The sequence below is a fragment of the Salmo salar genome, chromosome ssa11, assembly GCF_905237065.1.
Source record: "Salmo salar chromosome ssa11, Ssal_v3.1, whole genome shotgun sequence".
Classification (NCBI taxonomy): Eukaryota; Metazoa; Chordata; class Actinopteri; order Salmoniformes; family Salmonidae; genus Salmo; species Salmo salar.
This window is the reverse complement of record NC_059452.1, coordinates 87,511,903-87,655,288: the sequence shown is the minus strand read 5'-3', so window position 1 is coordinate 87,655,288 and position 143,386 is coordinate 87,511,903. Positions and strand designations below refer to the sequence as shown.

General features: G+C 43.7%; 7 protein-coding genes across 16 annotated transcripts in view; all 7 read left to right on the top strand.

Moving 5' to 3' along the window:
- Positions 1–968, top strand: part of nfkbil1 (nuclear factor of kappa light polypeptide gene enhancer in B-cells inhibitor-like 1) — a 2,432-nt gene extending 1,464 nt beyond the window's left edge. For both annotated transcript variants that reach the window (XM_014128495.2, XM_014128494.2), the window contains exon 4: positions 1–968. This exon is cut by the window's left edge. In XM_014128495.2, the coding sequence (XP_013983970.2) occupies positions 1–382 (382 nt within the window). In that variant the 3' untranslated portion in view covers positions 383–968.
- Positions 969–2,115: 1,147 nt separating this feature from the next.
- On the top strand, positions 2,116–15,060 carry LOC106563184 (V-type proton ATPase 116 kDa subunit a2). 2 transcript variants are annotated; one of them, XM_014128496.2, is made up of 20 exons: positions 2,116–2,684; positions 3,640–3,718; positions 4,554–4,654; positions 5,122–5,259; positions 5,862–5,956; positions 6,057–6,183; positions 6,292–6,374; positions 6,507–6,600; positions 6,764–6,976; positions 7,337–7,487; positions 7,708–7,847; positions 7,964–8,121; positions 9,028–9,118; positions 12,093–12,211; positions 12,329–12,539; positions 12,680–12,799; positions 12,897–13,016; positions 13,128–13,245; positions 13,374–13,545; positions 13,782–15,060. In XM_014128496.2, exons 1-20 carry the CDS (start codon positions 2,568–2,570, stop codon positions 13,882–13,884), a joined length of 2,550 nt encoding a protein of 849 aa, XP_013983971.1. In that variant the 5' UTR covers positions 2,116–2,567; the 3' UTR covers positions 13,885–15,060. The 2 variants fall into 2 exon arrangements, with proteins under 2 accessions (XP_013983971.1, XP_045545972.1); XM_045690016.1 differs by having other exon boundaries at positions 12,897–13,031.
- Positions 15,061–36,913: 21,853 nt separating this feature from the next.
- Positions 36,914–47,576, top strand: ewsr1a (EWS RNA-binding protein 1a). Of its 2 annotated transcripts, none has more exons than XM_014128504.2 (16): positions 36,914–37,048; positions 37,640–37,676; positions 37,824–37,878; positions 38,095–38,221; positions 38,501–38,702; positions 39,022–39,305; positions 39,422–39,608; positions 42,599–42,636; positions 43,198–43,215; positions 43,307–43,422; positions 43,521–43,650; positions 43,798–43,917; positions 44,833–45,001; positions 45,090–45,184; positions 46,697–46,955; positions 47,206–47,576. In XM_014128504.2, exons 1-16 carry the CDS (start codon positions 37,033–37,035, stop codon positions 47,243–47,245), a joined length of 1,893 nt encoding a protein of 630 aa, XP_013983979.1. In that variant the 5' UTR covers positions 36,914–37,032; the 3' UTR covers positions 47,246–47,576. The 2 variants fall into 2 exon arrangements, with proteins under 2 accessions (XP_013983979.1, XP_013983978.1); XM_014128503.2 differs by having other exon boundaries at positions 36,915–37,048; positions 39,022–39,332.
- A 4,824-nt stretch (positions 47,577–52,400) lies between these two features.
- LOC106563185 (oxysterol-binding protein 2-like) lies at positions 52,401–78,208 on the top strand. Of its 6 annotated transcripts, none has more exons than XR_006757672.1 (15): positions 52,401–53,089; positions 55,033–55,238; positions 61,754–62,004; positions 62,267–62,435; positions 62,732–62,855; positions 63,127–63,196; positions 63,690–63,824; positions 63,925–64,170; positions 64,305–64,425; positions 64,576–64,679; positions 66,601–66,696; positions 66,779–66,963; positions 67,146–67,366; positions 67,516–69,319; positions 77,676–78,208. XR_006757672.1 is itself a non-coding variant. In XM_014128499.2 (15 exons), the coding sequence occupies exons 3-15, from the start codon at positions 55,046–55,048 to the stop codon at positions 67,656–67,658; spliced, it is 2,058 nt and encodes a 685-aa protein (XP_013983974.1). In that variant the 5' UTR covers positions 52,403–53,089; positions 54,056–54,190; positions 54,384–55,045; the 3' UTR covers positions 67,659–69,852. The 6 variants fall into 6 exon arrangements, 5 of the variants coding, with proteins under 5 accessions (XP_013983972.1, XP_013983974.1, XP_013983975.1 ...); XM_014128499.2 differs by lacking the exon at positions 77,676–78,208 and adding an exon at positions 54,056–54,190 and having other exon boundaries at positions 52,403–53,089; positions 54,384–55,238; positions 67,516–69,852; XM_014128497.2 differs by lacking the exon at positions 77,676–78,208 and having other exon boundaries at positions 67,516–69,852.
- Positions 78,209–93,692: 15,484 nt separating this feature from the next.
- On the top strand, positions 93,693–103,591 carry LOC106563187 (solute carrier family 35 member E4-like). 2 transcript variants are annotated; one of them, XM_014128506.2, is made up of 3 exons: positions 93,693–93,835; positions 95,692–96,305; positions 100,637–103,591. In XM_014128506.2, exons 2-3 carry the CDS (start codon positions 95,711–95,713, stop codon positions 101,155–101,157), a joined length of 1,116 nt encoding a protein of 371 aa, XP_013983981.1. In that variant the 5' UTR covers positions 93,693–93,835; positions 95,692–95,710; the 3' UTR covers positions 101,158–103,591. The 2 variants fall into 2 exon arrangements, with proteins under 2 accessions (XP_013983981.1, XP_013983980.1); XM_014128505.2 differs by lacking the exon at positions 93,693–93,835 and adding an exon at positions 93,855–95,169.
- Positions 103,592–106,603: 3,012 nt separating this feature from the next.
- On the top strand, positions 106,604–118,374 carry smtna (smoothelin a). Its single transcript, XM_014128507.2, has 8 exons — positions 106,604–106,911; positions 110,372–110,538; positions 115,744–115,819; positions 115,965–116,090; positions 116,655–116,709; positions 116,824–116,944; positions 117,125–117,276; positions 117,556–118,374. The coding sequence occupies exons 2-8, from the start codon at positions 110,395–110,397 to the stop codon at positions 117,701–117,703; spliced, it is 822 nt and encodes a 273-aa protein (XP_013983982.1). The 5' UTR covers positions 106,604–106,911; positions 110,372–110,394; the 3' UTR covers positions 117,704–118,374.
- Positions 118,375–119,080: 706 nt separating this feature from the next.
- inpp5ja (inositol polyphosphate-5-phosphatase Ja) lies at positions 119,081–129,516 on the top strand. Its single transcript, XM_014128509.2, has 13 exons — positions 119,081–120,047; positions 121,805–122,407; positions 122,901–123,008; positions 123,191–123,299; positions 123,642–123,758; positions 124,294–124,469; positions 124,929–125,040; positions 125,339–125,448; positions 125,568–125,778; positions 125,984–126,121; positions 127,906–127,971; positions 128,113–128,217; positions 128,333–129,516. Exons 2-13 carry the CDS (start codon positions 121,809–121,811, stop codon positions 128,801–128,803), a joined length of 2,322 nt encoding a protein of 773 aa, XP_013983984.2. The 5' UTR covers positions 119,081–120,047; positions 121,805–121,808; the 3' UTR covers positions 128,804–129,516.
- The last annotated feature ends 13,870 nt before the right edge of the window (positions 129,517–143,386 follow it).

Below are 143,386 nucleotides of genomic sequence, written 5' to 3'. Positions count from 1 at the left end.
TGAAGAGTACCTGGCGCGTGCTGCACGAAAAGAGGAGGAGACACGTCAGGGGAAAAAGCAGCGCTATGAAGAGCGATGTGCAGCTACCTTCAGCACTGACAGTGCAGCAGCAGTCACCACAAAGCTGAGTTATGGGGACATACCCTGGCCGGCACCGAAGGGTTCAGTGGAGGAGATGGTGGAGGTGATGTTGCATGGCGCAGACAAGAAAGATGTTGCAGTGTTCCGTAAACTTCTCCGGCGCCAGCAGGCCGTTTGGCACCCAGATAGGTTTGCCCAGCGCTGTGGGGCCCGGCTGGAGGATGGAGACAAGCAGAGGATCCTGGACACTGTCACTGCTCTCTCACAGGAGCTCAATAGACTGGCTCAGAGCCTCAGGTGACAGTTAGACTGGAAAAGGGCTTCTGAGATGTTGAACAGTCTGTCATTTAGCCACGGCTGGTCCTGTGTATGCAGGGCAGTTCTTTCCAGTGGAGGTCAGTTGTTTTGACCTGTCAAAACAAATCTCCACTTGAAGCACCTAATTTATTGGATAAACTTGGCTAAGCTTCTGATATGTTAAGTGAATGACATTTTTCTCTGACTGTGTACTTCTTGGCACTAGTATAGGACTTTGTGTAAGAGATGATATTGCTGGAGAAAATAGATGTTTACAGTGCCTTGTGAAAGTATTCATACCATGAGTTTTAATTTCTCCAATTGATTAAAACAAATAACCTGTGATTTCTTAATTTCTTAACTATTGCTTGAATCAATACTTGGCAGAAGCACATTTGGCAGCAAATCGCCGTTAATCTTTATGCACACCTTTGTGCAACATTTATCCATTCTTGCCAAAAGTGATGCCAAGTTAGGGATCATTGATGGACACTGGACATCAACCTTCATTTTTTTTTTATCACTGATTTACAGTGTCAGAACTGAGAAAATTTGTACCCACAAATAAATGTTGAAACAAGTTGTGTAAAGCCTGTGTGTGCAAAATTATTATTTTTTTAAAGCAAGATGAAACATCCAATACCACTATTTAGTAAGCACTTAGTAAACACTTTTTTTTGTAATTGCTACGAGCATCAATTAAATGATCATGTCATGGTAAACGTGCAGATTATTTTTGTTTAACTCATAAGACACTTGTTACTATGATGTCAGAAATCCTGTCAGCCTCATTCAACATGTTACCCAACTGGATAGATTATGCTATTTGGGTTAAGGATTGGGGTGGTGACGAACTGAACAATTACACTCTACCCTCTAATCTGGTCATGAAGGCAAAGTGCTGATGAGATCAAAGTGGGTTCCGAAAAAAAAAACATCACAGTAAACAGTTTGAAATACACTTGACTTGATTTAAAATTATAAACTAGTGGATAATATTTATGACTCTACCCCCACCTAAAATCATCTACAAACCTACACAGACTAAGAAAGGGCAGATGGTCGGCCCGAATTTGAATGATGGAATTTAATAAATCATAGGATGCCTTGGTTGCCAGAATAGGTCCATATTGTAGCTATGCTGCTTATTAGTCCCGATGTATTAGTTATCCATACAGGCTATCAGAAAAGTGACAATTTCTTGAGAAGTAAATATAGACTAATACACATTAAAATGGGAATTAATCTACAATTCTCCGTGTTTTTGGAAATGTTATAGAAAAATATATTGACTGTACCAGGAGGCCTAATGGATGTGTTTATTTCTCTCTTGCCACAAGGGCTCATAAGCTTTATCGAGAATAACGTGGTATTTGCGTATTAGTAATTTGGCAATCAAAATGTGGTCATATTTGAGTGTATAGACTGTGGGTGTAGTAGTCTATACCCTACCTTTATACACTTGTAAGAATAACTTTTAAAACTAACGTCCTATATAAAATCTAAAGATCAGTGCTGATGAAAAATATCTGGCAACCAGGCGCAATCTGTCGCTATAGGTGGCCGATGTACTGGGATCAAGGCTGTATTTATATTTACCCACAGTTTAACTTGTACTTTTTATTTATATGTATAATTTTGGATATTATCTTAGGGCATGACTGATATATATATATATATATATATATATATATATATATATATATATATTTTTGTTTTGCATAATGAGCAGTCTTGCCCAGCATTGCGACGGGGATAGAGTTGATTCGTTGTGATAGCGACAGCTATTAAAGGTACAGGATGACGCGTAGTATGTGGCTCGCTCGATAAAATAGGTGCAAAGCGATAGAAGGGTTCGGGTGGGTTATAGTGAATTCTTTGTTTTCTCATAATTTAGGCGACCTCAGGATCTAAGCGCTCGAGTGTTATTATCGATGAAATAACTAAGACAGCCATTGTCACCAGGCAGAGTAATTTAGCAAAATTGAGAGAGCTCATACTCGATACGATGTATTAGTTTTCGGAAACGTTATTGCGAAACGTGGCATAGTAGAAACCGACAGAGTTGTGTTTTCGCGTTGTTATGATTTATTGAACGCAAGCAACTAGGCAACTGCTACAGTTCACGTAGTGTAAATTAATAGGCCTAGGCCGGAGATTTCGTCAGCAAGGTGCCGGTGGCAGATAAGATGGGCTCGGTGTTCCGAAGTGAGGAGATGTGTTTGGTGCAGTTGTTTCTGCAGTCCGGTTCTGCATACGATTGCATAAGTGAGCTGGGAGAAATGGGTCTGGTCGAGTTTCGAGATGTAAGTACACCACCTGTCTGTCGAGCCTATGTACAGACTTGCAATGCAATAATACCAGCACAAGTGTATATCAGTTAGGCCTGCTCAGTGCCTGTCCGTTGTCAATTATATCTGGACCAAATATTTTCTTGTTTTCTGTGTGTGTGTGTGTGTGTGTGTGTGTGTGTGTGTGTCTCTGTCTGTCTGCATCTATGTGTGTGTTACAAGACTGCCAGTGCACCCATCATTAATCCTAAATGTGTCTGTCTATCATCATTCATCCTACATGTGTCTGTCTATCATCATTCATCCTACATGTGTCTGTCTATCATCATTCATCCTACATGTGTCTGTCTATCATCATTCATCCTACATGTGTCTGTCTATCATCATTCATCCTACATGTGTCTGTCTATCATCATTCATCCTACATGTGTCTGTCTATCATCATTCATCCTACATGTGTCTGTCTATCATCATTCATCCTACATGTGTCTGTCTATCATCATTCATCCTACATGTGTCTGTCTATCATCATTCATCCTACGTGTGTCTATCAGTCCAGTTAATGTGATACTTATTGACCAATTATTTGTCGAAGAAGTAGCACAAGCTGATTAAGCAAACCATTAAAATCCTAATTGGATGACATATCGTTGTTCCCCATATTCTGTGATTGGCTGGTAGTATTGATGGAGGTCTCAATGCAGCTGTATGGTCTGACTAGATTCAGGGGGCTCCAAAAACATCTTACCCAGGTACCTTGGTTACATGGTTTGTTTAGTCTAATTGAACTGACCTGGCCTAGATTTTAAAAGCAATGGATTTCGATCTTTCAAAATTAAATGTTGATATTTGAGTGATACATTCTGCAGAATAGAAAACAATGGACTGGAAAGGCATCTATTTGATGAATTCCATGGTGTGAGCATTGGTCCACCTGGCACTGTCACCTACTGTGCATCTCTGCTTTCAGCTCAACCCCAGTGTCAACTCGTTCCAGCGCCGTTTCGTCAGCGAAATCAAGAGATGCGAGGAGATGGAGAGAATTCTAGGTGAGGTCACTGAGATGGACACTAAAGCAGGACTACTACCACCATACCATTTAGCCCAAACTACTACCTCTTCCCCTACTGTATTTATTTATTTTATTTATTATTTTGCTCCTTTGCACCATATTATTTATATTTTAACTTTGAACTTTCTTCAAATTATAAATCTACCATTCCAGTGTTTTACTTGCTATACTTTATTTACTTTGCCACCATGGCCTTTTTTGCCTTTACCTCCCTTATCTCACATCATTTTCTCACATTGTATATAGTCTTGTTTTTTGTCTACTGTATCATTGATTGTATGTTGTTTTACTCCATGTGTAACTCTATGTTTTTGTATGTTGTCGAACTGCTTTGCTTTATCTTGGCCAGGTCGCAATTGTAAATGAGAACTTGTTCTCAACTTGCCTACCTGGTTAAATAAAGGTGAAATAAAATAAATAAATAAAATATGTTTGATTTACTGGTGGGGTTTGATCAGGCTCTGGTCTACTCTACAGAATGACAGATTGCTTTTGCTAACAGCCATGCAGTCGGATTGAATTACAAGTCATGCTAAATATAGTGATGACAACAGCAGGATAATGTATTATCAGCTAATGATATATATTTTTTGCTGTGAAAGACTAGCTTTGTGCTAGATATAGATCTCAGTTGTTCCTCCACAAATATTTTTAGCAAGGCCTCTTTATGTTTTGATCAAACATGTCTGGGTTTTCTAATTGTGGATGTTTCAACAGATTCCCATAATGATTGTGTGTTCTTATGTGCTCAGTCAGTGTTTGTTTAACTGATTAAACAATAACTATTTTTCACTTTTTTTTTCTTTGGACAGGGTACCTTTTGAGGGAAATCCGAAAGTCAAATATTGCCGTGCCAGAAGATGACGAAATCTGTCCAGTCGCCCCTCCCCCCAAACATGTCCTTGAGATCATGGTAGGTCTGAGATGCTGTATGTCATGTAAAAACAAGTGAGTGATGTGGTGATGGGCACTGCCATTGAGTGCACTGTGTTTAGGTTGAATCGCTGAGTTGGTAAATGTTTCAAGATAGTATCGAGCAGAGTTTAGGGTATTGATTTTGTGTTAATAATGGTTGAGGGGAAATGATTCCCATATGATTGCTGTGGTCAAGAGGAGTTGACCGTGTGTGGTCTGTCTGCTGTGGTCAAGAGGAGTTGACCGTGTGTGGTCTGTCTGCTGTGGTCAAGGGGAGTTGACCGTGTGTGGTCTGTCTGCTGTGGTCAAGGGGAGTTGACCATGTGTGGTCTGTCTGCTGTGGTCAAGGGGAGTTGACCGTGTGTGGTCTGTCTGCTGTGGTCAAGGGGAGTTGACCGTGTGTGGTCTGTCTGCTGTGGTCAAGGGGAGTTGACCGTGTGTGGTCTGTCTGTTGTGGTCCCCCAGGAGCAGCTCCAGAGGCTGGAGGTGGAGCTTAGTGAGGTGGCCAGGAACAAAGAGAAGCTGCAGCGGAATCTTCTGGAGCTGACTGAGTACACGCACATGCTGAGGATCACGCGCACCTTCGTACACAGCCGCTCCCGGGTTAGTGCCAGGTTATCATGTCTATTTACACCATACACTCTACTATCACATGACCTTGCCTCATAACTACCTCATGCCATTTAAGTAACACATACTCTTATCAGACTCACCCTTTGCTCTATTGCCCTCCCAGACGCATTTGTTTGTTGACAGTGACACCATATTTTGGCTCTTGCTATCCTCTCCATGTGAGTTCCCATAACCTGGAATAAGACAGGGTGAAGCAGAGACCGTGCTGACATGATACGGTCACACCACGCGCATGAATGTCACCTGACTTTGAACAATGAACACTATGTCATTTGGTCATATGATTCCACAGCCTATGATGCATGGTTTTTGGCTTGCAGATTATAGGCTACACTTGAAAATAGGTGTAGCAATGAAGTTCAATCATTATGTAATAACTTTGCTAGTACAGATTTGCTAGTACAGATTTACAAACTATCTATAAACTAGTAAATTAACATTTAAAAAGTACTTAAATACCATTTTATTTAATCATTACCAATTTTTTAAAGAATTATCCATTTTTTAAATTAAATCTAGGCTACTGGTGTTTGTGTGTTGATAATGCTAACCTGGCCTTTCCTTGTATGCAGCATGAGGCCCTTGGCCCCCAGTATGAAGAGTTCCAATCCATTGAGTCAGACTCTGCAGGCTGCACTGGTATGCAGAGACTGGGAGCGAAGCTGGGGTGAGTTTAACAGAGAAATAGACACTCCCATTATGTGTAGCTAATCAGAATTCAGAATCAGCTTGAGTCCTGAATAGTAAAGTATTCTTCTTGGCTGTAGGTTTGTGTCAGGTCTAATCCACCGGGTGAAGGTGGAGGCCTTTGAGCGCATGTTGTGGAGGGTGTGTAAGGGCTACACTATCCTCAGCTATGCAGAGCTGGGCGAGAGCCTCGCTGACCTGGACACGGTGAGTAGAAATAGATAGATTCCTGAAATCCGTATTGCTATGTCCACCATATCAATTAATGTCATAATAAGAGGAATAATATACGTGTTGTTTGTGTGTCCCTTTCAGGGTGAGATCAGCACAAATGTGGTGTTCCTCATCTCATTCTGGGGAGACCAGATTGGACAGAAGGTCCAGAAGATCTGTGATTGGTAAGTATACTTTTGCCATCACAAAACAGACAAAATCATCCATTATCAGCATCAGATCTGCATCATCTGACAAGCCTGTCTGTCATTGATCTGTATCAGGCCACAATTGTATTTTTAATTATTTTCTTCTAGTTACCACTGTCACCTTTACCCCCACCCTGAGAACGACGAGGAGAGGGCAGATGTGATGGACAGCCTAAGGACACGCATCCAGGACTTAAACAATGTATGTATATGTCTCTGTTTTTTTATGTCTATGTCATGTTGAGGCAAAGCCCAAACAATGTATGACAGAGGATGTCTAGATGATTTGCATTAACACTAGTAACAAGACTACATGCAAATGCTTGAACGTGCAACATCTTGTAAATGTCCCCTGGCTTCACCAGGTGCTCCACCGCACTGAGGAGTACCTGAGGCAGGTACTGCAGAAGGCCTCAGAGTCAGCCTTCACCTGGGTAGTGCAGGTGAAGAAGATGAAGGCCATCTACCACATCCTCAACCTGTGTAGCTTTGACGTCACCAACAAGTGTCTCATAGCTGAGGTGTGGTGCCCTGTCAATGACCTGACCAACCTTCGGGGGGCGTTGGAGGAAGGCTCGGTGAGTGAGGCTGTTGAGGATACTGTAGTCCTACAGATACGCATGTCGACGTTTATTGGGATTGAGTCTTGTCCTGATCGATTTCCACACTAGATTGGCCATATTGTAAAAATTAATGAAAACAAAAATGTGCTTTTTGGTCTTAATTTAAAGTTATGGTTAGGCATTAGGGTTCAGTGTGGTTAAGGTTAGGTTTAAAATCAGATTTTATGACTGTGGCTGTGCCAGATTGTCACCACTCTGCAGAGCTGCCTCCAGTACATGAGTCATTCCAATAAATGCTAACCTGCTACAGATAGTTTGTTTAGTCAAATCTGGCAGTAGTGTATACATGTAATACATGGATTTTTCCCTTATCAGAGAAAAGGTGACGCCACTGTACCATCCTTTGTAAATCGAATCCCAAGCAACGACACTCCGCCTACGCTCTTGAGAACAAACAAGTTCACCTCTGGCTTTCAGAGTATCGTAGAGGCTTATGGGGTTGGAGACTACAGGGAGGTTAGTCCAGGTGAGTACAAATACAGTTTACAGACACACCTACAGGTAAGCTAGTTTGGAACACGTCAGACACAATATTTAGGCAAGCTCAGCTGAGCACTTTTATAGCATTAGAAGTACGACTAACCACTTCATGTAATGCAGACTGGTCAGGTTGAGCAAAGTTACATAGGACTGAATGAAGGCCAGCAAAGTTGTCCACACTGATCATGTTTATCTCTGATTGGCAGCCCCCTACACCATCATTACCTTCCCGTTCTTGTTTGCGGTCATGTTTGGGGACCTTGGTCACGGCATGGTCATGGCATGCTTTGCCCTGTGGATGGTGCTGACAGAGAAGAGCCACAAGCGCAAGCGCTCTGATAATGAGGTAAGAATGTTGAAAGGGAAATTTCTATCACATTCAACAGCATTTTTGTGGTCATCTTGATTTTGTTGCGTAAATTGATAGATTTCCATTAATATTGGTTTATGTGTTGTCCTCAGATCTGGACAATGTTCTTCGAGGGACGTTATATCATACTAATGATGGGCCTTTTCTCTGTGTACACGGGGCTGATCTACAATGACTGCTTCTCCAAGTCACTCAACATATTTGGCTCAGGCTGGAGTGTTAGGGCTATGTTCACAGATCAGCAGTGGACGTGAGTCTAAGCTAACACACAAAAACATGCACAGTACACGCATACCTCTTTGTCAGTGTACACTACTGTTCAAAAGTTTGGGGTCACTTAGAAATGTCCTTGTTTTTGAAAGAAAAGCACAAAACTGGCCTTTAGACTAGTTGAGTATCTGGAGCATCAGCATTTGTGGGTTAGATTACAGGCTCAAAATGGCTAGAAACAAAGAACTTTCTTCTGAAACTCAGTCTATTCTTGTTCTGAGAAATTAAGGCTATTCCATGCGAGAAATTGCTAAGAAACTGAAGATCTCGTACAATGCTGTGTACTACTCCCTTCACAGAACAGCGCAAACTGTCTCTAACCAGAATAGAAAGAGGAATGGGAGTCCCCGGTGCACAACTGAGCAAGAGGACAAGTACATTAGTCTAGTTCGAGAAACAGACACCTCACAAGTCCTCAACTGGCAGCTTCATTAAATAGTACCCGCAAAACACCAGTCTCAACGTCAACAGTGAAGAGGCGACTCCGGGATGCTGGCCTTCTAGGCAGAATTGCAAAGTTGCAAAGAAAAAGCCATATCTCAGACTGGCCAATAAAAAGAAAAGATTAAGATGGGCAAAAGAACACCGACACTGGAACACTGCCTAGGAGGCCAGCATCCCGGAGTTGCCTCTTTGTTGTTGACATTGAGGCTGGTAGATATTCCTTAATTAAAAATGTTTTTAAAATTCAGTTGCCAGCTACAATAGTCATTTATAACAAACAATGTCTACCCTGTATTTCTGATGAATTTGATGTTATTTTAATGGACAAAGACATTTCTAAGTGACCGCAAACTTTTGAACGGTAGTGTAGATGTAAATGTGTAGTTTTCATTTAGCAGTAACTGGCTGAGGTTATTGTACTCATCTTCACCTTTTATTCCAGAAATGAAACACTCCAAACAAATACTTTGCTCATCCTTGATCCTAATGTCAGTGGTGTCTTCGTTGGACCATACCCTTTTGGCATTGATCCTGTGAGTATACATACATGCAGACAGACACAAATAAATAGTTTCAGGTGCTACACACAATCATACTGTTTCTTGTGCCTTTCACTGATCCCAAATATCCAGATTGTAACGAAGACGCAGGGAGTCAGGAAGAAGGTGCAGTCAGTGAGTTTAATACGAATTAACATAAAGTGAATACACAAACAAGAGTAGCGTCTGAACATGAACACAGAAACACAGCATCAGCAACCACCGGCCTGAGGAGGGAAAAGTGAAAAGAGGGTGAGAGGTGGGCCACCAGTACTTAGCGGAGATGGATTGAATGGTGTGGGTGATACCTAGGTGTCCAGCGACAAGGGATGTGTGCGCCCAGGTCAACAGGGATCCCTTACCCGCTCCGGAGGGCAGGTAGTAGGTGTGGGTTCCCCCACCAGAGCCTGGCGGATGTCCACATCTTCATCCCAAAGCACAGGGGCAATGATTCAGGAGAGTGGAATGATGGGCGCACTCAGGACAGGAACCTCTCCTGGGCGGCATGACAGAGTGAAGTTGAAGCCAGTGAAGAAAAGGGCCCACCTTACTTGACGCGGGTTCAGCTGCGTCGCTGTCCGTATGTACTCTAGGTTCTGATGGTCGGTGAGGATGAGAAATGGGTCCTTTGCGCCCAGCAGTCAGTGCCTCCACTCCGATAGTGTCAACTTCGCCGCCAGGAGCTCTGGTCACCGACATCATATTTCCTCTCTGCAGGAGATAGTTTTTAGAGTAATATGCACATGGATACAACTTTTGTGGGTTACCTTGATGTTGTGACAGGACAGACCCCACGCCCACCACGAAGGGCAGCGTAGGATCTGGGTGTTTCAGCAACGGGGCGGAGGTGAAACTCCCCTTCAGTAGGCGGAAGGCCTCATCGGCTGCAGGACTCCACAACTTACGGGGACCACCCTTGAGGAGAGAGGTGAGGCGATGGAGCTGAAGTTAATGAAGAGGCGGTAGAAGTTGGTAAACCCCAAAAACTGTTGTAGCCCCTTTATGGTGGTTTGGACTGGCCATGACCCAACCTTTCTTTCCTCCATAACCACTCCCTGCGGGCTGATCCAGTATCCCAGGAAAGAGACAGCGGTCTGATGGAACTGGCACTTCTCCGCTTTGACGTACATGTAGTTCAAGGAGGTGTCCCAGGACTACCCGGACGTGGGCGATGTGATCCTCCAAGGTGGCCGAGTAGATCAGGATGTCGTCGATATACACGACCACCTGATGCCCAAGCATGTCCCTGAACACCTCGTTCACGAATGCCTGGAACACCAACGGAGCATTGGCTAATCCATAAGGCGTCACCAAGTACTCGTAGTGCCAAAACATTGTGCTGAAGGCCGTCTTCCATTCATCCCCCTCCCAGATGCGGATCAAATTGTAGACACTCCAGAGATCCAGTTTTGTAAAAAAAACAGTTATCTCCATCGTCGACCAGGAGATGGTGGGGTCGTGGCATTGGAGCCACGGGAGGCCGAGGATGACTGTGAACAGGTGCCTCGATGAGGAAGGGAAGGCTTTCTTGGTACAGGGGTTCCACGTGATGGTGAGTGGCGTTGTGATGTGTGTGATTGTCCCAGAGCCCAGTGGTTGATTATACAGTGCTTGAACTGGAGAGGAGAGCAGGTATGAGGTTGTTCAGAGAGGAGGCAAAGGCCTGGTCAATGAAATTCCCCGCGGGCACCGGAGTCCACTAGAGGTGTAGAAACAACACACGAGGGACAGCCAGCTAGTGAAATCAATACTAAAAAGGGTTTGGCGGAAAGTGATGACTCACGCCTACCCCAGGAGATGGATGATCACGGGGCCTTCCCTCTGCTTTAGTGGATCCCGGGTTGGGAAGTAGTGGACACCGTTGAAGCTGGTGCCCCTCCTGACCATAATAGGGACAGAGCCACAGCTGTCTCCAACAGTGTTGCTCAGCCGCGGGGAGGCGTGTGGCTCTGAATCAGAATGGTTAACGAAGGAGGGAGAGAGGCGATGGGAAGGTTAAATATCCAGACGGATGGCCATCGTGATGAGTGCGAGAGGGTGTTGTATCGGCATGCTAACTCCGCCTGGACCTCTTCACACAATCCTCTTCTTAATAAGGTGCGGCGCGCTGGCTCATTCCAGCCACTGGATGCTGCCACTGTATGGAAGTTGAGGGTGTACTTTGCAGCAGTCTGGCCATCCTGCAGTAGTTGGAGTAGGCGCTTACCCCCCTCTCTGCCCTCCGGTAACCGTGGCAACATTGGAACTCTCAGTGGTAGGGGCTCCCATCTGATGAGAAAAATAGTGGGAGCACTGGAGGAAGAAGCCACGGCATTTGGATGGAGCGCCGTCATATTTGTCCAGGAGGGACAAACGGATATTGCTGACCTGGCCGGACTGCTGAATGGGCTGAGGTGCTTGCTCGACTCATGGTAGAGGATCCTCCGCTCGTTGGAGGTGACGCCTCGAGGAAGATCTAGACGTTGAGGACCTCATCCATCGCAGTCCCCGGTTGCGCCAGCTGGTTGTGGTATTAGTGAAGTAGGTCTCCCTGTTCGTCGACCATCTTGGAGATGTCTCTGGTTGGCTGCTGCTTCCATTTTAGGAGGCAGTATTCTGTAACGAAGACACAGGGAGTCAGGAAGCAGGTGCAGTCGGTGAGTTTAATATGAATGAACATGAAGTGAATACACGAACAAGCGTAGCGTCTGAACATGAACACAGAAACAATACCGCCTGATGGGTAACAATAACAGAGTGCTAATTAAATGTGGAGAAATTAGGGAAGTGATGAAGTCCAGGTGTGCCTAAAGATGAGGCGCAGGTGTGCGTAATGATGGTTGCCAGGTGATGTAATGATGGGTTGCCAGGACCCGTGGTTAGTAGACCGGTGACGTTGAGTGCCAGAGGGGGGAGCGGGGTAAACATGACACAGGTATTGATATTGTCTGATATTATGTTCATGTCATTCTTTGTATCACACCAACAGATATGGAACATGGCAGTGAATCGTCTGTCTTTCCTGAACTCCTACAAGATGAAGATGTCCGTCATCATAGGGGTCGTGCACATGAGCTTTGGGGTGGTGCTCAGTGTATTCAACCATCTGTGAGTGACCAGTTAGTGGTTCCTAACAGTAGTCACTGCTGTGGAATACAAAACATCAGAAAGAGTTCCTCTACATTTATATAAATTCGCTCTTCCCCTTCTCTTCCATTTATCCAGGCACTTCAAACAGAGGTTCAACATCTCCCTGCTGTTCCTCCCTGAGTTGCTGTTCCTGCTCTGTCTCTTTGGCTACCTGGTCTTCATGATCATCTACAAGTGGCTGGCGTTTGGTGCACGTGACTCCCGCCTGGCCCCCAGCATCCTCATCCACTTCATCAACATGTTCCTAATGCAGGGAGGGGACAACACCCCTCTCTACCCCGGACAGGTGGGTGTTAGTGACGGAGTCATGATTCAGAGTGTCCCCCCTGACTCTGGGTATTTTCAGCATCTCTATCTGAATCTCTGAATGTCTCTTTTGACCATCTCTGTCCATCTGTGTTTGACCCTGTGTATTTTGCTCCACAGACTGGGCTGCAGGTCTTCCTGGTGGTGGTGGCTCTGCTGTCTGTGCCTGTGCTGCTGTTAGGAAAACCTGTCTACCTCTACTGGCTGCACCGTGGAGGGAAGAGCCTGCGATTGCGCAGGGTGAGTATGGTGGAAAGAGTCGTGTCATGAGTTTGTTACCCATGTGTTTTTAGTGAATAATATATGTGCATTTTAATGTCTGTTGTCTGTATTTTAGGGTTATGAGAGAGTTCGTCGTGTGAGTGAGGATGATATGTCCCAAGCACCAGCTTACGCTGATGATGAGGAAGAGGGATTTGATGACCTCATGACCAGCAGGGACACCCAGCCTAAGGAGGTCAAAACCGCAACTGTACATACATCTCATATAAACATTTGAGTAAGAGCAGTTGGATTTCAGTCATCACTGTTGCCTTTCTATCTAGTCAATGTGTTGTACATCTTTCAGTTTGACTTTGGGGATGTGTTCCTGCACCAGGCCATCCACACCATAGAGTATTGCCTGGGCTGCATCTCCAACACGGCGTCTTACCTACGTCTCTGGGCCCTCAGTTTGGCCCATGCTCGTAAGTATCATACTCAGTACACATTTAAAAGGCCACAGGGGGGCAATTACTATCAATTACTGTCTCCATGTTCAGATATTGATTCATAAATCTCCCTCTTACTGTGTGTCCATCTATGTGTTTGTCAGAGCTTTCCGAGGTGCTGTGGGCCATGGTGATGCGTCTGGGCCTGAGGATGACCTCCAGACTGGGGGTGCTGTTTCTGGTACCAGTGTTCAGCCTGTTCGCTGTGCTCACTGTGTCCATCCTGCTGGTCATGGAAGGGCTCTCAGCCTTCCTCCATGCCCTCCGGCTGCACTGGTGAGTCGGTCTTTATACTTAACTAAGTGATGCCTTACTGAATGAGTCATTCAGTCATTCAGCAATCACTCTCTGTTAATCACTCATCCACTCTCACATACTCTCTCATTCCCCAGTGGTCTCCTACTTGGTATACTTTGTTTCATCTTTAACTCTCTTCTAATTATTCACTCAGTCATTTATTCACGCATGCATTCATACTGGTTATTTACATATGTGAATGCTCTCCTTTGTAGGGTGGAGTTCCAGAATAAGTTCTATCATGGGACGGGTATCAAGTTTGCGCCCTTCGACTTCTCTGCCCTGCCCTCAGTCTTTGAGCAGGACGGTTTACTGTGACCAGCGACAACCAGATTCACTGGATTTGAATAGGAAAACATGTACCAGGAAGGATGCTCTGAGTTAGAGCAAGATGGCACACTGATGAAGAGGAGAAACTGCAGAGCAGTGGTGGGATGACTTGTAGCAAAGTCTTTCAGCATATGACTTTTGACACTATTGGCTGCACTGACTTCCTTACATCATCATTGCGTCCATATCCAGCTAACCTCAATTCAGTGTGATTCAAAACTTTTCATCTAGGTCTGTTGATATGTACTTTGTAATATTCTGGAGGAATTGATGCATCTCATGTAGTGGTCACTTTAAGCCAATTTGGTGGCTCTGAGCATTTTATTTGCTTTTTGTAGAAAATTATAGTGTTTTTTTAAAGCTAATTTATTACTTGACTCATATTCATCTGAGGCAACTTTAAAGTACAGAAGAATAAACAAATATAGAGATTCAAAACATAAAGGACTGGAGGTCTTATCAAATATCCTGATTTCTAGTGCCATAACAATTTCTACCCGATAATGACAAATGTGAATACCATGGCTGCTAATTGTGCAGTTTTTCACAGTGCTTATCCACATGAATACAACTCTGAAGAAATAGTATTGTCTAATGAACTGTAAACTTGTAGAACATATGTTCCTCCGGTTTTGCCATTATACACTCCTTGGGGCATTTCGGGGAGGATAAAAGATGACAGCTCAATTATTAATTTTTGCAGAGGACATTGCCACAGAGCACTTTTCAAAGAACAATGCAGAAATGATTGTACAATAAAAGTCAGCATTTTCACTGATAACTATTACTCTGATGATGCCAAATGTTAGGAGATACTTACACCAAGACAAATTGCACAGGCTTGAAATATTTGTTTAAATGTTGGTGGTTAAGGACATCCACTGAAGTTGACTTGAAGCTCAAATTATAATTTTTGTAGACATGAATTGGACTCTGACCATAGACTGTTTGATCCATCTGGATTGTGTCTGTAGTGAAGGGAGGTGCAATTTATTTGCTAGTTGGTAAATGGATTACTGGTATCATCATGATTCATGTCATTTAGCTACATGTATTTATTTATGTCTTTTTAAGAAGTTAGGATCTTAATCCTTTTTAAGACCTAGTTTTTGGATGTGATGCACAAATGCCAGCAAATAAAGAGTTAATGCTCAATACCATGAATACAGACTAACCAATTACATTTTCTAGATCTTGTAAATATATCTAATTTAATATGACATGGATACAATAGCTATTCCAGGTAGCTGACTTACAAGTTCCTGTGTGGATTAAAGTTTTCTTCAGATTGATGCCATGTCCATTCACACTTTTACTGAAGTATGTCAGAGAGGAAGAGGTGAAGCGAGAAGTTTTACTCAGCCCACGAAAATAAGCCTACAAAATTAGGAATTTTTGTATGGCGGTCAATGAGAGTGTCAAATTTGGTCAACCAAAAATGTAATTGCCAATTTGCCATCTGAGGGTTATTTGATTGAATATACGTTTTGTAATGGTTTGGATGTTAGGAATGCACTGATATAAGTGGACGCACGTGGCATTTCTCAACTTTGAAAGGAAAAAAAACGTAATATCAGAGTTGTGCCTGTTGGCATAGAGCTAGATAGAAGATTCATCATGGATATAACCCATTTTAGCAAGAACATTGCCATTGAGGGATTCCGCCATTTTAAAGTAGTCAACTGAGTGAAGATTCCTATGAGTTGGGAGAAATCAGCCAATGAAGAAGATAATGTACTACTTTAAAATAAAGATAGCCTCAATGGTGCTGTCCATGCTGTCACAGACAGCATAATGGCACAGATACAAAGATGAGTCCTCTATCTCTATGGCCTGTTGTTCACATGCGTATCTGCCCTCTCATTGGCTAGAATGGTCCCACCTAATCTTACATCTTTGAGGACATCTATTTCCATTGTTGGAGCAGTCACTTGACTATCTTGTCAATATAATAGACTACCTTTGACTGTCCAGTCCCCAGGGTTTCAACTAGTTACCACAGCCACAAAGTGAAAATTGGCTATATTGTAAAAATTCATGAAAACAGGTTAGGATTGAGGTTAGGTTTAGGTTTAAAATCAGATTTTAAGAAGATGAATGGAATAGTGGTGAGGTTGTAATGGGTGCAGTGTTAGTTGGTAGGGCAAAATATATTCAGTACCAGTCAAAAGTTTGGACACACCTACACATTCCAGGGTTTTTATTTTATTTGACTATTTTCTCCATTGTAGAATAATAGTGAAGACATCAAAACTATGAAATACCACATATATTTTCACAAAGTGTAATGAATTCATACTACAGAATAGTAGGCTGAAACACAACCAGTACAATAGGTGGCGGCATGCACCTATAACATTTGTTTGCGGACCGCCATAATATCAAAGAAGAAGAAGAAGAAACGGTAGAAATGGGAAGGGTTATGACTTTGTGGCTGTGGTAACTAGTGATGACAGGTTAGAGGTTTGATGAGCGCAGCACAGAGTGGGTTCAGGAGAGGGATGTCTGCCATGGATGCCCTGGTGACAGTTAGTACAGAGATAGCCAAGGCCCTGATAATAAAAGAGGTGATGAGTGTTGTGTATTGTGTATTTTGACATTGAGAAAGCTTACGATACGATGTGGAGGGAAGGGTTGTTGATCAAGTTGAGTGCATTGGACATTGAAGGACATCTGTATAACCGGATCACGAACTTCGATCGAGTCATATGGGTGAGGGTGGGGTAAGAATTGTCAATGCGGTTTGAAGTGGACAATGTTACTCCTCAGGGAAGTGTGGTTAGTCCGATGTTGTTCACCCTGATGATAGATGACATGTTTAAAGAGGTGGGACAGGGAGTGTGTGTGGCCTTGTATGCTGATGATGGGGCTGTATGGAAGAGAGGTGGGAATGTGAAATGTGTGATGAGGAAAATGCAAGTTGTGGGAGTTGAGGAAGATTGGTCTCTAACATGGGGGTTTCGGATGTCTGTGGCCAAGTCCTGCTTTATGGTGTTTTCTAGGAGGAAGGTTAAAGATGTTAGACTGCAAATATACGGTCAGGATATAGGCAGGGTGTCTGAGTTTAAGTATTTAGGTATGTGGTTTGATGAGAGGATTACATGGAAGAGACATGTTGAGCATATTGAAATTAAGTGTAGGAAGGTGCTGAACCTCATGAAGGCTGTGGCAGATATGATCGGGGGTCAGATAGACTAACACTGTTGTATATGTACCAGGCATTGATCAGGTCATTTTTGGATTATGGGTGCTTTGTATATGGATCGGCAGCTGAAACGGTACTACAGCGCCTGGATAGGATACAGTCAAGGGCCCTGAGATTGTGTGTGGGTGCCTTCGGGACAATGCCTGTTGAGGCATTGCAGGTGGATAGTGAGGAATTGCCACTGAGGATAAGGCAGGACAAACTTGCATTAGCGTACTGGGCAAGGTTGAAAGGGAGTTCAGAAGGACATCCTGCGGTCACGGCAACTGGGGAATGCTGGGAGCGAGGAGGGGGTAAGCATAGGGCATACAGGTGGACAATCGGGCAGAAGGTGGTAGAATATGGACTTGGGGAGAGAGAGATAGGGCCGGCAATTGCATTGGGGAACATTCCTACATGGCTGTTTCCCGAAACCAAATGTAGATGTGGACATGACTGAGGGCAGGAGAGAATGGGGTGAGGACCTGAGAGGAGAGATATATAGATACTCATTTGTATTAGTTTTTAAGGACAGATGGTTCAAAGGATGCCGTCAGTGGAAAGGTGGGGGCTGGGGTGTATATCCCAGATTTCAATGTCAGAGTATGTAAGCGGTTAACTGATTATGTGTCAGTGTATGTGGCAGAGTTGATGGCCATGGTTATAGGTTTGAAATGGGTGGAGGAGGTGAAACCACTCAGAGTGGTGATCTGCTCTGATTTGGCTGCAGTGTTGAGTAGTGTGAAGACAGGCAGGTCGGGTGGGGGAGACTTGTTTGTGGAGAGGTGTGGAGGGTAATGAGAAAGCCGATGTGGAGGCTAAGAGTGCTGTGAGGAGAGAGGGGTAGATATGCAGGTCCCGCTGGGCCGAAGGGAAGTCAAGTCCTTGATCCGGGCAAAAGGGCTCGATCTTCGGCAAAGGGAGTGGGATGCTAGTAGTTAGGGGAGGCAATTTTATAATGTGGATCGGTCAGTAAAGGAAGAGGTGGGGAGTATGGGATGTAGGACAGAGGAAGTTGTGTGGAGTAGACTACGGTTTGGGCACACAGGTTTGAATACCATGTGGATCATAGGGAGACATGAAACAGGTCTGTGTGATGAGTGTTTAGCGGAGGAAACGGTGGAGCATGTGTTGATATTTTGTGAATTGTATGATGTAGATAGGGAGAGATTATGTGAAAGGGCTAGAGAGGCTGGACGGGATTGTGGTTTGGGTGGTGTAGTGGGGGAGAGGAATTGATGTCTAGGGCTCTAGTTCACTTTCTTAGAGGAACAGGACTAATGAAGAGAATTGAATGTACAATGAACAAAAATATAAACGCAACAGTGTTGGTCCCATGCTTCATGAGCTGAAACAAAAGATCCCAGAAATGTTACATATGCATAAATTGGTTTACATCCCTGTTAGTGAGCATTTCTCCTTTGCCAAGATAATCCATCCACCTGACAAGTGTGGCATATCAAGAAGCTGATTAAACAGCATGATCATTACACGGGTGCACCATGTGCTAGGGACAATAAAAGGCCAGGGAGTGTACAATTTGGCATTCTGACTGAAGGAATGTCCACAAGAGCTGTTGCCAGAGAATTGAATGTTAATTTCTCTACCATAAGCCAACTCCAACATTGTTTTAGAGAATTTGGCAGTACGTCCAACAGCCTCACAACCACAGACCACGTGTATGGCATTGTGTGGGCGAGCAGTTTGCTGATGTCAACATTGTGAACAGAATGCACTATGGTGGAGTTGGAGTTATGGTATGGGCAGGCATAAGCTGCTTCTTCCATGGTCTACATACTCACCAGACATGTTTGGGATGCTCTGGATCGATGTGTATGACAGCGTGTTCCAATTATCATCAATATCCAGCAACTTTGCACAGCCATTGAAGAGGAGTGGGACAACATACCACAGGCCACAATCAACACTCTGAGGAACTCTACGCAAAGGAGACGTGTCGCACTGCATGAAGCAAATGGTGGTCACACATTGGTAGGCAAGGTTGAGAGAAGGGGTGCTAGTGGTAGTGAACTAATATAATCCTTGTCGGATGGGGGGGAATGGATGGATGGAAATGGTGATCTGATAGAAATTAAAGAGCTGGTGTGCCTGAATGATGGCCGAGGGACCAGGGATGATGTAGCCACAAGGAAAGAGTCTGCCTTGGACATCAATCTGTCACGCCCTGATCTGTTTCACTTGTGATTGTCTCCACCCTCTCCAGGTGTCGCTTATTTTCCCCAGTGTATTTATCCCTGTGTTTACTGTCTCTCTGTGCTAGATCGTCTTGTATGTTCAAGTCAACCAGTGTGTTTTTCCCGTGCACCTGCTTTTTCTATTCTCTTTTTGCTAGTCCTCCCGGTTTTGACCCTTGCCTGTTTCTGGACTCTGTACCCGCCTGCCTGACCATTCTGCCTGCCTTGACTTCGAGCCTGCCTGCCACTCTGTACCTCCTGGACTCTGAACTAGTTTTGACCTTTTGCCTGTCCACGACCATTCTGTTGTCTACCCTTTTGGATTATAATAAATATCAAAGACTCAAACCATCTGCCTCCTGTGTCTGAATCTGGGTCTCGCCTTGTGCCCTTATACAATCTGGCATCCAGTACGATGGGAGGAATTGACAGTATTTTTTATTTAATTTTTTATTTCCCCTTTATTTAACCAGGTAAGCTAGTTGAGAACAATTTCTCATTTACAACTGCGACCTGGCCAAGATAAAGCAAAGCAGTCCGACACAAACAACAACACAGAGTTACACATGGAACAAACAAGCGTACAGTCAATAACACAGTCGAAAAAAAAGAAAGTCTATATACAGTGTGTGCAAATGGCGTGAGGAGGTAAGGCAATAAATAGGCCATAGTAGCAAAGTAATTACAATTTAGCAGATTAACACTGGAGTGATAGATGAGCAGATGATGATGTGCAAGTTGTGATACTGGTGTGCAAAAGAGCAGAAAAGTAAATAAAAACAATATGGGGATGAGGTAGGTAAATTGGGTGGGCTATTTACAGATGGACTATGTACAGATGCAGCAATCGGTTAGCTGCTCAGATAGCTGATGTTTAAAGTTAGTGAGGGAAATATAAGTCTCCAGCTTCAGCGATTTTTGCAATTCGTTCCAGTCACTGGCAGCAGAGAACTGGAAGGAAAGGCGGCCAAAGTAGGTGTTGGCTTTGGGGATGACCAGTGAGATATACCTGCTGGAGTGCGTGCTAAGGGTGGGTGTTGTTCTCGTGACCAGTGAGCTGAGATAAGGTGGAGCTTTACCTAGCATAGACTTATAGATGGCCTGGAGCCAGTGGGTCTGGCGGCGAATATGTAGCGAGGGCCAGTCGATAAGAGCATACAGGTCGCAGTGGTGAGTGGTATAAGGGGCTTTGGTAACAAAATGGATGGCACTGTGATAGACTGCATCCAGTTTGCTGAGTAGAGTATTGGAAACTATTTTGTAGATGACATCACCGAAGTCGAGGATAGGTAGGATGGTCAGTTTTACTAGGGTAAGTTTGGCTGCGTGAGTGAAGGAGGCTTTGTTGCGAAATAGAAAGACGATTCTAGATTTGATTTTGGATTGGAGATGTTTAATATGAGTCTGGAAGGAGAGTTTACAGTCTAGCCAGACACCTAGGTATTTGTAGTTGTCCACATATTCTAGGTCAGAACCGTCCAGAGTAGTGATGCTAGTCGGGCGGGCGGGTGCGGGCAGCGAACGGTTGAAAAGCATGCATTTGGTTTTACTAGCGTTTAAGAGCAGTTGGAGGCCACGGAAGGAGTGTTGTATGGCATTGAAGCTCGTTTGGAGGTTAGTTAACACAGTGTCCAATGAAGGGCCAGATGTATACAGAATGGTGTCGTCTGCTTAGAGGTGGATCAGGGAATCACCCGCAGCAAGAGCGACATTGTTGATATATACAGAGAAAAGAGTAGGCCCGAGAATTGAACCCTGTGGTACCCCCATAGAGACTGCCAGAGGTCCGGACAACAGGCCCTCCGATTTAACACACTGAACACTGTCTGCGAAGTAGTTGGTGAACCAGGCGAGGCAGTCATTAGAGAAACCAAGGCTATTGAGTCTGCCATTAAGAATACGGGGATTGACAGAGTCGAAAGCCTTGGCCAGGTCGATGAAGACGGCTGCACAGTACTGTCTTTTATCGATGGCGGTTATGATATCGTTTAGTACCTTGAGGCTGAGGTGCACCCGTGACCAGCTCAGAAACCGGATTGCACAGCGGAGAAGGTACGGTGGGATTCGAAAGGGTCAGTGATCTGTTTGTTAACTTGGCTTTCGAAGACTTTAGAAAGGCAGGGCAGGATGGATACATGTCTATAACAGTTTGGGTCTAGAGTGTCACCCCCTTTGAAGAGGGGGATGACCGCAGCAGCTTTCCAATCTTTAGGGATCTCGGACGATACGAAAGAGAGGTTGAACTGACTGGTAATAAGGGTTGCAACAATGGAGGTGGATATTTTTAGAAAGAGAGGGTCCAGATTGTCTAGCCCGGCTGATTTGTATGGGTCCAGGGTTGCAGCTCTTTCAGAACATCTGCAATCTGGATTTGGGTGAAGGAGAAGCTGGGAGGGCTCGTGCAAGTAGCTGCGGGGGGTGCGGAGCTGTTGGCCGGGGTTGGGGTAGCCAGGAGGAAAGCATGGCCAGCCGTAGAGAAATGCTTATTGAAATTTCCGATTATCATGGATTTATTAGTAGTGACCGTGTTACCTAGCCTCAGTGCAGCGGGCAGCTGAGAGGAGGTGCTCTTGTTCTCAATGGACTTTACAGTAGAGAGTGATCATTACCCCATAGTATACACAGTAGGCCGGAGGGAGGAGCAGGTGTCAGTGGATGGAGTAGGCAGGTGGGCGTTTGGAAGGGCAAAGTGGGATCTGGTGGATATGAGGGGATCTGGATAGTATGAATAACTGGGTGAGAACAGCTTTAGTGGGGCAGCTACTGAGTCTATTGTTGTAACTTTAATGGCTTACAGAGTTAATGTTTACAGTTAATTGAGCTGTATCTAAAGATATTTTCTTTACAGTTATTTACATCAGTAATTGTATTAGAATTAATGTGTTGGAGATTGAGAGAACTACATACATATTTCTGTTGTATTGGTTAGTATTGGATTACGCTATTGACTTCAAGTTCCAGAATGCCTTGCAAAATGAGGTAGAGAGAGAGAGAGAGAGAGAGCGAGAGAACGCACCTGTTATGTACAAGTGACAAGTGATTATCCTGACTTTCGCTAGCAACTTTCTTTTATTGTTTTGTAGAATCTAAAGTTGTTAAATGTAACGTGAACAAGTAGTATTACTAAAAGAAGCTTTCATTTCAAACCCGACTTCCCGAGTCATTACTTTGAAGTTAGTTATTTTATGTTTTGGTGCCGAAACCCGGGACAAGTATGAGCTGCGACGAAAATCATTGGGATGAAGCGGCTGAAATTGCTGAGGAGGAACGTCGGCATGAAGCAAAAAGAATGAGACGAAAGCGGGGTACCATTCGAGGTGCCACAACACGGATTTTGAATGAGATTGACGTAGAAATAACCCAGTCGAATTCGGATACCGATCACTTGAGTACATTGTTGGAATTGCTGTCGGCTAAGGAGGACAGCTTGCTTGAACTTGATCATGGAATTGAACAGTTAACGCCTTTAGACGGATTGGAGGCTGAGATTACATGCACGGAGGATTACAAAAAACGCGTTATCATGCTGAAGGGCCGTGCACAACGAGAGATAAAGAAAAAACAGGACCTCAATCCACTACCAGCACGGGTGAGTGACGCTAACTCAAACTGATCACAGAGACAATCAGTAAGGCTACCAAAGTTGATTATTGAGAAATTCTATGGAGATGTCAGTATGTGGCGGGAATTTTGAGCCAGTATGAGACCGCTATTCACAACAATGATTCACTGTGTAATAAAGAGAAGTTTACCTATCTGAAAACATATCTCACTGGACCAGCTGCAAAGGCAGTAGCAGGACTGATGTTAACAGACAGTAACTATGATGATGCAATCACTCTGCTCAAGAGCAGATTTGGAAGGAAAGATCTTGTGATTAGTGCTCACATGTCAAAGCTGCTGAATCTCACTCCTGTGAAGAAATCCTCTGACCTAAATGCATTGAGGCAGCTATATGATGAATGTGAAATTCATATTAGGAGCTTGGAATCACTGGGTGTAGTGTCAGAAACCTATGGAAGAGTAGATGATGAATGGAAAGTGTCTGAGATTGTTAATTTTCTTACAGAAGGAGGTTCAGAGTAGGGAGAGAGCGCTACAAATGACAAGATCATGCAACCAACACAAAGAGAGCAAACCATGGAACAAGTCATGCTCCTCTAATGAAATGAAAACAAAAAGACCCAACATGCCATCTGCTGCAGCACTGCACACAGCCAGCCAGAAGGAACAAAACTGTCTATTCTGCGACAGTGCAGACCACAAATCAGAAAACTGCCCTGACCACAGTATTGCTACACGCAAAGAGAGACTAAAGAAAATGGGAAGATGCTTTGTATGTTTAGGACAGAAACACTTAGCAAAATTCTGTAAAGTCGAAGATGTGTCATGTGGAACATGTGGAAGCAGACATCACATTGCTGTGTGTACCGGTAAGAGGAGTGAGGTGCAACCCCCTACTGTTATTGCAGATGCTGTTTTTCCTCAGTTATCCCCCATTCAGTGAAGATGAAACCAGATGGACAGAACACTGTGTTGCTACAAACGGCAAAGGCATGGGTAGAAGGCCCATCGGGCAGGAAGATAGCTCGTTGCTTACTAGATGGAGGCAGTCAGAAAAGCTTTGTACATGTGAAGGGCTTGAAGCTACCAGTAATCAGACAAGAGGCACTCACTCTTCACACGTTTGGCTCCTCTGCTCCAGCAACGTCCCAACGCAACACAGTGAAAGTCATCTTGGAGAACGTCTGGGACAAACAGCAGAGAATAGAGATAGAGGCTATTGAAAAAGTGTGTACAGCTGTGATGAAGGTTCCTGGTGAACAGATTCAACATGAGCTCAATAGAAAGGGACTGCAGCTCGCAGACTTTCCAGGAGATGACAATGATCCTGAACTCTCTGTCCTGATAGGAGCAGACTACTACTGGCAGATAGTATCAAGCAGAGTGGAGTGACTGACGGAGACGCTGGTTGCTTTAGAGAACACCTTTGGATGGTTGGTGCAGGGACCAGTGTCCATGTCAAGTGTCGCTGAGGCAACATGCATGTTCATCCCACTTGATGAAGACACACTAATCTCCAAACAATTGCATGCATTCTGGGAGCTTGAGTCTCTGGGTATTATAAGCGAGAAAACACAGAACCCAGAGGAAAATGAGGCTCTACAGAGGTTCGAGAAAACAACCACCTTCAAAGATGGACGATACCATGTGGAGTTGCGATGGAAACGAGAAATGCCAGAACTCCAAGACAACTATAGAATTGCCAAGAAACCGTTTGAAGGTCTGAAGAAGGATGTGACGTTGTACAGCAGATACAGTGAAGTAGTAGAGGACTACTTACAACAGGATATGGCAGAGGACGTGCCCAAAGACAACGTATCAAGCGCAGACAACGTAAAATACTACTTACCTCACCTTTCAGTACTTTGAGAAGATAAAGTGACGACAAAACTGAGAGTGGTCTTTGATGCCTTTGATGGCTGTCCATCCCTCAATGACTGTCTACTCACAGGACCGAACCTGAATCCAGATCTGTTCAGCGTTCTGATAAGGTTCAGGCTACATGAGATCGCATTCATGGCAGACATCAAGAAGGCTTTCCTGCAGATATCCCTAGCAGAGAGAGACAGAGATGCCGTGAGATTCCTATGGCTCACAGGCCCACCAAGGGGAGAAAATGAAGAGGTGCTGCATGTGCTGAGGATGAAGAGTGGTATTTGGAGCTTCCCCAAGTCCATTCTTCCTGCCAGCTACAATCAGGAAGCACCTGAAACAATATGAAACAGAACAACCAGAAGTTGTGGAGATATTGAGAGAGTCACTCTATGTAGATGACTTCATTGCAAGTTCACGCAATGTTGAAGAGGCTCACCTTGTGACAACAACTGCAAAGCGAATGCTGTTGATTACAGGCATGGACCTCTGCAAGTGGATTACCAACTCTCCTGAACTGAAAACAAAATGGGAAGAGAGTATGACAACTGACCACCCGTTGATGCTAGAAACACAAGGAGTAGTGCTGAAGGTTTTAAGTTTAGTATGGAGACCAGGAACAGATTACTTTGTGTTTGACCTCAGGCCGCTACTGAGCATTCTAAAGGAAACACAAAGAGAAGGGTTCTGCAGTCGTCTGCACGTATCTTCGACCTTCTTGGTTTCCTGACCCCCTTCACCATCAGGATCAAGTGCATGTTCCAGGAAATGTGGGAGAGGGGACGAAGAATTACCACCTGATCTGACATGAGAATGGCAACAGTGGTGTTCAAAACTACCCCAGTTACACCAGCTCGCCATACCAAGGTGGTACAGAACAGACATGCGGCCACAGAACAGCCACTCCCTGAAACTACACGTGTTCTGTGATGCAAGTAAAAGGGCTTACAGTGCAGTAGCTTACTTGCAAGGTGAATGACAAGACAGGGAAACAACGACAAGTCTAGTCGCATCCAACTCCAGGGTAGCCCCAATCAAGAAAATGACGCTGCCACGCCTGGAGCTCATGGGAGCTGTGATTGGAGCAAGACTAGCAAACAACCTGATGACCACACTGAAAATGGAAGAAAAACAGATCAGAATGTGGACAGACTCGATGATCGTGCTGCATTGGATTTGCAGCTCAGCTCAGAAATGGGAACAGTTTGTCGCGAACAGAGTGACCGAGATCCAGTCCTTGACAAATCCAGAGTCATGGTCACATATTGAAGGGAAAACTAATCCAGCCGACCTCCCTACAAGAGGACAAACTGTTCGAAACTTGACACAGAGCGAGCTATGGTGGAATGGACCCAGAATTCTGACATCACCCAATCAGTCCGAGGAGACTGATAACAAGGTTCGAGAAGAGGTAAACACAGAACTCAAGTCCAGTCGCCAGGTTACTGTACAACTCGCAGCAAACAGCACAGACAGCACTGAACCTGTGTTGGAGCTTGAAAGGTACAGCAAACTGAAAAGATTTGTCAGAGTCACCGCCTGGATAAAGAGATTCATAGCCAATGCTCGTACAAACATAAAGATGCAAGGTGAACAGACTGCTGAGGAACTGTTCGATGCAGAAAAGTACTGGATCAAGGTAACGCAACAACAGAGTTTCGGACAGGAGATCAAACTACCGAAGGCAGGAAAAGGCCTAAACAATGACTGTAAAATCAGAGAACAGAAACCGTTCTTGGACTAACACAAACTACTCAGTGTTGGAAGAAGACTGCAACAGTCCAACTTCACATTCAGATAGCAGCACCCATGGGTTCTGCCCAACAAGTACAGATACTCAGAAATGCTGATACAGTACCACCATGAGAAGGTGATGCATTTTGGAGCAAGAGACACTCTAGTACAAATCAGAGAGCGATACTGGATCTTGCGTGCTAGGCAGCTAGTCAAGAGCACAGTGACAAGATGTATAGTGTGCAAGAGATTCAAGGCAAAGGCCAGACAGCAGGTCACTGCGCCTTTACCAAAAGACCGAATAACTGAATCCCCACCATTCGAAGTCACAGGTGTGGATTTTGCAGTACCGCTCTACGTGTAAGAAAATGGTTCTGTGAAGAAGTCATACATTGCACTGTTCACTTGTGCTGTAACCAGAGCAGTGCATTTTGAACTGGTCTCAGATCAGTCAACAGAGACATTCCTGTTAGCTCTAAAAAGATTAATCTCAAGGAGAGGATTATGCAAGGTAATCTACTCAGACAATGCTAAAACGTTCAAGAGAGCTGATCAGGACTTGAAAGAGCTGTGGAAGGCAATCGAAGAGCCCCAACTCTTGGCGTTCTTCTCAGAAAGGGGCATCACCTTGAGGTTCATTGCCGAGCGAGCAACCTGGTGGGGTGGATTCTGGGAAAGACTTGTCAGGTCAGTGAAAACATGCCTAAGAAAGGTTCTTGGGAGAGCTTCACTCAACTTTGAAGAGATGTGCACAGTCCTGACAGATGTTGAAGCTATCCTATATTCTAGGCCTCTGACCTTCGTGCACAATGAAGTGGATGAACCACAACCCCTGACCCCAGCACACTTCCTGGTGGGTAAAATACTAACCTCTTTGCCGCCAAAGCCATTTCCGGCTGACACTCAGCACCCAACACTAAACAAGGAGGAAATGAAACGCAGATGGAGGTACAGGCAGAAACTTGTGACCGGCTTCTGGAACAGCTGGCGAAGAGACTACTTGCTGGATCTAAAGTGGGATTATCCAGTACTGACGAGTGGGGAGGATGTGGCAGTAGCAGATGAGAAGGCAGAGATGATGGCAAAAGCGTTTGTTCAAGTGCATAGTTTGCCAAATTTGTCAGAGGAGGGTTAGAGGGGGAGAGAGAGAACAAGAGAAGTGCACCCTGGAGTGCTGGATAGGAGGGAGGAGGTAAATGATGCGTTGAATGCACCATTTACAATGACAGAGATGAAAAGGGCAATAGGTAAGACTGGGTTAACTTCACCTGGGAAAGATGAGGTGTGCTATGTTATGTTGACCCATCTTAGTGTCAGGGGCGGTTCTGGGGGGGGGGCAGTGCCCCTGTGACAACAATTTTGGACCCCCTTGTGGCCCCCCTAAATGTGGAGTATGAAATAATTTTTACATAACTCATTTTTGCTATCGTTCTTTTTTTACATCCGTTATTAGACAGTGGCAACGCGGAACACTAACGATTATGAACATGGTCTTTTGCCTGCTAATGCCTGCAATGCAGTGAAGAAAACGATATGACAACAATAACGTCTAATGTAACTGGCCCCTCTAACAGTACAACTGGCCCCAGCTTGGCCCCCCCCCCAGTTGAAATGGTCTAGAACCGCCACTGCTTAGTGGCACTGGATAAGTTATTGGTGTTGTGGATTCAAGATCCAAGATGGCGTAGCAGTGAGACGTCTTTGTCCTGTCGTGTCCCTTGTATATATCTTTTTACACCTTTTTCTTCGCATATATTTTAAAAATATTTTCCTAAACCTCAACTTCTAAATACTCTCCTGCAACCCGCCTCACCCAATGTGGCGTGGATCAGTTTTTTTTCTAAAGTATTTCTATTTACTTCGGATCTGGAATCCCTCAACTGAAGCTAGCCAGCTAATTACCTACCAGCTATCAGTCAGCAAACCATTTCTAGCGGTCATCAGCTAACCTTTAGCTCGGAAAGCTCTCGCCAGTTTGAACAACGTGACTCAAACCAGAGCATAACGGACCTATTATTATTATTTTTTCCCCCCCCCATATCCCCGGATTCCTACTGCAAACTCTGAAAATTTTCATCTGGATCTTCGCAACTAGCTAACCGCAATCACAGGTGACTACTCCTGGCTAGCGTTTCCATCCCGGAGCAAGCACCAATTAGCCTGAAGCTAGCCCGGCCAGGGCTCCTGCGCTACCACCGAAGCCCACTCCTGGGCTACAATATCCGGACCCCTTCTACTGCTGGTACGGGGCACGGAACCCCGCCAATCCTCTACGACTGGAATACCGACATAATCTGCCCAAGGATTCCAACAGGCCCCTACGGCGCGATGTCCGCTGAAGGCCCATTCTGCTAACTGCGGCCTACTAGCTACCTAGAGCTACTTGGAACCCTACTAATTCCACGACTGGTCTATCGACGTCACCGCACGAAGAGGGAAAATACAGACTTACCTCCATCGCGACGTCCCCAAAGGCTAACTTGCTAGCACCGGTCTGTTAACTACTAGCTTGCTTGGCCCGGTCTGCTAACTGCTAGCTTGTCTGCCCCGGTCTGCTAACTGCTAGCTTGCTAACCCGGTCTGCTAACTGCTAGCTTCCCAGCCCCGGTCTGCCCAAACAATTTGAGCTTCTACTTCTAAAAATGCACCTTTCCAGAAACAAGTCTCTCACTGTTGCTGCTTGCTATAGACCTCCCTCTGCCCCCAGCTGTGCCCTCGATACCATATGTGAATTGATTGCCCCCCATCTATCTTCTGAGCTCGTGCTACTAGGTGACCTAAACTGGGACATGCTTAACACCCCGGCCATCCTACAATCTAAGCTAGATGCCCTCAATCTCACACAAATGATAAATGAACCTACCATGTACAACCCCAAATCTGTAAACACGGGCACCCTCATAGATGTCATCCCAACTAACTCGCCCTCCAAATACACCTCTGCTGTTTTCAATCAAGATCTCAGCGATCACTGCCTCATTGCCTGCATCCGTAATGGGTCTGCAACCAAACGACCATCCCTCATCACTGTCAAACGCTCCCTAAAACACTTCTGCGAGCAGGCCTTTCTAATCGACCTGGCCGGGGTATCCTGGAATGACATTGACCTCATCCCATTTACATTACATTTACATTTAAGTCATTTAGCAGACGCTCTTATCCAGAGCGACTTACAAATTGGTGCATTCACCTTATGATATCCAGTGGAACAACCACTTTACAATAGTGCATCTAAATCTTTTAAGGGGGGGGGTTAGAAGGATTACTTTATCCTATCCTAGGTATTCCTTAAAGAGGTGGGGTTTCAGGTGTCTCCGGAAGGTGGTGATTGACTCCGCTGTCCTGGCGTCGTGAGGGAGCTTGTTCCACCATTGGGGTGCCAGAGCAGAGAACAGTTTTGACTGGGCTGAGCGGGAACTGTGCTTCCTCAGAGGTAGGGGGGCCAGCAGGCCAGAGGTGGATGAACGCAGTGCCCTTGTTTGGGTGTAGGGCCTGATCAGAGCCTGAAGGTATGGAGGTGCCGTTCCCTTCACAGCTCCGTAGGCAATCACCATGGTCTTGTAGCGGATGCGAGCTTCAACTGGAAGCCAGTGGAGAGAGCGGAGGAGCGGGGTGACGTGAGAGAACTTGGGAAGGTTGAACACCAGACGGGCTGCGGCGTTCTGGATGAGTTGTAGGGGTTTAATGGCACAGGCAGGGAGCCCAGCCAACAGCGAGTTGCAGTAATCCAGACGGGAGATGACAAGTGCCTGGATTAGGACCTGCGCCGCTTCCTGTGTGAGGCAGGGTCGTACTCTGCGAATGTTGTAGAGCATGAACCTACAGGATCGGGTCACCGCTTTGATGTTAGTGGAGAACGACAGGGTGTTGTCCAGGATCACGCCAAGGTTCGTAGCACTCTGGGAGGAGGACACAAGGGAGTTGTCAACCGTGATGGCGAGATCATGGAACGGGCAGTCCTTCCCCGGGAGGAAGAGCAGCTCCGTCTTGCCGAGGTTCAGCTTGAGGTGGTGATCCATCATCCACACTGATATGTCTGACAGACATGCAGAGATGCGATTCGCCGCCTGGTTATCAGAAGGGGGAAAGGAGAAGATTAATTGTGTGTCGTCTGCATAGCAATGATAGGAGAGACCATGTGAGGATATGACAGAGCCAAGTGACTTGGTGTATAGCGAGAATAGGAGAGGGCCTAGAACAGAGCCCTGGGGGACACCAGTGGTGAGAGCGCATGGTGCGGAGACAGATTCTCGCCACGCCACCTGGTAGGAGCGACCTGTCAGGTAGGACGCAATCCAAGCGTGGGCCGCGCCGGAGATGCCCAACTCGGAGAGGGTGGAGAGGAGGATCTGATGGTTCACAGTATCAAAGGCAGCAGATAGGTCTAGAAGGATGAGAGCAGAGGAGAGAGAGTTAGCTTTAGTAGTGCGGAGAGCCTCCGTGACACAGAGAAGAGCAGTCTCAGTTGAATGCCCAGTCTTGAAACCTGACTGATTAGGATCAAGAAGGTCATTCTGAGAGAGATAGCAGGAGAGCTGGCCAAGGACGGCACGTTTAAGAGTTTTGGAGAGAAAAGAAAGAAGGGATACTGGTCTGTAGTTGTTGACATCGGAGGGATCGAGTGTAGGTTTTTTCAGAAGGGGTGCAACTCTCGCTCCCGTCAGTAGTTGATGCCTGGCTATTCTTTAAAAGTGCCTTCCTCACCATCTTAAGCATGCCCCACTCAAAAAAATTTGAACTAGGAATAGATATAGTCCTTGGTTCACTCCAGACCTGTCTGCCCTTGACCAGCACAAAAATATCCTGTGGCGTTCTGCATTAGCATCGAATAGCCCCCGTGATATGCAACTTTTCAGGGAAGTTAGGAACAAATATACACAGGCAGTTAGAAAAGCTAAGGCTAGCTTTTTCAAACAGAAATTTGCATCCTGTAGTACTAACTCAAAAAGTTCTGGGACACTGTAAAGTCCATGGAGAATACGAGCACCTCCTCCCAGCTGCCCACTGCTCTGAGGCTAGGAAACACTGTTACCACCGATAAATCCACTATAATTGAGAATTTCAATAAGCATTTCGCTACGGCTGGCCATGCTTTCCACCTGGCTACCCCTACCCCGGTCAACTGCCTGGCACCCTCCACAGCAACCCGCCAATGCCCCCACCATTTCTCCTTCACCCAAATCCAGATAGCTGATGTTCTGAAAGAGCTGCAAAATCTGGACCCATACAAATCAGCCGGGCTAGACAATCTGGACCCTCTCTTTCTAAAATTATCTGCCGAAATTGTTGCAACCCCTATTACTAGCATGTTCAACCTCTCTTTCGTATCGTCTGAGATTTCCAAAGATTGGAAAGCTGCTGCGGTCATCCCCCTCTTCAAAGGGGGTGACACGCTAGACCCAAACTGCTACAGACCTATATCTATCCTACCCTGTCTTTTTAAGGTCTTCGAAAGCCAAGTTAACAAACAGATTACCGACCATTTCGAATCCCACCGTACCTTCTCCGCTATGCAATCTGGTTTCTGAGCTGGTCATGGGTGCACCTCAGCCACGCTCAAGGTCCTAAACGACATCATAACCGCCATCGATAAGAGACATTACTGTGCAGCCGTATTCATCGACCTGGCCAAGGCTTTCGACTCTGTCAATCACCACATTCTTATTGGCAGACTCGACAGCCTTGGTTTCTCAAATGATTGCCCTGCCTGGTTTACCAACTACTTCTCTGATAGAGTTCAGTGTGTCAAATCGGAGGGCCTGTTGTCCGGACCTCTGACAGTCTCTATGGGTGTGCCACAGGGTTCAATTCTCGGGCCGACTCTCTTCTCTGTATACATCAATGATGTTGCTCTTGTTGCTGGTGATTCTCTGATCCACCTCTACGCAGATGACACCATTCTTTATACTTCTGGCCCCTCTTTGGACACTGTGTTAAAACCTCTTAGGGATAGGGGGCAGTATTTTCACGTTCAGATTAAAATCGTGCCTAAATTAAACTGCCTCCTACTCAGACTCAGAAGGTAGGATATGCATATTATTAGTAGACTTGGATAGAAAACACTCTGAAGTTTCTAAAACTGTTTGAATGATGTCTGTGAGTATAACAGAACTCATAAGGCTGTCAAAAACCTGAGAAAAATCCAACCAGGTAGTGGGAAATCTGAGAATTGTAGTTCTTCTTTTGAATCAGCAAAGGTAAGAAAACACTTTTTTAGAGTTTTGTTGATGCTGTGGCTAACTGTATAGCTTGCATTGATGGTTGAGCTATGTACTCAGAATATTGAACAATGTGCTTTCTCCGTAAAGTTATTTTGAAATCTGACACAGCGGTTGCATTAAAAAGTAGTATATCTATAATTCTTTAAATAATTGTTATATAATTTTTCAACGTTTGTGATGAGTATTTCTGTAATATGTGTGCTCATTGTGCTCATTCACCGGCAGTTTTGGAGGCTAAACATTTTCTGAACATTTTCTAAACATCACGCGCCAATGTAAAATGCTGTTTTTTTATATAAATATGAACTTGATCGAACAAAACATACATGTATTGTGAAACATGATGTCCTAAGAGTGTCATCTGATGAAGATCGTCAAAGGCCTCTCCTTGCTAGGAAAATGGCTGTGTGGCTTTTCTTGTTTAGGTGGTGTCCTAACATAATGTAATGTTTTGCTTTCGCTGTAAAGCCTTTTTGAAATCGGACAATGTGGTTGCATTAACGAGAAGTGTATCTTTAAAATGGTGTAAAATAGTCATATGTTTGAGAAATTGAAATTATTAGATTTTTGTTGTTTTGAATTTCGCGCCATGCTATTTTGTCAAATGATCCCGTTAACGGGATCCTATCTCAAAGGGGTCCTCAACAGGTTTTAACTAACCTCCAGACGAGCTTCAATACCATACAACTCTCCTTCCATGGCCTCCAACTGCTCTTAAACGCAAGTAAAACTAAATGCATGCTATTCAATCGATCACTGCCCGCACCTGCTCGCCTGTCCAGCATCACTACTCTGGACGGCTCTGACCTAGAATACGTGGACAACTACAAATACCTGGGTGTCTGGTTAGACTGTAAACTCTCCTTCCAGACTCACATTAAGCATCTCCAATACAAAATTAAATCTAGAATCGGCTTCCTATATCGCAACAAAGCATCCTTCACTCATGCTGCCAAACATACCCTCGTAAAACTGACCATCCTACCGATCCTCGACTTCGGTGATGTCATCTATAAAATAGCCTCCAACACTCTACTCAACAAACTGGATGCAGTCTATCACAGTGCCATCCGTTTTGTCACCAAAGCCCCATACACTACCCACCATTGCGACCTGTACGCTCTCGTTGGTTGGCCCTCGCTTCATAGTCGTCGCCAAACCCACTGGCTACAGGTTATCTACAAGTCTCTGCTAGGTAAAGCCCCGCCTTATCTCAGCTCACTGGTCACCATAGCAGCACCCACTCATAGCACGCGCTCCAGCAGGTATATCTCACTGGTCACCCCCAAAGCCAATTCCTCCTTTGGTCGTCTTTCCTTCCAGTTCTCTGCTGCCAATGACTGGAATGAACTCCAAAAATCTCTGAAGCTGGAGACTCATATCTCCCTCACTAGCTTTAAGCACCAGCTGTCAGATCAGATCACTGCACCTGTACATAGCCCATCTGTAAACAGCCCATCTATTTACCTAACTCATCCCCATACTGTATTTATTTATTTATCTTGCTCCTTTGCACCCCAGTATCTCTACTTGCACATTCATCTACCATTCCAGTGTTTAATTGCTAAATTGTAATTACTTCGCCACCATGGCCTATTTATTGCCTTAACTTACCTAATTTGCTCTCACTGTATATAGACTTTTTGTTTTATTTTGTTCTACTGTATTATTGACTGTGTTTTGTTTATTCCATGTGTAACTCTGTGTTGTTGTATGTGTCGAATTGCTATGCTTTATCTTGGCCAGGTTGCAATTGCAAATGAGAACTTGTTCTCAACTATCCTACCTAGTTAAATAAAGGTGAAATAAAACAAATAAACAACAGAGTGTGGGAGGAGGGGAAACTGCCATGCAGCTGGAAGGAGGCAGTAGTGGTACCAATCCGGAAGCCAGGGAAGGACCCAACGAAGCCAACAAGCTATCAGCCAGTGGTTTTAACATCACATGTATGTAAGATTATGGAATGTAGATTACGGAGAGGCTAACTTACTTCCTGGAGGGGAAGGGGTCTAGTATCGCCACATCAGAGTGGGTTCAGCAAGGGGAAGGGAACTATGGACCCAGTGCTCTGCTTAGAAGCAGAGGTCAGGAAGGCTCAGGTGAACAAGGAGACTGTTGTAGCTGTCTTTTCTGAGGTGGAGAAGGCGTATGATATGATGTGGAAGGAGGGGTTGTTAATCAAGCTTGATATTATGGAGGTATGAGCAGTAGCGGTGCGTAGGTAAAATCACTGGGGAAGCTAGGAAAAAACCCATATTACAACCTATGTGTTGTGATAATTGCGTTGTTTTCTCTATAACTTGTTAGTTCATATGCCTTGCCACTGTGATATATAGGCCTAAAGGCCGAGACAATAAGAAGACACAGTGGCAGAATAAATTCAACCAGTATACTGTCTAACACTTTGTCATACAGTAAACGTTCTATCACTATGTCATGCAGTACACTGTCTATCACTCTGTCATACAGTACACTTTTTTTTTTTTTTTGTCCTAGGCTACCTGGCTAAAATGCTTGCTCGCAAGCCTGACTTCCTTTCATGCGCAACACTAGCTAGTTAATGTTAGCCTACAACATCTAGCTACATATTGAACTTCCATCCTCTCAGGCCAGCAGCACAACAATGTATGAATTAATGGTTGGATCAGAATCACCGTTAGAATCATTGCCAGTATGTAAAATTAAGTAAAATCACAAGTCCATATCCCTATTTTAATTCATGGCTAATTTAGGAAAGGGACAATTTTAACTAGTTAGCTAGCCACCGAGGACAACAACACAACCACAACGAGATGCAACAACTCAAGTTGTTTCTGCCAATGACGTATGCTCTCAATGCGATTTGATAGGAGTGATGCCAAATCCAAACTGGCTACCCGTGATACTTTTTTTTGGTGAGCCAAGACCATTCACAGTTGAGCTCAATTAGTTTAGCTCAACTCTGATTGGCTATTATGTTATACTTTTTTTTATCAAGGGAGGCCAAATTCTCACTGGCTTCCCTTGCATTCAATGCTACGGCGGCAACAATGTCATACTCTTTTGGACCAGACAGCATCAGATAGTTGTTGTCAATCATGATCAGTGATGTTTACTCTCAGATATTGGGCGGTCATTATTTGCAGATGACGGGGCCTTATGGGAGAGGGGAAGAAAACTTCAGTACATAGTCAGGAAGGTACACAAAGTAATTGATGCGGTAGAGCAGTGGGGATTCAGGTTCTCTGTCGAGAAAACTCAGACAGTGTTCTCTACCAGGAGGAGGGTGTGACATGAGGTACGCTTGAGGTTATATGGGAGAAACTTGGAGAGGGTGGGGGCCTTCAGGTTCCTTGGGGTATACTTTAACACTGGACTAACACATTGAGAGAGTGGTGGGAAGTGTATGAAGGTGCTAAATGTGACCGGAAAGGAGTGGGGGGGCTGGGCGGTCCTCATTGAGACCCATGTAAAATGCATTCGGGAAAGTATTCAGACCTCTTTACCTTTTCCACATTTTGTTACGTTACAGTCTTATTCTAAAATTGAATGAATTGTTTTTTTCCCTCACCAATCTACACACAATACACCATAATGACAAAGTATAAACAGGTTTTTAGAAAGGTTTTCTAATTTATCACATTTAAAAAACTGATATCACATTTACAAAAGTATTCAGACCCTTTACTCAGTACTATGTTGAAGCATCTTTGGCAGCGATTAAAGCAGTGAGTCTTCTTGGGTATGACGCTACAAGCTTGGCACACCAGTATTTGGGGAGTTTCTCCCATTCTTCTCTGCAGATCCTCTCAAACTCTGTCAGGTTGTATGGGGAGTGTTGCTGCGCACTTATTTTCAGAGTCCGGGCTTTGGCTTTGCCACTCAAGGATGTTCAGAGACTTGTCCCGAAGCCACACCTGAGACTTTAAATGTGATAGGAAAGCATCCAACAGGAAAGTGTGAATATTTCCAGGAAACAAAGATCGTGGAGCATGTATTGCTACAGTGTGGTCAGTATCAGAGGGAAAGAGAGAGACTGAGATCTAGTATGAAGAAGAACGGGATACAGGAAATTAGTTGAAAGACTATATTGAGTAGAACGTCATTAGATATAGTCTCAAATATTGTATTATCTTTTTTATTAAGAGTAACGGGGCTGGCAGGTAGGATTCATTGTCTCCCAGTCTCTGTTCCACACTCCAGTAAAATAGGTGGCGCTAATGCACCATAACGTTGGATGCCAACCGCCGATAAACACACACACACACACACACACACACACACAAGAAGAAGACCGTCCCTTTCAGTTAGGTCCGCCTTCGTTTAAAATCAGGCCAGCTGCGCGTGCCTGAATAGAGAGGACATTCTGTGAAGACCAGACATCGAAATGGCATCAGCAGCGGGTAAGGATAGCGAAACCGTAGTAATTCGTCTACATTTCAGTTTATCAATTTCAATATTAAGTATTAGACATGTAGGCAGCAGCTAAGTACCTGTTATGTGCAGTGCGAGCCTTTTAGCTATATTACCTTGTATGGGGGAGGGGTTCTATCGCTAGCTTTTAATGCTAGCTAACTAGCAATGACTGCTACTGGATTTTGGAATTAACATTTTTAAAACCACAAGCCTGTAACTGTTTTTGAACAGGTTGGGAGTTATTTTCCTGTGAAACTTACATCTCATTCCTCTAGTTTGCTAGTTCTAACTATCGTATCGTCCGATGGCTCTTACTAGTTAGCTAACTAGCCTTTTCGTTAGCTGAGCGAATGCGCGCCTGTTCTAGCGTTGGTTGGTGTGGACACTGTAAAACAAGCTGATAAAGGCGGCCATTTCTTGAATTGAGCTTTGTTTGTCAACTAATAGCCAGGTTTTGGAGACTGCATTTTCCACAAACCGTTAATAATTTTGACATGGTAAAGAATTAAAGAAGCATGTTCATGATGCCATTTATTATCAAAATAAAACTGTCCTCATGGTTATGTTGTATTTTGCAGACTACAGCTCCTATGGACAGGCGGGAGGCCAACCGGGGTAAGTGTATTCTTGCACTGAAAAACGAATGTATATAATTTAACTGTTTGTCGCGTTGATGGTATCCCCGAACATTAGTCTGACTTGACGAGTCAATGAAGATGGTGGGGGGTGGATTATAGCACTAAGGCTGTTTTATTTTTGTAGGTATGGCTCCTATGTGGCTCCGCCCTCTCAAGCTGGCTATGGACAAAACACACAGGTAGGCTACTTTTGTTCTGACCAAAGCCCCTTTCCATAGCCCCTAGCTTTTTAGTGTTCAATGATCTGAAAGGACTCAATGAATTAACACAATATGAAGCTTCTCTCCTGAGTTTGGGTGGGCAGATTTCAGAAAGAGAAGCAAGTTTATTTCTGAAGAAATAACTGATCTGTAATGGTGTTGGACTTTCGATAGATGACATCTGTTGTTTTTCAGCCGAGTTATGGCCAACCGCAGGGATATGGATCATACAGCCAGCCGACTGAGTCAACCTATCCCCAAGGTGGTAGCACCTCAAGTGGCTACGCTCAACAGGGTTACAGTCAGCAGCCACCCGCTGCAGGTGATAACTTCTATTCCCATAAAAACATGGTCCACTAACTGAAATGCATTGTATTCAAAAGTTAGACAACTTTTTGTGAGCCCAGCGTGCATTGAAATGTACAGTTTTATGCCACTAGCCCAGGGGTGGGCAACTGTGTGTTAGCTAGGGCAAAACTGTGACACCAGTCAGGCCCTCGGACTGGAATTGCCCACCCCCTGCATTAACCCCTAGTTTGTTGTACGGCAGCTGGGGCTTGTGTACACAGTTTAACACTGACCTTTGTTTTTCTCCTCTCAGCTGGTTACGCTGCCACTCCTGCTGCCCCTCAGGGTTACAGCCAGCCAACGCAGGGGTATGGAGCCGGAGGGTATGCTGCAGCCCCCGCTGCTGCCACCACGACCAGCAGCAGCCAGGGCTCTTATGGGGTCCAGGGTGGATATGGAGCCCAGACTGCATACCAGGGATATGGGCAGCAGCCGGCCGCTGGAGCACCACCCAGGTGTGTCTTTGAGCCCTTCAATTTCACACTTAAATATTTTCTTAACTGTCAGCTCAAGCTCTTACCAGAACACTGGTTAATTTGATATTTGGCAGGCACTTTAATCCAAAGCAATTTAGTCATGCATGCACTGGGAATCTAACTTACGATCCTTGGCGGGGGCATTGGTAGTATCCCACCCATCAAATAAAATGTTATTGATCACATACACATTTAGCAGATGTTATTGCGAGTGAAGCCAAATCTGAGAAAGACCAAGCTGCATTATGCCAGCTGGAGATTTGACCCAATTTCTTGTCCTCATCTCCTGTCCCCACAGCTACAGCACCAGCAGCCAGCCACCCACCAGCTATGAGCAGAACCCCTACTCTCAGGCACCCCAGCAGGGCTCATACTCCCAGCCGCCTCAGGGTGGTGGATACCAGAGCCAGCAGAGTGGCTACACCCAACAGGGTGTCGGTTACCAGGCGCCACAGGCCCCTCCACCCCAGCAGCAGGCTCCACCTTCCAGCTATGCTCCCACATCCGGAGGGTCCTACAGTCAGCCACCTGCCAGCCAGTATGGACAACAGGGGGGACCAGGAGGCAGCTATGGTCAGCAGGGTGAATATAGAACACCTAGCCAGTACAGTAAGTCTTATGGCACTGTATGATTTTATACTGGTCTGTCTTCATAGTTCTTAATTGTGGTGGGTCCTAACTGTCTGCTCTCTCCCCAGGCAACTACAGGCAGGATCATTCCAACGGAGGGGGCTACTCGGGGTCAGAGTCGGGTGGATATAGGGGCCGCGGTGAGGGCCGAGGCATGGGTGGGGGGGAGAGCCGGGGCCGCGGCCGTGGGGGGTTTGACCGCGGCGGGATGATGCGTGGTGGCGGCATGCGTGGTGGAATGAGCAGAGGCATGGGGTAAGTGTTCGCCTGTCCTCTCACTTCATCAAACCATTTCTCCTACAGGAGCAGAGTGAGGCCTGCACAGGGCTGAGAGTGGCACATCACCCCTCACTGGATAGGGCAGTTAGCCAAATTAAGCTCTGCAGAAAGACATGTTACACATGATTTCTGCTGTTGGAATTGAGTGGTGAGTTGAGGCATAGGATGTAGGTTACATTTTAAACTACACTGAACAAAAATATAAATACAACATGTAAAGTGTTGGTTTCATGAGCGACTATAAAATATCCCAGAAATGTTCCATATGTACAAAAGGCTTATTTCTTTCAAATGTGCATACATTTGTTAACATCCCTAGTTGGTGAGCATTTCTCCGTTGCCCAGATATGCCACACCTGACAGGTGTGTCATATCAAGAAGCTGATTAAACAGCATGATCATAACACAGGTTTACCATGTGCTAGGGACAATAAAAGGCCAATCTAAAATGTTCTGTTTTGTCACAGAGCACAATGCCACTGATGTTTTGAGTTAGTGTGAGATTGGCATGCTGACTGCAGGAATGTCCACGAGCTGTTGCCAGAGAGTTTAATGTTAGAGAATTTGGCAGTACATCCATCTGGCCTCAGAACCGTAGAGCATGTGTATGGCGTTGTGGGCGAGCGGTTTGCTGATGTCAACGTTGAGTGCCCCATAGTGGGGTTATGGTATGGGCAGGCATAAGCTATGGACAACAAACACAAGTTATCTGAGACCAACAGATGCATATCTGTATTCCCAGTCATGTGAAATCCATAGATTAGGGCTTAACACATTTATTTCAATTGACTGATTTCCTTATGAACTGTAACTCCTTGAAATTGTTGTGTTTAATTTTTATTCAGTATAGCTTGATGACCACATCCTTTAAAATATTATGTGAAATCAGTCATCACCCTAGTTGATGTATGTTGTGCCACTGGTTGCTGCTCTCAGCCCTCCCACTGTATGGCCAAAGGTAAGAAGGTATCCACAAGCTAAAGACCATCAGCAAATATCTCCCCTTTGGCCTCCTAGTCTAGGGGTGTCACTCATTCCACGGAGGGCATAGTATCTGCTGGTATTATTTTTTTCCTTCAATTAAGACTGAGACAACCAGGGTCTGGGGAGTTCCTTACCAATTGGTGACCTTACTTCTTCAATTGAGTTAAAGGGAGGAGTGTAAAGCCGCTGACACGGCCATCCGTGGAATTAGTTTGAGATGTGACGGAGACCCTCCCAACTGAACTTTGTCAAGGAAATGCCAGTTAGCCATCTTCTGGGTAGCCAATGTTGAGAGATTTTCCCGTGGAAATTATTTTCAGTCACAGGAGCACACACGAGCCAAAGTCAGTTGGGATAAGTGACAGGCATTTTTACAGCATGTTTATTCTACAAGGATGCCAGTAGGCCTTTTTGAATGAGGGCACTTCTGGTCACATTCAAATAAATGGTCATGAAGGAGTGCATTTTGGATAGGCTATTCAACCACATGTCATTCTAATGGGACTATGAGTGAAATTAAGTGTTTCTGGTCTTTATTTTGATTCAGGAAATAATTTTCTATAGATTTAGCCATTTCTCATTTTGAAGGTATTTAGTTTCAGTGCAGACTTTGGCACTCCTTTAGGTATACAATGCTACTCTACCTGCATACATAGAGTACAATTATGCATTTAGCCATGTTAGGTTTTGATGTTAATCGTCGAGTCGTCAACATTTTAGTGAAATGGTCTAAAGCATACACCTCTGAATATTTGTTCAGAGTTGGTGTTGGGGGGGTTGTATTTGTTTAAAAAAAAAAAAAAAGGTGAATGCATTGCTTTGTCACTTCAAGGCCATCTATTTATATCACTATCTTCTACCAGTGCTTATTGTGTTGGTCAAATCAAAAGGTTTAAAATCAGAGGCACATTTACCTTAGTTTTCACTGAACATACTTAATGTTTAATTACCCCAATAATCACAAATGCAATTCATTCACCTTTCTTACACACAGGTAAGAAACAAGTGTAAAAATGGTATAACTTCAAATGTATTGCTGAAGTGCACTTTTCTTTAACATGCTTTGTCGCATTTATATGCTACAGGTAACAGTGAGATCCATGTAAACACACCAATACTTTTACAGTACCACAACTCAGTTCTGGGTCTGTGCCGGCAGCCTTTTGAAAAGGGGACAATATCGGTGGTGTCAACAAGAGGTGGCCAAAAATGTCCCCCAAAAAAGTCAGAATGTCATCAGGAAGGAGTAAAAAAAAATACGTTTTTAGAAAGTAGAATGTTATTTAGTGAAAATTATTGGCTGCATTTTTTTGCTTTCTGTAATCTAAAAAATCTTGTGTAAAACAATGTGTTATTGGCTGAAACTTTACTTGAAATGGTTGAATGTACCATACAAGTTATTTGTAACAATTGTCTCAGGTACAGCTCTGAATAGTACAGGCTTCCATGCGTGTCAGCCAAGCATTTCCATGTTACGGCATTTTGTTGGGGGGGAGGGGTGTTAGTTTTTATAATGACCGTATCCTCTAAGCCTGAAGTCTATGAACAAATTATGGTTGTATAGTACTTTTCAAATCCAACTAGATCACTGGTCTATAACTTGAGCTGCATCTGAAACAATTCAAATATATCCTGTTGTGTAAAATACAAGGGTTTTCTACCCCAGAGGTAATAAAGATTAAAGCCACCCCATTATGCCAAACATTGATACTCGTAGAAACTTATGCAGCTTGAGTTCATATACTGTATTCAGCAAGGGAACCCATAGATCACAAACGTTGTATAGACCCCTACCCCTGTTAAGATTCTATAGTTCCTTTAAAGATTCAAAGTGTCTTTTGGGGGGTTAATGGCTAAGTTAGTTTCTTGGGCATTTTATAAATAAGAGATAGTCAGAACTGTGCCAGATCTCCCCCATCCCTATGTGGTACAAAGTGGCTGTTAAAGGGATATCGTCTTCATATCTCCGCTTATTCCCCCAGCATCACTGGAGACAGAGGTGGCTTCAGTAAGCCTGGTGGTAAGTTTAATGACAATTACAAGACGATAATACACTAGACCACCTAACACATTTATACATTTGTATCTACTTGTCGTGTTGTATTTTCTAGCCAAAGGGGAAAACAAAAGAAATGTATTGCTGGTTCATTAGGGTTTTTCTCACACACTGCTTTGAGGGTATTTTCAATATCAAGCGTCCACTTGATTACTATTTTTAAAGTGTTCCCACTGATATTTTTTTATATGATGCCAGAAGCCATTAGGCTTTTCACCACTTTTCTAAATATTTATTTCGTAAATGTGGTCTTTTGATTATTTAACTTTCAAATTAGGTTAATTTTCAGCCTTAGGTGTTTTGGGTGTTCAGTTCATTTGAAAACACTTATGTATTTGCCCAAATTGGGTTTCAAGAATCAAATTTATAAGGTTGCAACACCATGTTTATTTTTATACAAAGGGGAATGCTCAGAGGAGCATGTGTGCCAGGGTAAAGTCAACCTGCAGCATGTGGGGGTAGATCAGGAACATGTGCATACTAACGTTTGGTCTCTTGTCTTCTCTCTTTGTGGATGGGCAACAGGACCAGACTCAGACACAGGTGAGTTCATCACGCCATGTATCAAACCCAGCAACGTTTGTGAGCATCAATTTGTAAATGTTTTTTAAAACAGGCCTTACTCTGTCCACAGGACGCCCAGAGGAGCAGGATGACTCTGAGAACAACACTATTTACATCACTGGCCTAACGGAGAATGCAACGCTGCCCGAAGTCGCTGACTTTTTCAAGCACAGTGGAATAATCAGGGTTGGTACTTGACTATGATGCAGTTTGGAGACCTTTCCTAAATGTTATCACAGGCTTTTGAAAAGTATTGGGTGATTTATCTGTTTTCCGTCTTTCAGATCAACAAGCGCACAGGTCTGCCTGCTATCAACATCTACACCGACAAAGATTCGGGGAAACCAAAGGGTGATTGTACTCTGTCTTATGATGAGCCCCCATGCGCCAAAGCTGCAGTTGAGTGGTTTGATGGTGAGTGTCTTTTTTGGGGGGGATACTAACAGAGGCCCTCTGATTGCCCCTTGATAATAATTATTAGGGCTTCATGCATAACCATAGCAGAGTTCTTTCAGTGAATGTTGGTATTGAATATGCACCTCTCTTCCCCCTTCTGCCTAGGCAAAGACTTTCAGGGAAAGAAGCTAAAGGTGTCGATGGCTCGCCGTAAGCCTATGATGGGGATGATGCGAGGAGGCATGTCCATGAGGGGTGACCGGGGAGGCATGATGAACCGTGGAGGTATATTCCACACATCTGGAATGGACATTTCCAAACTGTTCTGTAACTTTCACTTGTAGCATTTTAGGATATCTTTAGGGATGCAAGCTCATTGCTTTTTGGCAATTGCCGTTATGATCTCAATGGACCATCCATGTGAATCATGCCTCTGGTCTGAGCACAAAGTTAAATGTGGTGAACTTATTACAAAAGTAGTTATTGATTAGTTTCATAATTTATGAAAAGAATACATCATTGATCCATGTTTCCTGCTACTTTCAGAAGTAATACACGTTTCTGTGCGCTGTGTTGTCGCCACTTAGCATACCTAAACAGTCATGTTTAAAGGTTTTCCCAAAAACCTTCCCTATGAAATGTTGACTGTAAAGTAGGCCTACCTGGCAGAATGATATGATGATTTGTATCAATCGGATGGGCATTTGCTTTAAACTCTCCCATAACATGAAACACTGTTAGCCACCCTGGAAAAAAGAATGGGGAAAATCTAAAACCAGGAAACTAAACTTTTTATTTATTTTTTGTTGAATTTGTCAAATAATCTACTGCCCTATGTATTCCTGTCTCGGGAGACTTGAGAGTATCATAATGAACCTTAAACCCAGACCAACAAGCCTGACTTCCCCACCCCAGGGCACTATTTTCTGATTGTGCTTTAGAAAGTTGGGAGTATTGAGATTAATCATGTTTATAATATACTTGTTGTTCTCTGAAAGTAGACACTTTCTTGACTTGCTTTTCTGTTTCCGTGTGAATTGTTTGTTGGGCCCTTACTAATTTGCATCCCTGCATCTTGGTAGATAGAAAATATGTATGAGATGTAATGTATACTTGGCAATTAGTAGATGGTGGTAAAAGTTTATCTCAAACTCAGTGTAACATTCTGAACACTGACTGTTATCCATTGGTCACTCTTAGGGCCAGGAATGATGAGCCGTGGTGGTCCAATGGGACGCGGTGGGGAGCGTGGCGGATTTATCCCCAGGGGTGGTCCCCGTGGCATGGGCAGTCCTCATGGCATGGGTAGAGGTGGGCCCTCAGGGGGCAACATGCAGCAGAGAGCAGGAGACTGGGAGTGCCCTAAAGAGTGAGTACTAACAAAATAAGTAAATTGTTTAGTCTTTAACTGCCTTTCTCTGGTTTGGGGTAGTCCTGACTGAGGCTAATGATTGCAGGGGCTGCGGTAACCAGAACTTTGCCTGGAGAATGGAGTGTAACCAGTGCAAATCACCTAAACCAGAAGGCTTTGGACCACCTTTCTCCCCTTCAGGTAAATGCTTCGCTTAAAAATATCTACTTCATGAAGGATAAATTTAACCTTTTAGGGACAGACAAGCGGAATGCCTCACCAATATCCATTGGTAGAGCGTGGCGCGAAATACAAATACCTCAAATTCTGTAACTTCAATTTCTCAAACGTATGACTATTTTACACCATTTTAAAGACAAGACTCTCGTTAATCTAACCACATTGTCCGATTTAAAAAAGGCTTTACAGCGAAAGCAAAACATTAGATTATGTCAGAGTACCCTGCCAAAAATAATCACACAGCCATTTTCAAAGCAAGCATATATGTCACAAAAACCCAAACCACAGCTAAATGTAGCACTACCCTTTGATCTTCATCAGATGACACTCCTAGGACATTATGTTATACAATGCATGCATGTTTTGTTCAATCAAGTTCATATTTAGAGCAAAAACCAGCTTTTTACATTAGCATGTGATGTTCAGAACTAGCATACCCACCGCAAACTTCCGGTGAATTTACTAAATTAATCATGATAAACGTTCACAAAAAAAACATTATTTTAAGAATTATAGATGCATAACTCCTTTATGCAATCGGTGTCAGATTTTAAAATGGCTTTTCGGCGAAAGCACATTTTGCAATATTCTGAGTAGATAGCTCGGCCATCACAGGCTAGCTAATTTGACACCCACCAAGTTTGGTGTTCACTAAACTCAGAATTACTATAAGAAAAATTGGATTACCTTTGCTGTTCTTCATCAGAATGCACTCCCAGGACTTCTACTTCAACAACAAATTTTGTTTTTGGTTCCAAATAATCCATAGTTATATTCAAATAGCTCAGTTTTGTTCGTGCGTTGAGGTCACTATCCGAAGGGTGACGCGCGAGCGCATTTCGTGACAAAAATTCAAAATATTCCATTACCGTACTTCGAAGCATGTCAAATGCTGTTTAAAATAAATTTTTATGCAATTTTTCTCGTAAAATAGCAGTATTCCAACCGGGCGACATTCATTCAAAGGCTGAAAGCAAAAAATGGATTAGTCTCGTGGACGCTCATCTCCAGTGTCACTGTTCCCAGCCTGACCACTAACAAATACTCCTGCTGTTCTTCGCCCAGAGACTGCAGACACCCCATTACACTTTCTGGCGCCTTCTGAGAGCCAATGGAAGCCTTAGAGAATGTCACGTTACAGCACAGATGCTGTATTTTTGATAGAGATGCTACAGAAGGACAAATTGTCAGACAGGGCACTTCCTGTATGGAATCTTCTCAGGTTTTGGCCTGCCATATGAGTTCTGTTATACACAGACACCATTCAAACCGTTTTAGAAACTTTAGAGTTTTCTATCCAAATCTACTAATTATATGCATATTCTAGTTTCTGGGCAGGAATAGTAACCAGATTAAATCGGGAACGTTTTTTTATCCGGCCGTGAATACTGCCCCCTATCCCAAACAGGTTAAGTAGTAGGGGAAAAGCTATAAATTGTCTTCCTTCCAACCAACACATTGTCTTGTTTCTAGGTGGCGATCGTGGTAGGGGTGGCCCAGGCATGCGTGGACGTGGAGGGATGGACCGTGGCGGGATGGACCGTGGAGGTCCAGGGGGCCCTGGAGGCTTCCGTGGAGGCAGGGGTGGTGATCGTGGAGGCGGATTCAGAGGACGTGGTGGTATGGAAAGAGGAGGCTTCGGTGGCAGGGGCCGTGGTGGCCCTCCCATGGATGACATGGGCGGCCGAGGCAGGAGGGGCATGGGCCCCCCCGGCAAGATGATGGAAATGAAGTGAGTAAAGAATTATTCACATATTCAGCCAGCTCCCATCAAACAAGCTTCTAATGCCTACTTGGGGTTCTCACATTTAAACCCCCACATAGTTTCACATTTTGGCAACAGAAGTTACTTGATTGCATTGTAAGCCGTCCTGGTTAAATTGCATACAGTTCTGAATGAAAAGGGAAAGCCCAAAAGAAATTCTGAAAGCTGTTTGAATAAATCGGTCAAGGTTGTTAACGGAAATGTTTATTCCCTCCAGGGGAGACCATCGTCAGGACCGCAGAGGTCGTCCCTACTGAAGGATACAACCCTTGAATAAATTCCCATGTTATACAGGATTTATTTTTAAATGAACATTTTAAACTTGTATCTCCATATTTATAAATGGTTAATGGTGGGAATTTGTGGCTCTATAGTCAACTTCGGTGACCTTTTTATTTTTTACCAGTGTTATGTTTTATTTTTGTTCCGGTCTGGTTGAACATTTGTGAACCTGTGGCAAACGCATGCTGTCGTGTACAGATAAATTGTGAGATTGTATTTGTGAAACCTTGTGATAAGCAAAACATTTTTTTACCTATTCTGCCCTCCCTTCTCTGACAATGTTGAATTAAAAAATGTGAAAATGTAGTCACTTGTCTTTCCTCAAAGGGGTTTGTCTACTGATTTAGTAATGGAGTGATCATCGTTTCACTACAGATTTAATGAAATGTTGTTTCATGGTGGACAGACGGATAGTTACGCAGACTGTCTCTAGCTTACCATGACATTTGAGAGGGGCCCAAGATGTATGCTTGCTCAAAGGAGTTGTGCAAATTGATTATGCCTATCCTATGGCGACATCATGCGTCAAATGATGGAATTACAATAATGCCCCTCTATAATTTTACCTGTAAGCTTAGGGGCTCATGAGTCTTCTCAAGTACCCTCTGTGGCTAGAACAGTACCCCCAGTGGTCCTAGTACCACAGCGCTAATAGACAGCAAGTAGTGCCATGTGAGACCTGGGTTCAATAGTCTGGCTCATCACATTTGTACTATTGCCGTGTTCAAAATTCCTGGGAATTCAGGAAAAATACGAGGTCAAATCACGAAGTCAGTGATCTTCAGGTCGGAGTTGCCCGTTTTGAACGCGGCATATACAGTAGTGATAGTGGATGTGGCATGTAACACTAATGGAGGTGCGTTCTATGAAAAGTACCTTCAATGGCAGTGGGCGTGGTGTTACTGCGGTCCGCAGATGGATGTTATTGGGCACATTTTGTCAACTTACCTAAAATGACTATAACGGAGTTGTGCCAGTTATAGAGGACTTGCTAAATTCAATGTATTCTACATTACCAGTCAAAAGACACCTACTTTTTACAAATTTCTACATTGTAGAATAATAGTGAAGGCACCAACTATGAAATAACACATGGAATCATGTAACCAAAAACCTGTTAAACAAATCCAAATATATTTGAGATTCTTCAAAGTAACTTTTGCCAAGAGTGTGCAAAGCTGTCAAGGCATTCTCACAACCAGCTTCATGAGGTAGTCACCGGGAATGCATTTCAATTAACAGGTGTGCCTTGTTAAAAGTACATTTGTGGATTTCTTTCCTTATGCGTTTGAGCCAATCAGTTGTGTTGTGATAAGGTAGGGGTGGTATACAGAATATAGCCCTATTTGGCAAAAGAACAAGTCCATATTATGGCAAGAACGCCTCAAAAGAGAAATGACAGTCCATTACTGGAAATTTAAAGAACTTTAAAAGATCAAGTGCAGTTGCAAAAACCATCAAGCACTATGATGAAACTGGCTCTCATGAGGACTGCCACAGGAAAGGAAGACCCAAAGTTAGTTCATTAGAGTTACCAGCCTCAGAAATGGCAGCCCAAATAAATGCTTCAGAGTTCAAGTAACAGACATCTCAACATCAACTGTTCAGAGGTGACTGAGTGAATCAGGCCTTCATGGTCGAATTGCTGCAAAGAAACCACTAAAGAACACCAATAAGAAGACTTGCTTGGGCCAAGAAACACGAACAATGGACATTAGACTGGTGGAAATCTGTCCTTTGGTCTGATGAGTCCAAATTTGAGATTGTCTTAGTGAGACTCAGAGTAGGTGAATGGATGATCTCTGCGTGTGTGATTCCCACCGTGAAGCATGGAGGAGGTCTGATGGTGTGGGGGTGCTTTGCTGGTGACACTGATTTATTTATAATTCAAGGCACTCTTAACCAGCATGTCTACTACAGCATTCTGCAGTAATACGCCATCCCATCTGCTTTGCGCATATTGAGACTATCATTTGTTTTTCAACAGGACAATGATCCAACGCACCTCCAGGCTGTGTAAGGGCTATTTCACCAAGAAGGAGAGTGATGGAATGCTGCATCAGATGACCTGGCCTCCACAATCACCCGACCTCAACCCAATTGAGATGCTTTGGGATGAGTTGGACTGCAGAGTGAAGGAAAAGCAGCCAACAAGTGCTCAGCATATGTGGGAACTTCAAGACTGTTGGAAAAGCATTCCAGGTGAAGCTGGTTGAGAGAATGCCAAGAGTGTGCAAAGCTGTTATCAAGGCAAAGGGAGGTTGCTCTGAGGAATCTAAAATATAAAATATACACTACTGTTCAAAAGTTTGGGGTCACTTAGAAATGTCCTTGTTTTCCATGAAAACATACATGAAATTAGTTGCAAAATGAATAGGAAATATAGTCGAGACATTGACAAGGTTATAATTATTTTTTGTTGAAATAATAATTGTGTCCTTCAAACTTTGCTTTCATCAAAAAATCCTCCATTTGCAGCAATTACAGCCTTGCAGACCTTAGGCATTCTAGTTGTCAATTTGTTGAAGTAATCTTTCACCCCATGCATCCTGAAGCACCTCCCACAAGTTGGATTGGCTTGATGGGCACTTCTTATGTACCATACGGTCAAGCTGCTCCCACAACAGCTCAATAGGCTTGAGATCCGGTGACTGTGCTGGCCACTCAATTATAGACAGAATACCAGCTGACTGCTTCTTCCCTAAATAGTTCTTGCATAGTTTGGAGCTGTGCTTTGGGACATTGTCCTGTTGTAGGAGGAAATTGGCTCCAATTAAGCGCCGCCCACAGGGTATGGCATGGCGTTGCAAAATGGAGTGATAGCCTTCCTTCTTTAAGATCCCTTCTATTCTGTACAAATCTCCCACTTTACCACCACCAAAGCACTCCCGGATCATCACATTGCCTCCAAATCAAATCAAATGTATTTACATAGCCCTTCGTACATCAGCTGATATCTCAAAGTGCTGTACAGAAACCCAGCCTAAAACCCCAAACAGCAAGCAATGCATGTGAAAGAAGCACGGTGGCTAGGAAAAACTCCCTAGGAAAAACTCCCTAGAAAGGCCAAAAACCTAGGAAGAAACCTAGAGAGGAACCAGGCTATGAGGGGTGGCCAGTCCTCTTCTGGCTGTGCAGGGTGGATATTATAACTGAACATGGTCAAGATGTTAAAATGTTCATAAATGACCAGCATGGTCAAATAATAATAATCATAGTAGTTGTCGAGGGTGCAACAAGCACGTCCGGTGAACAGGTCAGGGTTCCATAGCCGCAGGCAGAACAGTTGAAACTGGAGCAGCAGCACGGCCAGGTGGACTGGGGACAGTAAGGAGTCATCATACCAGGTAGTCCTGAGGCATGGTCCTAGGGCTCAGGTCCTCCGAGAGAAAGAGAGAATTAGAGAGAGCATATTTAAATTCACACAGGACACCAGATAAGACAAGAGAAATTCTCCAGATGTAACAGACTGACCCTAGCCCCCCGACACATAAACTACTGCAGCATAAATACTGGAGGCTGAGACAGGAGGGATCAGAAGACACTGTGGCCCCATCCGATGATGGGGCCACAGTGTGGGGCCACATCATGATGATGGGGCCACATCTCTCCACCATGCTTGAGAGATGGCGTCAAGCACTCCTCAGCATCTTTTCTTTTTTTCTGCGTCTCACAAATGTTCTTCTTTGTGATCCGAACACCTCGAATATCGATTTGTCTGTCCATAGTACTTTTTTCCAATCTTCCTCTGTCCAGTGTCTGTGTTCATTTGCCCATCTTCATCTTTTATTTTTATTGACCAGTCTGAGATATGGCTTTTTCTTTGTAACTCTGCCTAGAAGGCCAGCATCCCGGAGTCGCCTCTTCACTGTTGACGTTGAGACTGGTGTTTTGTGGTACTATTTAATGAAGCTGCCAATTGAGGACTTGTGAGGCATCTGTTTCTCAAACTAGACACTCTAATGTACTTGTCCTCTTGCTCAGTTGTGCACTCCCACTACTCTTTCTATTCTGGTTAGAGACAGTTTGCGCTGTTCTGTGAAGGGAGTAGTACACAGCGTTGTACAAGATCTTCAGTTTCTTGACAATTTCTCGCATGGAATAGCCTTCATTTCTCAGAACAAGAATAGACTGATGAGTTTCAGAAGAAAGTTCTTTGATTCTGGTCATTTTGAGCCTGTAATCGAACCCACAAATGCTGATGCTCCAGATACTCAACTAGTCTAAAGAAGGCCAGTTTGATTGCTTTTTTAATCAGGACAACAGTTTTCAGCTGTGCTGATGTAGCTTCCGTCCCACTCCTCGCCCCTACCTGGGCTCGAACCAGGGACTCTCTGCACATATAGACAACATCCACCCTCGAAGCATCGTTACCCATCGCTCCACAAAAGCCGCGGCCCTTCAGAGCAAGGGGAACAACTACTTCAAGGTCTCAGAGCGAGTGACGTCACCGATTGAAACGCTATTAGCGCGCACCCCGCTAATCATTTCACATCGGTTACACTGACATAATTGCAAAAGGGTTTTCTATTGATCAAGTAGCTTTTTAAAATGGTAAACTTGGATTAGCTACCAAAACGTGCCATTGGAGCACAGGAGTGATGGTTGCTGATAATGGGCCTCTGTACGCCTATGTAGATATTCCATAAAATATCAGCCGTTTCCAGCTACAATAGTCATTTACAACATTAACAATGTCTACACTGTATTTCTGATACATTTTATGTCATTTTAGTGGACAAAAAAAAAGCTTTTCTTTCAAAACAAGGACATTCCTAAGTGACCCCAAACTTTTAAATGGTAGTGGATTTTGATTTGTTTAACACTTTTTTGGTTACTACATGATTCCAAATGTGTTATTTCATAGTGTTGATGTCTTCACCATTATTTTACAATGTAGAAAAATAGCAAAAATAAAGAAAAACCCTTGAATGAGTAGGTGTGTCCAAACTTTTGACTGGTACTGTATATATATTTTTTAGAAAACTAGCGTCATGATTTTGTCTGACATTCCGAAAATGTAGCCTTGTTGTTTAAATTTGACACTTCGCGGCCACCATTGTTTGACAGGTGACTACAGATTGGATTGAATTGTGTGTCTTATCAACCCCACAAGTGATCAAAGTTCTTCACTCGCTCCCTCGAGCTAAATCGAAGGCCGAGGGTGTAACGGTAGTGAATTGGACCTCCACTTAAAATGGCAATTAAACTGCATCCGGTTTGGACCGCAGACTGATCTTGCTTCCTCCCATCTTTGAGGACATGTATTTCCTTTGTTAGAGCGATTACTCGAATATCTTGTCAATATTATAGACAATCTTTGTCGTAAACCAGTGTTGGACTTGGCCGAGCATCTACGTCACACGTTTCTTCCCTTACTCGCACCAGGATCTGTGCTGAACGCTCGGCTCGGGGGAATCAAGCGAGCTAAACACGCCTTCCATTGCCGTGGTAGCCCCACTCCGTATAGCTGAACTACTAGTAAATAGCTACAGTGGGTTACCTCGTCGGCGTTACTTCATGGGTACGGTGTCGCGGTCGTTCATAGGCAAGCTAGCTAGCAGTATCATCCCTCCAGCGCTAGCTAGTAGCCAGCTAACGTTAGCAGCTCAGTGTTGATTCCTTTGACTCCATCTACCGCTGACACTGGTGCAAATGAGTGAACCGGGGAAGAGTTTGCTTTCTTCCCCTACTTCTTCAGGGGGGCAACCTGCGGGGTCTGACACCTACAAAGGCTGGCTGTATAAATGGACTAACTACTTGAAGGGCTACCAACGCCGGTGGTTTGTCCTTAGCAACGGCCTTCTGTCATATTACAGGTAATTGCTAGCAGCTAACTATGCAACCGTTAGAAAGCTAGTTAGATAGATAGCTGCGTTAATGCAAGCAACGTCAAGTGCAGTTTAGAACCAATCCCACAGCGACTGTAATTTCAGATGAATCATGTAGTTGACAGTCTGTAGACTGCTTGGCGTGCAAAATTAATATAAATACAGCAACGTTAACAGGTAACTTTAAAACTGCTGTAGTTGGACCAACATTACTCACCAAAAAAAGTCTGTTAAGATATTTGGCAATTGACAACAGCATGCCATGATGAGCATCATCCCACAGTAAGGCAATTCTCTAGTCAGTCAATGACCGGGCATAAATGCAGAATGTGTGGGAGACAATTAGGCAAAAGCAGAAAAATAGAAACTTATCAGACTCCAAATGAATGAATATACACTCGGTGGACAGTTTATTAGGTACACCCATCTAGTACTTGGTCGGACCCCTCTTAGCCCCGAATAATTCCGGCTGTTCTGGAGGCAATGTTCAGGTGCACTGTGACGTGCAAACGTTGCTCAATTGGTATCAAGGGACTTCCCCACACCATTACACCACCACCACCAGCCTGTACTGTTGACACCAGGCAGGATGGCGCCATCGACTCATGTTGCTTATTCCAAATCCTGACTCTACCATCAGCATGAGGCAGTAGGGACCGGGATTCGTAGGACCAGGCAATGTTTTTCCACTCCTCAATTGTCCAGTGTTGGTGACCACGTGCCCACTGGAGCCACGTCCTCTTGTTTTTAGCTGATAGTAGTGGAACTCGGTGTGGTCATCTGCTTCAATAACCCATCCATGACAAGGACCGACAAGTTGTGTGTTCCGAGATGCCGTTCTGCACACCAGTGTTGTACTGCGCTGTTATTTTCCTGTTTGTGGCCAGCCTGTTAGCTTGCACAATTCTTGCAATTTTCCTTCGACCTTTCTCAACAAGCTGTTTTCGCCCACAGGACTGCCGCTGACTGGATGATGATGTTTGTTTGTCGCACACTGTCGTGCGTGAAAAGCACAGGAGCCCGGCCGTTTCTGAGACACTGGAACCAGCGCGCCTGGCACCGACGATCATACCACTCTCTGTCGCTTAGGTCACTCGTTTTGCACATTCTAGCCGGTGGTGTAACTAATAAACTGACCAATGAGTCTATATTTATGGTTGCTTATATGATGCCGTTTGCACATTTCATGTAGGTAATTGTTATAGATGAAGCTGTGAATAATATTTTAGATGAGATTCCTATTGGAAGAGCTTTTTTTTGTGTGGTTTTTTTTTTTTTACAGGAATGACTGTCAGCGTGTAGGACACTGCACATCTATGTAACAACCTACGAGACCCACCTAGGTCGTTACATTTCATTATGAAGTATAAGATGTTTGACATGTTTTATCTGATACTTTTAGAACGTGTGGTCCTCTGATTCAGTAACGGCCTTCACAGTTGTTAGGCACAGTTCCCTAAAACCAGTTAAGAGGGATGTCAGCCAGACTGTTATGCACTAATTGTGAGGTATTTGTCAGAGGTGTGTGTGGACACACTTGGACATCACCACTTTCCCCGGCTGCCCTACAGTCTCTGATGGGAATACATGACTGCTCTGCTGTGTGTGTTTATGTAACTGTACTCTTGAGTGCCAGCACAGAATAAAGAGTTAAATGCCCTGGCATAACCAACGCATGCACATTGCACCGACATGCACACACAAATACACTGCCAAGCACTCACATCAGCTATGCTTAAGTAGGTGCAGGTGTAACAAACCATGAGATACTGTACTCCTATGAAATATAAATAATTGCATTTGTGTGGTGTGCATGTGTGTGTGCCGTGTTGTGGCATTTCTGTCTCTGTAGAACTAGATTTAGTCAGCAGACTCTTTTCCCTTGTCTCTGTGTGTACGTGTGTTGGTGTGTGTGCGTCTCTGTGCATTAGGACTCAGGCAGAGATGGCCCACACTTGCCGTGGCACCATCTCCCTGACCACGGCACACATTGAAGTGGGTGACGCGTGCCACCTGGTGCTAACCAGCGGAGGGCGGAGCTACCACCTGAAGGCCACCTCAGATGGGGAGAGTCAGCGCTGGGTCTCTGCCCTCCAACAGGCTAAGGCCAACGCCAGTCACATGATGCACCAATCAGGTGAGAGACAGTGGAAAATCATATGTTTGGGTGGATTGGGATGTTTTTAAATGGGAGAGTGGGTGAAGAATGTTTAGCTTACATTCAAAATAAATTATGACAACACTGTATGATTTGTTTTTACTGCTGTACATGACAGTGATTTGTGACCCTTTTGAAAGGAATTAGAATTTACATTATGAAAAAGTTATGGCGAAGTATTGAGACTAGGATATTTTACCTTTGGCTTACGTCTCATTGGAGGTGAAAATGTATATTGGGACATTAACTGTCAAAGCATCCACTAATTGCAGGTTCTGTTTTTGGAATTTTCAAGGTTAAGCACCTGAGGTAAACAAATCTTATAATGTGGCGTTATGTGTCAAGGTTACCAGTGTCATTCATGCAATCAACCACAAGGTGGTGGACTTGCTCAATAAATGTTGACCGTTTGGGACAAGTGTTCCTGTTTTCTCTATGTATAATGCAACATTTGAATATAATTCTTGTGGTGGTTGGTTCTGTTCCCTTAAAAACCTCCAATGGAGACTGTCACTCATCAGTCATTTCAACAAGCTATCATGTGGCTTTTTTGCTAATTGCATTGCTAACAGTGGGCACTGCTCTGGTGTCCTTGAGAATTCATTTTCTTAATTGAACTGTGTAGTTTTGAGCTGTCTTCACTGATTGCTGGTTTAAGTCCAGTTCTCTGATTTGCACTTAGTGAGCTTGTGGAAAAGAGGGTGACTGCGAAGGATGGTGCAAGGGCACAGCTTGTAATGGCATCTCTTTCTCTTTCTTCTCTCTCTGCCCTACATCTCATTTCTATCTTCCCTCACACATTTGCTCTCTCTTTCCCTCCATACCCTTCCCTTTCTGAGTATGACGACAGCCAGAGTTGAATGAAGTGACCTTCCAGCATTTATACTCCTCCCACTGCTATGGGGAGAGAGATGCTTCATATTTCCATTAAGACTATTTTCTCTCCATCTGCACTGTAGAGAAAGAGATTGAGTGCAGCCTCCTAATGAGTTTTCCTCTGTAAGTATTTATTTCCTGCAACAACTATATTGAGGAAAGAATTGTCAAGTAAGCTATAGTGGAGGGGTTAGTGTGTGTATTTGTGAGTGGATTCATTCCCTGTGTGGTACTGTCAGGTGTTTTTTGTCCTCATGGTAATTCACTTTGACAGTCAGTGGGGTAGACTTATTTTGTGGGGTAGACTTCATTTATCAGCTGCACAATGGAACAAATGTGAGTACCTGATTATTAAATGTTATTTGGCATCTTTAATGTGTTCGCTTCTCTTTGCGGCAATGCTCAGTCAAAGATCTATCTTTAGCTCCTTACTGATTTGAACTGACCTAAATATGACAGGTGGTGGTAATACATGTAATGCATGTTTTTCTACAGATAGGATTTATGACTGATTTTCTCAGGGCTCTGCATTCATTCATAGGAGAGGGGTTGTGCCTCTGCTTCGTTCCACAGTACTCTTACCCTCTGGAGGGTTTGTCTGTGTATGCTTGTGTTTATGGACATGGGTTTAAACTTTAAAGTCATCTGTTTGTTTACTTAACCTTTATTTAACGGGTCAGCTTAGAACAAATTCTTACAGCCTGGCGAGTGGTGAGTCAGGGAAGTCAGTTGACTTGGTGCAATAATAGTAAACATCATTCTTCTCGCAGAGCTGTGGATTTTAATTGAGTATTAGCCTCATGATCTCGGCTTTAATTCACTGGTCACTGAGATTGGGCACTGTTGAAGAGTTGCCCCCATATTTAGGAGCTGTTATTGTTGTTGTGGTATTGTTTTGTACCAAGGGAAGTTAATTAGATTGGTGTTTACTGAAGGTGTGTGTGAGAGAGGGGGAAAGTGAGTGTATGGGCTATGTGTGTGATCTACTGATGATTATAACAGAGGTCTTCAGTAATTACATTCTAGATGATAATAGATGGACACACAAAGTTGTCTTAGATGATTGCAGCAGAGCAAGACGTTTTGCCGGCAACTTTAGCATGCCGCCAGCTTTTTGCTGACTTTCCTTTATATCTGAAAGGTATTGTCGGCAAAAAAGCCTGTACTTTTATTTCCGCCAACCGACCTAGTCATAATTTTGGTAAGATGTTTAAAAGTCCCGCCAACCCATCAATATAAAGTAGTCATACCCCTTGATTTACAGTGCCTTCAGAAAGTATTCATACCCCTTGACTTATGCAAATCTATTGAAAATTAAATACAGATATCTAATTTACAAAAATATCTGCTGAATCAATACTTTGTAGAAGCACCTTTGGCAGCGATTACAGCTGTGAGTTTTTTTGGGTAAGTCTCTTTCCACACCTGGATTGTGCAACATTTGTCAATTATTCTTTTCAGATTTCTTCAAGCTCTGTTGAATTGGTTGTTGATCATTGCTACACTACCATTTTCAGGTCTTGCCATAGATTTTCAATTAGATTCAGTAGTGGAAAAAGTACCCAATTGTCATACTTGAGTAAAAGTAAAGATGCCTTATAAGAAAATGACTCAAGTAAAAGTCACCCAGTAAAATACTACTTCAGTAAGTAGTATACAAGTATTTGGGTTTTAAATATACTGAAGTATCAAAAGTAAAAGTAATTGCTAAACTATACTATAAGTATAAATCATTTCAAATGTCTTATATTAAGCAAACCAAACTATTCTAGTTTTTAAAATTTATGGATAGCCAGGGGCGCACGCCAACACTCAGACTAGAGGTCGACCGATTAATCGGAATGGCTGATTTAATTAGGGCCGATTTCAAGTTTTCATAACAACCGGTAATCCGCATTTTTGGACACCGATTATGGCCGATTACATTGCACTCCATGAGGAAACTGCGTGGCAGGCTGACTACCTGTTATGCGAGTGCAGCAAGGAGCCAAGGTAAGGTGCTAGCTAGCATTAAACTTATAAAAAACAATCAATTGTTTTGAACTGTATGAAGACCATTTCTTCCTAACAAAGACCGTAATTAATTTGCCAGAATTTTACAAAATTATGACATAACATTGAAGGTTGTGCAATGTAACAGCAATATTTAGACTTATGGATGCCACCCGTTAGATAAAATACGGAACAGTTCCGTATTTCACTGAAAGAATAAACATTTTTTTCCCGAAATGATAGTTTCCGGATTTGACCATATTAATGACCTAAGGCTTGTATTTCTGTGTGTTATTATATTACAATTAAGTCTATGATTTGATAGAGCAGTCTGACTGAGCGGTGGTAGGCAGCAGCAGGCTCGTAAGCATTCATTCAAACAGCACTTTCGTGCATTTGCCAGCAGCTCTTCGCTGTGCTTCAAGCATTGCGCTGTTTATGACTTCAAGCCTATCAACTCCCGAGATTAGGTTGGCAATACTAAAGTACCTATTAGAACATCCAATATTCAAAGGTATATGAAATACAAATGGTATAGAGAGAAATAGTCCTATAATAACTACAACCTAAAACTTCTTACCTGGGAATATTGAAGACTCATGTTAAAAGGAACCACCAGCTTTCATATGTTCTCATGTTCTGAGCAAGGAACTTAAACGTTAGCTTTTTTACATGGCACATGTTGCACTTTTACTTTCTTCTCCAACACTTTGTTTTTGCATTATTTAATCCAAATTGAACATGTTTCATTATTTATTTGAGACTAAATTGGTTTTATTGATGTATTATATTAAGTTAAAACAAGTGTTCATTCAGTATTGCTGTAATTGTCATTATTACATATATATATATATATATATATATATATATATATATATATATATATATATATATATATATATATATATATATATATATACATACCGATTATGATTTTTCAACATAATCGGTCGACCTCTAACTCAGATATCATTTACAAATGAAGCATTTGTGTTTAGTGAGTCCGCCAGATCCGAGCCAGTAGAGATGACCAGGGATGTTCTCATGATAAGTGTGTGAATTGGACCATTTTCCTGTCCTGCTAAGTCGTCTTAAAAATGTACTTTTGGGTGTCAGCGAAAATATATGGAGTAAAAAGTTAATAATTGTCTTTAGAAAGTTGTCATAAATAGTAAAGTGGAGTACAGATACCCCCAAAAACTATTTAAGTAGTACTTTAAAGTATATTTACTTAAATCTACTCAGTGCTGTAAAGTACTTAAGTCATACCTATAACTCGGCCACTCAGGAACACACTGTCTTCTTGGTAAGCAACTCCAGTGTAGATTTGGCCTTGTGTTTTAGGTTATTGTCCTGCTGAAAGGTGAATTAATCTCCCAGTGTGTGGTGGAAAGCATACTAAATCAGGTTTTTCTCTAGGATTTTGCCTGTGCTTAGCTCCATTCTGTTTTTTTATCCTGACAAACTCCCCAGTCCTTAACGATTACAAGCATACCCATAACATGATGCAGCCACCACTATGCTTAAAAATATGGAGACCCCAGGCGTCCTTCTTTTCACTCTGTCAATTAGGTTAGTATTGTGGAGTAACTACAATGTTGTTGATCCACTTGTAACACCTTACAGTAGCTCACACCACCTGTCTCTCCTCTTTCCTTACTCCTTCTCCTGGCATCTTTCCTTTGCCCATCCGCATTGTGGGTTCCCTCTCCATCACCTGTAGGGGCGGATCACTGTCACACATGAGTTATTCAGATGTATGAGTCATAGCCATCTCTATCAGTTATCTGCTGACATGTTTTCCTCTGACTCCCACACATGACAGATGATGTACTTAACGATCGCACAGACACAAACATACCATGCAGCCCTCCTCATCTCCTTCTACTGTGTAGCAGATATTACTCACAGTCCATTTAGACTGCGTTATCACAGTCCATTTAGACTGCGTTATCACAGTCCATTTAGACTGCGTTATCACAGTCCATTTAGACTGTGTTATCACAGTCCATTTAGACTGCGTTATCACAGTCCATTTAGACTACATTTCCTAGGAGGGGTGTGCTTCTATTCAGAGTCACAGGTTTAGTGACAATTGTTTTAGCATAGTACACTGGTGTCATAGCATCACCATGTAGAGCTGCTGTTAGAGGTGTGTGTGAGAGAGAGGGTGAGGGATATCTCCTGGGTGCTCTTATCTGTCTCTCTCCCCATGTGCTGTATATGTGTCATCGGACCACTGCAGATGTCTAAAGGAGTTTTCACTCTCTCATTTTAATCTTCTTCCCCTGAGAGCTCATAAATCCACTTTCCATGATTTTGTTTTTTCTCTAATAACAGCATGGGAGTCCTTCACTGTTGTCTGGCACTCCAAGGCTGCTCTGCCTGACACTGGCCTTGATTCAGACAACCTGCCTGGGAGATTGTAGCTTATATATGCATGCATGTCACATGAATCAGGCAAATGCCGAAGCTGATGGATTTGGCCCAGATCTGTATTTTTATGGTAGAATCTACTGTAGGTATTTGATATTTACATAGTTTGTTCTGACATTTACTTACAACCACTGGATACACACAACAGTAGTGTTTGAGTTTGGCAAAGTTCTGTCGATATGGAGACGAGTAGCGTAGATTTTATTTCTAGACAGCAAGGGCTGTTTATAATTTGAGTTGTTCTGATTTGGGGCTTTTTGATGCCTCTGGCTCCATGTAAAGTGTCAGGGTTTTACAATGTTGATTTCTCTACCGTTCCATCTTGTCTAATGTCCTAGACTACCAGTGAACAGTAAGATTCAAGTTACGAGGTTTCAATAATCTAGTCTACAGGGTAGGACTCCAGATGGCTTGGTTGTTGTAGGCTGCAGATGGCAGGGTTGTGGAGATCTAGGTGACTGTGGCGGGTGTCTCAGACACCAGGCTCCAGCAGCTCTGAGATGTCTGTAACACTGCTGCTCTCACTGAGAGACTTGTCTGTCTGTTCCACCTGTCCTCTCTCTCTCTGAGCTCCTTCAAGTCCACATAATGATCGCACCCCAGGAATATGTCTGCCTCTGCTGTGACTGATGGTACCAACACGGGGGAGGAGCGGAGGGAAGTGAAATGCGTCATCGTTTTTCTCCCTCCGCTGCTAAATATGACTCAGTCCTCCAATTGCTTGGGCCTGTGTTTCCACAGTGACCATAGAAATGTAATTCATAGCTTCCTGTTGGCGGGGCGGGGTCACAACGGTGTATAGCGTTAATATCTCTCTTTCCGTCCCCCACTCTCACACTCAATCTATTCCCATACATAACTTCACATCTCTGGTATCTCTCCATCTTTGTCTCCATATCTCTTTGTCAGTGAGAAGTTATTGTTTTATCTCTGCCTGCATCACAATTATAATTGTCTACAGTATCTCTACCTCATCTTCTCGTCCGTAATGGAAACTGTATGACCGTCCGAGGGCACGAAAGGAAAGAACACATTCCGCCCTTCAAATCAATCATAATGTCTTCTCCACTTGCAGATTGACTCTATAAATGCTATTCTAAGAATATGGCTTTGTAAGCAAATGCCTGAATGAATGGAACAAATTCAGTGCTGCTCCCTCTAACCATCTCTACCACCCTCTGTCTGTACAGATGACTCTGGAGACGAGGCCCCTGTGCCCCAGCCTGACCGAGCCCTGACCCAGGGGGCTCTGAAGACCCTGGCCAGTAAGCTGGACGACCTGAGCACCTGCAACGAGCTAATTGGCAAACACGGCGCCGCCCTGCAGCGATCCCTCAGCGAGCTCGAGGATCTGCGTACGGCCACCGACGGCACCGACAAACTCAAGACTGTCAACGAGCGTGCCACACTCTTCCGCATCACCTCCAATGCTATGATCAATGTGAGGACTGACTCACTTTGCTAACACTTTGCCAACATTTCAGTACAACGCCTACTGGCTACTTCAATCAATTTTTCAGTATAACCAATGCTTGTAGTCATCCTACTGCTTTGATCAATACAACAATAAGAACTCTTAATGCCATGATCAATAGGAGTGTTTATTATATTGGACTGTGTGTTGTAGCTATGCTCTGTAACTTTAGAGGTGTCATTGATATATTGTCACCTCTGTGGCTGCCCTCTCCTCTGTATGGTCTCAGGCCTGTCGGGACTTCCTGGACGTAGCAGAGACCCACAGCCGGAGGTGGCAGAGAGCCCTGCAGTATGAGAGAGAACAGCGCCACCACCTGGAGGAGACTATTGAACAGCTAGCCAAGCAGCACAACAGCCTGGAGAGGGCCTGGAGAGAGGCTCCCAGCACACACCCAGGTCAGCGGCGCGCACACACACCAGTCTGTTCTCTCATATTTGATTAAGATTAGAATACAGTCAATGGTTTAAGCTCCTACTGTGGTAGTTTGGTGCAGGTTATTGCTTGGTATGGATTAGAATCTCACAAGAAACTGTCCCTCCTCTGGTCATCCCTGGGACTGCATTCATAGTGGGATGTCGCTGGTTTATCTTTCAGAATTTCATTTATTGTAGCATAAATGCACTCCGGTTTGAGAAATAAGATCTACAAAAACACCCTAACTCAAACTGTAATTATCCTGTGTATCTGGCAGACGGAGGTGAGAGAACGCAGGAGGGGGACGCCAGTGATGAGAATGAAGACACAGAGTTCTTTGATGCCATGGAGGACTCCCCTGCCTTCATCACAGTGACCGCCTCTGACCACACCCAGCACAGGTCAGTCAGGGTCACTGGGATGAAACCCTGATGAAGGAATCTTGCTGTTGAAACATTAGTTATTACATGTGTTGCATCAGATTCAGAACCAGAATTTTCCTCAGTCAGGGTCACTGACCTTATCTCTACTGATGATGGGACCAAGTAGAGTTCATTCATATAGCGATGTAATCTGACGATGCCAGCATAATTCATTAGGCTTTATTATGTATAATGAATTCATTTGACTGTGTTTTGTGTATATGGTAGTTATAGTGTGTTTGTGTTTCAGACGCTCCGGCAGTAACCAGAGTATCATGAGTGGAGGATTACCCAATAATGAATGGAGCCACAATGAGAATGTGAGTCTGCAGTCTTATGCTTTACCACCTCTTTACATACAGAGGTTTAGTAAACCATAGACAAGGTCATCTTTCCTTAGGGCAGGGATCATCAACTAGATTCAGCCGCGGGCCATTTTCTTTTTCATGAGTGGATGGTCGGGGGACCGGAACCTAATTACAAATCATTTGTATTATTGTAAATTAACTGCAAATTAACCGTAAGAAGCCCAAACATATAAAATGTTTGATTAAAACCTATTAAATTTAAACCTTGCTTACATTTGTATACGGTCACGTGTCTCTCTTTTATGTGTGGGAATACGTTTTTTGCTCAGAAAACTTGGGGGGGCCAATAAAAGCGCCCGTGGGACACCAGTTGGGGAACCCTGCCTTAGGGCCTCAGGGATTGTATGATACAATACTTTAGGGTGAAATAAGATTTGTTGAGGTCTATCCTGTAATACCTCCGCTTACCTGATTAACCGTGGTTGACCATGCATGTGTTCCTCAGGACTCTGGCTCCAACAACGTGCAGCTGCGTAGAGTTAGACGGAGCCGCATCCCAAACAAACCCAACTACTCCCTCAACCTGTGGAGCATCATGAAGAACTGCATCGGCAAGGAGCTGTCCAAGATCCCTATGCCTGTAAGAGAAACGAGAAGTGATTATGCGGTCTGTACTAGTGTTTGTGTATTAAACGCAGGACGCAACTCCAACGTGTGTCTGCCTACGTGTGTGACCTCAGGTAAACTTCAACGAGCCCCTGTCGATGCTGCAGCGTCTGACTGAGGATCTAGAGTACAGTGACCTGCTAGACCGGGCGTCTCGCTGCGAATCGTCTCTGGAGCAGATGTGCCTGGTGGCAGCCTTCTCTGTGTCCTCCTACTCCACCACCATCCACCGCACTGCCAAGCCCTTCAACCCCCTGCTGGGGGAGACCTACGAGCTGGACCGGCTGGACGACTTCGGCTACCGCTCCATCTGCGAGCAGGTCAGACACAACACACACACCGGAACACCCCGGCACGCTCTCTCTCTGAAACATGTATGTCTAAGATGCACAGAGACAAACAGAATGGCCCACGCCCTACTGATGACGTCACCCTCCTCCTCCTGCTCTCTCAGGTCAGTCACCACCCCCCAGCCGCCGCCCACCATGTGACGTCACAGCGAGGCTGGACCCTGTGGCAGGAGATCACTATCGACAGCAAGTTCAGAGGGAAATACATCTCTGTAATGCCATTAGGTGTGCCGTGCATACCCAGTACATACATTGTCCTCCAATATGCACTAAATACTGGTTACATATACAGAATCATGTCACATAGCTATTTCAAATCCATCTTAATTAGACATTTTGTTTAATGTTGTTTATTTGAATTATCTTTCTCTCTAGGCTGCATCCACCTGCAGTTCCACTCCAGTGGGAATCACTATGTGTGGGGCAAAGTCACCTCCACGGTGCACAACATCATAGTGGGCAAACTGTGGATTGACCAGGTGAGTGTCTCACATATTTAATGTGTGTTTGTGTATTTGTATACAGTCCGTTTATCCCTATTGTTTATATACAGATGTAGGATGAACAAAAAAAAAAAGACCTATATTGTCACAGCTAAGTAATCCTGCAGCAACAGGATTTGAACATTTAGTCCTTAATGGTGCTTGATTGGTGGTTAGGCTATTGGCTGGCCAAAAGTAGGCTGCATGAAAAGTGCAATTCTCTTAATGTAACTGTGGGTTTTCAGTGAATTTATGTAAAACACAAAGTTGTTCTGCATTTCCTGCGGCGCATGACAATTCTCAGCAACAAAAGTGATCAAATTAAGTGCGGCACAGGAGGTTGGGGCAGCTTCATTGAGGAGGACGGGGTCGCAGTAATGACTGGGGTGGAATGGTATCGAATACATCAAACAAATCAAATGTATTTATAAAGCCCTTCTTACATCAGCTGATATCTCAAAAGTGCTGTACAGAAACCCAGCCTAAAACCCCAAACAGCAAGCAATGCAGGTGTAGAAGCACGGTGGCTGGCAAAAACTCCCTAGAAAGGCCAGAACCTAGGAAGAAACCTAGAGAGGAACCAGGTTATGAGGGGTGGCCAGTCCTCTTCTGGCTGTGCCGGGTGGAGATTATAACAGTACGTAGCCCAAATGTTCATAGATGACCAGCAGGGTCAAATAATAATAATCACAGTGGTTGTCGAGGGTGCAACAGGTCAGCACCTCAGGAGTAAATGTCAGTTGGCTTTTCATAGCCGATCATTCAGAGTATCTCTACCGCTCCTGCTGTCTCTAGAGAGTTGAACACAGCAGGTCTGGGACAGGTAGCACGCCCGGTGAACAGGTCAGGGTTCCATAGCCGCAGGCAGAACAGTTGAAACTGGAGCAGCAGCACGGCCAGGTGGACTGGGGACAGCAATGAGTCATCAGGCCAGGTAGTCCTGAGGCATGGTCCTAGGGCTCAGGTCCTCCAATAGTGAGAGAAAGAAAGAGAGAGATTTAGAGAGAACATACTTAAATTCACACAGGACACCGGATAAGACAGGAGAAATACTCCAGATATAACAGACTGACCCTAGCCCTCCGACACATAAACTACTGCAGCATTAATTCTGGAGGCTGAGACAGGAGGGGTCGGGAGACACTGTGGCCCCATCCGACGATACCCCCAGACAGGGCCAAACAGGCAGGATATAACCCCACCCACTTTGCCAAAGCACAGCCCCCACACCACTAGAGGGATATCTTCAACCACCAACTTACCATCCTGAGACAAGGCCGAGTATAGCCCACAAAGATGTCCGCCACGGCACAACCCAAAGGGGGGCACCAACCCAGACAGGAAGATCACGTCAGTGACTCAACCCACTCAAGTGACGCACCCCTCCTAGGGACGGCATGGAAGAGCAACAGTAAGGCAGTGACTCAGCCCCTGTAATAGGGTTAGAGGCAGATAATCCCAGTGGAGAGAGGGGAACCGGCCAGGCAGAGACAGCGACATGGTTTCCATGTGTTTGATTCCATTCGCTTCATTCCGGACATTATTATGAGCTGTCCTCCCCTCAGCAGCCTCCTGTGGTGGGCGGTGTTGTAGAGAATCTGCCTCACTCTGCTCTCTCATTATGTCTGCATGAATCATCAGGTCTCCATGTTTGCCAAAAACACAATCCAATCTGTTTTTTCCCGTCTATCTATCTCCATCCCTCCCTGTCCTGCTTTGCTGTCCTCACTCTCAACATTGTCCCTCAGGATTAATGACACCAATAGTAATGATTATGATATATTGCTAACATTGATAAACCAGAAGTATTTTGTAATCACATTGTTGACTGTGTGTAGATAATGCTGAAGCTAATTTCCACCAGGAGAATCATCAGCCTGTGGCATGGGATAAATAGCCTGTGTTTTTCTCTTTGTAGTCTGGGGACATTGAAATAGTCAACCACAGGACCAAGGACACCTGCCACCTCAAGTTTGTCCCTTACAGTTATTTCTCCAGAGACCTCTCACGCAAGGTAAATCTATGGTTTTAGAAACAGGGGCAGTCCTTCCCACATCCTCAATGTCTCCTCCCTCCCTCTGATGTTGTGACTCCAGGTGACAGGTGTGGTAGCAGACAGCGAGGGCACGGCCCATCACATTCTGTCTGGGACCTGGGACGACAAGATGGAGAGCGCCAAGATAGTGGAGAGTAGCCGGGGATGTGGAGGGTCAGAGGGCAAACAGAAGACCCTCTATCAGACCCTCCAGCCCAAAGTGCTGTGGAAGAAATACCCTCTCCCGTAAGATCAACCTGCCTGCATATTATCAAGTCAGCCTTAAGCACGTAAACCTTTTTGATTCCACTCCTCTTGCATCCTTGCGACACTTCTTACTCCCACATCACTACCCGTCGCTACTCACCCTCTCCCTCTGTCCATCCTATCTATCTGTCTCACCTCAGTGTTTTCTCTCCACTCCCCAGGGAGAATTCTGAGAACATGCACTTCTTCTCCTCCCTGGCCCTGACCCTGAACGAACCTGAGGAGGGCGTGGCCCCGACTGACAGCCGCCTGAGGCCCGACCAACGGCTGATGGAGGCGGGGCTATGGGACGAGGCCAACGCCCACAAACAGCGTCTGGAGGAACGACAGAGGCTGGAGAGGAGGAAGAGGGAGGCACAGGCCACACAGGTCCTGGAGGAAGGTGAGGAGGGGAGTGAAAGGACATCTCAAGAGAGATTACAGTATAGAAACTAGGAAGCAAAAGTGTGACAATTGCAATACAGTGTATGTCAGCAAGATGTTACCCATATTGAGTTACATCTGTGTATGTTTGTGTCTCTGACTACTTAGGCCAAGACATCGAGGGCTTCCAGCCACTGTGGTTTGAGAGGAGGACAGATGATTCAACGGGGGAAAGCACTTACGTGTACAGGGGTGGATACTGGGAGGCCAAAGACAGACAGGACTGGAGCCAATGCCCTGAGATCTTCTAAGGCTCCACCCCTGGGACTGTGACATCACTGGAGGGCAGAGCTGAGGGACTGATGGACAAGCCGAGGGAGGGGTCCACATGCTGCAAACACATTGACATGTGGCCAACTCTTTGTCCGTGTGTGTATTTGTGTGTGTTCCAGAAAGACGGAGCCCTCCATGCCAAACTTCAAGAACATTCTCTGTCCCCTTCACCGACCAGTGTGTTTCCCAAGCATGGCCTCGTGTGTGTGTGTGTGTGTGTGTGTGTGTGTGTGTGTGTGTGTGTGTGTGTGTGTGTGTGTGTGTGTGTGTGTGTGTGTGTGTGTGTGTGTGTGCGCACGTGTGGCGCAACAAAGTAAGTTAGAGAGACAACCTATTTGAGATATTTTGATTAAGAGTTACAAAATAGATAGAGCTATTGCATGGAAACCCATATTTATTTGAGGTGGTATGTCTAGTGGTGCCTGGTGCCCCATTGATCTGGTAATAACTACCGTAAGTTTATAATATTATAGAATAATATTGGGACAATTGTATGGATAAGTGGGGAGGAAAGGGGGGGAAGTGAAAGAGGTTGTGTTTTGGTTCGAGGATGTCCTGTTCCAGTCTGAGCAACTATCTCCAATATATATACCAAGGGTACAAAACATTAGGAACACCTTCCTAATATTGAGTTGCACCACCTTCTGCCCTCAGAACAGCCTCAATTCGTTGGGGCATCGACTACAATGTGTCAAGCGTTCCACAGGGATTCTTGCTCATGTTGACTCCAATGCTTCCTACGGTTGTGTCTAGTTGGCTGGATGTCCTTTGGGTGGTGGACCATTCTTGATGCACACAGGAAACTGTTAAGCATGGAAAAACCCAGCAGCTTTGCAGTTCTTGACACACGCAGACTGGTGTGCCTGCCACCTACTACCATACGCTGTTCAAAGACACTTAAATATTTAGCTTTGCACAATCACCCTCTGAATGGCACACATACACAAACCGTGTCTCAAGGCTTGAAAATCCTCCTTTAACCTGTCTCCTCCCTTTCAGCTACACTGATTTGAAGCAGATTTTTTTTTTAGGTGATAGCAATAAGGGATCAAAGCTTTCACCTGGATGCCGTGTCATGGAAAGAGCAGGTGTTCCTAATGTTTTGTATACTTTACATATCTATATGTAACTATGCATATCTATATGTAACATTGTGCAGTGCCAGTGTTTCCTTCCGTTGCAACAGCTAGGCACTCCCCAGATTTGTAACTTAACAGTGCATTTCTGCAGTGCATGAAAACACCCATGTAGTGGACACTGAATATCACTGGACACTTTTGATCTGTACAGACCTCATCTTGGAAACCAAGAACTAAAGTCTTTACCAGTTATGTTACATGTGTCTTTCCATGAGCGGTTGCTACAGACCAAAAACGCTAGGGGAATTTTGAGTATGTAAGAAGCTACCCACGATTATGATCATTCGTAAACGATATCGATTGTGTTCTAATGTCTTGATTTCTCAAATGTTGATGAGGGTGCATTATGAACAGACAAAATGTTAAATCTTAACAAAATTGGTTAATGATTCCACCCTGTGCAATGAAATGTTTCAATGTCATATATTTTTTTAAATATTAAGAAATCGTCTGAATTATACTATAGGATGTGTAATGTCGAGTTTCACAGTGCAAAGGAGGTGTGTACTCCGATTATTACATATCTTTGTTTGACTGCAGGCATTTAAACATGCACCATCAATGAACTCAGACCAGTGTTGTGGCACCACTTGTAGCTAATGCATGGTTTAATGTGCACATGCACTGCTGCCTAGTATTAATTAGGCATTAGCCTCTAGTTGTTTCTAGACTTCATTCACAGAAGAACATCGCGTGAATTCACCTCTTGTGCCCTAGGTCTTCGAAAATTGACTTTTTTTGCTTGAACAAACAAACTGTCTCAATGTCGTCTTTGTAGTGTTATCAGAGATGGTCTATAATGTAGTAACCAGCTTTGGTGTCATGCAGTTCTCAACTCAAGGCATAGATGAGAAATAAATGAGACAAGTTGAAGACTCAAAAGCCAAGAGGAGATTTCCCCTGGGACAGTCTGTCTGATCTGGGCTAGCCTGTCTGATGGGGCTGCACACTCCACATTACTCGTTTGACGTCATCTTGGCTCAAGCACACACATGTATTCAAGGTACCACTCAATAAAAGCAATTCAATCTAATTATGTGCACTTTATTGGCTTGCCAGATTTGTAATCATGATAAATGTTCGTCTTCAACTGAGGATGAAAAATACATTTTCTGTTTTTAATGTTGCTGCAGTTGCACTTACATCCAGCAGGTGCCGCTATAGCCTACATTTTAATATTGCTGATATAATGCCATGTCCATTACATCAGTTTAAAAAAAAGCTTGATTCTGACATCAGGCTTGAATTGTCAAATGCCATCTTAGTATTCAAGCATACTATGGCTTGAAAGCAGATTGGTGTGGCTACAAGTAGTATTCAGGTAGTCTAATAATTCAAATACAATTATTCATGTGTTAGGCTATAGATATGATTAGAAAAATACAATTGCATTGCAAACAGTGAATAGGTAATTGCCTTGTTCACATGACACCATGATTTGAAATATCCTGGATGTACATACACAACCATAAGATGTTGTATTCTTAATATGGCACAGAATTTAGGATTACATAACCTAGGATAACCTTAGAGAATGGAATATCCTAATGTTCCTGTGTCTTCTTATAAAAGATCATTTTGGAATTAAGCATTACAGTAATTATATCTGAACAAATGTGAAAATTTGCACAGTTTGTTGCTGATCAGTCAACATACAGTCCTTTTGGTTGTTTTAAGGCGGTGGTGTAGTGCTCACTGGCTAGATAACATCTGTACTGAGAACAGAATGTTCCAAACTGAGGCAGAGTATTGTGCATTCCGTTTTTCACATACAACTCCTCACTAGGGGTGGGAAAGCAAGGTAGTGTGGTAAAGGGGGGAACAATCTCTCACTGCGATTTCTGTCCCATGTGCTATATTTGCAATGGTGGATTGTTTGTTTTTTAATACAGTCAGTAGATCAACATTTGTTCACTGTGTACATTGAGTGCTCTGTTTAGGTTAATTCATATTTGTGCAGACATGTTTTATTAAGTGTTATATAAAAACAAACACCTTTAGAGGAAGTCAAATCAAATTTATTTGTCACATACACACGGTTAGCAGGTGTTAAAGCAAGTGTAGCGAAATGCTTCTAGTTCCGACCATGCAGTAATATCTAACAAGTAATATAACCTAACAATTTCACAACAACTACCTTATACACACAAGTGTAAAGGAATGAATACGAATATGTACATAAAAATATATACAGTCGTATGAAAAAGTTTGGGCACCCATCTGAGGCTGCATAATAATTTTCTCTGTCGTCACAGAAAATTATCACAGTGGCATGCCATTCATTTTCTAATAAAAGCTGAGTACAGGGGTATTGTCCAGACAAAGATTTTTAGTGTAGCAATATTACGTTGTATGAAATTAAATCAGATGTGAAAAGTAGGCTATGCAAAAATGTGGGCACCCTTGTCATTCTGTTGATTTGAATACCTGTAACTACTTAGCACTGATTAATTGGAACACACAATTGGTTTGGTGAGCTCATTAAGACTTGAACTTCATAGACAAGTGCATCCAATCATGAGAAAAGGTATTTAAGGTGGCCAATTGCAAGTTGTTGTTCTCTTTGAATCGCCTCTGAAGAGTGGCAACATGGGGGCCTCAAAACAACTCTCAAATGACCTGAAAACAAAGATTGTTCAACATTATGGTTTAGAGGAAGGCTACAAAAAGCTATTGCAGAGATGTAAGCTGTCAGTGTCCACTGTGAGGAACATAGTGAGGAAATGGAAGACCACAGGCACAGTTCTTGTTAAGGCCAGAAGTGGCAGGCCAACTAAAATATCGGAGAGGCAAAGGCGAAGGATGGTGAGAATGGTCAAAAACAGCCCACAGACCACCTCCAAAGACTTACAATGTCATCTTGCTGCAGATGGTGTCACTGTGCATCGTTCAACAATTCAGCGCACTTTGCGCAAGGAGAAGCTGTATGGGAGAGTGATGCGGAAGAAGCCTTTTCTGCACACACGCCACAAACAGAGTCGCTTGAGGTATGCAAACGCACATTTGGACAAGCCAGCTTCATTTTGGAATAAGGTGCTGTGGACTGATGAAACAAAGATTGAGTTATTTGGTCATAACAAGGGACGTTATGCATGGTGGCAAAAGAACACAGCGTTCCAAGAAAAACACTTGCTACCCACAGTAAAATGTGGTGGGGGTTCCATGATGCTGTGGGTCTGTGTGGCCAGTGCCGGTACTGGGAATCTTGTTAAAGTTGAGGGTCGCATGGATTCAATATCAGCAGATTCTTGTGAATAATGCTGAAGAATCAGTCACAAAGTTGAAGTTACGCCGGGGCTGGATATTTCAACAAGACAACGACCCAAAACCCTGCTCAAAATCTACCCGGGCATTTATGCAGAGGAACAAGTACAATGTTCTGGAATGGCCATCCCAGTCCCCAGACCTGAATATCATTGAGAATCTGTGGGATGATTTGAAGCGGGCTGTCCATGCTTGGCAACCTTCAAACCTAACTGAACTGGAGATGTTTTGTAAGGAGGAATGGTCCAAAATACCTTCATCCAGAATCCAGACACTCATTAGAGGCTATAGGAAGCGTCTAGAGGCTGTTATTTTAGCAAAAGGAGGCTCTACTAAATATTGATGTGATTTTTCTATTGGGGTGCCCAAATTTATGCACCTGTCTAATTTTGTTTTGATGCATATTGCACATTTTCTGTTAATCCAATAAACCTCATTTCACTACTGAAATATTACTGTGTCCATCAGTTATTTGATAGATCAAAATTAAATTGCTGATCCAAACACCAAATTATTTATAAATGGAAATCATGGAAATTGTCAAGGGTGCCCAAACATTTTCATACGACTGTAAATGAGAGATGGCCGAACGGCATAGGCAAGATACAGTAGATGGTATAGAGTACAGTATATACATATGAGATGAGCAATGCTGGGTACGAAAACATTATATGAAGTGACATTGTTTAAAGTGGCTAGTGATACATTTAATTACATCAGATGGCAAGATGCAGTAGATGGTATGGCGTACAGTATATACATAAGAGATGAGTAATGTAGGGTAAGTAAACATTATATAATATAAAGTGGCTGTATGTGCTGACACTGCATAATAAAGTAACGCTTCTTATTCCTTTCAGTTCCATTTCAGTATGTGTTTCACTCTGCAGCTCCTCCGTACTCTTATATCGGCAGGTTTCTAGGTGAGGCCTATTTCTATCTAGACATGTAGCCATACGGCCATAGACTGATATTTTATACTCTATCAGGGACCAACGTGGGCATAAGTGTCAAAGATAAAAGTTGGATAGCCCTAAGAGGCAAGCAAAGCAAGTAAGCTGTGAGTGTGTGATGTTTTATTGTAGTTTTTACCTAAGCTTAGCCTACTGTAAAAGGTATAGGCATGAGCTCTTGTCCAGGCTGAGGTAATCTTTTCTTTGTTACTGTCCCAGTAAACAAAGAGAGGGTGATTGTTTTATCAGACTGTGGCCATGAGGTGGGGGGTAGGAAAAAAAGGATAAAAGTGGAACATGTTTTGAGTGAATATGGAGTGGTGGATCACACAGAACTTTTGGAAGAGCTACAGAAGGAAATTGAATGTGAGGAGAGTGAGGATGAATTAACTGCGGTGGAAGGTGAAGACCGTCGAATTTGAGCCTTGTCCTGATGATGGCAAAGATGATTCTGGCCCAGTGGGAGTAAGATTTTTGGAGAGCATGGATCCATGCCTTCAGGGAGATCCATATGTGGTGTAAGGTTGGGTGGAGAAGAGGTTGGGGAATGTTTGGTCTGTGAAAGTGACTCGAAGTGGAATCGTGTAGATTTTTTGTGTTTCTGCCATCCAGAGGGAGTGTGTGCTCCACACCACGCGATTGGGGACAAGAACTGTGACTTGCTTTCCTCTCCGGAGCAGGGCACCGTTGAAAGAAGTGATAACTGGAGTGGCGTTGTGTTGTGGAGGATCAACTGAAGTTGAAGATTCCCAGTGTCTGTGACACCCGCTTCTAGGTGCAAAGCAGACCCGGTGGAGAGCGTGGTGAAACAGATAAGACACTGTCTGTACTACTGAGTTATGATGCAGAGTCTTTACCAGATGAAGTCAAGTTAGATTGTGTCAATTAACCCATGAGAGCTTTTGTCCCGAATCCATTACGGTGTTTTAGGTGTCAATCTTATGGTCATGTGGCAGCAGTGTGCAGGAGGGAGATTCCTAGATGTGAGTGCAGGAGGACAGGCGACAAAGGAGTGTGTAGTATTGGTGGACAATGTTGTGTTTGTAAACTAGGGGTACCCATGGTACTGGAGATCAGAGGTGTCCAGTGAGAGAAAAGTAAGTTGAGTTTGCCAGCATCAGAGTAGTGCAGAAGGTGGCGTATGCTGACGCAGTGCAGAGAGTAGTAGAAGAAGGTCAGTCCAGGGTGAGGGATCCTTAGTCCCTGTGAGTAGGCCAAGGCCAATAGAGAGTGATAGGAATAACGTGCTTCATTAAGGTTGTTTTTTTGGCGTTCATGGCCATGGTTGTCAATTGTACAGCAGGAATGGAACATTCATCACATAGGATAGATGTTGTGGTGGCAGCTGCAGAGAAGTACTTGGGCATACGAGATTTTACTGCAGAACCGTTACAAGATGTTTTGAACTATAGTGTCCCGTCCTCCCAGGCTGCAGGCCTGGAGTAGGATCAGATAGAGCCAAAGTAGTGGAATAGTGGTGAGGTTGTAATGGGTGCAGGGATAGTTGGTAGGGCAATTTTTTCACAAAGTGTAATAAATTCATACTACAGAATAGTAGGCTGATGCACAGTCAATACTGTAGGTGGCGGCAGAAGAAGATTTTTATTTTTTGACCTTTAATTCACTAGGCAAGTCAGTTAAGAACAAATTCGTATTTACAATGACGGCCTACCAAAAGGCAAAAAACCTCCCGTGGGAACGGGGGCTGGGATTACATTTTTTAATATTGGACAAAACACACATCACGACAAGAGTTACTCCACTAAACTACATAAAGAGAAACCTAAGACAACAACATAGCATGGCAGCAACACATGACAACACAGCATGGTAGCAACACCACATGACAACAACATGGTAGCAACTCAACATGGCAACAGCACAACATGGTAGCAGCACAAAACATGGTACAAACATTGTTGAGCACAGACAACAGCACAAAGGCAAGAAGGTAGAGATAACAATACATCATGTGAAGCAGCCACAACTGTCAGTAAGCGCGTACATGATTAAGTCTTTGAATGAAGAGATGGAGATAAAACTGTTTTTTTTGCAGCTCGTTCCAGTCACTAGCTGCAGCGAACTGAAAAGAGAATCAACCCAGGGATGTGTGTACTTTGGGGACCTTTAACAGAATGTGACTGGCAGAACGGGTGTTGTATGTGGAGGATGAGGGCTGCAGTAGGTATCTCAGATAGGGGGAGTGAGGCTTAAGGGGGTTTTATAAATAAGCATCAACCAGTGGGTCTTGCGACAGGTATACAGAGATGACCAGTTTACAGAGGAGTATAGAGTGCAGTGATGTGTCCTATAAGGCGCATTGGTAGCAAATCTGATGGCCGAATGGTAAAGAACATCTAGCCGCTCGAGAGCACCTTTACCTGCCGATCTATAAATTATGTCTCCGTAATCAAGCATAGGTAGGATGGTCATCTGAATCAGGGTTAGTTTGGCAGCTGGGGTGAAAGAGCAGCGATTACGTTAGAGGAAACCAAGTCTAGATTTAACCTTAGTCTGCAGCTTTGATATGTGCTGAGAGAAGGAAAGTGTACCCTCTAGCCATACTCCCAAGTACTTGCATGAGGTGACTACCTCAAGCTCTGAACCCTCAGAGGTAGTAATCACACCGGTGGGGAGAGGGACACTCTTCTTACCAAACCACATGACCTTTGTTTTGGAGGTGTTCAGAACAAGGTTAAGGGCAGAAAAAGCTTGTTGGACACTAAGAAAGCCTGGTTGTAGCGTTTAACACAAAAGCCGGAGAAGGGCCAGAGTATAAGACTGTAGCATATGAATATAAATGGATAAGAGAGCTTCCTACTGCCTGAGCTGTTGTTGATGTAAATTGAGAAGAGCGTGGGGACTAGGATCGAGCCTTGGGGTACTTCCTTGGTGACAGGCAGAGGCTGAGACAGCAGATGTTCTGACTATACACTGCACTCTTTGAGAGAGGTAATTAGCAAACCAGCCAAAGACACCTCAGAGAAACCAATACTCCTTAGCCGGCCCACAATAATGGAATGGTCTACCGTATCAAAAGCCTTGGCCAAGTCAATAGAATCATGGGCAATGGTGACATCATTTAGGACCTTTAAGGTTGCAGTGACACATCCATAACCTCAGCGGAAACCAGATTGCATACCAGAGAGAATACTATTGACATCAAGAAAACCAGTCAGTTGATTATTGACAAGTTTTTCCAACACTTGATAAACAGGGCAAAATAGAAGAAAAATAAGAAGAAGAAGAAGAAGAGGGTGATTGCAGCAGAAATACTTTTGAGGAGATGGGAAACTCCATTGGAATCGTATTTACGCCCGTTGTGTGTACATTTGCCCATATGTTGTCAATTGGCCGCGCGGTGCATTCTGGGTGATTCCAGGACAGGGAGATCGCTCCATCAAGGAGTCAATGGGAGTTATTTGGGCGTTAGCTCAAAATAACAACATTAGCATGAATTACGTGAACAAGAGGTACAACGTTACAAATCTTTTCCGATATATGTGATAATGAACTTGTTCTCTGCAATATCGTATAGCTTTGAAATAGTGACATTGCGTTCTTTCGAGGAAAATAAGCAAGTTTCTCGATTCATACCCGGGCTTTTAGAAGGGATTGCGTGACGCAGCATGATAACGTGAACGCGATTGGTCGACAGTCTGCTGGGCGGAGCGTTATGTTTCTCCATTCATTTCCCGCAGGGATTCTTATCTCTTCCTTTAAGAAATATATATGCAATTCAAGAGGCTTTATTGGCATGGGTTATATGTTAACATTGGCAAAGCAAGTGAAATTAATAAACTAAAGTGAAATAAACAAAGTGAACAGTAAATATTACACTCATACAAGTTCCACAAGAATAAAGACATTTCATATGTCATATTACGTATATATACAGTGTTGTAACGATGTGCAATATCTCTGATTGCAGAGTTGTAACAATATCTATTGGTTGCAGTTAGAGAGCACTGACGTGACCGGTACAGCTGATCGGGCGATAACGAGGCACTGAGGCAGACAAGCAGTCAGATCAGCTCGTTCGCCGGGGATGTTTTTTGTGATGTTACCAAGACAAAGATACACAACTACAGAGGTACATGTAACCAAAAGGCATAACTAATAGTCATTAATGCCGTTATGCTGCCGCGTGATGTTACATTTGGGGAACATGGTTCACGTTCGCTATTTTAGCTGGTTAATTGTTGCAGTGGGCAACATTAGCTGGCGATTCTGTGATGTGATCGTTTATCAGGCCTTTCTGGTCTGACATTACGTTTGAATCGGACTTGTTTAGGTATACGGGTAGTTTATATAATAAATTAAGTTGATAGAATAGGCACAGAGTTTCTAAACCCAGAGACGCAACATCGCGAGACTTCCTGGAACGCTTGTCAAGCAGACCAGGCCGGGGTTTGAGAAGTAAAAAAAAGATTCCTTAGCTAATGTCTTGATTTCTCAAATGTTGATGAGGGTGCATTATGAACAGACAAAATGTTAAATCTTAACAAAATTGGTTAATGATTCCACCCTGTGCAATGAAATGTTTCAATGTCATATATTTTTTTAAATATTAAGAAATCGTCTGAATTATACTGAATTATACTGCTCTCTAACTGTCGAGTTTCACAGTGCAAAGGAGGTGTGTACTCCGATTATTACATATCTTTGTTTGACTGCAGGCATTTAAACATGCACCATCAATGAACTCAGACCAGTGTTGTGGCACCACTTGTAGCTAATGCATGGTTTAATGTGCACATGCACTGCTGCCTAGTATTAATTAGGCATTAGCCTCTAGTTGTTTCTAGACTTCATTCACAGAAGAACATCGCGTGAATTCACCTCTTGTGCCCTAGGTCTTCGAAAATTGACTTTTTTTGCTTGAACAAACAAACTGTCTCAATGTCGTCTTTGTAGTGTTATCAGAGATGGTCTATAATGTAGTAACCAGCTTTGGTGTCATGCAGTTCTCAACTCAAGGCATAGATGAGAAATAAATGAGACAAGTTGAAGACTCAAAAGCCAAGAGGAGATTTCCCCTGGGACAGTCTGTCTGATCTGGGCTAGCCTGTCTGATGGGGCTGCACACTCCACATTACTCGTTTGACGTCATCTTGGCTCAAGCACACACATGTATTCAAGGTACCACTCAATAAAAGCAATTCAATCTAATTATGTGCACTTTATTGGCTTGCCAGATTTGTAATCATGATAAATGTTCGTCTTCAACTGAGGATGAAAAATACATTTTCTGTTTTTAATGTTGCTGCAGTTGCACTTACATCCAGCAGGTGCCGCTATAGCCTACATTTTAATATTGCTGATATAATGCCATGTCCATTACATCAGTTTAAAAAAAAGCTTGATTCTGACATCAGGCTTGAATTGTCAAATGCCATCTTAGTATTCAAGCATACTATGGCTTGAAAGCAGATTGGTGTGGCTACAAGTAGTATTCAGGTAGTCTAATAATTCAAATACAATTATTCATGTGTTAGGCTATAGATATGATTAGAAAAATACAATTGCATTGCAAACAGTGAATAGGTAATTGCCTTGTTCACATGACACCATGATTTGAAATATCCTGGATGTACATACACAACCATAAGATGTTGTATTCTTAATATGGCACAGAATTTAGGATTACATAACCTAGGATAACCTTAGAGAATGGAATATCCTAATGTTCCTGTGTCTTCTTATAAAAGATCATTTTGGAATTAAGCATTACAGTAATTATATCTGAACAAATGTGAAAATTTGCACAGTTTGTTGCTGATCAGTCAACATACAGTCCTTTTGGTTGTTTTAAGGCGGTGGTGTAGTGCTCACTGGCTAGATAACATCTGTACTGAGAACAGAATGTTCCAAACTGAGGCAGAGTATTGTGCATTCCGTTTTTCACATACAACTCCTCACTAGGGGGTGGGAAAGCAAGGTAGTGTGGTAAAGGGGGAACAATCTCTCACTGCGATTTCTGTCCCATGTGCTATATTTGCAATGGTGGATTGTTTGTTTTTTAATACAGTCAGTAGATCAACATTTGTTCACTGTGTACATTGAGTGCTCTGTTTAGGTTAATTCATATTTGTGCAGACATGTTTTATTAAGTGTTATATAAAAACAAACACCTTTAGAGGAAGTCAAATCAAATTTATTTGTCACATACACACGGTTAGCAGGTGTTAAAGCAAGTGTAGCGAAATGCTTCTAGTTCCGACCATGCAGTAATATCTAACAAGTAATATAACCTAACAATTTCACAACAACTACCTTATACACACAAGTGTAAAGGAATGAATACGAATATGTACATAAAAATATATACAGTCGTATGAAAAAGTTTGGGCACCCATCTGAGGCTGCATAATAATTTTCTCTGTCGTCACAGAAAATTATCACAGTGGCATGCCATTCATTTTCTAATAAAAGCTGAGTACAGGGGTATTGTCCAGACAAAGATTTTTAGTGTAGCAATATTACGTTGTATGAAATTAAATCAGATGTGAAAAGTAGGCTATGCAAAAATGTGGGCACCCTTGTCATTCTGTTGATTTGAATACCTGTAACTACTTAGCACTGATTAATTGGAACACACAATTGGTTTGGTGAGCTCATTAAGACTTGAACTTCATAGACAAGTGCATCCAATCATGAGAAAAGGTATTTAAGGTGGCCAATTGCAAGTTGTTGTTCTCTTTGAATCGCCTCTGAAGAGTGGCAACATGGGGGCCTCAAAACAACTCTCAAATGACCTGAAAACAAAGATTGTTCAACATTATGGTTTAGAGGAAGGCTACAAAAAGCTATTGCAGAGATGTAAGCTGTCAGTGTCCACTGTGAGGAACATAGTGAGGAAATGGAAGACCACAGGCACAGTTCTTGTTAAGGCCAGAAGTGGCAGGCCAACTAAAATATCGGAGAGGCAAAGGCGAAGGATGGTGAGAATGGTCAAAAACAGCCCACAGACCACCTCCAAAGACTTACAATGTCATCTTGCTGCAGATGGTGTCACTGTGCATCGTTCAACAATTCAGCGCACTTTGCGCAAGGAGAAGCTGTATGGGAGAGTGATGCGGAAGAAGCCTTTTCTGCACACACGCCACAAACAGAGTCGCTTGAGGTATGCAAACGCACATTTGGACAAGCCAGCTTCATTTTGGAATAAGGTGCTGTGGACTGATGAAACAAAGATTGAGTTATTTGGTCATAACAAGGGACGTTATGCATGGTGGCAAAAGAACACAGCGTTCCAAGAAAAACACTTGCTACCCACAGTAAAATGTGGTGGGGGTTCCATGATGCTGTGGGTCTGTGTGGCCAGTGCCGGTACTGGGAATCTTGTTAAAGTTGAGGGTCGCATGGATTCAATATCAGCAGATTCTTGTGAATAATGCTGAAGAATCAGTCACAAAGTTGAAGTTACGCCGGGGCTGGATATTTCAACAAGACAACGACCCAAAACCCTGCTCAAAATCTACCCGGGCATTTATGCAGAGGAACAAGTACAATGTTCTGGAATGGCCATCCCAGTCCCCAGACCTGAATATCATTGAGAATCTGTGGGATGATTTGAAGCGGGCTGTCCATGCTTGGCAACCTTCAAACCTAACTGAACTGGAGATGTTTTGTAAGGAGGAATGGTCCAAAATACCTTCATCCAGAATCCAGACACTCATTAGAGGCTATAGGAAGCGTCTAGAGGCTGTTATTTTAGCAAAAGGAGGCTCTACTAAATATTGATGTGATTTTTCTATTGGGGTGCCCAAATTTATGCACCTGTCTAATTTTGTTTTGATGCATATTGCACATTTTCTGTTAATCCAATAAACCTCATTTCACTACTGAAATATTACTGTGTCCATCAGTTATTTGATAGATCAAAATTAAATTGCTGATCCAAACACCAAATTATTTATAAATGGAAATCATGGAAATTGTCAAGGGTGCCCAAACATTTTCATACGACTGTAAATGAGAGATGGCCGAACGGCATAGGCAAGATACAGTAGATGGTATAGAGTACAGTATATACATATGAGATGAGCAATGCTGGGTACGAAAACATTATATGAAGTGACATTGTTTAAAGTGGCTAGTGATACATTTAATTACATCAGATGGCAAGATGCAGTAGATGGTATGGCGTACAGTATATACATAAGAGATGAGTAATGTAGGGTAAGTAAACATTATATAATATAAAGTGGCTGTATGTGCTGACACTGCATAATAAAGTAACGCTTCTTATTCCTTTCAGTTCCATTTCAGTATGTGTTTCACTCTGCAGCTCCTCCGTACTCTTATATCGGCAGGTTTCTAGGTGAGGCCTATTTCTATCTAGACATGTAGCCATACGGCCATAGACTGATATTTTATACTCTATCAGGGACCAACGTGGGCATAAGTGTCAAAGATAAAAGTTGGATAGCCCTAAGAGGCAAGCAAAGCAAGTAAGCTGTGAGTGTGTGATGTTTTATTGTAGTTTTTACCTAAGCTTAGCCTACTGTAAAAGGTATAGGCATGAGCTCTTGTCCAGGCTGAGGTAATCTTTTCTTTGTTACTGTCCCAGTAAACAAAGAGAGGGTGATTGTTTTATCAGACTGTGGCCATGAGGTGGGGGGTAGGAAAAAAAGGATAAAAGTGGAACATGTTTTGAGTGAATATGGAGTGGTGGATCACACAGAACTTTTGGAAGAGCTACAGAAGGAAATTGAATGTGAGGAGAGTGAGGATGAATTAACTGCGGTGGAAGGTGAAGACCGTCGAATTTGAGCCTTGTCCTGATGATGGCAAAGATGATTCTGGCCCAGTGGGAGTAAGATTTTTGGAGAGCATGGATCCATGCCTTCAGGGAGATCCATATGTGGTGTAAGGTTGGGTGGAGAAGAGGTTGGGGAATGTTTGGTCTGTGAAAGTGACTCGAAGTGGAATCGTGTAGATTTTTTGTGTTTCTGCCATCCAGAGGGAGTGTGTGCTCCACACCACGCGATTGGGGACAAGAACTGTGACTTGCTTTCCTCTCCGGAGCAGGGCACCGTTGAAAGAAGTGATAACTGGAGTGGCGTTGTGTTGTGGAGGATCAACTGAAGTTGAAGATTCCCAGTGTCTGTGACACCCGCTTCTAGGTGCAAAGCAGACCCGGTGGAGAGCGTGGTGAAACAGATAAGACACTGTCTGTACTACTGAGTTATGATGCAGAGTCTTTACCAGATGAAGTCAAGTTAGATTGTGTCAATTAACCCATGAGAGCTTTTGTCCCGAATCCATTACGGTGTTTTAGGTGTCAATCTTATGGTCATGTGGCAGCAGTGTGCAGGAGGGAGATTCCTAGATGTGAGTGCAGGAGGACAGGCGACAAAGGAGTGTGTAGTATTGGTGGACAATGTTGTGTTTGTAAACTAGGGGTACCCATGGTACTGGAGATCAGAGGTGTCCAGTGAGAGAAAAGTAAGTTGAGTTTGCCAGCATCAGAGTAGTGCAGAAGGTGGCGTATGCTGACGCAGTGCAGAGAGTAGTAGAAGAAGGTCAGTCCAGGGTGAGGGATCCTTAGTCCCTGTGAGTAGGCCAAGGCCAATAGAGAGTGATAGGAATAACGTGCTTCATTAAGGTTGTTTTTTTGGCGTTCATGGCCATGGTTGTCAATTGTACAGCAGGAATGGAACATTCATCACATAGGATAGATGTTGTGGTGGCAGCTGCAGAGAAGTACTTGGGCATACGAGATTTTACTGCAGAACCGTTACAAGATGTTTTGAACTATAGTGTCCCGTCCTCCCAGGCTGCAGGCCTGGAGTAGGATCAGATAGAGCCAAAGTAGTGGAATAGTGGTGAGGTTGTAATGGGTGCAGGGATAGTTGGTAGGGCAATTTTTTCACAAAGTGTAATAAATTCATACTACAGAATAGTAGGCTGATGCACAGTCAATACTGTAGGTGGCGGCAGAAGAAGATTTTTATTTTTTTGACCTTTAATTCACTAGGCAAGTCAGTTAAGAACAAATTCGTATTTACAATGACGGCCTACCAAAAGGCAAAAAACCTCCCGTGGGAACGGGGGCTGGGATTACATTTTTTTATATTGGACAAAACACACATCACGACAAGAGTTACTCCACTAAACTACATAAAGAGAAACCTAAGACAACAACATAGCATGGCAGCAACACATGACAACACAGCATGGTAGCAACACCACATGACAACAACATGGTAGCAACTCAACATGGCAACAGCACAACATGGTAGCAGCACAAAACATGGTACAAACATTGTTGAGCACAGACAACAGCACAAAGGCAAGAAGGTAGAGATAACAATACATCATGTGAAGCAGCCACAACTGTCAGTAAGCGCGTACATGATTAAGTCTTTGAATGAAGAGATGGAGATAAAACTGTTTTTTTGCAGCTCGTTCCAGTCACTAGCTGCAGCGAACTGAAAAGAGAATCAACCCAGGGATGTGTGTACTTTGGGGACCTTTAACAGAATGTGACTGGCAGAACGGGTGTTGTATGTGGAGGATGAGGGCTGCAGTAGGTATCTCAGATAGGGGGGAGTGAGGCTTAAGGGGGTTTTATAAATAAGCATCAACCAGTGGGTCTTGCGACAGGTATACAGAGATGACCAGTTTACAGAGGAGTATAGAGTGCAGTGATGTGTCCTATAAGGCGCATTGGTAGCAAATCTGATGGCCGAATGGTAAAGAACATCTAGCCGCTCGAGAGCACCTTTACCTGCCGATCTATAAATTATGTCTCCGTAATCAAGCATAGGTAGGATGGTCATCTGAATCAGGGTTAGTTTGGCAGCTGGGGTGAAAGAGCAGCGATTACGTTAGAGGAAACCAAGTCTAGATTTAACCTTAGTCTGCAGCTTTGATATGTGCTGAGAGAAGGAAAGTGTACCCTCTAGCCATACTCCCAAGTACTTGCATGAGGTGACTACCTCAAGCTCTGAACCCTCAGAGGTAGTAATCACACCGGTGGGGAGAGGGACACTCTTCTTACCAAACCACATGACCTTTGTTTTGGAGGTGTTCAGAACAAGGTTAAGGGCAGAAAAAGCTTGTTGGACACTAAGAAAGCCTGGTTGTAGCGTTTAACACAAAAGCCGGAGAAGGGCCAGAGTATAAGACTGTAGCATATGAATATAAATGGATAAGAGAGCTTCCTACTGCCTGAGCTGTTGTTGATGTAAATTGAGAAGAGCGTGGGGACTAGGATCGAGCCTTGGGGTACTTCCTTGGTGACAGGCAGAGGCTGAGACAGCAGATGTTCTGACTATACACTGCACTCTTTGAGAGAGGTAATTAGCAAACCAGGCCAAAGACACCTCAGAGAAACCAATACTCCTTAGCCGGCCCACAATAATGGAATGGTCTACCGTATCAAAAGCCTTGGCCAAGTCAATAGAATCATGGGCAATGGTGACATCATTTAGGACCTTTAAGGTTGCAGTGACACATCCATAACCTCAGCGGAAACCAGATTGCATACCAGAGAGAATACTATTGACATCAAGAAAACCAGTCAGTTGATTATTGACAAGTTTTTCCAACACTTGATAAACAGGGCAAAATAGAAGAAAAATAAGAAGAAGAAGAAGAAGAGGGTGATTGCAGCAGAAATACTTTTGAGGAGATGGGAAACTCCATTGGAATCGTATTTACGCCCGTTGTGTGTACATTTGCCCATATGTTGTCAATTGGCCGCGCGGTGCATTCTGGGTGATTCCAGGACAGGGAGATCGCTCCATCAAGGAGTCAATGGGAGTTATTTGGGCGTTAGCTCAAAATAACAACATTAGCATGAATTACGTGAACAAGAGGTACAACGTTACAAATCTTTTCCGATATATGTGATAATGAACTTGTTCTCTGCAATATCGTATAGCTTTGAAATAGTGACATTGCGTTCTTTCGAGGAAAATAAGCAAGTTTCTCGATTCATACCCGGGCTTTTAGAAGGGATTGCGTGACGCAGCATGATAACGTGAACGCGATTGGTCGACAGTCTGCTGGGCGGAGCGTTATGTTTCTCCATTCATTTCCCGCAGGGATTCTTATCTCTTCCTTTAAGAAATATATATGCAATTCAAGAGGCTTTATTGGCATGGGTTATATGTTAACATTGGCAAAGCAAGTGAAATTAATAAACTAAAGTGAAATAAACAAAGTGAACAGTAAATATTACACTCATACAAGTTCCACAAGAATAAAGACATTTCATATGTCATATTACGTATATATACAGTGTTGTAACGATGTGCAATATCTCTGATTGCAGAGTTGTAACAATATCTATTGGTTGCAGTTAGAGAGCAGTGACGTGACCGGTACAGCTGATCGGGCGATAACGAGGCACTGAGGCAGACAAGCAGTCAGATCAGCTCGTTCGCCGGGGATGTTTTTTGTGATGTTACCAAGACAAAGATACACAACTACAGAGGTACATGTAACCAAAAGGCATAACTAATAGTCATTAATGCCATTATGCTGCCGCGTGATGTTACATTTGGGGAACATGGTTCACGTTCGCTATTTTAGCTGGTTAATTGTTGCAGTGGGCAACATTAGCTGGCGATTCTGTGATCGTTTATCAGGCCTTTCTGGTCTGACATTACGTTTGAATCGGACTTGTTTAGGTATACGGGTAGTTTATATAATAAATTAAGTTGATAGAATAGGCACAGAGTTTCTAAACCCAGAGACGCAACATCGCGAGACTTCCTGGAACGCTTGTCAAGCAGACCAGGCCGGGGTTTGAGAAGTAAAAAAAAGATTCCTTAGCTAATGTCTTGATTTCTCAAATGTTGATGAGGGTGCATTATGAACAGACAAAATGTTAAATCTTAACAAAATTGGTTAATGATTCCACCCTGTGCAATGAAATGTTTCAATGTCATATATTTTTTTAAATATTAAGAAATCGTCTGAATTATACTATAGGATGTGTAATGTCGAGTTTCACAGTGCAAAGGAGGTGTGTACTCCGATTATTACATATCTTTGTTTGACTGCAGGCATTTAAACATGCACCATCAATGAACTCAGACCAGTGTTGTGGCACCACTTGTAGCTAATGCATGGTTTAATGTGCACATGCACTGCTGCCTAGTATTAATTAGGCATTAGCCTCTAGTTGTTTCTAGACTTCATTCACAGAAGAACATCGCGTGAATTCACCTCTTGTGCCCTAGGTCTTCGAAAATTGACTTTTTTGCTTGAACAAACAAACTGTCTCAATGTCGTCTTTGTAGTGTTATCAGAGATGGTCTATAATGTAGTAACCAGCTTTGGTGTCATGCAGTTCTCAACTCAAGGCATAGATGAGAAATAAATGAGACAAGTTGAAGACTCAAAAGCCAAGAGGAGATTTCCCCTGGGACAGTCTGTCTGATCTGGGCTAGCCTGTCTGATGGGGCTGCACACTCCACATTACTCGTTTGACGTCATCTTGGCTCAAGCACACACATGTATTCAAGGTACCACTCAATAAAAGCAATTCAATCTAATTATGTGCACTTTATTGGCTTGCCAGATTTGTAATCATGATAAATGTTCGTCTTCAACTGAGGATGAAAAATACATTTTCTGTTTTTAATGTTGCTGCAGTTGCACTTACATCCAGCAGGTGCCGCTATAGCCTACATTTTAATATTGCTGATATAATGCCATGTCCATTACATCAGTTTAAAAAAAAAGCTTGATTCTGACATCAGGCTTGAATTGTCAAATGCCATCTTAGTATTCAAGCATACTATGGCTTGAAAGCAGATTGGTGTGGCTACAAGTAGTATTCAGGTAGTCTAATAATTCAAATACAATTATTCATGTGTTAGGCTATAGATATGATTAGAAAAATACAATTGCATTGCAAACAGTGAATAGGTAATTGCCTTGTTCACATGACACCATGATTTGAAATATCCTGGATGTACATACACAACCATAAGATGTTGTATTCTTAATATGGCACAGAATTTAGGATTACATAACCTAGGATAACCTTAGAGAATGGAATATCCTAATGTTCCTGTGTCTTCTTATAAAAGATCATTTTGGAATTAAGCATTACAGTAATTATATCTGAACAAATGTGAAAATTTGCACAGTTTGTTGCTGATCAGTCAACATACAGTCCTTTTGGTTGTTTTAAGGCGGTGGTGTAGTGCTCACTGGCTAGATAACATCTGTACTGAGAACAGAATGTTCCAAACTGAGGCAGAGTATTGTGCATTCCGTTTTTCACATACAACTCCTCACTAGGGGGTGGGAAAGCAAGGTAGTGTGGTAAAGGGGGAACAATCTCTCACTGCGATTTCTGTCCCATGTGCTATATTTGCAATGGTGGATTGTTTGTTTTTTAATACAGTCAGTAGATCAACATTTGTTCACTGTGTACATTGAGTGCTCTGTTTAGGTTAATTCATATTTGTGCAGACATGTTTTATTAAGTGTTATATAAAAACAAACACCTTTAGAGGAAGTCAAATCAAATTTATTTGTCACATACACACGGTTAGCAGGTGTTAAAGCAAGTGTAGCGAAATGCTTCTAGTTCCGACCATGCAGTAATATCTAACAAGTAATATAACCTAACAATTTCACAACAACTACCTTATACACACAAGTGTAAAGGAATGAATACGAATATGTACATAAAAATATATACAGTCGTATGAAAAAGTTTGGGCACCCATCTGAGGCTGCATAATAATTTTCTCTGTCGTCACAGAAAATTATCACAGTGGCATGCCATTCATTTTCTAATAAAAGCTGAGTACAGGGGTATTGTCCAGACAAAGATTTTTAGTGTAGCAATATTACGTTGTATGAAATTAAATCAGATGTGAAAAGTAGGCTATGCAAAAATGTGGGCACCCTTGTCATTCTGTTGATTTGAATACCTGTAACTACTTAGCACTGATTAATTGGAACACACAATTGGTTTGGTGAGCTCATTAAGACTTGAACTTCATAGACAAGTGCATCCAATCATGAGAAAAGGTATTTAAGGTGGCCAATTGCAAGTTGTTGTTCTCTTTGAATCGCCTCTGAAGAGTGGCAACATGGGGGCCTCAAAACAACTCTCAAATGACCTGAAAACAAAGATTGTTCAACATTATGGTTTAGAGGAAGGCTACAAAAAGCTATTGCAGAGATGTAAGCTGTCAGTGTCCACTGTGAGGAACATAGTGAGGAAATGGAAGACCACAGGCACAGTTCTTGTTAAGGCCAGAAGTGGCAGGCCAACTAAAATATCGGAGAGGCAAAGGCGAAGGATGGTGAGAATGGTCAAAAACAGCCCACAGACCACCTCCAAAGACTTACAATGTCATCTTGCTGCAGATGGTGTCACTGTGCATCGTTCAACAATTCAGCGCACTTTGCGCAAGGAGAAGCTGTATGGGAGAGTGATGCGGAAGAAGCCTTTTCTGCACACACGCCACAAACAGAGTCGCTTGAGGTATGCAAACGCACATTTGGACAAGCCAGCTTCATTTTGGAATAAGGTGCTGTGGACTGATGAAACAAAGATTGAGTTATTTGGTCATAACAAGGGACGTTATGCATGGTGGCAAAAGAACACAGCGTTCCAAGAAAAACACTTGCTACCCACAGTAAAATGTGGTGGGGGTTCCATGATGCTGTGGGTCTGTGTGGCCAGTGCCGGTACTGGGAATCTTGTTAAAGTTGAGGGTCGCATGGATTCAATATCAGCAGATTCTTGTGAATAATGCTGAAGAATCAGTCACAAAGTTGAAGTTACGCCGGGGCTGGATATTTCAACAAGACAACGACCCAAAACCCTGCTCAAAATCTACCCGGGCATTTATGCAGAGGAACAAGTACAATGTTCTGGAATGGCCATCCCAGTCCCCAGACCTGAATATCATTGAGAATCTGTGGGATGATTTGAAGCGGGCTGTCCATGCTTGGCAACCTTCAAACCTAACTGAACTGGAGATGTTTTGTAAGGAGGAATGGTCCAAAATACCTTCATCCAGAATCCAGACACTCATTAGAGGCTATAGGAAGCGTCTAGAGGCTGTTATTTTAGCAAAAGGAGGCTCTACTAAATATTGATGTGATTTTTCTATTGGGGTGCCCAAATTTATGCACCTGTCTAATTTTGTTTTGATGCATATTGCACATTTTCTGTTAATCCAATAAACCTCATTTCACTACTGAAATATTACTGTGTCCATCAGTTATTTGATAGATCAAAATTAAATTGCTGATCCAAACACCAAATTATTTATAAATGGAAATCATGGAAATTGTCAAGGGTGCCCAAACATTTTCATACGACTGTAAATGAGAGATGGCCGAACGGCATAGGCAAGATACAGTAGATGGTATAGAGTACAGTATATACATATGAGATGAGCAATGCTGGGTACGAAAACATTATATGAAGTGACATTGTTTAAAGTGGCTAGTGATACATTTAATTACATCAGATGGCAAGATGCAGTAGATGGTATGGCGTACAGTATATACATAAGAGATGAGTAATGTAGGGTAAGTAAACATTATATAATATAAAGTGGCTGTATGTGCTGACACTGCATAATAAAGTAACGCTTCTTATTCCTTTCAGTTCCATTTCAGTATGTGTTTCACTCTGCAGCTCCTCCGTACTCTTATATCGGCAGGTTTCTAGGTGAGGCCTATTTCTATCTAGACATGTAGCCATACGGCCATAGACTGATATTTTATACTCTATCAGGGACCAACGTGGGCCTAAGAGTCAAAGATAAAAGTTGGATAGCCCTAAGAGGCAAGCAAAGCAAGTAAGCTGTGAGTGTGTGATGTTTTATTGTAGTTTTTACCTAAGCTTAGCCTACTGTAAAAGGTATAGGCATGAGCTCTTGTCCAGGCTGAGGTAATCTTTTCTTTGTTACTGTCCCAGTAAACAAAGAGAGGGTGATTGTTTTATCAGACTGTGGCCATGAGGTGGGGGGTAGGAAAAAAAGGATAAAAGTGGAACATGTTTTGAGTGAATATGGAGTGGTGGATCACACAGAACTTTTGGAAGAGCTACAGAAGGAAATTGAATGTGAGGAGAGTGAGGATGAATTAACTGCGGTGGAAGGTGAAGACCGTCGAATTTGAGCCTTGTCCTGATGATGGCAAAGATGATTCTGGCCCAGTGGGAGTAAGATTTTTGGAGAGCATGGATCCATGCCTTCAGGGAGATCCATATGTGGTGTAAGGTTGGGTGGAGAAGAGGTTGGGGAATGTTTGGTCTGTGAAAGTGACTCGAAGTGGAATCGTGTAGATTTTTTGTGTTTCTGCCATCCAGAGGGGAGTGTGTGCTCCACACCACGCGATTGGGGACAAGAACTGTGACTTGCTTTACTCTCCGGAGCAGGGCACCGTTGAAAGAAGTGATAACTGGAGTGGCGTTGTGTTGTGGAGGATCAACTGAAGTTGAAGATTCCCAGTGTCTGTGACACCCGCTTCTAGGTGCAAAGCAGACCCGGTGGAGAGCGTGGTGAAACAGATAAGACACTGTCTGTACTACTGAGTTATGATGCAGAGTCTTTACCAGATGAAGTCAAGTTAGATTGTGTCAATTAACCCATGAGAGCTTTTGTCCCGAATCCATTACGGTGTTTTAGGTGTCAATCTTATGGTCATGTGGCAGCAGTGTGCAGGAGGGAGATTCCTAGATGTGAGTGCAGGAGGACAGGCGACAAAGGAGTGTGTAGTATTGGTGGACAATGTTGTGTTTGTAAACTAGGGGTACCCATGGTACTGGAGATCAGAGGTGTCCAGTGAGAGAAAAGTAAGTTGAGTTTGCCAGCATCAGAGTAGTGCAGAAGGTGGCGTATGCTGACGCAGTGCAGAGAGTAGTAGAAGAAGGTCAGTCCAGGGTGAGGGATCCTTAGTCCCTGTGAGTAGGCCAAGGCCAATAGAGAGTGATAGGAATAACGTGCTTCATTAAGGTTGTTTTTTTGGCGTTCATGGCCATGGTTGTCAATTGTACAGCAGGAATGGAACATTCATCACATAGGATAGATGTTGTGGTGGCAGCTGCAGAGAAGTACTTGGGCATACGAGATTTTACTGCAGAACCGTTACAAGATGTTTTGAACTATAGTGTCCCGTCCTCCCAGGCTGCAGGCCTGGAGTAGGATCAGATAGAGCCAAAGTAGTGGAATAGTGGTGAGGTTGTAATGGGTGCAGGGATAGTTGGTAGGGCAATTTTTTCACAAAGTGTAATAAATTCATACTACAGAATAGTAGGCTGATGCACAGTCAATACTGTAGGTGGCGGCAGAAGAAGATTTTTATTTTTTTGACCTTTAATTCACTAGGCAAGTCAGTTAAGAACAAATTCGTATTTACAATGACGGCCTACCAAAAGGCAAAAAACCTCCCGTGGGAACGGGGGCTGGGATTACATTTTTTAATATTGGACAAAACACACATCACGACAAGAGTTACTCCACTAAACTACATAAAGAGAAACCTAAGACAACAACATAGCATGGCAGCAACACATGACAACACAGCATGGTAGCAACACCACATGACAACAACATGGTAGCAACTCAACATGGCAACAGCACAACATGGTAGCAGCACAAAACATGGTACAAACATTGTTGAGCACAGACAACAGCACAAAGGCAAGAAGGTAGAGATAACAATACATCATGTGAAGCAGCCACAACTGTCAGTAAGCGCGTACATGATTAAGTCTTTGAATGAAGAGATGGAGATAAAACTGTTTTTTTTGCAGCTCGTTCCAGTCACTAGCTGCAGCGAACTGAAAAGAGAATCAACCCAGGGATGTGTGTACTTTGGGGACCTTTAACAGAATGTGACTGGCAGAACGGGTGTTGTATGTGGAGGATGAGGGCTGCAGTAGGTATCTCAGATAGGGGGGAGTGAGGCTTAAGGGGGTTTTATAAATAAGCATCAACCAGTGGGTCTTGCGACAGGTATACAGAGATGACCAGTTTACAGAGGAGTATAGAGTGCAGTGATGTGTCCTATAAGGCGCATTGGTAGCAAATCTGATGGCCGAATGGTAAAGAACATCTAGCCGCTCGAGAGCACCTTTACCTGCCGATCTATAAATTATGTCTCCGTAATCAAGCATAGGTAGGATGGTCATCTGAATCAGGGTTAGTTTGGCAGCTGGGGTGAAAGAGCAGCGATTACGTTAGAGGAAACCAAGTCTAGATTTAACCTTAGTCTGCAGCTTTGATATGTGCTGAGAGAAGGAAAGTGTACCCTCTAGCCATACTCCCAAGTACTTGCATGAGGTGACTACCTCAAGCTCTGAACCCTCAGAGGTAGTAATCACACCGGTGGGGGAGAGGGACACTCTTCTTACCAAACCACATGACCTTTGTTTTGGAGGTGTTCAGAACAAGGTTAAGGGCAGAAAAAGCTTGTTGGACACTAAGAAAGCCTGGTTGTAGCGTTTAACACAAAAGCCGGAGAAGGGCCAGAGTATAAGACTGTAGCATATGAATATAAATGGATAAGAGAGCTTCCTACTGCCTGAGCTGTTGTTGATGTAAATTGAGAAGAGCGTGGGGACTAGGATCGAGCCTTGGGGTACTTCCTTGGTGACAGGCAGAGGCTGAGACAGCAGATGTTCTGACTATACACTGCACTCTTTGAGAGAGGTAATTAGCAAACCAGCCAAAGACACCTCAGAGAAACCAATACTCCTTAGCCGGCCCACAATAATGGAATGGTCTACCGTATCAAAAGCCTTGGCCAAGTCAATAGAATCATGGGCAATGGTGACATCATTTAGGACCTTTAAGGTTGCAGTGACACATCCATAACCTCAGCGGAAACCAGATTGCATACCAGAGAGAATACTATTGACATCAAGAAAACCAGTCAGTTGATTATTGACAAGTTTTTCCAACACTTGATAAACAGGGCAAAATAGAAGAAAAATAAGAAGAAGAAGAAGAAGAGGGTGATTGCAGCAGAAATACTTTTGAGGAGATGGGAAACTCCATTGGAATCGTATTTACGCCCGTTGTGTGTACATTTGCCCATATGTTGTCAATTGGCCGCGCGGTGCATTCTGGGTGATTCCAGGACAGGGAGATCGCTCCATCAAGGAGTCAATGGGAGTTATTTGGGCGTTAGCTCAAAATAACAACATTAGCATGAATTACGTGAACAAGAGGTACAACGTTACAAATCTTTTCCGATATATGTGATAATGAACTTGTTCTCTGCAATATCGTATAGCTTTGAAATAGTGACATTGCGTTCTTTCGAGGAAAATAAGCAAGTTTCTCGATTCATACCCGGGCTTTTAGAAGGGATTGCGTGACGCAGCATGATAACGTGAACGCGATTGGTCGACAGTCTGCTGGGCGGAGCGTTATGTTTCTCCATTCATTTCCCGCAGGGATTCTTATCTCTTCCTTTAAGAAATATATATGCAATTCAAGAGGCTTTATTGGCATGGGTTATATGTTAACATTGGCAAAGCAAGTGAAATTAATAAACTAAAGTGAAATAAACAAAGTGAACAGTAAATATTACACTCATACAAGTTCCACAAGAATAAAGACATTTCATATGTCATATTACGTATATATACAGTGTTGTAACGATGTGCAATATCTCTGATTGCAGAGTTGTAACAATATCTATTGGTTGCAGTTAGAGAGCAGTGACGTGACCGGTACAGCTGATCGGGCGATAACGAGGCACTGAGGCAGACAAGCAGTCAGATCAGCTCGTTCGCCGGGGATGTTTTTTGTGATGTTACCAAGACAAAGATACACAACTACAGAGGTACATGTAACCAAAAGGCATAACTAATAGTCATTAATGCCGTTATGCTGCCGCGTGATGTTACATTTGGGGAACATGGTTCACGTTCGCTATTTTAGCTGGTTAATTGTTGCAGTGGGCAACATTAGCTGGCGATTCTGTGATCGTTTATCAGGCCTTTCTGGTCTGACATTACGTTTGAATCGGACTTGTTTAGGTATACGGGTAGTTTATATAATAAATTAAGTTGATAGAATAGGCACAGAGTTTCTAAACCCAGAGACGCAACATCGCGAGACTTCCTGGAACGCTTGTCAAGCAGACCAGGCCGGGGTTTGAGAAGTAAAAAAAAGATTCCTTAGCTGTTCATTTCCGCAATCTAAAGGCACAACCTCGATTGGAGCCAAAGTCTTAAGTAGTTGAACATGTTATTACGCCAACATCGTGAAAGTGACACCTTTGTGTTGATGGCGTGCACATGCGCAGTTCGGCGCTAGAAGACCGTTTGACCCGATGACTTATTTTTGCGCATGCGCTTAGCTAGCCAACATCGCCACGACAATACCTATTGAACCAAGCATGCCATTGCTATGAAGGTGGTATATTCTGAATCGGGGTGGATGGAGAGAAATCATCACCTTTTTATTTACTTTTATTGTTATTTTTAAATAATACGATTTTGGATTTCAATCTTCAATAGCTCTTACACAAAGTGTGTAATGACCATGATAATGATATATTTATTGTAAAAATGTATTAGGAAAAAAATGTGTCCATCCTTCCCCGATTCAGAATATATAATTTTAATAGTCAGGGCACGCTTTGTGTAAGAGCTATTGAAGATTGAAAGCCAGTGAAAATTAAATACATTTCAACAACAACAAAAGACGGTGGATTATTTTGTCCACTCCCTCATCCCGAATATATCATTTGAATTGTCATGGCACGCTTGGTGTAAGAGCTGTTAAATTGAAAGCTATATATATATAAAATAAAAAACGGTGGATTTTTCTCCATCCATCTAATTCAGAATAAACCATCTTTGTAGTCATCGCATGCTTTGACGAGAGAACCGAATATCCAATATAAACTAGTTTTACTTCACCGATGACGCAAAGCATGTGAAATAGGGCGTAATGATGACGCTAGGGCCGTGCACTCATTTCGCTGTGTAGGACCTTGCGGGGCCTAATCTTTTCAATGTGTGAACAATGTATGTATAGGAATTGTCGTATTTCTGCTGATAGGACGAGACCCCTCGCATGAAGTAAGTCTATGGGCACTACTTGCAACTGCAGCAAGAGCGAGTGGTCGTTTGATTTCCGGGCCGGCGACGTAATTCATGGCAAACAACGGTAGGATAAATATAACCAGCTGAATGTAGCCACTATATTAATACTCTTTGGAAACTTTTCTGTGTCATCATTTGGGGATTTTAAATTGTAACCAATCACGGACGCACCAGTAGAGGATGTAGGAGAGTCCGCAGTTCTCCAAGGGAAGAACAGTCTCCTGCTACCCACCACTTCGCACTTGTCTTGCTCTCTAGCTAGCGTCTGTCACTACTATTTGGTTACACAACCATCTCCTATGCAAAACAGTAACACGTGTCTCAGCGTGGTATAAAAAAAGCCTTGTTTACCTCAGCAAAACAACACAGAAAACTATGGCTATATAATCGACAGAATAGTTTCAAGTAAGTTAGTTAGCTAAGGTTAGATCTATTTTGTGAGACGATTTTCAGGATGAGAGACATTTTATACAGCTGAAAACGGCTGGCTAGCGCCGACCGTATCGAAAAGGGTTACGCAATCGGGACAGTTTGTGCAGACACGAATGTGATGTTATTGCGAAGTCAAGATGTGTTTGTCTTACAGAAAAGAGGATGAAAAGAACATGATTAACACCGATGGCCTCTCTAAATGCGAGGCGACCCGGCGCAAGACGGGGAAAAGGCCACTGGGGGAGATGCTCCACCTTCTGTCCGCTGTCATTGTCTGGCTTGTAACGGGGACGACCATCTCCAGTCTTAACAAATGGATATTTGCAGTGTACAACTTCAGGTACCCCTTACTGCTATCGGCCCTGCACATGTTGACAGCAATAGTGGTGGACTTTTGGCTTATTAAACTTCGAATGCTCCAGCACAAAGGCGGTGTTGACAAGCATAAGGACCTTACCAACAGCGCCAAATGGAAGGTGTTTCTATTGAGCTTGACATTTTGTGCCAGCATTGCGTTTGGCAACGTGGGTCTGAACTATGTCCAGCTGTCATTTGCGCAAATTATCTACACCACCACGCCAATCTTCACCCTGGCGATTTCCACCCTGATCTTGGGCAAGCAGCATCACATCCTCAAATACACGGCCATGATGCCCATCTGTCTGGGAGCCTCATTCAGCATTATGGGCGAGGTCCAGTACGACCAGACAGGTTGCTTCTTCGTATTCGCTGCGACAATGTTGAGAGGTGTCAAAACCATCCAGCAAAGTGAGTAAAGAACCAGCTGCTACCTTTTTATTATGCCTTTATAATAGTTATTATGTTGCATTTCTGATGGGTGTTGACACATTGTCTGTATAACTGTGGTAGGCCTAAACAATTAACGTATGGGTGTTATGTTGGAATAAATCACAATGGCCCTGTGTACTTCAATACTTTCCCTTGAAGAGTGGAAAATAATGCCCCTAACCGAAATACTCTATCAGTGTAGTTTTGGTGTTCCCTTCAATCCCATGTTCATATTAAACTTCCCACACTGCAGTTAGGGTTGGAACATTTTACTGATGCTCTGAGTCACTCCTCAAGTGACACACCCAGTCTAGCTAGAGGTGGTGTGTTGCCTGTTGCTAAGGAAACGTTCAAAACTACTGACAGAGTTTACCCATGGAAAACGTATCAAAAAGGACTAATCCCTGCCTGGTAAACAGGTTCGAGCCTATGTTCCCTCTAATTCTTTTCATCACTGAGCAAATTTCAGGTCTGCTGAGTGCATACTTTCTGTGCAACTTCCGGCTCACATTTACTGTGAATGCTGAGGCTGTACTCGCTTTAAGTTAGTTTTAACGGTGGTCAAGTAGGCTACTGTGGCTATTGGATCATAATGTAGACCTATCAGAGAGGCCTACCATCAAAAACAATGGAGAAAATGCATCCCTTAACATTTTAATATGGAAATAGCTGTTCTATCGTTCAGCCTACAGTACATTTACATTTTAGTCATTTAGCAGACGCTCTTATCCAGAGCGACATACAGTAGTGAATGCATACATTTCATTTTTTTTTTTCTCGTACTGGTCCCCCGTGGGAAACGAACCCACAACCCAGCAGCCAATGTGTGGTGTTCAATGTAGGCCTACATTCCATGAGACCTTTTGGGAAAAAAACATGCAGGGCTTGACATTTAACCTGTTTATATACTTGTCCATCAGACAAGGAGGTGACTGAAAATGTTGTTGTGGTGTTTGATGCAAGAAACCACTTTACAAAATAAAATGTATAATTATTCCCATATAATACTGCCCCTTTAGGACAAAAAAATCCATTTACCTGACTGGCTTTTCAAGGATGTCTAGAAATGCACACGTTTGGTGCTCTTGTAGGAACCAATCACTTTCCCATTGCTGCCTACAAATTATCTATAACTGGGCTAATAACTCACTAACTAGCAAAGGATATGAACAAATGTGCACATGTCACTACATGAAGCTCTCGCTTTGATCTCAAAACAAGCGCTTCTATTCATGACCGCTCATGCTGTATAAACAGTTCAGTAAGAGCACCTCCTCCCAGCTGCCCACTGCACTGAGACTAGGAAACACTATCACCAACCATAAATCCACGATAATTGAGAATTTCAATAAGCAATTCTCTACAGCTGGCCATGCTTTCCACCTGGCTACCCCTACCCCGGTCAACAGCCCTGCACCCCCCACAGCAACTTGCCCCCCCATTTCTCCACCAAAATCCAGATAGCTGATGTTCTGAAAGAGCTGCAAAATCTGGACCTCTATAAATCATCCGGGCTAGACAATCTGGACCCTCTCTTTCTAAAATGATCTGCCGAAATCGTTGCAACCCCTATTACTAGCCTGTTCAACCTTTCGTATCGTCTGAGATCCCCAAAGATTGGAAAGCTGCCACGGTCATCCCCCTCTTCAAAGGGGGAGACACTCTAGACCTAAACTGCTACAGACCTATATCTATCCTACCCTGCCTTTCTAAGGTCTTCGAAAGCCAAGTTAACAAACAGATCACTGACCATTTCGAATCCCACCATACCTTCTCCGCTATGCAATCTGGTTTCCGAGCTGGTCATGGGTGCACCACAGCCATGCTCAAGGTCCTAAATGATATCATAACCGCCATCGATAAGAGACAATACTGTGCAGCTTTATTCATCAACCTGGCCAAGGCTTTCGACTGTCAATCACTACATTCTTATTGCCAGACTCGACTGCCTTGATTTCTCAAATGACTGCCTCGCCTGGTTCATCTACTTTTCAGAGTTCAGTGTGTCAAATCGGAGGGCCTGTTGTCCGGACCTCTGGCAGTCTCTATGGGGCGCCACAGGGTTAAATTCTCGGGCCGACTCTCTTCTCTGTATACATCAATGATGTCGCTCTTGCTGCTGGTGATTCTCTGATCCACCTCTACGCAGACGACACCATTCTGTATACTTCTGGCCCTTCTTTGGACACTGTGTTAACTAACCTCCAGACGAGCTTCAATGCCATACAACTCTCCTTGCGTGGCCTCCAACTGCTCTTAAATGCAAGTAACACTAAATGCATGCTCTTCAACCGATCGCTGCCCGCACCTTCCCGCCTGTCCAGCATCACTACTCTGAACGGTTCTGACTTAGAATATGTGGACCACTACAAATACCTAGGTGTCTAGTTAGACTGTAAACTCTACTTCCAGAATCACATTAAGCATCTCCAATCAAATCTAGAATCGGCTTCCTATTTCGCAACAAATCATCCTTCACTCATGCTGCCAATCATACCCTCGTAAAACTGACTATCTTACCGATCCTTGACTTCGGCGATGTCATTTACAAATTAGCCTCCAACACTCTACTCAGCAAATTAGATGTAGTCTATCACAGTGCCATCCGTTTTGTCACCAAAGCCCCATATACTACCCACCACTGCGACCTGTACGCTCTTGTTGGCTGGGCCTCGCTTCATATTCATCGCCAAACCCACTGGCTCCAGGTCATCTACAAGTCTTTGCTAGGTAAAGCCCCGCCTTATCTCAGCTCACTGGTCACCATAGCAGCACCCACCCGTAGCACGCGCTCCAGCAGGTATATTTCACTGGTCACCCCCAAAGCCAATTCCTCCTTTGGCCGTCTTTCCTTACAGTTCTCTGCTGCCAATGACTGGAACGAACTGCAAAAATCACTGAAGCTGGAGACTCATATCTCCCTCACTAACTTTAAGCACCAGCTGTCAGAGCGGCTCACAGATCACTGCACCTGTACATAGCCCATCTGTAAATAGCCCATCCAACTACCTCATCCCCATACTGTATTTATTTATTTATTTATTTTGCTCCTTTGCACCCCAGTATCTCTACTTGCACATTCATCTTCTGCACATCTATCACTCCAGTGTTTAATTGCTAAATTGTAATTATTTCGCTACTATGGCCTATTTATTGCCTTACCTCTCTTATCCTACCCCATTTGCACACACTGTATATAGACTTTTTTCTATTGTATTATTGACTGTATGTTTGTTTATTCCATGTGTAACTCTGTTTGTGTCACACTGCTTTGCTTTATCTTGGCCAGGTCGCAGTTGTAAATGGGAACTTGTTCTCAACTAGCCTACCTGAATAAATAAAGTTAAAAGTGAATGGCACAGATCTATATATGGCAATGGTCTGTTGTGGATATAGGCCTACTACAGCTCTGATTGGTTATGGTGCACCGGTCTGTGTATAATACGGGTCAGAGTCGTGCCTGTCAATGCGATAGAGTCCTACTCCGATGCATTCTGCCTACAACAAAATCTCTTGCATGGTTAGTTTTGCATGCTAAGTATTGCATAGTTCATTTTGTATTGGTCTGTTGCGTTGAAAGTGGCTAGTATTGCCTTGATTCGATCACAATTCCCACAGTAAAGTGAAACGTTGATAGTGTTAACGGGGGAAACTGTAGTTCAATCTTGTGCTTCTCTGCGCGCGCTTATATTTCTTCTGTGCGCAGTCCTGGGGGTAGCTGCACACGCCCTCACAGGCCCGCAACTTAGAGGGAACATTGGTTGGAGCACTCAAAAAAACAGGCAGAGAGCTCCAACCTGTTTACCATAAATAAGTCCTATCACTACATTACATACTGTCAAGCGCAGATTCTCCATCCACTTATGAATACCAAACTTGGGTAAGGAATCATGGATGTGTTCTGTTTCCCCTAGGAATTGATGTCAGCTGGAGGTTTTTGTTGGCTTAAGTGGTGTCCTAGTTAAAATCATCTGACCAATCTCCTAGCTACGTTCAGAGAAGGAACAATGTGTCATTTGAATCCTGGTTCTGTATTTGACCAGTATGAACTTGTTCATATATTTACTTTTGACCTACTTGTTTTGTCAGTGTACAGCGTGTACTGTACAGAGCTGTAATGATAATGAGCCTGCTAGTCTTATGATGTGAATTTCACTCCCGAGTTAACAAACCTTTGACATTTTGATGTTCTGAACATGGCAGATGTGGCAGACTTTGTATTTGACCACTGCGTGTTAAGCCTACTTTTGTGTGTGTTCTGTCTCTGTAGGTTATATTTAAATGGTTTTCTTTGTGTGTGTGTCTCTCAGGTATCTTGCTCCAGGAGGAGAAGATCAACTCTGTGTTCCTGCTCTACTTGATGTCCATCCCCAGTTTCTGCATCCTGGCCGTAGCTGCTCTGGCCCTGGAGAACTGGGCCGTGCTGGAGTCTCCAATGCATTACGACCACAACTTGTGGCTCTTCATCCTGCTCAGCTGCCTGGGCTCTGTCATGTACAACCTGGCCAGCTGCTGCGTCATCACCCTCACCTCCGCCGTCACCCTGCACATCCTCGGCAACCTGAGCGTGGTGGGCAACCTGCTGCTCTCCCAGCTGCTGTTCGGCAACGAGATGTCAGCGCTCAGCTGTGTCGGCGTGGCACTCACACTCTCCGGCATGCTCATCTACCAGAACTCTGAATTGATCTCAGACTACATGGACACACGGCGAGCCAAAGCCAGGGCACTCAGCCGAGGGAGGGAGGAAGACATCGCTGGCCCATCACAACCCCCCCAAGACCAGCCGGGGAGGAGGGATGCCGATGGCAAGCGAGAGGACAAGAGAGACTGAAAGAGAAGGAGAATAGGAGTTGGACTGTTTACAGCAACCCTGTCCTTTGGGGGTTAGTTAAGTCAGGTGGTTCTGTGGAGTGGCTCAGGAGATGGGCTTTGACGTCATGAGGTCAGAGTTGATGATGATATGGGTGACAGAACTTGTTTGTTGGGTTGTTTTTACCTTTTCACTGTGCCAATGTATTTATTTCTGCCATGGTCTCATAGAATGAGAAGTCAGTCTAGGCCAGCTGACAAAAAAAATCTGATGCCTTTATGAAAGTGACAGTTTCCACTGTTCTAATACCCATACGTGCACACATCCTGGTATATGCATGCATGAGCACACAAACAATGTGATGTATCTCATGAGGTGTCGCTCTCACTACTCCACTGTGAAAATGTTCAACATGAGTGAGTGCTCAATGGGATGTTGGGAGGGAAGGACTGGGAACACCTCCATATAGATGGGCACAAATAAAAAAAATAAGCATGGTACTGTTACCTAACCTTCCCCTGGTCTTGTATCAGTGTGAAAGGTTTCCTGGCAGCTTTTTATGTGGTGGATCTTAATATGGGGCGTGTAGCATTTCTTCTAGTTCTATATCTTTTATCTAGATGACGTTTACAATGGCGGAGACATGCAAGCTAACAGGTTCGGCATATCACTTCTGTTGGCTGTTTGTAGGCATGGAGGTCAGTGAGCCACACTGTTCATCTACTGCATAGTGAAGCGCAGATCTGAGGGCAGGCACTTTGTCCTGCTCAGCGACCTCTTATTGAATTTCCTGTTAATAAAAGGAACCTATTATAATCAGTTTAATAACCTCCAACCTGAAGAGCAGTTCTCACTGCGGAAAACCTCTATTATTAGGCCCATTCACTCTAAGGAGTCTCACTCATCTTTAGTACAGTTCTTTTCTTCTGGGAGAGATCATAAAAAGGATTTCATGATCCTCCTTACCGCCACTCCTGGGCTGAACAGAAATGTCTACTCTGCCAGGTCTCATGTCTCCACTCTGAGGGTGCCTCTATTTTTAACCTTTTACGTTTAGTCTCCCTTATAACCTCTGCTGGACAGTGTTATTGTAACTCCCATTACAATACATTTTAATATTTATTAAGACATGTTAGTTTTATTGTTTTCTTTCTGCTTTTTGAATTGGGTAAGGAACATTGTGCTGTTTATGGGTCTTAGAAAGGACAAAGAGGATGTTTTTGTTTTGACATCTACATAAAAAAAAAAATATGTAATTGAAGTTTGAAAGCTCTTACGTTATCTTGTCTATAGCAGGGTTTCCCAAACTTGGTCCTGGGGCCCCCCTGGGTGTACGGTTTGGTTTTTGCCTGTAGCGCTACACAGCTGATCCAAATAATCAAAGCTTGATGATGAGTTGGTTATTTGAATCAGCTGTGTAGTGCTAGGGCAACAACTAAAACGTGGGGGGACAGAGTTTGGGAAACCCTGGTCTATAGCACTGACATGACAACGGTCACTCAGTAGCTGGAGGTCTAATCAACTGGTCTGTCACTTGGCAAACAGCCATGTGACTGAAGGTCTTGCATAACTCTCAGATCCAGGTGTTAAATTGCATGTATGTCCAATGTACAGCAAGGAGCTTATGAAGGTGTTGAATGAAGATGTTTCTAATCTTCCTTCCCCAGTCAAAATAACCTTCCCGGTGTGCCAAACATTGACTTCTTGATTTAGCTTCAGTTCAGCCTCAGATCGACACTGGACAACAAAGTTGCTCTCTAATGGGAAATGGTTATATATATTTTGTTACCCACCTGTTCTTTTTTCCCCCTAATATGTTGTCATATGCACAGCAGTAGACACAGAATGATTTGTTGCCAGCCTCGACCTGATAAATGAGACATTGGAATGAAGATAAGATTAATGCCAGTCACCCATTTGTTTTAACATTCATAGTTGTATCAAGAGGGTCTTGTTATTGATGTTTAGTTTAAATACCTCAGTCTTCAACATGGCTTGTTAAAGACCATTTTGTTTAATGACTTATGTAAGTTAACAGTTGAGAGCTCAAGCAGCTCAATGCATGTCTGCCCACAACCACGGTTTGTCAACTGTTTATAATCTGTTTGGTATATTGCCTACTGTTTTTAAAGCCAATTTGGTTTAGTAACTTTTGGATTGACGATGAGGGCTTTTCAATCACACAGCCCTTAGACTGTACCAGCTTCACAGATCGTGGTTTGATTTGTCAAGCTGAAAGTCGGTTTGACTAGTCAGGCTGCATGTTCATACGGAGTTGTCTTTGAGGGTGGAGCAAAGCTCATATTGCACTGACGAGTTTTGGAGATGCTGCCTTTACAGCATAGGGCTCATGTGTATGTACTGTTTTTGATGTCTGCAAAAGTTCAATGTAAATCATTTTATTATATTTATGTATTTTACAATCATGGCTGGCTCAAATATACTGGTTCAAGAACATATGTCTCCTGTCTTATTTTAGCTTAACTAAAAGCTAAATGGCATGTCTAGACACACTAAGCAAACACACAAAGTACAGTTAAAAAAAACTAACCGTAAACACTGGTAAAGTAGATGGCCACACTACTGGTATGGTAACGGTAGGGACGCCCCAAGGTTCCCGGATAGCACGAACCAATGTACTGTATGTATTTAGTTGAGCTCACCACGTGGTGGAGGTATTTCCCTAGTTACTGATATGTTTGACCTCAAAATCCCCCAGTCTCAACTAGGGCTGGGAGTTGCCAGTGAGCTCACAATACGATATTATCATAATACTTTGGTACCAACATGAGATATAGCGATTCAATGTGTATTGCGATTCGATATTCCAAATGTATTGCTCACCAAATGTCTACTGTAGAGGGACATGGAAATAAAAGTGCTCCCTATTTAAGAGGATTTAGAACAAGCCATGAAGGAGAAATACTGGCGTTGTGGTGCAGGTACAGCCAACTAGTGCAAAAATAATATTGCGATATTGTCAAAACGATACAGTGGATTCAGAATGTATTCAGACCCCTTGACTTTAACATTTTGTTACTTTACAGCCTTATTCTAAAATTGATTAAATTATTTATTTGTCCCTCAATCTACACACAATAACTCATGACAAAGCAAAACAGGTTTTTAGACATTTTTGCAGATTTATCTCCTGCATTGTCTTGGCTGTGTGCTTAGTGTCGTTGTCCTGTTGGAAGGTGAACCTTTGCCCCCAGTCTGAGGTCCTGAGCGCTCTGGAGCAGGTTTTCATCAAGGATCTCTGTACTTTGTTCTGTTAATCTTTCCCTCGATCCTGACTAGTCTCCCAGTCCCTGCCTCTGGAAAAACATCCACACAGTATGATGCTGCCACCACCATGCTTCACCGTAGGGATGTTGCCAGGTTTCCTCCAGACGTGACGCTTGGCATTCAGGCCAAAGAGCTCAATCTTGGTTTTATCAGACCAGAGAATCTTGTTTCTCATGGTTTGAGAATCCTTTAGGTGCCTTTTGGCAAACTCCAAGCGGGCTGTCGTGCCTTTTACTGAGGAGGGGCTTCCGTCTGGCCACTCTACCATAAAGGCCTGATTGGTGGAGTGCTGCAGAGATGGTTGTCCTTCTGGAAGTTTCTGCCATCTCCACAGAGGAACTCTGGAGCTCTGTTAGAGGGACCATCAGGTTCTTGGTCACCTCCCTGACCAAGGCCCTTTTAATGATTTTCAGTTTGGCCAGGCGGCCAGCTCTAGGAAGCGTCTTGGTGGTTCCAAACTTTTTCCATTTGAGAATGATGGATGCCACTGTGTTCATGGAGACCTTCAATGCTGCAGAAATATTTTGCAACCCTTCCTCAGATCTGTGCCTTGACACAACCCTTTCTCGGAGCTCTACGGACAATTCCTTCATCCTCATGGCTTGGTTTTATTCTGACATGCATTGTCAACAGTGCATGTTTGGCCCTGTCCGGGGGTTTCATCGGATGGGGCCACAGTGTCTCCTGACCCCTCCTGTCTCAGCATCCAGTATTTATGCTGCAGTAGTTTATGTGTCGGGGGGCTAGGGTCAGTCTGTCACATCTGGAGTATTTCTCTTGTCTTTTCCGGTGTCCTGTGTGAATTTAAATATGCTCTCTCTAATTCTCTCTTTCTCCTTATTTCTTTCTCTCTCTCGGAGGACCTGAGCCCTAGGACCATGCCTCAGGACTACCTGGCTTGATGACTCCTTGCTGTCCCCAGTTCACCTGGCCGTGCTGCTGCTCCAGTTCCAACTCTTCTGCCTGCAGCTATGGAACCCTGACCTGTTCACCGGACGTGCTACCTGTCCCAGACCTGTTGTCTCAGACCTGCTGGAACCCTGACCTATTCACCGGACGTGCTACCTGTCCCAGACCTGCTGTTTTCAACTCTCTAGAGACAGCAGGAGCGGTAGAGATACTCTCAAAGATCGGCTATGAAAAAGCCAACTGACACTTACTCTTGTGTTGCTGACTTGTTGCACCCTCGACAACTACTATGATTATTATTATTTATGAACATTTGAACATCTAGGCCATGTGCTGTTATAATCTCCACAAGGCACAGCCAGAAGAGGACTGGCCACCCCTCATAGCCTGGTTCCTCTCTAGGTTTCTTCCTAGGTTTTGGCCTTTCTAGGGAATTTTTCCTAGCCACCGTGCTTCTACACCTGCATTGCTTGCTGTTTGGGGTTTTAGGCTGGGTTTCTGTACAGCACTTTGAGATATCAGCTGATGTAAGAAGGGCTTTATAAATACATTTGATTTGATTTGGGACCTTAAATAGACAGCTGTGTGCCTATCCAATTCATGTCCAATCAGTTGAATTTACCACAGGTGGACTCCAATCAAGGATAATCAATGGAAACAGGATGCACCTGAGCTCAATTTCGAGTCTCATGGCAAAGGGTCTGAATACTTATGTAAATATGGTATTTCTGTTTTTTTATTTTTATAAATTTGCTAAAATGTCTACAAACATGTTTTTGCTTTGTCATTTTGTGTAGATTGATGAGGATGTTTTTTTATTTAATCAATTTTAGAATAAGACTGTAAAGTAACAACATGTGGAAAAAGAGAAGGGGTCTGAATACGTTCCAAATGCACTGTATATCGTCAAATAATATCTCAATATGTAATTGTATCCACCCCCCCCTCCCATCACTAGTCTCAACCTTGTTCTATGAAAATAACATAACAATAACGAGAGTAGATTGAATTTGCTATCCATCTTCTGCTAAATGTGTGTGTGTTCTGTCTTTCCATACAGGGATGTCTTGGCTCTCTGTGAACAGTCGCTTTTTTGCCTGAATAAGGCAGTGTTGTTGCTCCCCTTCTGCCTTGTATTTAACCCTTTCACTTCTTCTCAAATTATTTGTATATAGGGCTCTCTAAACAACTCCTCACTCACTCGCTGAGTTGATTAAGAGCTTTTTGTTTAAATGGTGTCATTACAAAGACATGGTACTCTCTCTAGTTATGCCTCATAAAGTTTTGCATGACATAAGAGTCAATTGAGGAGAAGAGTTTTGAAGGAAGTAGTGAGGGAGGAGAGGACCGACAGTCCCATGATTCATTCTGTTCTTCCTCCTCCTCCATCCTGGTCCAACTCTGAGGCAGGGAGTGTGGTGTTAAAGGGCTGAGCACTCTCCTGTGCAAGTCTGAGGAAGAGGAGAAAGTGGGACAGGGGTACTGAACTGAACACCAGGGTAAAACTGAAGTCTCCATCACCTGCCGCAAACAGCTGCTGCGTTGTCCCCCAAGACACAGACAGAACCCACAAAACAGGTAGGTGTGTGACACTATCACTCGGACTCTCCTGTTGTCTCAATTCCTATAACAGCTTTTAGCTTCCTCTATATGAATTGATGTTACCCTTCATGTACTGTATGTTTAGTTACTGTGTGTGTAGCTATATCAGTCTGTCTGTCATCTGTCTTTTTATCCATATATTTTCCTCTTTGTGCAAATTTCATGGATGATTGGTGTTACAATGAGCGAAGCTACATCACTATATTTGTACATGTTTTATACTTCAGTGTTAACACAAACAGTTCTCTAGAGCAGCATGGTTCATGTCAGTTTAGACCCACTCACTGTTTATATTCAGATTACTGGACAGACTACAAGTCGAACAGATGGTGTTATGTGTTTACATTATGAAAACGCTGCTATCTGCACATCACTGGGTGTTGAAACTTAAATCTAGAGTTTAGGACTAAGGTTCTATTTGTAAAAAGATGATTCTGAGATAGTCTTTAAAGTTCCAAACCCTAATTGGTTTGAGACGGTGTCAGCTATTTTTTTTGTATCTAGTATTCTTTTGAACTTAACATAAATTGTGGTATTTCTAGTACTATAGCGGTAGAGAGCCTTGAACAGAACAAGGCTACGTCAATAACTTCATTTAGACAAAAATGCAGATAGAACCTTAGTGCTCTAAATGTCAATGCTGCCTAACCCTGTTAGCTTTATGAATGTAATTATAGAACTAGATTAAATTAATGATGGTATGTACTTATAATGATTCATGTAGACAGGGCTAGTCCTCTCATCTCCACACACCAAAAACATTATTTTATCTCTAGCACACAAATACTGTACACACACACACACACACACACTTTATCCTCAACCTCTGACCACTTGTCTTGCTCTGTGAGTCTGCCTTTCTTCAGATGTCCCTCCGGTTCAAGGAAAAGAGAGAGATGGTTGAAGATGATGATATGTTTAATTTAGGCCTATGTGCAGGTAACTGCCAAAATAAATGAAACCCCAACATAGTGTCTTAATGGGGCATCAATAGGGCGTTGGGTCTTGGCGTAGATTCTACAAGTGTCTGGAGTGATGCGACACCAATTCTCCATAATTTGGGGTGTTGTTGGTGGTGGAGGAAAATGCTGTCTCAGGCGCCACTCCAGAATCTCCCATAAATGTTCAATAGTGAAGGTGCGTAAAAACGGCGGCCCCCATGTACTTACCACAAATGCCTCATTTGCTAAATTCTACGTATTGTACATTGTTCTCCATTACTCTCCTTTTGTATCGGCATTAACACAGTATACATGATCCAAATTCTACCTCAATGACGGCGGCAATTAGAAAAAAACAAAAAAGTTGTTTGTGCTGATTTACTGGAACGTTGGAACATGTTGCGCGCCATAGTTTAAGAACTCTGTGGGTAGTGCTAATAACAATGACGTCATATTTGAATTCCACCACTTTTATGCACCTTCACCATTGGGTTAAGATCTGGTGACCGAGACACACACACTTTAAACCCCCTATGCACATTTAAGACCCCTCTTCACTGAGATCTCTTCTAGCCATGGTAGCTAAAATAATGGGCAACTGGGCATTTTTATACATGTTGTTGCTTAGGGAATGAAAGTTATTTATAATAACGGTTACATGGAGAAAATCGGACCTCTTTGAAATGAATGTGGATGGCCCTCCCTTCACTTTACCTAAACCCTCCCTGAACCCTTCACTATGCCCAAAATTATAATTACAACAAAATGAATAGCAGAGAACATGTCTACCATTTACCCTCACTTCTTGGACAGATCAGAGCCTTAGATATGCAGTTCTAGAAACTGTTCTTTGTCCTGTCAGCATTTACATGGCAACTCGAATTTGCCTACTTTCAGCACAATGAGCTTTCCATTTCTGATTGATTGTGCCGTGTCTGCTGCTTCAAGTTTCAGCACAACAATGTAAGTTACTAAAATCTGGTTTATTGTGAGGGCAATAACGCTGATAAATACATCATGGGCAAGTAACATTGTTTATAATAAATTAAATTATAGTAGTAGCAAGCTATCAAAGTTGACCTCCGGTCTTCTTTATCTTCACGCTCTCCTTCTCAAACTGAACAGAACACAGGCTATAGGCTAGTCTGCGCGCAAGATAAAGCATGTTTTGGACTAGGCCTAATCAAAAATTATTTACGGAAGAAACCTTTGACTTTCCTCCTGAACAACCACTGTAGCCCTAAACAGCGCAGCCATTGGTTAAGCAGCACACAAAAAGGTTTTGTTCAGCAAGAGCAGAGCAGGACGGGGCTCAGGGTTGGAATGTCCCTTGCCGTGTGTAATGCAGCCTAGTTTTATTTACACCATCCCAGCAGCTATCTTAGAAATATAACTTTGCTCTGTGCTTCTCTGAGCATGCACTTTGATTGAGACCACACTAAATAGCCTATAGGCACACTTGACATAGCCCCAGCTGAGAATCAGAGATGAGGGGTGGCATCGGGCTCACATCGATATATAGGCTAATAAGCAACTAATTATAAAACACTGAGAAATATTGAAATTTCATCCATTACAAGTTACATGACCCTCCCCTGGACTAGATACAAAAAATGACTAAAACCTCCCCTTGACTGAAATTGAAAAGCATGACCCTCCCCCATTTTCCTTCAGGTACCCATTATGTAAATGTTTATCCATCCCTTAATTAACTCAGGAACCACAACTGTGTGGAAGCACCAGCCTTCAATATATTTAGTATCCCTCATTTAGTCAAGTGTTTCCTTTATTTTGCCAGTTACCTTTATGTCTGGTAGCTATGCAACTGCTTGCCATGGATCCATCAATGACATATAATATTAAAATGCATGTCAATCTCTCCTTGCTCAAGGTAGAGGAGAGATTGCCTTCATCACTACTTGTATTTGTGAGAAGTATTGATATGTTGAATGCACCAAGCTGTCTGTTTAAACTACTAGCACATAGGTCAGACACCCTGCATACCCCACAAGACATGCCACCAGTATATTCACAGTCCCCAGGTCCAAAACACACTATGGGAAGTGCACAGTACTACATAGAGCCATGACTACATCGAACTCTATTCCACATCAAGTAACTTGTGCAAGTAGTAAAATCTGATAAAAAGACACCTTAGGGAACAGCACGGACTGTGAAGGGTCACAGACACAGGTACAGACACAGACACATACATACACACCCACATGTACACATGGATGTTGTGTTGTAGATATGTGGTAGTAGAGTAGTGGCCTGAGGGCACATACTTAATGTGTTATGAAATCTGTTTTGAAATGTAATAGTTTTGAATAATGTATATAACTGCCTTAATTTTGCTGGACCCCAGGAAGAGGTCCTTGGCAGCAGCTAATGGGGATCCATAATAAATTCAAACTAATGACATTATTTGTTCTGGCTCTTTGGATATTTGTGTAGGAGTTCTTGCCCTTATCTCCGTTCTTTACCTTATTTAGCAGTCCCATACAGTACGTTGGACATGGAGGCGGGACCTGATGAGGGAGTGGCGGGGGCTGTGTCTGCAAACGAGACCACTGAGACGAACCCCAGTGACACACCGTCAGGCATACTGACCAGTCAGGAGTTATCTGCTATTGAGGATGAAGAAGTCCTGAATAAACTGGTGAGGCAGCATACTTCACATAAACTGTTTCCATTATCTTGTCCAATTACTTTTTTGTCGACGTTTAGAAAATAGATGTGACAATTGCCTGCTAGGGTATGTTTCCATTTATTTTGGGTTGATAAAAACAGCTGGATGTAATGACGTCACACACACACACACACACACACACACACACACACACACACACACACACATATACACACACACACACACACACACACACACACACACACACACACACACACATATATATAGTCGTGGCCAAAGGTTTTGAGAATGACACAAATATTAATTTTCAAGTCTGCTGCCTCAGTTTGTATGATGGCAATTTGCATATACTCCAGAATGTTATGAAGAGTGGTCAGATGAATTGCAATTAATTGCAAAGTCTCTCTTTTCCATGGAAATTAACTGAATCCCCCAAAAACATTTCCACTGCACATCAGCCCTGCCACAAAAGGACCAGCTGACATCATGTCAGTGATTCTCTCGTTAACACAGGTGTGAGTGATGACGAGGACAAGGCTGGAGATCACTCTGTCATGCTGATTGAGTTCGAATAACAGACTGGAAGCTTCAAAAGGAGAGTGGTGCTTGGAATCATTGTTCTTCCTCTGTCAACCATGGTTACCTGCAAGGAAACACGTGAAGTCATCATTGCTTTGCACAAAAAGGGCTTCATAGGCAAGGATATTGCTGCCAGTAAGATTGCACATAAATAGACCATTTATCGGATCATCAAGAACTTCAAGGAGAGCGGTTCAATTGTTGTGAAGAAGGCTTCAGGGCGACCAAGAAAGTCCAGCAAGCGCCAGGACCATCTCCTAAAGTTGATTCAGCTGCGGGATCGGGGCACCACCAGTACAGAGCTTTCTCAGGAATGGCAGCAGGCAGGTGAGAGTGCATCTGCATGCACAGTGAGGCGAAGACTTTTGGAGGATGGCCTGGTGTCAAGAAGGGCAGGAAAGAAGCCACTTCTCTCCAGGAAAAATATCAGGGACAGACTGATATTCTGCAAAAGGTACAGGGATTGGACTGCTGAGGACTGGGGTAAAGTCATTTTCTCTGATGAATCCCCTTTCCGATTGTTTGGGGCATCCGGAAAAAAGCTTGTCCGGGGAGAAGACAAGGTGAGCGCTACCATCAGTCCTGTGTCATGCCAACATTAAAGCATCCTGAGACCATTCATGTGTGGGGTTGCTTCTCAGCCAAGGGAATGGGCTCACTCACAATTTTGCCTAAGAACACAGCCATGAATAAAGAATGGTACCAACATCCTCTGAGAGCAACTTCTCCCAACCATCCAGGAACAGTTTGGTAACGAACAATGCCTTTCCCAGCATGATGGAGCACCTTGCCATAAGGCAAAAGTGATAACTAAGTGGCTCGGGGAACAAAACATAGATATTTTGGGTCCATGGCCAGGAAACTCCCCAGACCTTAATCCCATTGACAACTTGTGGTCAATCCTCAAGAGGCGCGTGGACAAACAAAAACCCACAAATTCTGACAAACTCCAAGCATTGATTATGCAAGAATGGGCTGCCATCAGTCAGGATGTGGCCCAGAAGTTAATTGACAGCATGCCAGGGTGGATTGCAGAGGTCTTGAAAAAGAAGGGTCAACACTCTTTGCATCAACTTCATGTAATTGTCAATAAAAGCCTTTGACACTTATGAAATGCTTGTAATTATACTTCAGTATTCCATAGTAACATCTGACAAACTTTGTGGAAATTAATATTTGTGTCATTCTTAAAACTTTTGGCCACGACTGTACACTACCGTTAAAAAGTTTGGGGTCACTTAGAAATGTCCTTGTTTGTGAAAGAAAAGCAATTTTTTTGTCCATTAAAATAACATCAAATTGATCAGAAACACAGTGTAGACATTGTTAATGTTGTAAATGACCATTGTAGCTGGAAACGGCAGATTTTTTATGGAATATCTACATAGGCGTACAGAGGCCCATTATCAGCAACCATCACTCCTGTGTTCTGATGGCACATTGTGTTAGCTCATCCAAGTTTATAATTTTAAAAGGCTAATTAATCATTAGAAAACCCATTTTACAATTATGTTAGCACAGCTGAAAACTGTTGTCCTGATTAAAGAAGCAATACAACTGGCCTTCTTTAGACTAGTTGAGTATCTGGAGCATCAGCATTTGTGGGTTCGATTACAGGCTCAAAATGGCCAGAAACAAAGGACTTTCTTCTGAAACTCGTCAGTCTATTCTTGTTCTGAGAAATTAAGGCTATTCCTTTCAAGAAATTGCCAAGAAACTGAAGATCTCGTACAACGCTGTGTACTACTCCCTTCACAGAACAGTGCAAACTGGCTCTAACCAGAATAGAAAGAGGAGTGGGAGGACCCGGTGCACAACTGAGCAAGAGGACAAGTACATTAGAGTGTCTAGTTTGAGAAACAGATGCCTCACAAGTCCTCAACTGGCAGCTTCATTAAATAGTACCCGCAAAACACCATTCTCAACATCAACAGTGAAGAGGCGACTCTGGGATGCTGGCCTTTTTGCGTATTTGCAAAAATCTACAGTGTCTTATAAAAATGTAGTGGTTGAAGTGTTTCCATTACCCATTTAGGAAAATTGCGCATTAATAAATTGGCGACAGCCTGTGTGCCCTTCCACCTATCTGTTTTATGTCTCAGGTGGCTCGCGCAAGCCAGCATGGATAGAATACAATAATTGACTAATATTTGCCATATTCTAATAATTATCATGTGCCAATGTATCGCCACGGTCCGTGCCATGGTGAGACTTGCACTCCTGTAGATCTGTAATAAATGGATGGTGAAACTTGCATCCAGCCAACCAGAAAAGCAAGGTGAAACAATTCAGGCATTCCTGAAAGTCAGGGCAATCCTTGTCCTGCAAAGAAGCATTATTTGTTTATAGTTGAACCAAAAAAAATGATTTTGCAAGCAGTAGGCATTTAGAATTAAATGTGGAGTGGAGGGTATAGTAAGGCTACGTGATGACATCACGTGCTCTGCCTACCTGCAAAAGTATTCGCCAATGATTACTTATTCGGAAAAACACTGTTTCCATCAACATTTGTCGTAATAAAGAAAATCCACCCCTGTAGAAGTGTTGGCTATCTTTAGATAATTTATCCTATATCTGCCATTTCCATGACATATTTTGTAGATTAAAGCTGGGTCAATGGACACCTGCCAATAGACAGCAGGTGACATTTCTGTTGTTTCACACACCAAGCAAGGAGTTTTAGTATGGAGGTTAATGAGTGTCGAATTTGGTCAACAACCCCTTATCGAATATTCAAATAAGGATTACAATAATGAGATGTATCCACCAATCCAAAGAAAGGTGAGAGATAGACAGCCCGCCATGCCGCATTGTAAACAACGACTCCCATTGTTAGGGCGGAGAGACGTATCTTGTCAGTATTTCCATAATCTTTGCGATAAATCTCGCCAGCTTGTAGTCCTAAAAACGGAAATTATTTACCTCTAGTTCGTTCAGCCATTCCAATGGGCAAAATGAATGGAGAAAGGATAGGCTTCCGGATCTTATACGTTTTGATCTATGAGATGATACGGTATCAGTCAGTTAACATGACCTTTATGAATTAGGAAGCCTTTATGTGCGTTATTGGTTTTTTAATTACATAAATGCTTCAAAATTCACAAAAAGTGACATTAGCTGATGAAGATTATCTCAACGAATTGTTTTTTATAAGATCTATGCCTTTGTTTACCACAGAGCTTATTTTCTGCATTTATCCAAAAACTCTACAAAAACCATGCTGAAGAGGAAGGAAACCGCTCAGGGATTTCACCATGAGGCCAATGGTGACTTTAAAACAGAGTTTAATGGCTGGGAGAGGAGAAAACTGAGGATGGATCAACAACATTGTAGTTACTCCACAATACTAACCTAATTGACAGGGTTAAAAGAAGGAAGCCTGTACAGAATATAAATATTCCAAAACATGCATCCTGTTTACTAAAGTAACACAGTGAAACATTTGGCAAAGCAATTCACTTTTTGTCCTGAATACAAAGTGTTATGTTTGGGACAAATCCAATACAACACATTACTGAGTACCACTCTCCATATTTCAATCATAGTGGTGGCTGCATCATGCTATGGGATGTTTGTAATTATTAAGGACTGGAGAGTTTTTCAGGATAAAAAAGAAACAAAATGGAGCTAATCACAGGCAAAATCCTAGAGGAAAACCTTGTTCAGTCTGCTTTCCAACAGACAATGGGAGATGAATTCACCTTTCAGCAGGACAATAAACTAAAACACAATCAAATTTCAATCAAATGTATTTATAAAGCCCTTTTTACATCAGCCTATGTCACAAGGTGCTATGCAGAAACCCAGCCTACAATCCCAAACAGCAAGCAATGCAGATGTAGAAGCACGGTGGCTAGGAACAACTCCCTAGAAAGGCCAGAACCTAGGAAGAAACCTAGAGAGGAACCAGGCTCTGAGGGGTGGCCAGTCTTCTACTGGCTGTGCCGGGTGGAGATTATAACAGTACATGGCCAAGATGTTCAAGCGTTCATAGATGACCAACAGGGTCAAATAATAATAATAATAAGTGGTTGTAGAGGGTGCAACAGGTCAGCACCTCAGGAGTAAATGTCAGTTGGCTTTTCATAGCCGAGCATTCAGAGTTATTCAAGGCTAAATCTACACTGGAGTTGCTTACCAAGAAGACAGTGAATGTTCCTGAGTGGCTCAGTTACAGTTCTGACTTAAATCTACTTGAAATATATTGCAAGACCTGAAAATGGTTGTCTAGCAATGATCAACAGCCAATTTGACAGAGCTGAATAATTTTTTTAATAATAATGGCCAAATGTTGCACAACCCAGGTGTGGAAAGCTCTTAGAGACTTACCCAGAAAGACTTACTGCTGTAATCGCTGCCAAAGGTGCTTCTACAAAGTATTGACTCAGGGGTGTGAATACTTATGTAAATTAGATATTTATGTATTTATTTTCAATACATTTGCTAACATTTCTAAAAATAACAATATTGGGGTACTGTGTGTAGATGGGTGAGAAAATATATTTAATCATTTTGAATTCAGGCTATAACACAACAAACCATGGTGGAGTTATTGCCTACAAAAGACGCCATTACTATTGAGTTTGGCCTTGGTCTCCTCATCTTTTGGTTTCTACATGGGTTTATCTCTGACAGTTGGATAAAGCTGTGGATTTTGATGAAAGGCGAATGATCCGCGCTGCATTCAGGGACTTGCTCAAGAAGAAGAGAGGTAAGATCAGAGAGCTTCAACGTGAAATGTGACAGGATCGCATCTTTGCTATCACTCCTGACAACCCCTTTGAATGTCCACTCGCTGTCCTACTTCCAATTTTAATACTACAATTCTCTTTTTTTCCCTCAACTTCTCTCTAAAGAGAAGCGAGAGAAAGAGCGGGGGTCCAGGCAAGATGACCTGAGGAAGCAGGCTTTGAGTAAAGCAGGCACAGGACAGATGGGAATGAACAAAGGCCAGACCAGCAACCACCAGCAAAGATCCCACAGTGAGTATCATATCCCTCCGAAAGGACACTGTGACGACTTCTGCCGAAGTCGGTCCCTCTCCTTGTTCGGGCAGCGTTCGGCGGTCAAAGTCACCGGTCTTCTAGCCATCGCCGCTCCACCTTTCATTTTCCATTTGTTTTGTCTTGTTTTCCTGCACACCTGGTTCACATTCCCTCATCAGACTAAATGTATATTTCCCTCTGTTTCCCCCATGTCTGTGTGTGGAATTGTTCTTTGTGTAGGGTGTTACGCTACAGGCTGGCTTGCACTAGGTTTGTTTCAAACCTAGGTTTGTTTGTTTTGTTTAATCCGGTTCATGTTACCGTGGTTGTGCTTTGTGCTGCCTCGCCTGTGCCTTTGGGCCAGGGTGTATATTAAAGTTCTCCTGTTATCACCCATCTCTGCTCTCCTGCGCCTGACTTCCCAGCAACCAGTCACTCCCCGTTACAGACACAACACACACATATTTTTACATTTTAGTCATTTGGTTCAAAGTGGGATTGTGAGAGATGACCTGCTTCCCTACTCAAAATCACTACATGCCCCCTTCTGTTTCTCTACAGTGCACAGCCAACTCTCTGCATCAACCACCAACTCCTTCACTAAAACAACTGGCAGGTGAGTCATTGAGCTAACAGCCAGCCATGCTTCACGTGTGATTGATCAAATTCTGCATGTCTAAGTTGTGATACTAGGAGTGTGTTAAGTAACATGTTTATCCTCTCTCCCCAGCATGGCCAAACCAGCTATGGCACCAGCCCATCAGTGTTCCCCTGTCGTTGCAGCACCCAACATGAAAAATGTCAAGCAGATGTTACTGGATTGGTGCCGGGCCAAAACCGAACCATATGAGGTAAGCATTTGAGGACTCACAATCTTATCTCAACATGAATATATTCTTGTTTTATACCCACAGTGTCCCCAGCATACCAATAACCTTACTTCACTTGATCAATGTCTTTGTAAATCCACTCCCTCTCCTCGCTCTCTTTGCTGTTCCCTTTTATGTCCCCTCTTCCCTTACTCTGTGCAGGGGGTGGAAATCCGCAACTTCTCGTCCAGTTGGAGTGATGGCATAGCGTTCTGTGCGCTGGTGCACAGGTTCTTCCCAGATGCATTTGAGTACTCCATCCTTAACCCCAACGCACGCAAAGACAACTTTGAGCTGGCCTTCAGCACGGCAGAGTGAGATCCCTATGTATCTATTCTAAACAAACATTGAAACACACACACACCCTCAGCCACAGAAAACCTACTCTGACAAAATGCACTTTCTACTCATAGATGCACAGGAAGGACCCAAGGGCTGTGCAGTGATCGATTGAACTTGACAAAAATACCTTCTCTGAGGAAAATAAAAAAATCTGTACTGTCCATTAGCTCAGCTGCCAATGGATCCTGCCTGGGGACAATGATTGTGATTGCTCAGGCCTGTCTCTCTCCTCTCCTCTCTTTTGGCTGTAGAAGGCTGGCAGATTGCCCCCCTCTGCTGGACGTTGAAGACTTGCTGCGGATGCATGAGCCTGACTGGAAGTGTGTGTACACATACATTCAGGAGTTCTACCGATGCCTGGTGGAGAAAGGCCTAGTTAAAACCAAAAAGAAACTCTAGAGATGGATGTTTCACAATATGGAGATGGGGAGGGCATATAAGAGTTTGTAGTTTGCTGCAGTGCCTTTTAAGCACATAGCTGGGATTTTTATTAACTGTGTGTATCTTTGTATTGGTTTGTGTGTATTAGCTGACAATTTCTGTTTATGTGTTGAGAGGACAGCTGGCACTTAGGATCAGTGCATTCCACTGAGATTACACATCTGTTATAATCTCAGTCAGAGCCATGGAGAATCTGGGAATGGCTTTTTATGGTGCTGCAGTGCTGTGCCCTGACTATAATGCCTTTTTGTGGGTAGGCTATGTATGGGTTAAAGATACATGAGGTCAAATGTGATGTGAATGATGTGGTTTGATTTGTGAACATTTATTTTGTTCTGAACACATTATAGAGTACTACTACATTTCTATTACGGGGAACCCACACCATTTTCAGCCTGAAAGAGGATTGTTGCCAAATCATTACTGTATTTGGTAACTATTTAAAAATGGCAAATATCCCTGAAGTCTACTCTATCAAAGTTTAGACCCAAAGGCATCTTGGTCCAGGGCAAATAAAAGGCAGTGACTGGCTCACAGTAACACTGACTTATTATAGGCTAGGCTACTCAGGACCACCATGTGCTCAGGAACAGACTATAATCATACTATATAAACACAGACTTGCCATACCTTGTCCTGCATTTTTATTTTCATCTTGAATGGTTTGAATGTTTTCCCTTCCATTATTGATAGTGCACTATGTTAGTCATATAGCCTACATTATGTAGCCTAAATGCAGACTGTTTGGAAGTGATTCTTCAAAATATTAGCAGTCTACTCTAGCTCCCCAGACTGTGTAGGCTCTAGTATATCAGTGAATAACAGTTAAATAAACAAACCTAGCCTACTAATCCAATAGCATGCACTGTATGTGTGTCAATTTGGACTGATATATACACAATAAATACACAATAAAATAACATAACAAAGCTCGCACCTCTGACGCATGGGGTGTCTTCTTCTTGCCCACGTGCATGATTGACAGATGGTCACATCATCAATCAATCAATCAATCAATCAATCAATCAAATTAATGTATAAAGCCCTTTTTATATCAGCCAATGTCACAAAGTGCTGTACAGAAACCCAGCCTAAAACTCCAAACAGCAAGCAATGCAGATGTAGAAGCACGGTGGCTAGGAAAACTCCCCAGAAAGGCAGGAACCTAGGAAGAAACCGAGAGAGGAACCAGGCTCTGAGGAGTGGCCAGTCCTCTTCTGGCTCTGCTGGTGGATATTATAACAGAACATGGCCAAGATGTTCAAACGTTCATAGATAATATTAATAATAATAATCACAGTGGTTGTAGAGGGGCAACAGGTCAGCACCTTATGAGTAAACGTCAGTTGGCTTTTCATAGCCAAGCATTCAGACTTAGAGACAGCAGGTGCGGGCATCTTTCCCTACATTTTACGCTTTCAACGGACAATCATAGTTCACATAACGGTTAAAGCAATAATTTCACAAGTAAGATAACTCTGACAGCAGAGATAACATCATTTAAATGCGCTCAGGCATAGTGGTCACGCGGGGCCCCAACTCCGGGCGCTCTTGCGCAGTGTCCTGTAGGATAACAACTAGGCTATAGGCTACACGGCTGTGCACGTTAAGATAGCCTACCAGCCTGACATTTTCATTCTGCGCAGTTCATTTATAGAAACCTAGTCACAACGCCTGCTGAATTTGGAGGTTGCGATTTCTTGGGTACATTTATTACGGTCTCACTCTGACTCTATTCTCAATCAGATATTATCAGGGCGCTGTGTGAGTGATGTGGGTTCCTCTCTAGGAAAACAGTTGCACCGGTCAGGCAGCAGGTAAGCAGGATCGAGGCGCAGGCAGCTGTCCCGTTAACTGGGCAGTCTGCATCACGCGTACAGATGCTCTTCTAGTAGCCTATTTATTTAAATGAGCCAAACACACATCTCAAGGATATGTTTACTGGAAATAAGGCACTAGGTTACTGTCTTTTCACGTTTTATGAGACTAAACTCGCGTACCGGGACCGGCGTCAGGTTTATTACCTTTGACAGCTCGCGCAAGCGTCACTGACTGCTGTCATTCTCCACCGTATGTACTTGTCTCTCCACGGTATCTATTTGTCATTCCCCGAGGCGTAGTATATATTTCAGACGCGTCGAAGAAAACCGTATACCTTAAAGTCCTGACTTTTTGAGGATTGAAAGAAAGCGTAAATGTTTCTGTCCAAATCCTGGACCGATTCAATTGGATAAGTCTATTTTACCATGCCCTGCCTTGCGACAGTTTGAGACCGATTCCTTGTCCACCTTTCAGATAAAAGGTAATGTATTTTGTCGGAGTGTGCACAACCGTACAGCAGCCATCTGTCTATTGGCTATGTGATTATTATTGTATGTTGATTGATGATCATACATTCTTGTTTTTTATTTTCTATAGTTAAACGAGGTCAGTGTGCCCCAGCAGAGAGGTGCATGGCTGAGGAGAGCTGTATTAAGTGATGTTATAGATCTGTTATAAACTTTGATGTGTGACAGATGGATAGAATAGAATCTCCAGGCCATTACACTATTCATCCACCTATTTGACTCCACCTCTGCTGAAATAGCCATGATCAACAACATTTGTGGTGGCTTTTCACTTTCCAATACATTGATGTATTGACACACCTTCAATGACCACAGCCACAATCTATTATGTTTAGGCTACCCTTGCACAAGCAAGTGGTCACATGTGCCCTTCAATTTTCAGAGCCACTCTGAATGTCATAAATAAATGAAGGGGGTCAGGGCCAGCTCTAGCATTTTGGGGGCCCTAAGCGAGATTTGCTTGTGACTGTCAGTGGCTGACAAAACAAGAGGAAAACTGCGGATGCACAACCAAATTTCGAACTTGCACCTTGTGTATTCTACTATTCTAACTCTCAACAGTACATTGAGACCACAACTGAGTCCCCCCCCAAAAAAGAACAAATTATAATAATATTAATTGTTTTTTGGGGGGGGGGGGGGTTCGGGGGCTCTCTAGCGGCTGGGGGCCCTAAGCAACCACTTTTGCCTGGAGCCGGCCCTGAGGAGGGTATTTTTATTTCTGTAGGTCAGAGGACAAACAATGTGGTTGGTAAGTGAGCTGTCACACCTGCCACTGGCCTATAGGCTACTTCTCATAGAGAGGGGGACTATGTAGACCACTATGTGGCTCGTCTGTTGACATTTGTGTTGTGCGCTGTGTCCCTCTATATCTGCTGCTGCAGTGGGTTAGTGTTGCATCTCTAAACACACACTCTCGCTGCCACAGAAAGTGTGTGTGTTAGAGTGTATTAGAGAGAGACCTAGCGAGTTCTACCTGAGGCAGAGGAGCATGATATATTGGTTTCATGCACAGAAAGCCAATCTACCCCCTCCATCTCCAAAACATACAGTAGTTGAAAGGGAAGACACAAGGAGGGAATGGGGTAGAAAGGGGGTTGGGGGACTGAAATATGTTGCTAAGCAACAAGAAAGTAGACAAGGATGGGGTAGAAAGTTGGTACCCACCAGCTTGCCTGTGGCTCAGTATGGTGATGATGTCAGCAGTGGTGTCTGAGGACTAGGGGGCAGGAGGTGGACAGGTACTCAGTGTGAACCAGCTCCCCCCACCCGCTTCTGGCTCCATGCCAATCCCCCCCTCCTGTCGGGCCACAGGGCTCTGTGATAGATGGAGAGATGGTCTGTGACCAGAGGGAGGACGAGGGAGGGGGTTGTGAAGGACAAACAAACACAGGTCACTCATCTTCTCATTCTACATTGGTATCAATTACACACCAGAGGAGTCTGGTGGGAGGAGCTATAGGAGGACAGGCTCATTGTAATGGCTGGAATGGAATCAATGGAACAGAGTTAAACACATTGTTTCCATGTGTATGATGTGTTTGGTACCATTCCATTGATTCCATTCCAGCCATTACAATGAACCTGTCCTCTTATAGCTTTTCCCACCAGCCTCCTCTATTCCACACCCAGCCCAGCAGACTGCACATTCCTCTCTCTATCTCACAATCGCTCTCCCATCCCTTCACCTTGATTTGTGGTTACTAACCAGGTTGATGGATCAAATGCAGCATAAACAAAGCAGCACAGATCCAGCCAGACCCTCTGGACAACCTGGGAGGAATACTTTTCCAGGACCTGCTCTACCCCGGCGACCAACAGCTCAGGACACCTCTATCCCCAGTCCCACAGGGGGGTCTGGGAAACTCCCAGGACTGGCCTCAGGTGTACGTCAGATGCCAGACCAGGTGAGGCTGGAGCATGTACAACCTGGGTCCAGTCCTGCAGTTCCAGTCTATTTCAGCCGTCCCAGACCTACTGCACTAAATTCCTCCAGAGATTCAGAGGCTGATATGAAGGTTAAGGCCCCTATTCCAAACCGCATTCCTGGACCACACAGCTCCATCTCCCTGTCCCAGTCCCCCACAGAGTCTTCAATGTTGTCCCGCAGCCCTCAGAGTCCTCACAGCACTCAGCCTTACACCGGCCAGCCTTACCTCATCCCCCAGCCTAACCTGCCTCAGCCCTGCCTCACCCCACCATCCAGCCTCAGCCCCAAACCAGGCTCCAGTCCACAGTCCCAGAGGACCAGCTCCCCTCTGGGCGCCATGGAGAATCAGCCACAGACTGAAGGAGAAACGGATCACGGTTTCAGGTGAGACAGATCACGACTGATGATGCCAAGTACTATTTTAGTAGCATGCCCACTGTATGACATTTGTTCTAAAGTTTCTACTCCCTGACTAAATATAGTAACATGTTGTCTCCATGGAGATAGTTTTCTCTTTCCCTCCTTGGCAGACCAGCTAGGCAGAACCCAGCCTCAGTGATAGAAGCCATTTGCAGCATGATGGGTTGATTTGAGTTTGTCACATGAATCAAATGTCATACATCACAGTAAGAGCTGTCTGAAGTGGACAGAATGGATGCAGGCTGTACATTTCCTTGACAGAGGTCCCAGAACCCCCACTGGTCACTGTACAGTATGGGTTCAACACTTAACATTGAGCTATACATTATTACATAATAATTACATTGTGACTACACAGTTATGATTGCAAATCACTGTAACGGCAAAGTAATGTATGTGTTTGCATAACTACTGATAATGTAGGATGTGCATGCCCACCTGTGTTGTCCTCTAATAGGGTGCACATTGTCACATGGAATGTGGGCTCTGCTGTTCCCCCTGATGATGTCACATCTCTGTTTGGGCCGCATGCTGGCGATGGGAGCACAGACATGTTTATCATTGGGTGAGCTTCTGCTCCAATCACAACGGTGCCAGGGAGACAGCCTTGAATGTCTCCTCCATCATATCTCTATCACTGTTCTGATCTCTCCTCTACTACCTCATCTATCCATCCAAACATTTTCTCATTGCTCTTCTGCTCCCACTGAGTTATGAGTTGTTCTTCCTCTCTTCCTCCCCACTCAGGCTTCAGGAAATGAACTCGATGATCAACAAGCGGCTGAAGGACGCTCTCTTCCACGACCAGTGGAGTGAGCTCTGCATGGACACACTCAGTCGCTTTGGATATGTGCTGGTCAGTAAGGAGTTAGCTCGCTATGATGTGCCAGTCACTGTCTCAATCTCTATAGGGACAGTTTCTCACGACAGTCATGACAGACAGAGTATAATGTCAAACATCTTATCTAATGGTCTATCTTCTTAATGTAAGATTATTTCTTCTTTCTTCTCTCTCTTTATCTCACTCTTTATCTCTCTCTTGCTCTGTCTCTTTATCTCTCTTCATCTCTCTCTCTCTCTGTCTCTTTATCTCTCTTCATCTCTCTCTGTCTCTTTATCTCTCTTCATCTCTCTCTCTCTCTCTCTCTCTCTCTGTCTCTCTCTACCCTTCTCTTCACATCCTCCTTAATCACTATAGGTGGCGTCCCAGCGTATGCAGGGGGTGCTGTTGCTGGTGTTCTCTAAATTCTGCCATCTTCCATTCCTGAGGGGGGTGCAGACAGAGAAAACACGCACAGGCCTCGGGGGCTACTGGGTGAGTGTCACCCATGGCAACCCCTGCTCTAAAATAGGAGCTTGTCAGTAAATGCACAGTCCAGAATCCCTTGTACACAAATAGCTTTTAGATTGTATTAAAATATGTTAATATGCCAGGGAGAGAGAGAATGTGTGTGTGTGTGTGTGTGTGTGTGTGTGTGTGTGTGTGTGTGTGTGTGTGTGTGTGTGTGTGTGTGTGTGTGTGTGTGTGTGTGTGTGTGTGTGTGTGTGTGTGTGTGTGTGTGTGTGTGTGCGTGCGTGCGTGCGTGCGTGTGTGCGTGCGTGCGTGTGTGACCTTCCTGTGCATGTTGATGTCAGCATGACTACTGGCTGCTGGTGCAGTCTCCTTTTCTCTGAGGTCAGTGCAGCAGGACTGTCAGGCTGTCTGGTTCTCTGATACCATGCCATCTGTCCTTTCATGCTTATCACAGTGGATGTTTGATTACAGAGACCTGGAGAGCATCCATGTTTAATCCATCAATGTGTGTGACATTTTCACACTCTCTCTCTATCGCTCTCTTCCCCGCCCCCAGGGTAATAAAGGGGGTGTAAGTGCGAGGATGACGATGTTCGGCCACCCGGTGTGTTTCCTGAACTGTCACCTGCCGGCTCACATGCGGAACCTGGAGCAGCGCATGGAGGACTTTGAGAGCATCCTGCAGCAACAGCAGTTTGATGGCGCGACCGCCTCGGGTGTGCTGGACCACGAGTGGGTCATTTGGATGGGGGAGGGCTGATGTAAACAGTATGTGTAGGGCCAGGAGTTTTTCCCACCTGTCCACCGGGCGACAGGTAGCCTAGTGGTTAGATCCTTGGACCAGTAACCAAAAGTTTGCTAGTTCGAATCCCTGAACCGACTAAGTAAAACAAAACTGTCGCTCTGTCCTTGAGAAAGGCACTTAACCCTAATCTCTCCCGGGTTGCTGTCATTAATGGCTGATACCATGCCGTGACTCCTCTCTGAGGTAGTTGGGATATGCAAAAAACACAATTCCATTTCACCACACATGTACATGTGTGAAACAGAACAAATATAAGAACCCCCTATTTGACCTTTGGGAGTTTTTCCCTGGTCATATGGTCACGAAATACTCCTAATTATGTGGTCTGATGATCAGTCGTTGGCTCATTGGGTGGTCGATGAAATGGTTATTTGTTCTTCTCCCAGTGTGGTGTTCTGGTTTGGGGATCTTAACTTCCGCATCGAAGACTATGACATTCATGTGGTGAAGAGTGCCATTGACAGCAATAAGCTCCCTTTGCTGTGGGAGCGAGACCAGGTGAGAAAGCTGTAGAATCTACTTATTTGACATAAAAAAATGTCCAAATGGAATTTTGTGGAAGTCATGATTATCTTTGGAAACAAAGACTGTTGATTCATTACCAACAGAGGGAGCTATAGCACCACAAAAATGAACCTACGCCCAATCATATTTATTCACTCAGTGGCTACATCAAGTCAAACGAGCTACTTTGATGATTCATTGGTATATATTTTTTTCTCTCTCTCCCTTTCTCTCTCTCTCTATTTCCATCTCTCTCTCTTTTCTCTCTCTCTCTGTCTCATTTGTTTTGCAGCTCAACATAGCCAAAAACAGTGAGTCCATCTTAGATGGCTTCCTGGAAGGGCCTCTCAAATTCCCCCCCACATATAAGTTTGACGTGGGGACACACAGATACGACACCAGGTATGTGATTCTGTGTAGAGAAATATACGGTTTGTGATTGATGTGATGCTCCCTCCTCCATTAACTGATTCACTGACCTCTATTTCCCACTATTATCTCTCTCTCTGTACCTCTCACAGCAGTAAGAAGCGAAAGCCAGCATGGACAGACCGTATCTTGTGGCGTCTGCGTTGTACGGGCTCCCCTGTTCCTACCCACAATGCCGCTCTGCAGCGCGGCCTGACCTCGTGGTTGGGTGGGGCAACCAAGGTGGTGCAACACTCCTACCGCAGTCACATGGGCTACACCTGCAGCGACCACAAACCGGTCTCTGCTGTCTTCTCATTACATGTAAGTCCAACCTCCCTGTGACCCCTGAACTCTCACCCCAGCAGTCACACTGTTTGATGTTTATCCAGATATGGTAAAAAACCTTCACAGTTACTGTCACATTATAACACTAGATTGACCTCACATCATTAGAATCAGCCTCTGAAATTATCTTTCTTTCCATCTGTCTCTGTGTCTGTTTTCACTATCATACTTAATCCCCCAGTTCCCATTCAAAGTGGACCTTCCTCTTGTAACATTAGAATATGAGAAGGAGTGGACTAAAGTTTCTGACGCTACAGTCAGATTCACTGTGAGGTCCAGCTTCCAGCGCAGCTCATGGGACTGGGTTGCAATATACAAGGTAACTGTGACTTCAACTTTAAACCAGTGAGAGTTCATATTTGCTCTCACACATACCTACAGTACAGTGCCTTCAGAAAGTATTCACACCCCTTTACTTTAACAAAAAATGTTGGTGTTATAGCCTGAATTTTTTGGTTGATAAAATGTAGATTTTTTTATCACTGGCTTCCACAATATACCCCATAATGCCAAAATGGAATTGTGTTTTTAGACATTTTTACAAATTAATAAAAAATGAAAAGCTGAAGTGTCTTGAGTCAGTAAGAGAAAGGGGATACCTAGTCAGTTGTACAACTGAATGCCTTCAACTGAAATGTGTCTTCTGCATTTAGCCCAACCCCTCTGAATCAGAGAGGTGCGGGGGGGCTGCCTTAATCTACATCCATGTCTTCGGCACCCGAGGAACAGTGGGTGAACTGCTTTGCTCAGGGATAGAATGACAGATTTTTATCTCGTCAGCTCGGGGATTTTATCCGGCATCCTTTCGGTTACGTGCCAAATAAGTATTCAACGCCTTTGTTATGGTAAGTCTAAATAAGTTCAGGAGTAAAAAGGGGCTGAACAAGTCACATAATAAGTTGCATGGACTCACATGAGTACTCTGTGTGCAATAATAACAATAACATCATTTTTAAATCTACCTCATCTCTGTACCCCACACATACAATTATCTGTAAGGTCCCTTAGTCAAACAGTGAATTTCGAACACAGATTCAACCACAAAGACCATGGACATTTTCCAATGCCTCGTAAAGAAGGGCAACTATTGGTAGTTGAGTAAAAAAATGTAAAAAGCAGACATTGAATATCCCTTTGAGCAAGGTGAAGTTATTAATTATACTTTGGATGGTGTATCAATACACCCAGTCACTACAAAGATGCAGGCGTCCTTCCTAACTCAGTTGTCGGAGAGGAAGGAAACCGCTCAGGGATTTCACCATGAGGCCAATGGTGACTTTAAAACAGTTACAGAGTTTAATGGCTGGGAGAGGAGAAAACTGAGGGTGGATCAACAACATTGTAGTTACTCCACAATACTAACATAATTGACAGGGTTAAAAGAAGGAAGCCTGTACAGAATAAAAATATTCGAAAACATACATCCATTTGGCAAAGCAATTAACGTTTTGTCCTGAATGCAAAGTGTTATGTTTGGGGCAAATCCAATACAACACATTACTGAGTACCACTCTCTATATTTTCAAGCATAGTGGTAACTGTATCATGTTATGGGTATGCTTGTAATAGTTAAGGACTGGGTCGTTTTTCAGGATAAAAAAGAAACGTAATGGAGCTAATCACAGGTGAAAACCTTGTTCAGTCTGCCCTCCACCAGACGCTGGGAGATGAATTCACCTTTCAGCAGGACAATAACCTAAAACAGGCCAGATCTACACTGGAGTTGCTTACCAAGAAGACTGTGAATGTGCCTGAGTGGCTGAGTTACAGTTTTGACTTAAATCTACTTGAAAATCTATGACCTGAAAACAGTTGTCAAGCAATGATCAACAACCAATTTGACAGAGCTTGAAACATTTTGAAAAGAATAATGGCCAAATGTTGCACAATCCAGATGTGGAAAGCTCTTAAAGACATACAGAAAGACTCCCAGCTGTAATCGCTGTCAAAGGTGCTTCTACAAAGTATTGACTCAGGGGTGTGAATACTTATGGAAATGAGATATTTGTGTATTTAAGTTTCAATACATTTCTAACATTTCTAAAAACATGTTTCCACTTTGTCAATATGGGGTCAATTTATATCTGTGGTTTTTCTTCACAGGTTGGGTTCAAACATCACAAGGACTATGTAGCATATGTGTGGGCCAAGGCAGATCATGGTTCACAGGTATGATACAAAGCCTGACAAACATACTCTCACAACCAACCTCAGAGATCCATTGAGATAATAACATTACACACACCCACTTGCTATCTTTCCATTTTCTCTGTTTTGTTCTTCACTCTCTTTTTCCTTTTCTCTCCTCAGGTGACATTTACAGAGGAGGATTTACCCAGGGATGCAGGGGAATACATTTTGGGTTTCTACAGCAACAACATGAATACTATTATCGGAGTGACATTGCCCTTTCAGGTCAGGACCCTTCCTGCAGTTTTCCTTCCTGTGTTGTTTAATGAACAGAGAATAAAGCAATTGCTTCCCACCCTTTCCTCTACCCTCTTCAACAACCCTCCTCCATCTCCCATAGATCCATGTTCCTGTGCACAGCCCGACAGCCCCACCAGTATGCCGCTCAGACAGTTCTGACATCAGCTCGGAGGATGACAGCACACTGGTCCTGCTGGCCCCTGCTAGCTCCCGCAGCCCAAGCCCTGGAAAAAGCAAACACCACCATAGTCACCGCCGCAGCCGCAGTCCTGCTCACTCCAACACCCCCATGCCCTCCCTGCAGGGCCTCAGCTTGCACCCTCGTCCCCTAGAGGGGCTACCAAGCAGCCGCTCGCCCTGCTCTGCAGCTAAGAAGGAGCGCCTGGTCTCCCCCCAGGACACCCTGCCGTCGCCCATCAGCCCACTCACGCCCCGCAGCCCTGTGTCCCCCGGGGGTGGGGTCTCAGCCCCAGAGGCTCTGATCGCTGCCATCCTGGGGGAACACAGGCCAACTCAGGTCACCCCCACAGGGGGCAGGTCACCAGGCAAGACTGGAGAGACAAGTTTATGAGAAACCCAAGCAACAATCTCTATGGGGTCATGAATGTGCACAGACATTAAGATAAGACTGTTGAAATGAGGCCAGTAAAGACTATATGATGATAGAATCTAGGGCTGATATGGTCCATTATTCTGATGCTGATCTGACCCCACACTGTCACTGCGCTCATAAAAGCAGTGCATTGTATGACTTGTAGTTTGCAACATTCCACGTGGTAGTGAACCAGTTGTCTCTGTTTCTTAATCTACTTATCAGTGACTTCATCCCATACATACACTGTGTGTACTTTGGAGTCAGGAGCTAGTCCAAATCGATAACAGTCTAAGTCTTACCCCAAGAAGTGCTTTTACAGACTCATATCAATACTCTATGTACACAATAAATGTAAAGCCAAAGCAAGAGTAAATCTGCAATGTACAGTACTGCTGTTGTTATGGTAAGTGTAAAGGATGTCTATATGCCCTACCCATATGGGCTGGATCACTTGGTGTGGTACGATATCCATCTTTCCATGCCCCTAAGCGCCAACTGATATTAAACCACTCCAACTGGTTTGTTTCTGAATCTCCCCATGTTGTGTATGTGTGTAGAATTGTACATGTCTGAGAGAAAAAAAAACATTCCTGTCTTATTTTCAGACTGATAAGGATTCTAATGATTTGGTGGTTTGTTTTGGTTGTGGACATATTGGTTGTGTGAGGAAAATAAAATGATAATCCTGAGAAAAATACTTTTGATTTTTGATATCATGCACAGAACATTCAATGGGATAGCTCGTAATTATAAAGTGTAAAGAGTCCACATAGGCTAATGGCCAATCCTCAAACAGGGCTTTCGTTTTTTGAGATACCCCACCCAAGGTAGAACAAAACATAGCCATGTTTTTTCACATCTCTTGTCTCCCATTTATGAAATGGATGGGTGTGTAAAAATATTTTTCTGCAAAACCAGTTCAACTGATAGAAAATATGACACACACCCTAAACTCCAAAAGTGCCGAATAATGCCGGGCTGGAGAGGGGATCGGCTGCATAAGTTCACGGAACCCAATATTGCAAGCTCTAATATTGATAAAATGTTGAATACGCATAGTCTGTTGTCTGCCCTACATACACAAACATCATAAGGATATCTTGAAGCATTTTGGAAGTATAGTGTACGGGTCCTGTGTGTAGCTGGTGTAGAGAGTCAGGCGCAGGACAGCAAATATGAGTATCAACGTACTTTTACTCAAAATGACAAATGTACAAAGTAACAACATGAGCACACCATAACGGACCGAAAATACAATAAACAATCACTCAAAAACAAACATGGGGAACAGAGGGTTAAATAATAAACAGGTAATTGGGTGAGTGAAACCAGGTGTGTAAGACTAAGACAAAACAAATGGAAAATGAAAAGTGGATCGGCGGTGGCTAGAAAGCCAGTGACGTCGACCGCCGAACGCCGCCCGAACAAGGAGAGGGACCGACTTCGGCGGAGGTTGTGACAGTACCCCCCCGGTCAGACCCGGTCCCCTGGTGCGAACACCGGGGCCTCGCTGCGGTGGCGCTCGGTGCTCACCTTTTGCCGCCTCACGGCCTGTTGTAGGTGCACATGGGCTGCGTCCCAGGTCTCCTCCGAGCACTTAAACCATTCGTCCACCGCAGGAGCTTCGATCTGGCTCTGATGCCACGGTGCCAGAACCGGCTGATACCCCAGTACGCACTGGAAAGGAGAGAGGTTAGTGGAGGAGTGGCGGAGTGAGTTTTGGGCCATCTCTTCCCAGGGGATGAACGCCGCCCACTCCCCCGGCCGGTCCTGGCAATATGACCGCAGAAACCTACCCACATCCTGGTTTACTCTCTCCACCTGCCCGTTACTTTCGGGGTGAAAGCCTGAGGTGAGGCTGACCGACACCCCCAGACGTTCCATGAACGCTCTCCAGACCCTGGATGTGAACTGGGGCCCCACGATCAGAAACTATGTCCTCAGGCACCCCTTAGTGCCGGAAGACGTGTGTAAACAGGGCCTCCGCAGTCTGTAGGGCCGTAGGGAGACCGGGCAAAGGGAGGAGACGGCAGGACTTAGAAAACCAATCCACAATGACCAGGATCGTGGTGTTGCCCTGTGAGGGAGGAAGATCCGTCAGGAAGTCCACCGACAGGTGCGACCACGGCCGTTGTGGAACGGGTAGGGGTTGTAACTTCCCTCTGGGCAGGTGCCTGGGAGCCTTGCAATGGGCGCACACCGAGCAGGAGGAAACATAAACCCTCACGTCCTTGGCCAAGGTGGACCACCAGTACTTCCCACTAAGGCAACGCACCGTCCGACTGATGCCAGGGGGACCAGAGGAGAGTGACGTGTGGGCCCAATAGATCAACCGGTCGCGGACAGCAGACGGAAAGTACAGGCGCCCAGCTGGACACTGGGGGGAGTGGGCTCTGTGCGTAACGCCTGCTCGATGTCCGCGTCTAGCTCCCACACCACCGGTGCCACCATGCAAGAGGCTGGAAGTATGGGAGTATGATCCATGGACCGCTTGTCTGTATCATACATCCGGGACAGTGCGTCTGCCTTAGCGTTCTGGGAACCTGGTCTGTAGGATAGAGTGAAAACAAAACGTGTAAAAAACATGGCCCACCTTGCCTGGCGAGGGTTCAGTCTCCTCGCCGCCCGGATATACTCCAGATTGCGGTGGTCAGTCCAGATGAGAAAAGGGTGTTTAGCCCCTTCGAGCCAATGTCTCCACGCCTTCAGAGCCTTGACAACAGCCAATAGCTCCCGGTCCCCCACATCATAGTTTCGCTCCGCCGGGCTGAGCTTCTTCGAAAAGAAAGCACAGGGGCGGAGCTTTGGTGGTGTGCCCGAGCGCTGAGAGAGCACGTCTCCTATCCCAGCCTCGGACACATCCACCTCCACTATGAACGCCAAAGAGGGATCCGGATGAGCCAGCACAGGAGCCGAGGTAAACAGAGCCTTCAGGTGACCAAAGGCCCTGTCCGCCTCAGGTGACCACTGCAGCCGCACCGGTCCCCCCTTCAGCAGTGAGGTAATGGGAGCTGCTACCTGACCAAAACCCTGGATAAACCTCCGGTAGTAGTTGGCAAACCCTAGAAATCGCTGCACTTCCTTTAAGGTGGTGGGAGTCCTTCAATTACGCACGGCTGAAATGCGGTCACTCTCCATCTCCACCCCTGAGGTGGAAATGCGGTACCCTAGGAAGGAGACAGACTGTTGGAAGAACAGACATTTCTCAGCCTTGACGTACAGGTCATGCTCCAACAGTCGACCAAGCACCCTGCGCACCAGGGACACATGCTCGGCGCGTGTAGCAGAGTATATCAGAATGTCATCGATATACACCACTAGACCCTGCCCGTGCAGGTCCCGGACAATCTCGTCAACAAAGGCCTGGAAGACTGATGGAGCATTCATCAACCCGTACGGCATGACGGGGTACTCATATTGCCCTGAGGTGGTACTAAATGCCGTCTTCCACTCGTCCCCCTCCCGGATACGCACCAGGTTGTAAGCGCTCCTGAGATCCAATTTTGTGAAGAAGCGCGCCCCGTGCATTGATTCAATCGCACTGGTGATGAGAGGCAGCGGGTAGCTATACCTCACTGTGATATGATTGACCCCTCGATAGTCAATACACGGGCGCAGACCCCCATCCTTCTTCACAAAAAAAAGAAACTCGAGGAGGCAGTTGAAGTGGAGGGCCGAATGTATTCCTACCCCAGGGATTCGGAGACATATGTTTCCATAGCCGCCGTCTCGTCCTGTGACAGAGGATACACGTGATTCCTGGGAAGTGCTGCGTCTACAGGAGATTTATCGCACAATCCCCCCGTCGATGGGGTGGTAATTTAGTCATCCTCTTCTTACAGAAGGCGAGAGCCAAATCGGCATATTCTGAAGGGATGCGCACGGTGGAGACCTGGTCTGGACTTTCCACCGTAGTCGCACCGATGGAAACCCCCACACACCTCCCTGAGCACTCTCGTGACCACCCCTTGAGAGCCCTCTGTTGCCACGAAACAGTGGGGTTATGACTGGCCAACCAGGGTAGGCCCAGCACCACGGGAAATGCAGGAGAATCAATAAGGAAGAGACTGATTCTCTCCTTGTGACCCTCCTGCGTAACCATGTCAAGTGGAGCGGTGGCCTCCCTAATCAGCCCTGATCCTAATGGTCGACTATCTAGGGCATGCACAGTGAAGGGCATATCCACAGGAACAAGGGGAATCCCTAAACTATGAGCAAATGAATGGTCAATAAAATTCCCAGCTGAGCAAGAATCTACTAGCGCCTTATGCTGGGAATGCGGGGAAAACTCAGGAAATGAAATAAACACATACATGTGAGCAACAGGGGGCTCTGGGTGAGCCTGGTGCCGACTCACCTGGGCTGACACGATAGTGCCCTGCCTGCTGCCTCGACTCCCTGAGGAACCCCCCCAGCACCGACCAGCAGTGTGCCCTCTGCGGCCACAGATGGTGCAGGGAATGGCCCCTCCTCCAGTCGCCCTAAGTGCAGCACTTTCCAGCTCCATGGGCGTCGGAGCGGAGGTGCTGGGGGATGGAACTGACAGGTCCCAATCTGGATGTCCGCGGGCAGTCAGCAGGTTGCCCAGCCAGATGGACATGTCCACCAGCTGGTGCAATGTGATGGTGGTGTCGTGTCTTTGGGGTACCATTAAACGGAAGATATGTTTATCAATTAGCTCCCTGTAATTATTATCACGCGATTAAACTGATTAATCGTTTAATTGTAATTAACTAGGAGATCGGGGCACCAAGGAGAATATTCAGATTACAAAGCTATAATTTTCCTAATATAACTTTCCTGTACTATAATATTCTATTCTATTATAGTATAGGCCGATTATCTTAAATGGTGTATTTTACCTCGAGTCCAGTCTCATTCCAAACGTCGTAAATTGTTGTATCTGCACGAACCCAGTCTTTACTAAAATCATCCATACATCAATTGTCTTAAAATCATTTATTTACTACACTAAGTAATTAACAGAAAAACATACAAACGGTAATTATCGTCACAAAGGATTGGTAGAGGAATGTGCCCTTGTGGGCTAAACAGGCAGGTCGGCCTGTTGAACAATGGGTCATAAACGGTCAACTGAGAAGTTACACAGAGTTCATTAATATTAACAATTGACAATTGAAGGCTCACTCATTCGGGAACAATTGCAATCAATATATATTTACGCTCATGTGTCGTCGTGATCCTTGTTCGAGAGTTCTGTTCTGTTGGGGAGTTTTGTCCGCGTTCTCTCTCTCTCTCTCGGTTAGAATGGATCTTTCAGAACGACATTCATTAACGTCGTCATCGAATGGTTGTTTCGTTGGTCTTCGCGTTCAATGATATAATTTACTTAGCTGCAGACTAATAATTAATATCAAAGACTTGTTCTTATTCTGTCAGTATCGATAGTCTAAAAGTTAACCACGTGGTATGGTTCACTTTCAGTAGAGGAATTGGAAGGTAAAACCTATTAGCCAACGGAGTGTAGGCCTGGTCTGAAGAAATGTAAATCAGGGGGTGTTTTATAGTGCCCATAGAACAGGCTTGTCAAATGACACCTGGTCCTGTATGGGTCCCTGGGGGCGTGCCTATGACTGAGTTAGATTTGGTTACAGAAATACAATTCTATCACATTACATCAGTACAATAGCATCTCAATGTCTTACAAAAGCTTTATCCTTATTAATACATTCCATACACCCATATGATGCAAGTCTTAAGCTGAGTCTATTATATAAACAGTTTTATGGTAATATGGCTATATTGTCTCTTCTGAGTATCACAAAATTGTACCAAGCGGATCAGTTCGTAGCTGGATTCTTCACCAATCTTCCATACCTTCTCCAGAACACAAAATGTCGCTTGGCTCTCCAATTCTATGAGTTGGAAGAATTTCCTGTGTCTCTCTATGGGCCATGTGGCCAGAGACTCTCCTGGAATTTTAGAGTTTTTACGACCCTTTACACACAGGGTGGATTGGGGGGAAGGTAGGGGGTGGTTTTGCAGAAGGGAGGGGGTCAACTGTCCTCCCTGTACCAAAAGAGGCCAACGTCATGACAGTGGTGTCTCGGCAGGCCAAATCCCGATGGATGTCCTCGTGCAGACTGCACCTGTAATGATTGATCAGGGCCCTGTTGTTCTATCCCGCGCTGGCGGCCAGGGTCCGGAAGTCCAAGGTGAAATCCTGCACGCTCCTTGTCCCCTGCCTCAGGTGGAACAGACGTTCACCCGCCGCTCGACCCTCAGGCGGGTGGTCGAACACTGCCCGAAAGCAGCGGGTGAACTCTGCGTAATGGTCCAACACCGCGTCTCCCTCTCTCTATACGGCGTTGGCCCACTCCAGGGCTTTGCCTGTGATCAGGAGACGAGGGCGGACACACTCTCACGCCCCGAAGGAGCCGGGTGGATGGTCGCCAGGTAGAGCTCCAGCTGTAGTAGAAACCCCTGGCATCCGGCAGCCGTCCCCTCATACTCCCTCGGGAGCACGAGTCGAATCCCGCTGGGACCAGGTGGAAGAGGGGTGGACAGTGGTGGAAGCACTGGAAAACCTTCTCCTCTCTCCCAACAATCCATCGTCTGCAGCACGCGATCCATGGCTGTGCCCAGACGTTGCAACATGGTCGCGTGCTGCTGAACGCTCTCCTCCACTGCAACTGGGAGGGCGTCTGCTCCTGCTGACTCCATTCTTCTGGTGAGTGATTCTGTAAGGGTCCTGTGTGTAGCTGGTGTAGAGAGTCAGGCGCAGGACAGCAAATATGAGTATCAACATACTTTTACTCAAAATGACAAATGTACAAAGTAACAACACAAGCACACCATAACGGTGTCACGCCCTGACCTGAGAGAGACGGTTTATTTCTCTATTTTGTTAGGTCAGGGTGTGGGTTGGGCATTCTATGTTTTGTATTTCTTTGTGTTGGGCCGAGTATGGTTCCTAATCAGAGGCAGCTGTCTATCGTTGTCTCTGACTGGGAATCATACTTAGGCAGCCTTTTCCCACCTGTGTTTTGTGGGTAGTTATTTTCTGTTTTGTATTCGTTACCTGACGGAACTGTTTGGCTTTTCGTTTTGTTTCTTTGTTATAGTGTTTCAGTGTTTAATAAATATAATGAACACTTACCACGCTGCGCTTTGGTCCCCTCTCTACGACAGTCGTAACAGAACTACCCACCACCAAAGGACCAAGCAGCGTGGTCAGGAGGACTGGACCTGGGACAAAATCCTGGATGGGGCAGGACCCTGGACAAGGCCTGGGGAGTACCACCGTCCACAAGTGGATATAGAGGCAGCAAAAGCGGAACGTCGATACTGGGAGGAACAAGCAATGCAACAACAGAAGCCCGAGAGGCAGCGGCAAAAGAAATGTTGGGGGGGGGCACACGGGGAGATTGGTGAAGTCGGGGTTGAGACATGAGCCAACTCCCCGTGCTTACCGTGGGGAGCGAGTGACCGAGCAAGCACCGTGTTATGCCGTGATGCACACTGTGTCGCCAGTGCTCACTCACAGCCCGGTGCGCTCGGTGCAAGCTCCTCACCGTTGCCGTGCTAGAGTTGGCCGTCAGCCAGGAAGAAGTGTGCCGGCTCAGTGTTCCTGGTCTCCAGTGCGTCTCTTCGGCCCAGGATATCCTGCGCCAGCTCTATTCACGGTACCCCCCGTTCACCAGCACAAACCAGTTCGTCCTGGGCCAGCGCTCCGCCCTTGCCGGGCTAAATTAAACATCCAGCCAGGACGGGTTGTGCCAGCCCTAAGCTCCAGACCTCCAGTGCGCCTCCACGGCCCAGTATACCCTGTGCCTGCTCTGCGCACCCAGTCTCCTGTGGGAGACTGCGCTTTGCTTTGGTCCCCTCTCTACGACAGCCGTAACAAACGGACCGAAAATACAATAAACAATCACTCACAAACAAACATGGGGAACAGAGGGTTAAATAATAAACAGGTAATTGGGTGAGTGAAACCAGGTGTGTAAGACTAAGACAAATGGAAAATGAAAAGTGGATCGGCGGTGGCTAGAAAGCCGGTGACGTCGACCGCCGAACGCCGCCCGAACAAGGAGAGGGACCGACTTCGGCGGAAGTTGTGACATATAGACCTTTAAACATACATTACCAACTACAAATATTTATGATGAATGGAAGCTTTCGTTTTTTGGGTAGCTGATTAAAAGACAACTTTCCAAGTAAAATAAGCTCTTATTCAGTTCTGTATGGTCCTGCCTGAAAAAAATACATGAAGTGCCTTCATAAAGTATTCATACCTCTTGGCTTATTCCACATTTTGTTGTGTTATAGCCTAAATTCAAAACTGATTAATTGAAAGTAAAAACATATTTTTAGAATTTTTTTCAATTACAAAAAAAAATAGATATACAGAAATATCACACCATTGGTAGCGATTACAGCTTTGAGTCTTTCTGGGTAAGACTAAGAGCTTTGCACACCTGGATTGTACAATATTTGCACATTATTATTTTTACAATTCTTCAAGTCAATTTAAGTCAAAACTCTAACTTGGCCACTCCGGAACATCCAATGTCATCTTGGTTGTCAACTCCAGTTTTAATTTGGCCTTGTGTTTCAGGTAATTGTCCTGCTGAAAGCTGAATTTGTGTGTTGTGAAGCAGACTAAACCAGGTTTTTGTCTAGGATTTTGCTTGTGCTTAGCTTTATTCCATTTCTGCATTATCCTAAAAAACTCCCTAGTCCTTACCAATGACAAGCACACCCATAACATGACGCAGTCACCACCATCCTTGAAAATATGAAGAGTGGTACTCAGTGATGTGTTGTGTTGTATTTGCCCCAAACATAACGCTTTGTATTCAGGACATAAAGTTCCTTTCTTTGTCAAAGTTTTACTTTAGTGCCTTATTGCAAACAGAATGCATGCTTCTTTTCACTCTGTCCTTTAGGTTAGTATTAGAATGTTGGAGTAACTAGAATGTTGTTGATCCATCCTCAGTTTTCTCCTATCACAGCCAATAAACTCTGTAACTGTTTTAAAGTCACCATTGGCTTCATGGTGAAATCCCTGAGCGGTTTTTGCGAGGCATTGGAAAACCTCCCTGGTCTTTGTGGTTGAATCTGTGTTTGAAATTCACTGCTTGATTGAGGGACCTTACAGATACTTGCATGTGTGGGGTACAGAGATGAGGTAGTGATTTAAAAATAATGTTAAACACTTTTATTGCACACAGAATGAGTCCATGCAATTTATTATGTGACTTGTTAAGCAAATCTGTACTCCTACACTTATTTAGGCTTGCCATAACAAAGGGGTTGAATACTTATTGACTCAAGACATTTCAGCTTTTCATTTTTTATTAACTTGTAAGAATTTCTAAAAACTTAATTACACTTTGACATTATGGGGTATTGTGTGTAGGCCAGTGACACTGTACAGTTTACATGTTTCTTTTTTTATGTTGTGGCTATTGTAATCTGCTCTGAAGAAACACCCCTTGAACTCAAGAAGTGCTGAATAATTCCTGGCTGGAGGTGGGATGGGCCACATAAGCTCATGTAACTCAATACTGAAGCTCTGATGTTGCTAGACTTTGAAATACAAGTAGTCAGTTGTCTGCACTACATACACAAACAAACATCGTCAGGATATCTTAATGCATCTTGGAATTACAGTCCTGTAGACACAGAGATACAATAGGCAGAAATATCAACTATGAATATTTATGATGAATGTAAGCTTTATTTTTTGGTAGCTGATTAATAGACAGCTTTCCAAGTCAAATGTGCTCTCATTGAGTGCGGTATGGTCCTGTCTGACAAGAATACATACAGTTACATATGTTTTTTGATGTTGTGGCTATTGTAATCTAATCGGCTCTAAGACAAACAAGTTGGGTCAGACACAAAAAAAACAGCTTCCTCTGTGGATTTTGTTTGTTCAGCCCCTACTCTTGCAATTACATTAGGAGGCCCACCTAAATTTATCTCTAAATCCAATATGGCATCCAAAATCCAACACGACTGCCACAATACCATTAAATTGTGGTTGAATCACATGTAAATCTTTCAGATTTGTGTACTGTTCTTATGACCCGTACTCAATACTATTGTTGTGCAATTCAACTTTGTTGGGATTCCAATATACCTGCCATAATTACATTTGTCTGGATATAGATAAGGCAGCAGACTGCTTGACATAGCAACACTAAGTAGTCATTGAGGATCAATGAGGCAACTCAGAGGGTCCAACGAAAGGAAAGAGAATCCAACTCTGGACTCTTGACACCCTCTCCCTAACTCTACGTCTTGCACTCACTGTGGTATAACTTGTGCCTCTGCTATTGGGCTCTTCAGTCACCTCGCTATCATTTAGAAATGAACTTTGTTTCATGGCTAGTCCAATACGACTACCAACATGACCTTCCGCTGGCTCACTAAATTGTGATGCGCATTGGGATATTCTGGTGCACTCCTACGCTGTTCAGGTTGAGCTAACACATAACTTTTTCCAGAAACCCATGTCTACCATCCTGGCTGTCTGTCCTGGAGATCCCATAGATGTTGACTTGGTGACATTATGGTGTATGGGTAGGATGCAACCACACATGATTACAAGAGCATAAGGCCGGTAGGTGTTCACTACAATGAACCAACACAATCATTGATAAGAAATGCCATCAACTTACTGGGCCTTCACATATGATAAGAATTTAACCTCTCCAATGTCAATGCCATCCCGAATCTCCCAGAACTGTCCTCAATAGGCCCAATCCGACCATCAGTCCTCCACTCTGGCAGTTACTACAACCAGAGATACCTTAAAACTGGACTGCCACAGGTCAGAGGGCCATTCAACAGCCAAAATACCATCTAGAAATTGCTGGTGTGCGTTTCCCTCTTATGTACCGATTATGCTACCAACCATGGCTGGCCAACCCATGTGAAACCTGAACTGGACTCACATCTAAATAATGACTTCTCATGTTGGGGTGATTCATGCATTGGTCTGGGGAACTGTGCAGTAATCCCTTAATAAATGGATCACTAGCCACTTTAAAAAATGCCACTTTAATAATGTATACATATCTTACATTACTCATCTCATATGTATACTGTATTTTATACCATCTATTGCATCTTGCCCATGCCGCTCGGCCATCACTCATCCATATATTTATATGTACATATTCTTATTCCATCACTTTACATGAGTGTGTATTAGGTAGTTGTTGTGAAATTGTTAGATTATTTGTTAGATATTACTGCACTGTGGGAACTAGAAGCACAAGCATTTCACTACACTCGCATTAACATCTGCTAACCATGTGTATGTGACCAATACAATTTGATTTGAACATCCCTTTAAGGACATATGGCATCTATGGCAAACAAGAAGCCCCTTAGGATGGTCAAATGTAAAGAAAGACGCTGTATATCATCGTGTATGGTGACTGGGGATTGGCTGTGAGATATTGGCCTTTGTGCACCTTGCTTAACCAGCTTCACCTCCTCTGCAACCCCTTTACTGTCCATCAAAGCCCAGGGATCATCTTCAAATGTATATGTGTGTGGAGCTGTGTTACGTCCCTCACAATGCTTCTTAGTCGTACTCTATGACCTACACACTAAGCAACCTGTAGTTAACCTGAGGTTGCCCTCACTGGTTCTGTCACTCTCCTTATCTCCTACTGGGCCTGCCCCAGACTGTAATCACAGCCAACCACCCACAATTAATATCAGCCAAATTCTCATCCTACCTGACTTCCAAAGGAATATGATGGAATATATAGGACGTGACCTGAAACTTTTTGCCACATTCAACATAAAAAAACTCTAAGGGCAGGTCTGTTTGTGCCAACCCTTTCACAGACTCTCCTTACAACCAGGCAACAAAAAATTCCACTACTGGAGTATCCCCTGCATCATTCAGGCTGAGATAACATTCCAGTTAGTCAGTGGGTCTAGTTGGCATTCAAGCAGCAACTGCTGAGTGCCTGCACCCAACGGTTGTAGAATTGGAAACTGATCACCACACACCCCCAATACCCAGCCTGTCATTCAGGAAGGACACTGGCCTTGTCGCTGCAGCTTTCCCAGAATCACCCGTTAGCTGTGCAAGCTGGTCAGGCCCCAGAACTACCACCACCACTGGCTACTTTGTCTACTCATCCTGCTAGGACACACTCATGTCCTGGTCACCCGGTCAACCTTGAACACTTAGTTTCAGTGGGGAAAAGAGGGGAAAAGGTTAGAGCTGTACATACAGTGCATTCTGAAAGTATTCACTTGACTTCAATCTGTGTTTGAAATTCAATGATCGACTGAGGGACCTTAAAGATACTTGTATGTGTGGGGTACAGAGATGAGGTAGTCAATGAAAAAATGTTAAACATTACTATTGCACACAGACTGAGTCCATGCATCTTATTATGTGACTTGTTAGGCACATTTTTACTCCTGAACGTATTTAGGCTTGCTATAACAAAAGTGTTGAATACTTATTGACTCAAGACATTTCAGCTTTTCATTTGTAATTCATTAGTAAAAAAATTGAAAAACATAAGTCCACTTTGACATTATGGGGTACTGTATGTAGGCCAGTGACCAGAAAAATCGGAATTTAATCAATTTTAAATTCAGGCTGTAACACAACAAAATGTGGGAAAAGTCAAGGGGTGTAAATATTTTCTGAAGACACTGTATGTTCAAAATTGTTCAAAAGTTCTTTGGATTTATCGGGTCCCTTATCTCCTTGCCTGCATCATGAGTAATATTTGGACTTATAAGTATCAGGTTTGACTCTGTCTCCATCCTGGGAGTTTTGTGCATTCTGTGCATCTCATGGTCTTGAATCATCTTATAAAACAATGAAAGAAACAGGTGACTGTCAACTCAAATGAATAAAACTAAAGAATGGAATCAAGAACTGTGATAGAGAACAATAGAACTGGTGAAAAAGCACCACACCTTTCATTTAGCTCAGTAGCCTTTACGTGTCAGTCGGTTCAAGTCACTGTATCCAATTGAATGATTTGTTTCAATTATAAGAGGATTACCTTTTTGGCAAAATGCTATTAGACAGATACATGTATACGTGTGTGTGTGTGTGTGTGTGTGTGTGTGTGTGTGTGTGTGTGTGTGTGTGTGTGTGTGTGTGTGTGTGTGTGTGTGTGTGTGTGTGTGTGTGTGTGTGTGTGTGTGTGTGTGTGTGTGTGTGTGTGTGTGTGTGTGTGTGTGTGTGCGTACGTGCATTAAGAGTGTTGTGAGGCAAGGAAAGGGGTATTTAGATCTGTCAGTGAGAGGGGGTTTCGAGACAGAGGCTAATGGAAAGCAGCTTATCCTGTCGTAAATCCATGAATATGCTGAGAAGTCTCCTCACACAGACACACACACTTTCTCCCAATACAAAAGCTACTGTAAGCAGCACAGTCACACCTTGACATGGCAGACACTCAAAATGAATTTGACAGTTAATTTAAGCAGCCCCAGCTGTTGTGGTGTAGCAGAGATAGGAGTCACTGCCATGACTTCATGACTGAGAGAAACATGCAAACATGTTGTGTGGTAGCTGTAGTCTCCCCTGTTCTTTAGCAATCAGAATAATTACTCTAAGGATTAGAAAGAGGATAATCTGAGACTAAAGCTCTGTAGCAGCATGAGACATCACAGGGTGTACAGTACAGAGTCACATGGGGCACCATAACTTGAGGAATTTGTGTGTTTGTGTGACTTTTCAAGTGTTGGCCCATAAACTCATCTTGGTTTGTGTGTGTGTGCGTGCACACACGCAACAGAGTGAGTGAGAGAGGCATAATTATTTGAGATAATATTTTGATTAAGAGTTACATGTTGCAAGAATAGTAAAGAAACCCAAATTTGACCAACTGGGAACATGTTATTAGTCCCCAAAATAAAAAAAAGGCTATTTCTAGGGGGTTTAGGGTTAAGGTTAGATTTAGTGTTAGGGTTAGAATTAAGGTTAGGGTTTAAAGGTTAGGTTTAAGAGTTAGGGTTATGGTTAAGTTTAGGGTTAGGGAAAATAGGATTTTGAATGGGAATCAATTGTGTGTCACCACAAGGTTAGTTAAACACAACTGTGTGTGTGTGTGTGAGAGAGAGAGAGAGAGAGAGAGAGAGAGAGAGAGAGAGAGAGAGAGAGAGAGAGAGAGAGAGAGAGAAGGAGAGAGCTATTTAGCCTACTTTTTGTTACATTTACAAAGTAAAGCATTATTGGTATATAAAGATGTGATAAAAAACATTTTCATAATCTGATGTTACAAACCTCACTATAGATTAGTATTGGATTATAAATCCTGTCCTGGACAACTACAGTATAACATTGTAAAACAATGTTTCTGTAAAAATAATTACATTGGTTTTATTTTTATAAGTAGAAAATACAAAACATATCTAAATATATTCATATCTACAGTTGTTGTCGGAAGTTTACATAAACTTAGGTTGGAGTCATTAAAACTCGTTTTTCAACCACTCCACAAATGTCTTGTTAACAAACTATAGTTTTGGCAAGTCGGTTAGGACATCTACTTTGTGCATGACATAAATCATTTTTCCAACAATTGTTTACAGACAGAT

Excerpts from the sequence above, each read along its gene's own strand:
- LOC106563187 (XM_014128505.2), top strand. The coding sequence starts at position 95,090 with ATGGGCACTACTTGCAACTGCAGCAAGAGCGAGTGGTCGTTTGATTTC. Across the intron at positions 95,170-95,691 it reads GTAATTCATGGCAAACAACG|AAAAGAGGATGAAAAGAACA; the intron begins GTAGGATAAATA and ends TTTGTCTTACAG. Across the intron at positions 96,306-100,636 it reads TGTCAAAACCATCCAGCAAA|GTATCTTGCTCCAGGAGGAG; the intron begins GTGAGTAAAGAA and ends TGTGTCTCTCAG.
- inpp5ja (XM_014128509.2), top strand. The coding sequence starts at position 121,809 with ATGGATCAAATGCAGCATAAACAAAGCAGCACAGATCCAGCCAGACCC. Across the intron at positions 125,779-125,983 it reads CTGCTGTCTTCTCATTACAT|TTCCCATTCAAAGTGGACCT; the intron begins GTAAGTCCAACC and ends TTAATCCCCCAG. Across the intron at positions 126,122-127,905 it reads ACTGGGTTGCAATATACAAG|GTTGGGTTCAAACATCACAA; the intron begins GTAACTGTGACT and ends TTTTCTTCACAG.
- smtna (XM_014128507.2), top strand. The coding sequence starts at position 110,395 with ATGGAGGCGGGACCTGATGAGGGAGTGGCGGGGGCTGTGTCTGCAAAC. Across the intron at positions 110,539-115,743 it reads AAGAAGTCCTGAATAAACTG|TTGGATAAAGCTGTGGATTT; the intron begins GTGAGGCAGCAT and ends TATCTCTGACAG. Across the intron at positions 115,820-115,964 it reads CTTGCTCAAGAAGAAGAGAG|AGAAGCGAGAGAAAGAGCGG; the intron begins GTAAGATCAGAG and ends TTCTCTCTAAAG.
- ewsr1a (XM_014128503.2), top strand. Across the intron at positions 37,677-37,823 it reads CAGGCGGGAGGCCAACCGGG|GTATGGCTCCTATGTGGCTC; the intron begins GTAAGTGTATTC and ends TTATTTTTGTAG. Across the intron at positions 43,423-43,520 it reads AGCACAGTGGAATAATCAGG|ATCAACAAGCGCACAGGTCT; the intron begins GTTGGTACTTGA and ends TCCGTCTTTCAG.
- LOC106563184 (XM_045690016.1), top strand. The coding sequence starts at position 2,568 with ATGGGCTCGGTGTTCCGAAGTGAGGAGATGTGTTTGGTGCAGTTGTTT. Across the intron at positions 5,957-6,056 it reads AGACTGGGAGCGAAGCTGGG|GTTTGTGTCAGGTCTAATCC; the intron begins GTGAGTTTAACA and ends TCTTGGCTGTAG. Across the intron at positions 13,032-13,127 it reads AGGAGGTCAAAACCGCAACT|TTTGACTTTGGGGATGTGTT; the intron begins GTACATACATCT and ends TACATCTTTCAG.
- LOC106563185 (XM_014128497.2), top strand. The coding sequence starts at position 52,926 with ATGAGTGAACCGGGGAAGAGTTTGCTTTCTTCCCCTACTTCTTCAGGG. Across the intron at positions 55,239-61,753 it reads TCACATGATGCACCAATCAG|ATGACTCTGGAGACGAGGCC; the intron begins GTGAGAGACAGT and ends CTGTCTGTACAG. Across the intron at positions 64,171-64,304 it reads ACCGCTCCATCTGCGAGCAG|GTCAGTCACCACCCCCCAGC; the intron begins GTCAGACACAAC and ends CTGCTCTCTCAG.